Source organism: Tachypleus tridentatus, chromosome 2 (assembly GCF_004210375.1).
Source record: "Tachypleus tridentatus isolate NWPU-2018 chromosome 2, ASM421037v1, whole genome shotgun sequence".
NCBI lineage: Eukaryota > Metazoa > Arthropoda > Merostomata > Xiphosura > Limulidae > Tachypleus > Tachypleus tridentatus.
In genome coordinates, this window is record NC_134826.1 from 9408346 (window position 1) to 9552524 (window position 144179).

General features: G+C 33.6%; 6 protein-coding genes across 35 annotated transcripts in view; 3 read left to right on the plus strand and 3 right to left on the minus strand.

Moving 5' to 3' along the window:
• Positions 1-4067: 4067 nt before the first annotated feature.
• On the minus strand, positions 4068-10880 carry LOC143237834 (chondroitin sulfate synthase 1-like). The gene is made up of 3 exons (XM_076477485.1): positions 10732-10880; positions 9093-9942; positions 4068-6141 (listed from the first exon to the last, which is right to left on the minus strand). Exons 2-3 carry the CDS (start codon positions 9906-9908, stop codon positions 4648-4650), a joined length of 2310 nt encoding a protein of 769 aa, XP_076333600.1. The 5' UTR covers positions 9909-9942; positions 10732-10880; the 3' UTR covers positions 4068-4647.
• Positions 10881-16212: 5332 nt separating this feature from the next.
• Positions 16213-26206, plus strand: LOC143237845 (fructose-1,6-bisphosphatase 1-like). Its single transcript, XM_076477522.1, has 7 exons — positions 16213-16276; positions 17284-17473; positions 19173-19428; positions 20093-20233; positions 22059-22196; positions 22566-22682; positions 24746-26206. Exons 2-7 carry the CDS (start codon positions 17301-17303, stop codon positions 24938-24940), a joined length of 1020 nt encoding a protein of 339 aa, XP_076333637.1. The 5' UTR covers positions 16213-16276; positions 17284-17300; the 3' UTR covers positions 24941-26206.
• Positions 26207-26815: 609 nt separating this feature from the next.
• On the minus strand, positions 26816-71534 carry LOC143237840 (semaphorin-2A-like). Of its 2 annotated transcripts, none has more exons than XM_076477509.1 (17): positions 71266-71534; positions 55890-55977; positions 49987-50038; positions 43045-43107; positions 42673-42780; positions 41327-41432; positions 39725-39889; positions 38483-38604; positions 37183-37291; positions 34488-34548; positions 33648-33958; positions 32648-32772; positions 31614-31765; positions 30304-30350; positions 29112-29393; positions 28725-28834; positions 26816-27237 (listed from the first exon to the last, which is right to left on the minus strand). In XM_076477509.1, exons 1-17 carry the CDS (start codon positions 71405-71407, stop codon positions 27205-27207), a joined length of 2076 nt encoding a protein of 691 aa, XP_076333624.1. In that variant the 5' UTR covers positions 71408-71534; the 3' UTR covers positions 26816-27204. The 2 variants fall into 2 exon arrangements, with proteins under 2 accessions (XP_076333624.1, XP_076333614.1); XM_076477499.1 differs by having other exon boundaries at positions 33648-33988.
• A 13021-nt stretch (positions 71535-84555) lies between these two features.
• Positions 84556-94006, plus strand: LOC143237861 (uncharacterized). 2 transcript variants are annotated; one of them, XM_076477555.1, is made up of 2 exons: positions 84556-84637; positions 89104-94006. In XM_076477555.1, the coding sequence occupies exon 2, from the start codon at positions 89168-89170 to the stop codon at positions 91067-91069; it is 1902 nt and encodes a 633-aa protein (XP_076333670.1). In that variant the 5' UTR covers positions 84556-84637; positions 89104-89167; the 3' UTR covers positions 91070-94006. The 2 variants fall into 2 exon arrangements, with proteins under 2 accessions (XP_076333670.1, XP_076333662.1); XM_076477547.1 differs by having other exon boundaries at positions 84584-84891.
• A 4185-nt stretch (positions 94007-98191) lies between these two features.
• Positions 98192-116265, plus strand: LOC143237890 (transcriptional repressor p66-beta-like). 24 transcript variants are annotated; one of them, XM_076477748.1, is made up of 6 exons: positions 98270-98567; positions 105264-105287; positions 109175-109263; positions 109537-110137; positions 112030-112224; positions 112837-116265. In XM_076477748.1, the coding sequence occupies exons 3-6, from the start codon at positions 109187-109189 to the stop codon at positions 113749-113751; spliced, it is 1788 nt and encodes a 595-aa protein (XP_076333863.1). In that variant the 5' UTR covers positions 98270-98567; positions 105264-105287; positions 109175-109186; the 3' UTR covers positions 113752-116265. The 24 variants fall into 24 exon arrangements, with proteins under 24 accessions (XP_076333894.1, XP_076333824.1, XP_076333863.1 ...); XM_076477666.1 differs by having other exon boundaries at positions 98499-98567; positions 112030-112242; XM_076477671.1 differs by lacking the exon at positions 98270-98567 and adding an exon at positions 98584-102041 and having other exon boundaries at positions 112030-112242.
• Positions 116266-116835: 570 nt separating this feature from the next.
• LOC143237871 (OTU domain-containing protein 7B-like) overlaps positions 116836-144179 on the minus strand; it is a 31929-nt gene continuing 4585 nt past the window's right edge. For all 5 annotated transcript variants that reach the window (XM_076477588.1, XM_076477597.1, XM_076477575.1 and 2 more), the window contains 8 exons: positions 135380-135465; positions 134022-134261; positions 131219-131464; positions 129792-129890; positions 128781-128908; positions 121397-121509; positions 120621-120928; positions 116836-120189 (listed from right to left, as the gene is read on the minus strand). In XM_076477588.1, the coding sequence (XP_076333703.1) occupies positions 119354-120189; positions 120621-120928; positions 121397-121509; positions 128781-128908; positions 129792-129890; positions 131219-131464; positions 134022-134261; positions 135380-135452 (2043 nt within the window). In that variant the 5' untranslated portion in view covers positions 135453-135465 and the 3' untranslated portion in view covers positions 116836-119353. The remainder of the gene's footprint in view (positions 120190-120620; positions 120929-121396; positions 121510-128780; positions 128909-129791; positions 129891-131218; positions 131465-134021; positions 134262-135379; positions 135466-144179) is intronic.

Here is a 144179-nt window from a genome sequence, read left to right on the forward strand (position 1 = left end):
AAATGTGGAGTTGAACTGCTTGTCGCACCTAGGAAAGATTTTTTTGCCTCCTCTTCACATAAAATTGACTTATGAAAAATTTTGTGAAAGCAATGAACAAAGAAGGTGAAGGTTTTCATTATTTAAGACAGATGTTCCCAAGAATAACTGAGGCAAAAATCAAAGAGGGCATTTTTGTTGGCCCTAAGATCAGACATGTTATAAGTGACAAGCGGTTCAAAGATCTGTTAGTTGGGCCGGAAAAATTGCCTGGAGAGCCTTCAAAGGCGTTGTTGACAATTACAAAGCCCCACATTACATTCAGCTGGTAGACGAACTTCTCAAAGCTTACAAAAAACAATGAGATGCGCAACATGTCACTCAAGATTCATTTCCTCCACTCACAGTTGAACTTCTCCATAAATCTCAGTGCTGTCAGTGACTTAACATGGCGAAAGGTTTCACCAGGACATTGCTACAATGGAAGAATGATATCAGGGCAACTAGAATCCATCAATGCTTGCTGACTACTGTTGGACACTGCAACATGATGCACCGGACATTGAATACAAACGAAAATCAGGAGCAAAACACTTTTAATTATGTTGAACTTAACAGCATATTAGAAATATACACTCAATTAAATACATTATTGCCAGTAAACAGTTAACTGTATATTTCTCAGTGTTCCTACATGATGAAGCAAAACCAAAACTATATTTGTGCATACCAACCAGGTACCTGTCACAATCAGCAAAAACTTTTCAGGAAGAAAAACTGTTTAAAAATATTGTTGTGTAGTGTAATCAATATATTCTGATTTTAATCTTGTCCTTTTAGATCCTTCTGATGGTGGTTAGGTAAGCTGAAAGGAAAAGAAGGACTGTTTCCTGGAAATTATGTGGAAGTTTTGTAAAAATAACAAAATTAAAATGTATTTCATTTACTTATACCTCCGCTATATCAGTTTCTGTGTGACATGACGAGAAGAAAAACTTAAGTTTTCATTACATTGTAATAATAATGACTGTGATTAAACTTGTTATGTTTTCGTTTGTGAGTCGATTGAAACTTAATGTGAATAAAATGTTGTTTTAATCAGTGATGTCGAGAAACCACTTGTTGAGAAATTTATTGATAAAAGCGGCTCGTTTTTGAGAAGATCTTTTACATAGAAGACAACTTCGGTCGACCTTCCTCGGTCATCGTCAAGTTACACAACCCCTTTCAAACATGTGGTCAGCCCGTCGGTCAGTTACCTCTTTCTTTGTGAACCTGACGATGACCGAAGAAGGTCAAACGCTTGTTCGCTTCTATGTAAAATATTTTCTCAACCCAAAACGAGCCGCTTTTGCATATAAAATGTTGTTTTATTTTCTATATCTTTCAAAGAAAATAATAATGAATATTCCAGACTTTAAAGACCTTTTATTGTTGATGCCATGTTGGTACTGTCTGTAAAATGTGTCACACATTAACATTCTGATATGAACAGTTTGTTACTTATCTGGTAACACATTTTTCCTAGAGTGAAGTTGGTAATAACAGTTGTATAATAAGAAATCTATAAATTGGCAGTAAAAGTGTACCTTTAAATGACAATATAATAAATCAGGAAAGAATTATATTTTCTTGTCTCAGTGACTACATCTGAGTTTTATTATAGAAGTTGGAGTTCATACATTATTTGTGATTATTAATTTATTTTTCAAACTTTCTCTGTGAATACACTTATTCTTTATATAATTAAAATGAATAATGGTTGACAATTTGATAGCACTTTGCATAAAATGTTCACATATAAATATATACTATTGAGTGTATGTAAATTAGTTGAAAACAATTTAAATAACCTTGCTGTCACTCTTCATAATTAAAGTTTATTTTGTATGTCACCTTCCTCTTTGCTCTTTGATTTCTAATAAATTTTGAAAAAAAAATTATGATACTAATGATATATATACACATGGAAAAGTGAATAAACTAGCTACAATAGATCTCGCTGTCAGATGATTAATTTCATGAATTCTGAACATAACATCAAAGTTTTAGTTAACATATTCAAGTATTATAGACAAAGCTCTGATAATCCTAAGTTTCTCTTTCAGTTTTAAAACTGTACGATACCCTAACAAAACGTGGGGATTATTTGTGTTTTTTCTATTTAAAACCAGTTAGAACAAGTGCTGGGTTAGGGTTCATTAAGAATAACCACAAATTAAGTTTTTATAAGTTATTCATTTTTAGGTAGTTTTAAGACCTGTTTGATTTGATTTTACCTTCAGAATTGAGTCTTGACTTTGATTTTTATTTAAAATGAAAATATATGTAATAGAGTTATGCAATTTTGAAATTTAGATTTTATGTTGATGAAAATGTAGATAATTATCAGATATATCGATTTTGAACAATGGAAGTATAAATCATGAGAATAAATTTATTATAAATGAACAATGTTTTTCTGTGTAATTATCTGAAAGCAGCTAGCTCAAGGAAAACAAAAAAAAATTTAGTGAAAACCAAATAAACACAGTACTAATGTTATAAAACTTAATTTTCCTTTAAAACAATTAATGAAGAATCTAAGATTTAATTTATTATTAATATGCCAACTTGTTAATAAGCCTTGCATCACCTACCAAACTGTTAAAGTAATTTAGCAAATAAGACATAACCTTTCCTCAAATTGCAGGCTAGTGGTCACAGTGCTGGACTGCAAATCTAAAGTTATAACAGCCATGACCATACTCCACATTTTTTAGCTGTGGACATGTCATAAAAGTAACAGCCAATGACTATTTGATTCAAACGGCTAAACAAACCAAGTTCTGCTTGGTGCCTTTCTATTGGTCAGTTGGTTCAATATTAGAATGGCTTTACATGAATCATAGGAGTCTCTGACGTGGTTCTTAGCCCAGAGTTGCATGGAGTAGAGATCCCACTCAGAACTTCCAGTTTCTCTTTATGTTGCATTACAAATAATATTGTAACTTGCATAAAGGAAACATCTAGAGAAGTGGATATAAATTAGGCACAATTATACACCAATTTGTGACCTCTATTTCTGTAGGTAACTTTGATTCCTTACAAACAACAATTAAATTGTATTACTAATAGTATATCACACCAATTTTCTCAACAAATATCATTAAATTAAAAAAGAATGACCAGATTTACTATCACACTTAACTATAGATGTTTTATTCATACATTTTTTTAAAAATTAGTGAACAGACTAACGTGTGTTTTTTTTTCTTGCTATAAATCCAACTCAGCTGATGAGTGCTGATATTCAATGAAAATCCTCCTTGACAATGCTGCAGGAAACACATTGCTCTAATATCTATTTTTATGCACCTCTCACTAAAAATTATTAACAGACTAACTTGAGAAAATAATGAACATACAATCCACTTTTGTTAGGCCTAAAATTTTGTTATTGTAAACTTGGGCAATTTTCACCATTGTTATAAAAAAATAATAAATCTGCAGTCCATTTTTATTAAGCCTAAAAAGAAAGTTTTTTGTTGTTGAAAATTTCAGTATTTTACAATGAAAAAACAAATCTGCTATTTACATTTGTTAGACTTAACATTTTTTTGTTATTGCTATAACCATGGAAACTTTACACAATTATAATATACAGATGCAAACCAATAGAGATCACTAGATGATTAAATATTTCATGCATTTAATGGCACTCAACAAATGGATTTATTTACTTATTATGTCTTCTTAAATCTACAAATAACATAAATAGAGGTGTTATCTGAAAATTCTGTTCAATAACTAATCTGCTATACAACTCAAGCTAACAATAAAAACTTACATTATTATCCTGATACTGCAAATTACTATTTTTATAAACAGAAGTAAGGAGTTGTTTGATAATCACAGAGTTACACTCAAAGTTTTTTGAGGCCTTCTTGATTGGTCATAGTCCTTGAAATATTTTGTGTTAAGGATAATTGTGATACCACTTATGTTTTTACTGTTCAATAAATCTTCAGAGAACTTACTAGATTAATTTGACACAAGTTCCTAAAAATGTAATCTTTAGTGAAAAAAATCTTATTACAGTATGGAAATTATCTGTTTATACAAATTTTATTCTTATATAAAATACGTCAAGTTGTACAAAAATATATTAACATACAAATTACAAACATTAAGCACTGCAACAATGACGAGAGAGATTCAAAAATAGCATGTGGTGATGAAAAAGACTAATCACTAATATATCAGCAGGAGACTTGATACACTACTGATAAAATTTTTAGGAACAAAAATTATCTCATTTCTTCCTACACTGCTGCCTAAATTAAAGCAAAAGTGTAAATAAATAATATATATTTTTGAAGAAACTTTGTAGAGTGGACGGCAACTGCCTATTGTGCAAACACAAGCAGTTGCCATCCATTCTACAAAGTTTCATCATGAATACTCTGCCAAAACAATCTATCAAAGAATATATATTTTATTATTATTATAAAGGTAAATAAAAAATTATAAACTTTGATTACTGACCACTATCATACATACATAAAAAACAGTATTTTGTTTACTATAGTAAAGTAGAATGATGTGTTATATATTACAAAGAAAATTTCAAAACATTAATAATGAGATACTTTCTTTGACAGGCCATGAGAATCTTGACTATCATAATTAGTCTAGGAATTGCTCTGGATTGTTGAATATTTTTTGAGCTAAGCTTTCCTGGGAACCTAAACTCGATAACTTACTACCAATACACATCTGGAATTGTGTTACTTCCAGTTGAGAATCACATTTTATGTCATGAAAAATGTGGATAAGCCCTGGGTCAGCTGCTCGAAAGACCGAGATGTTACTGTGGACCACTTTTGTGTACAAATCAACATCTTCTTTGCCCCAGCCATGAATAGTTGTATCCAGCCCTCCAACAGCATAAAGATCACTATTATACAAGCTTACTATCCCGTACCCAAACTGTCGCCAGTAACCTGTTTCATCATGAATGAAATTTGGTTTGGAACCCTTTGGTACAAACTGTGGACTATACTGGCTGAATACTATAGGAAAGTACACTTGTTTTCCTTGGACTGTGTTTAAACGAACACGCTTTAGAACATTTCTATCAAACATCATATCAACATCAATAAAAAAAAGAAGAGCATCTGAAGGAAACAGCTTAGCACCAATTTCAAGAGCCATTGCCCGTGAGAACGAACCACTGGATTCTAAAATCCTCAGTGAATACTTTGGATATCGCATCTGTAATCCTTGTAGGGCTGTCTTAGCATCAACACTGTCACCATCACTCATACTAAACAGCACAACTGCCAATGTCACTCCTTCTTTGTTCTGTAAACAAACCTCTTCAAAGTTTGATAAAAATCTGTGAAATGTTGAAGTTCTACCAGCCAATGGAAGGATAAAATTGATTTCTGTCACTTTTCTTAACATCTTGGCACCAGATTCTGTATAATCTTCATTCCTCATTTCGTCTGTGATGTACGATGAAGAGATTTCTCTTATTTCAGGTTGAGAAAATGTTTGTTGTAAATATGCATGACGACGTACTGGGACAGTCATCTTTCTTCCTCTGTATTTCTTGTATTTCATCATGAGATCAAGAACATAGTCTACTCCATAAAGTGGGTTCACCCTCTGATAGCCATAAAGAATATCTTGAAACTCAATGACTCTTCCACGCTGTTTTGAAAACTTGTTGATTATTTCCATCACTTCCATTACAGTGTCATTTATAGCTGTCTGTGTGTAGGCTTCGATCCGTCTCTTTGGGTTAGGATTATTGGCAGAGTACATGTGCTTACTGAAAAAATCCCAGACCAATACATCTTCCCGATTTTTTGGATGATATCTATTTAGAGCGGGTTTTACTCCCAGCTGCATGTTATGACGATACTCCGCGTCATTCAGAGATAAGGAATCATTTGCTTCCAATAACATATTCATGTTCAAAATATCTCTGTGAAGAAGTAAGGTCCTATACCGCAACTCCAGTGACTGCAAATGAAGAAAGTACCTGTGAAGTCGATACAAGTATGGAGGCTGCTTGATAGGATGGAGTGTAATGGCCCTGTGGACTTCTTTCATTTTTAGTCGACCCATGAAAGTTTCTTCTCCGGCAAAATTCTGGTAGAAAATATTCTGCATCTACAGAAATAATAACACTATTTACCCATTTAAAATATTCTTCACTAAAACTAGTAAAAAAAATATTTTACTGAAATCTTTGTCCAGTTTCACTTTAGTAATAAATTAAACCATACTATTTGATGAAAGATGGAAGACTTTTAAATCATCATCGTCTACACTTGTGTCTCCACAACAGACAGTTGCCGTCCATTTTACAAAGTTAGACTATATTAATTCATGCTTTTTCTGCATCCTAATTCAACTATACATAGTGTGTGTTTTGTGTTGTTGTTATTCAAGCACTTTTTTAATAACATAGTTAATCATTGTTCTGTGATACCTGAATATTTTAAAAACACTGATCAACCAGCATGTTTAAAGCATTAGATCATGTTATATCCAAGAAGAGGCAACTCTAGAGAGAGAGTGTATAAAGTTTGTATCTTAAGGTACTCATCTCTAGTCAACTCTTTTGTAACATATAAATCTAATAATTCCAGTAAAAAATGCTCAATTGCAGACACTGAAAACATTTTACTTGAATAAATAAATCAACTGTTTAAATAAGGAATAAGTGAGAAACTGATTCCAGTAGATTTATTTAAAAATAAAAACACAAGAATCTTTAAACTATAATAACTAATGAAAGTTAATTGTAGTCTCCCATATTCATATACACTAAAATTTGAATTGTACCAAATGCCCAGCAGTTTCTGTTATTGTCAACATGTTGAAAATGACTGAAAAAAACCCACAAAAACACTAATTTTAGTGAAATCTCTTGTGTAAGTGCTACACATTAATCAAGATTTATAAAATCAAGTATGAATAAATATTTCAAACACAATTGATTCCTAACTTCTGTGTAACAATTGAGGGTAATGTTCCTTGTACTGTAACTCAGAAGTTTAATTACTCTCTAAGATCTAGTAAATGATGTCCCTCAAACATTCACACATGAATTTTATATTTTAAATGTAAAGTAAAAAAATTGTTTACTTCAGTGTACATTTATTTAAGGTAAAGCTGTTATGAACAGTTAGGTTTTAAAAAGGTTAACATTTAGGTAATAAAGGTGCACTTGGAAGCCCAGTAAAGCAGATATCATGAACAAACTATTCCATTGTAACTCTTAACAGAGAAGACATATGGTTTCAAAACAAGTCTAAATATCAACATGTAAAGCTTAATTCACAACTGAGAAGTAACTCTTGGTGGTGACATACACACTTCATTTAAAATGTATCTCGGAAAAGCTGGGTATTAACACTTTACTAATAAACCTGAGAATAACCTGAAGATGACCTAAGAAGGTTAAAATGTTGTTCTCTTCTTATCAATAAGTGTTAATACCCATACCAACTGTTCCGAGATACATTTCTACTTCACCACTGAATACTTCTAGTTATGTAGCAATACTCAACAGAGAAAACATTTTGTCTCAGAACAAGTCTAAGTGTGAACATATAAAACTTAGTTCCTATTTATAACTACATTGCTGAGTACTTCCTGCTATTAGCAATATTTTTTATTCACTGGGTACTTTAACACCCAGTCTGTGTTCACCGGTTACTTTAACACCCAGTCTGTGTTCACCAGTTACTTTAACACCCAGTCTGTGTTCACCAGTTACTTTAACACCCAGTCTGTGTTCACCAGTTACTTTAACACCCAGTCTGTGTTCACCAGTTACTTTAACACCCAGTCTGTGTTCACCAGTTACTTTAACACCCAGTCTGTGTTCACCAGTTACTTTAACACCCAGTCTGTGTTCACTGGTTACTTTAACACCCAGCCTGCATTCACCGGTTACTTTAACACCCAGTCTGTGTTCACTGGTTACTTTAACACCCAGCCTGCATTCACCGGTTACTTTAACACCCAGCCTGTGTACACTGGTTACTTTAACACCCAGCCTGTGTACACTGGTTACTTTAACACCCAGCCTGTGTACACTGGTTACTTTAACACCCAGCCTGTGTTCACTGGTTACTTTAACACCCAGTCTGTGTTCACTGGTTACTTTAACACCCAGCCTGTGTTCACTGGTTACTTTAACACCCAGTCTGTGTTCACTGGTTACTTTAACACCCAGCCTGTGTTCACCGGTGACTTTAACACCCAGTCTGTGTTCACTGGTGACTTTAACATTTAGTCTGTGTTCACTGGTGACTGTAACACCCAGTCTGTGTTCACTGGTGACTGTAACACCCAGTCTGTGTTCACCGGTTACTTTAACACCCAAGTCTGTGAGTCAGGGACACATTTTTAGAATACTGATTCTCATGAAAACCTTTCTAATATTCTTTTCCTTTCACATTCTGAACAGCAACTTGAACTCCTCATGTTACATAAAATTTGAATTTCTCACCACGATGATCTATTTCACTCTATATTCAGGTTAGGAAGAAGTAAAACCCATATCCCCATACAAAAAACATGGTAGAGGCCACACATATTAGACAATACAAGATCTAATTCCTCAGTTTTAAAAGCTTCTTTCCCTCAGTTTTCATGAGTTCTGTCACTAGATATGACCAAGGAAGATTTCATGAAATTTACCTATTGCTATAAGATAACTAAGTGAACACATGTGACAGTTTGTGCAAAAGAAATACAGTGTGGTCAACCCTATAAAATTGAAAGGTTTATTAGAACATTATTAATGATAATGTGTAGTTTTCTCGACATTAAAATATCACGTCCTTTATTAGGGTACAGTATTTTTATTCTAATACAAATACCAGATATCATGGCACCCTCTGAAGCCCACCCAATCTCCTACATCATTCTCATCAACTCACAGACTAGGTGTTAAACGTATTAATGTTTTGCAAAGTTGAGGATTTATCCCAGTACACATAGATAAAACAATAACAAATAAATGACATTAACATACATACATGAAAACTGTGTAAATACATTTATTTGTTATATTCACTATTGGAATAAGTTTGTTGAATACTAACCTCATATGACCAGGTACAAGGTATACCAACAAATCTGCGTATACATCTTCCAAGTTCAACATCTTCATGCGTAGAATATAAATGTTTAAGACAATAACGTATATGAGGTGCCAAAAGCTGTAGTGTCTCCCTACTCATTAACATCCCAGGACCACCCATACAGAAGTTTTCACCATCATCAAGACTCAACTGTCCAAATTCATCTTTATTTCCAAGTCCAGCCTGACCAATGAACTGAGCTTTACTACTGTTGATGGATCGTAAAAATTTCTCCAACTTGTCTGTCCGAACATAAACGTCATCATCTGCCCTCATGAACCACTCAAATTTATCTATAAAATGATCATACATGTACTTAAGCATCAGAAAAGATTTCTTTTGTGGAGGGTACGAGTCATCAACTCCTGGTAGTGTCACCAGTGGAAGCTGCGATGATGCCTTAGAATTACTGCTAGAAAAAAATATAATTTTTCCTGGAATTATTTTGCCCCAGGTCTCATAAACAGCTACTGCTCTCGAGTCAAGAAACTTTTCAGCTGTCATTACTCCTACAAAAAGTAATCGCTTATCCTCCGTCAAAGTTGTCAGATCTACAGGTGGGGCTCGCTTGTACACCATAACGTTTCCTTGTTTTTGAATAAAGCATGTATATGTTCGTCCTTCGGGGAGAAGGGCATTGTGAAAATACAATGTTAGGAAAAAACCAACAAGAACACCTGCAATTAAACTCAAAACAGGATTTTTCCTCTTCAGTGAAATGTGCCTAAACATTCCATTAACCCAGCTTCTGATTAATATTCTCATTGTAATATGCATTTAGCAGACTTCCATAGCATTCCTATAATTCAGTCTATAGTGAGAAAAAAACAAAACATGTTAAATAAAATATGAAACAACCTAAAGATCACTCAGTAACACTACTTATGTCAGAGACAGAGCAAACCTAAAGCTCACTCAGTAACACTACTTATGTCAGAGACAGAGCAAACCTAGAGTTCACTTAGTAACACTACTTATGTCATAGACAGAACAAATCTAGAGATCACTCAGTAACACACCTTGTCAGATATAAAACAACAACACTAAACTCTATCATTCTATGTTGGAGCATGCAAAATCATGTTTTCATATTAGAAGTTTCTCAAAAAGGAATGAAGTTATGATTTACTCTTTGGTAAAATATTTACGTGTGTTGTTAAATTTCTGGATAAACTGAAAATAAAATGATTTTTGTGAAGTGTTGAAATCTTTCAAGGTTTACATTTTCCTAATCCAAGTTTCAATAGTTCTGAAAAGCGGTTTCCTAAAAAAACAAAATGTTCATTAATTTATCCAACAGAAAAAATAAAATCAGTAGTCCTAGATTATGAGCTAAATTACTTGCTATGGAAATTTATCGAGTAACAAAGATACTATGTTAAATCAAGTCAATTATTTAATTTCCATGAAAGATAATTATGTACGGAAGACACGCTGCGTTTTACTGGATGCTCCTGAAAAAGCTGCGAAACGATGTAGTTGTTAAACTTTTAACAGAGCTTGAGAATAAAATTTGAATTTACAAAGAATATAAATTCACCATATATGTATATTTATCCATTACTATTATTAGACACAAATTACAAATATCAAAACTTACAAGAATTACTTCCCCTGTCAACGTTAACGTCACACATGTTTTCATTTACTCACTATGCCCCCTACCCAAAAAACAATACATAAAATAATAACAAAATAAATAAAAAATTGGGAATTAAAAACTTAGAAATATGGAACATAAAGAAGTAAGAATACAAGAGTGGGGAAAGTGGAAACATTATTACTCAATTTATAAATCCCTATTTCAGCTCCACGCTGTTGGCCTTAACAAATATTTTCAATTAATGCTTACTTTAGACCAGTGGTTCTTAACCTTTTTCAGTGTTTGCACCACTTTCAAATCAGTAATCATTTCTCGCACCCCCTGGAAACTTAAATATAAAAAAAAGCTAAAAATATAAAGCATACTCTTATGTAAAAATATAGATTTGCTTTAATTATTCATGGGCATCCTCGCACCCCTGGTTAAGAACCCCTGCTTTAGACACAGTTATGATATGCGTATGAAAACTGGGTGTTATCGCCTTTATTTGATCTAGACTCACTTTTCTCATGTATATATATATATATATATATGTCAGGTGGTTAAGGCACTCACTCGACTCATAATCCGAGGGTCGCAGGTTCGAATTTCCGTCACACCAAACATGCTTCCTCTTTCAGTCGTGGGGAAGTTATAATATAATGGTCAATCCCACTATTCGTTGGTAAAGAGTAGCCCAAGAGTTGGCGATGGGTGGCGATGACTAGCTGCCTTCGCTCTAGTCTTACACTGCTAAGTTAAGAACGGCTAGCTTTGCGCGAGATTCAAAACAAATCAAACCTAAACTCTACATTTAATTTATGCTAATGTTACTTATATTTACAATGTATATGTAAAAACTAAAGGTGATAGGCCAAATGACAATATTTAATTAATGCTTAGTTTTGAAATATACATATTTTTTAAACACTGGATAATATCATCTATATTTGATATAATCTCGACTTACTCATACATATATTGTATATACCAGAAACTATAGTTATAAGCTTGACGCCTATACTATTAATGCTTACTTTACTCATATTCATGATATTTATGTGAAAATCATAGTTGATATCATTTATATCTCGTCTAGACTCACTTTACTCATATTTATAATATATATATATGAGGAACTATGGGTGATAGGCCAATATTTAATTAATACTTACTTTAATCATATTCATAACTCGTGAAAGAAAACCATAGATGATATCGCATATATTTTAGTTCGTCTAGCTTATGATGTATAACCGAAGAACCGTATGTAGTAGGCTTTACGTCTATATTTGATGTATGCATACGTAACTCATATTTCTAATATGCATATGAAAATCATGGGTTAAGTTGTGTATATTTGGTCTCGACTCACTTTATATTCATATTTATGATACATATATGAAGAACTCGTGTGATAGGCCTATATCAAGTTTATGTTAACTTTTGTCATCTTTGTAATATTTATATGGAAACCGTGGATGATATCGTTTACATTTGATTTAGGCTCACTTAAGTCATATTCACAATGCATATGAGGAGGACCGCAAGTGATGGGCCTAACGTTTGTACTTAATTTGTGCTTATTTTGCTCTTATTGATTATATCATCTAAATTCGAAAAACGTGGGTGATACCGTCGGTATTGATCGAAACCAGGGGTGGGCAACCTATTTTTCATAGTGGCCACAACTGTGAGTCATGAAAACAACGTTGGCTACACTATTAAAAAAAAATAAAATTGAAAGATGTTAGTTTAATAAATATAATTGCATTTTAACTTACTTTCAATTTGAAAATTGATGGGGGTTTTCATCAACAAGTTTCGTGAAATTTGGCTTGATATCTGTGCTCAAAAGCATCTTAGCTCTGCCTCTATTAATGTCAGTAAGCCGAGATATCTATCTATACTGGAGAAAATCTACCGTAGAAAATGTTGACTCACACAACCATGTGGATCCAAACATGAAAACTAATTTTGAAATTGTTATCTTTAAATTTGGAAGACTCGCATTTATCAGAATAGGGAGCCATATCTCTCTGATAGAACATTTTTATTTACCTTTTATGTGTTCTATAGTTTGCAGGATGAGCATCTCGTTTTCAAATCCACACTTATCCAGAGACAAAAAAGATGTAATTTCCATACTGAAATTTCTTAAGTCAACTTAAAATGGATCATACAAAAATTCAAATGTCAATTTCAATTTTTTAGATTCTGAGAAATGTGATTCAAATTTTGATCCAGTTTATATAGAGATCATCTTTAGCACCAGAAAAATCACACTCCTTATTATTTTCTAGAAAACTATTCAACTTTGGAAAATGTGTCAAATCATTTTTTTGTAATTGTTCCCCAAGGAGGTTTAGCTTTAATTGAAATTCATGAGTAGACTGTGATTGATCGCTTATTATTTCACCTCTTCCCTAAAGCTTCGTACTCAAATCACACTGCAATGACAAAGTTTCAATTTCAGGGAAATTTTCAATCGTACATTTTCAACAAGGTACTCCTTTAATTGAGGAAATAAGGAAGTAAATCGTTCCAAGACTTTTCCTCTACTTAACTATCTTACATTTGCAAAATCAGTAAGATCATCAAAGTACAGCCACTGCTTTTCTTCAAAGACTCAACAAACTCTCGATGGATGAGAGAGCTACTACTTCTAATTAATTCACAATTTTTACAACAATGTCCATTAAATTTTTCATTTTATCACTTTCAGACATCTGAGCACATACATTTTCCTGATGCAAAATGCAACGGAAAGATGGCAGCTTGGACTTCACATTATTTTCAATTAAATGCTGCTTCGAAAGAGAAGCAAATCCTAATATGGCCCCAGGCATGGCGGGAGCACCGTCTGTTGTGAGAGAAACCAGTTGTTTTTTTTTAATCCAGATTGAATTTTGTTGATATTTCGAGAAATTTTTCAAAGATGTTTTTTCCACATGTTCGATCTCGTAATCCACAAAGGCTAAACATTTTTCCCTCATTTGAATATCTGAAGTTACATAGTGAACCCAAAATATCAACTTTGCAATATCACTAACATCTGTTGACTCATCTAGTGCTAAAGAAAAATACAAACAGTCTTTTAGTTGTTCAAGCAACTGATTTTCTATGTCTTTCGCTACTAACCCTAGCATTCTGCGGACAATTGTTCTGCGACTTAACTGCGAAGTATTTACCTTTTGAAGATTATCATCTTTTATATTTTTTAATCATAATTCTCCAACAGAGTTTTTATGACCACAATCAATATTTCTTTTACTAGTTCAGCGTCAGAAAATGATTTCTCTTTTTGAGCTAAAATCCAAGCTACTTTATAGCAAGCTAACATAACTAGTTCTATCGATGATAAAAAATATTTTTAGGTCTCCCTTTCGTTCATGAAGTTGTGCTTTCAGACGACTAATTTTATTCATACGAATTTGCTATCACCTGTAAATTTTACATCAAATTCGTTGTAAAAAAATTTAAAGTGTTGCTTAAGGTTGTATACTTTATTATTCCTAAAAACGTTGATACACAAAAGACACACTGACTTATTATTTGCTTCAATCACTACAAATTTCAACTTCCAACTTTCATTAAATTCTCGTTTCACGTTTTTCCAGTAACGCGTCATTATCATTTCGGCAATAATGCCAGAATCAACTCAACTGTCTTTATTTTCTAAGTGTTCACCATTATCTGGATTCTTTCGTTTTTGAATTATCCACTTATTCATATTATGGGATTAAAAACAAAATATATTTAAACACTTGAAAGTTGCACAATAAAAATATGTTTGCAAGCGCATGCAAAACAACGCACGCTCGATAACAAACATCTAAACCAGTCTAACGTTACAAAACGAGAGGAGTTTGTGGCAGTGATGAAGCGTGCGACATTAGCGATGACGTAAGGCTTGTTTTTTGTTACTTTTGAATTTCGCACAATGCTACTCGAGGGCTATCTGTGCTAGCCGTCCCTAATTTTGCAGTGTAAGACTAGAGGGAAGGCAGCTAGTCATCACCACCCACAGCCAACTCTTGGGCTATTCTTTTACCAACGAATAGTGGGATTGACCGTAACATTATAACGCCCCCACGGCTGAAAGGGCGAACATGTTTGGCGCCTTAACACGCTTGGCCATGCCGGGCCACACATAACCTCGCCCGAACTCGAACCTTGGATCGTTAGGTTAAAAGCCTAACGCTCTACCGACTGAGCTATCCGGGCATTGACGTGAAGCAGTGCAGTTGATCATTACCAAATTTGCGATAAAAAGTAAATGATGGAAAAAATTGACTCCTAAACCGAGCTGGCCACAACTGTACTATCTACTGACCACATGTAGTCAGTAGCCATGAAGTTGCCTACCCCTGATCTAGACTTATTTTACTAATATTTAAAATGTATATATGAAGACATATAGTGATAAATCTAACGTCTGTATTTAATTTTGATTTATATAATTATAATATATGAAATGCAACGGATGGTGACGGTCTTATCTTCTTAACGCTTTTTCTACAAGTAAAAAAAAAAAATAGATTTTATGAATGCAAAATGGTGTTGGGATGGAAGCGCCAAAAAGACAATAAACAAAAACATAAAGATGATATAGGTACACACATATTATCTCTTTAATATTAAAATTTAATGTTAGAGCATAAAATAAGTCGTAATAAGTCTGTAATGTTTAATACATGTTTGACAAAACTTGGTTTTCCTTGTACGTAAATCCTAGGCTTTGACAGTTACACATCACTAATGACTAATCTGATATGACTATGATATTATTATAAACAAACTGCAGAGTAAGACTCAGGAATATATATCTTCCAACTGCAGTAATATCGAAATCCCGAACCCGGGTTCCCTGAATTTTATATTCGACTCATTTAGTAATTGTAAATTATATTATTATATTAATTTTTTTGTGTAGCATACTCCCAGACCTCTCTTGACTGAGCTGTTTTTATCAACTCCTTATTCTTTCAGTCTCTCATTGTAAAATCTGTGTGGATGGCCAAGCACCCTGCTTTGCAGCTCCTTCCTACTCCATTGTTTATATTTATGTCTTCATTCTTTTTGGCACTGCTATACCTACTTCACTTTGTATTAAAAGTGTTTTTGTTACCAGTTTCAAAACGTTTTCTACCTGACTGAAAGTTAATGTATTTAGTGTATGTGTGTTGTAAAACGTAATATTATATGTATTGATCTTTTTTTATTCCTTAACTTTATAAATAATATAGGGGCAAGAGAATTGGCTCCAGTCTAATCTTTTAATTGAGATGCTTATATTTTAATGAGAAAAATGTATAGAGTAACTACGGATATACGAGTATAAATAACAAAATTATTAATTTTATTTAATCACTATTTGAAAATAACAAAAGCTGCAATTTGAAACATAATCCCATTCTTCCACAAACAAACTCCATGGTTTAGCTATTAATTTTCTTACAATTGCCATCTATCGGCCGTTTTTTTTTCTTTCTTTCGACCTTCAAAGTTGCAAGTTCATCGTTTGGATTTTCGTTAGAGTGTCATAGGACGTATAACATTTGTGAGGGAAAATTCCTGCGTGTAACTCATTATTTTCCAGTTTTTCCCATTATTATGTAATAAATATTGATCTATCTTTCGATAAAAAATAATCTAGCGATAGTAATTATTATGCTGGAGACAACTTTATTTTCTGCTTTGCTTAGAGAGAAATGATTTAATTTTCTATCTTTGAATTTTTGGATTAGAACTTAATCGTCAGAACGAAAGAAAAATTTAATAACCGAGTAACTGATAGTGATATATTTTATTTTTTGTCTTAACTACTAATAGTACTTGGTAGTTAAGACTGTAACTTGTAAGTCATGGTTTCTCATTTTACTTCTAGAGATATGTGTCAAATGGTAACTATTTCTGTAGCGATGATTGCTGTTTGTAATGTATAGCAAATATTATAATTACTGACAATTTTAGTAATATTGCTGTTAATTCTGCCACCTATGGCAACAGTATTGGTGTTTCGCACCTATTTTTTACCATGTGTTTATGCCAAAGTGATCTTAAATTAACATATGTGCAGTTAACGTAACAAAGGTAGAAGCAATATGTGGCATGACTTTCCAATCTTTCTGTCAAGCGTAAGGCCTAGGTAAAGAGCTTACTGTGTTTTTATGTGAAGCTAGTAATGGTATTCGGTAAAAACAATACATATAATAATATAGTATATCCTAGTGTAATTTCTGATATAATAATAATGTATAACTTCATCTTGTACAGTCTGTATACTGTAGTATTTTAAGAAAAACGTGTTGTTTTCACCACAATATTGGAGAGTTTTGGAAGGAAGCCACTCGCTTTAGAGGGTTAATTATTCATAGTAAAATATGATTACTGTTAAAATAAAACATATTCCAAGGAAATAAAATATGTTTTGACTAAAAGAAAAAAAATGTTTTTATTAGGTTTTCAAACAATTCCTGATGTAAAAAATATGTTTGTTTCACACCACTGTTAATGGTCAAATAAAACTAAGGTTTGTTAATTAATATATATTATGAATCTGTATAGATTTTTCAAAACCAACCATGGCTAGCTCTGGACAACTTGATACCAACTTTGTTACTATGACTCGTTTTGTTTTGACTGAACAGAGAAAGATACCTTATGCAACTGGTGAGTTGACACAACTTCTCAATTCAATCCTGACATGTGTCAAAGCGATATCTTCTGCTGTCAGGAAGGCTGGCATGGCTCATTTGTAAGTTAATGTGTTTTACAGTAAAGATATTTTATTGTTGTTCCAGTTTGTATGTAACGTATTAATTAAACTTACTTTAAAATAAGTACAAAATTAATAAAAGATTTAAAATTAAAGAGACCACAGCAGCAGTAAATTGTATGTGTTTTGTTCATGTATGGTCACTGTTTCAAACACTTGTTTGAGGCTCTGAAACTGATTTGTTAAATTTATATCAGAATGAATGAATTCTGAAATAAAATTAAAGTTATATAATCAGTGATAATGAGAAAACCCACTTGTAGAGAAAAATATATGTAAAAATAGCTGGTTTTATGTAGAGGAGCGAACAATGTTTCGACCTTCTTCGGTCATTGTCAGGAAGTTGAAACGTTGTTCGCTCCTCTACATAAAACATTTTCTTAACCCAAACCAGCTGTTTTTACTTATATAAAAGTTATATAATGTTTTATAAGAATGTTATCTTACACTTTATTAATTTATTCAAAACAAAACATTACTTACCAGTTTGTACTATTACACTTGCACTGTTTGTTTTCTCCATGATGGAAGACTTAACATGTCTGCATGTTACATTTCTTGTAATGTTGTTTTTTTAAATTATGTTTTATCACTCCATTCTCTTTTTAAAATAAACTACAGTTAACTCCATATGCTCAAAATGTTGGATAATTTTTTGAAATTATATTACTGAAAATAATTGTAGAAGTGCTCATGGGTGAAATGCAGACTTAAGCTGTGTGACTAAGTGTAAGATAGTCACATTATCAGTAGAATATTACATCATTACAGAAAATACAAGGAAATAAATTGTACGGTACACTGTATTTTGCATCTGCTTTAAAAAGGGCTGTTCACATATTTTCTGTGGATATATGATTGTGAAATGTTATTCCATATGCACTGTATTATACTAGGCAATATATTTTCTCTTAAAATGTAACATTTCAGGCCCAAGAAACAACGAGTGTATCGACACACTACTGCTGGTAGTAGTAGGACTGCTAGCACCCTTGTGTGTTAATGCGAGTATGACTCTGGTTGAGTGCCAACCAATCACATTGTTTGAGAAGTTTGTTGTTTTCTTTTCATTTTTTTTTGTAATTATTATTATTATGTTTCTTCTGTCAATTATTTGATTAGTCTTGAAGTTTTTGTGATTAATACTAGATCAAACCACATAATCAGTTACTACCCTCATAATTCAGATAAAAAAGCTTGACACTAGGTGGTGCTGAGGTCATGATATCTATTGTCATATCTAATTTAATAGCTTATAGTCATTACACTTGAACTGTAATCTCATAACCTGGCAGCAAAGAACAGAAAGCAGATGTTTGAGGATGTGGGTGGAATTTTAGAATCGAATGCTGTTACGAGACTCAGCTTACAGTTAGATCAGTTACTGTTAATGAGAGAGAGTTTCAGTGGGCTGTATTGTTGTGAAGACTTCGGGTGAAATTTTCTTTGCAGTTCTTTATTATTTCTGTGGATATATGATTGTGAAATATTATTCCATGTAATTGGATGAATACTTTTATTTTTATTAACAAATTTTTTTTCCTATATCAGCTAGAGATGTAATGGGGTTTGTGTTACAGTGGATGTCTTTTTTTGTAGTTTGTACTGATGTTTTATAAGTATGACACTTTTAGCTCAAAACATGTTTCTGTCTGTTTACTTTGTGTTTTATTTATAGGTTTGGCATTGCTGGAGAAACAAATGTTCAGGGGGAGGAAGTGAAGAAGTTGGATGTTCTTTCTAATGACCTCTTCATCAATATGTTGAGATCCTCGTATACAACTTGTTTACTTATCTCTGAAGAAAATGAAACGGTTATTGAGGTCGAGACAGATAAACAAGGGAAATATATTGTCTGTTTTGACCCTTTGGATGGGTCATCAAACATAGACTGTCTGGTCTCTATTGGATCCATCTTTGCAATTTATAAAAAGGTGAAAACTAAATTAATATTAATATTGATCATATACATTTATATAGAATCTAAATTAGTAATTCATATTTATAAACACAACTCCATCAGTGAAAGTTCTCTTTGTTGTACATCAGTATAAAATTGTAAGTTTGTTGTTACTTTATTATTTCTTTAATTTCTGTTAGTCTGAGCTCAAATTACTGTCATCCTGGCCTTGTAGCCATTCCATTTCTTCACCTGAGGCCCGGCATGGCCAGGTGGTTAAGGCACTCAACTTGTGATCTAAGACTCGTGGGTTTCATTCCTCGTCACACCAGACGTGTTCGCCCTTTCAGTCGTGAGGGTGTTGTAATGTTATGGCCAATCCCACTATTTGTTGGTAAAATAGTAGCCCAAGAGTTGGTGGTGGGTGGTGATGACTAGCTGCCTTCCCTCTAGTTTTACACTGCTAAATTAGGTACGGCTAATGTAGATAATCCTTGTGTAGCTCTGCACAAAACTCAAAACAAATAAACAATCTTCACTTGATGTTTTTTGATGAAGGACAGGACATCAAATGTGGTCTTCTTCTAGATATAGCATTGCTTTTTTTAATATTAACTCTAACAGCATAGGTAAGGTATAGCAAAAGTTCAGTTTTAGAACCAAGTGTTTGAATTATTCTAACACTATAATTTTTACAGGTGTCTGAAGGTCCACCTACGTTAGAAGATGGCCTTCAGGTGGGACGGAATATTGTTGCTGCTGGTTATGCTCTGTATGGCAGCACAACAATGGTTGTGCTCTCTACAGGAAATGGAGTAAACGGGTTCATGTTGGATCCTGTAAGTTTTATCCGATTTTCTGTTTATTATAATTACATTATTTAGAAGTGTTAACTTGTGTAAGGTGTGACTACTTGTAATCATTCAGAATAAGTAACAGAACTTTTGATAAGATGTTAATGCACCCTTCATAATGAGGTTTTGTTGGGTATCATATTACATCACAACAGTATTGGTAATATGTTCTGCTATGTGTTTCCACAGTTAAGTAACACAAGCTTTTAGTGAGGAGAGTACATAATAGTATTTCTGTTATACTCTGTCAGCTGCACTTCATTGTTGAATTGCTCATCTGTGAGCTATCTAGATTATAGAATGTAAAGTTTTAGTATAATTTTGGCATTTACCTACTGCTCCTGCATGTTCCTAGAGTGGAACAGTGTTTTACATTCTGTACTGGCTGATTCTTCTGGTCCAAATCGTTAACTGTGTAGTGTCATTTTATTTGGTTAGCATATAGTAAAGATGCTTGCATTGTACTTGTTTCTTTCTGTGTGTGTGTGTAAGTTTATCTCAGAATGGTGTCCTCATTTATGTAGTTTGATAAAAGAGAATGTCCAGATACCTCGAAGAAATAAGTCAAACTATATATCAAGAGGAACATAAGTTCACAACCTATCCAACATATCCAAAACAATTAGCACCAGTACAAAACAGCTATATCATAAATGTCAACTGACATCAAATTCTGGATGCAGCTTACAATTGGAAAACCAGAAAAATTAAAGAATATTTTCATATTAAATACATTTATCTGGGACCAAAATGATGTTAGCAATCTTTGGACAGCATTTCATACCAAACTATATAGAATGTACAATGATGTCGCATGAAGCTTTCAGATATAAAAAAACTGTTACAAATCTGTTACACTATACACTTAAAAACCTTTTCTTTGACTCAAAGAAAGCCTCACTATAGAATGTGTCATCTTAGTTTAGAAACAGGTTGCAGGAATCTGTTAAAATTATAACTCGTCAATGCCTCAAGTACTCTTGAAACACCATATATTATGACAATTGGCTAATTCTCACTTATTCCAGAGGTCTTCAGTATATCTTGTATGGCTGAATTTTAAAATTAACCATAACACAATTTCTTGGTCCTTTTTACATGAAACTATTAAAACAAATTATGAAAGAAAATTTGATGAGACTTATTGGTCAACAGCTTTAATATTTTTGTACTTTGACCATTTTAAGGATAAAGTAATAATTATTGGAAACTGAAACATTGTTTTTATTAAATGTTCGTATTTAATATGAAAGTAGTGTTCTTGCTGGTAACACTGTGTAATTTATAGTTTGTGATTTGTTGTCATAATAACGATAACTTTCAATCAGAGTGAGCTATGTAGTTAAGTGCAGAACTAAAAATCAACTTGACACTCGGTATAGATAATTAAACATACGTTTGTTACATTTCTAGTTGAAAGGGTTAGAATACATTGTTTCCTTTGGATATCCTTGTTGCTAACAATATTTTTGGCAATAATCCTAATAATATCTCCCAGGTTTGGCTGATTTATGAGGTATAGGTTAGTCTTAGTCTTACACTAATCTAATAATGCAATATACTCTTTATAGTAATAAATAATAAGTCAGAAACACAAAGTAATGACATCTTTACTGGTATGTCCGATGCTGTTAAATAAAATGATAAATAAGTTAGTATAGGATATTGAAGAAGATTCCTGTGTTTCTGTTGAATATTCAGAACATCTCTAATTTGTCGTGTGGCACTTTGTATCAAACAACTTGAGACCCTTGGTTTTGGTAGGTGTATATTTCTGGAAATAACTAAATAATTTTATGATGTGTTATAGGCCATTGGCGAGTTTGTTCTGACTGATCCAGACATGAGAATTAAACCACATGGAAAGATTTACAGTATTAATGAAGGATATGCTTCTCTTTGGGACAAGGCTGTGACAGAATACGTCCAAAGAAAGAAGTACCCTGAGGTTCGTGTGGGATAATGTTATCCTTTCTCTTCTTACTGAAACACAGAATTAATATCCTGTTAGGGCTGTTCATGGTTTCAAACTATCACTGAATGTGTTGTTTTTCATACTATATATCAAAGCATTTTTATTATAATGACATTACTAGTATATCAATCATTGTAAAAAAAATGTTAAACAGCTTTAAAAACGGGTCACTACACTATACAAATAAATGTAGGTGTTTTACACTTTTAATGGGGGTCTAAATTATTACTTAATGTTATCTCCTAAAGTTTCAGTAATTCTTTGGTATGTTTACATAAATATTCAAGGTGTAGAAATGAGTAATTTCTTGGAGACTAACTCTGGTAGTTTTATATTTAATAGAGTGGAAAACCATATGGGGCTCGATACATCGGTTCTATGGTAGCAGATGTTCATCGGACAATAAAATATGGAGGGATATTCATGTATCCAGCAACTAAAGACTCTCCAAGTGGGAAGGTATGATAGTTTTATTCTTATTGGTGAGTGTATCAATATCATCAAAGAGAAAGGTATGGTAATGTGGTCCTTATTGTTAATTATATCAATATCATCAAATGGAAAGGTATGGTAATGTGGTCCTTATTGTTAATTATATCAATATCATCAAATGGAAAGGTATGGTAATGTGGTCCTTATTGTTAATTATATCAATATCATCAAATGGAAAGGTATGGTAATGTGGTCCTTATTGTTAATTATATCAATATCATCAAATGGAAAGGTATGGTAATGTGGTCCTTATTGTTAATTATATCAATATCGTCAAATGGAAAGGTATGGTAATGTGGTCCTTATTGTTAATTATATCAATATCATCAAATGGAAAGGTATGGTAATGTGGTCCTTATTGTTAATTATATCAATATCATCAAATGGAAAGGTATGGTAATGTGGTCCTTATTGTTAATTATATCAATATCATCAAATGGAAAGGTATGGTAATGTGGTCTTTATTGTTAATTATATCAATATCATCAAATGGAAAGGTATGGTAATGTGGTCCTTATTGTTAATTATATCAATATCGTCAAATGGAAAGGTATGGTAATGTGGTCCTTATTGTTAATTATATCAATATCGTCAAATGGAAAGGTATGGTAATGTGGTCCTTATTGTTAATTATATCAATATCGTCAAATGGAAAGGTGTGGTTATGTGGTTAAGTGTATCAGTGTCACCAAACAGAAAGGTGTGTTAATGTGATCGTTATTGATACGTATACCAATGTCATCGAACAGAAAGGTATGTTAATGTGATATTATTGATACGTATACTGAACAGAAAGGTGTGGTCATTATTACAGGAAGAGTACAAAATGTTGTTTTCAAATATTTTATTTATGAAACAAAATCTTGGTTGTATATCTTCTATAGACATTGTCTAGAAGTTAAAAGTGTCGCACTGCGTGACAATAATTGCTAGGTGGGGACTGTGATCTGCTACTCAAAACAGTTACATTTTTGCCCATGGGAGCATAGTAACCATGATAGTAAGACTAGTAATGTAGGCAGTAGGTACTGTTGACTGCTTACCCTCTATTTCACTAGAGGTACAGCAGCTAATCGCTAGATATAAATTAACCATGACTCGACCATCTAATCTCAGTGTTGTGTAAGGTGTGTTTGGGGGTTCATAAAGAAAAAGATCTTATCTCCATCCCTGCATTGTGCGTTATGATGGAAATATAACTGTTCCATCAGAATTTGTTTGTTTGTTAACCCTTCTCAAAAGTAAACGTTTGTGACACTTTTCTAATTCATCATGACTTTACCTCGCATTATGATGTACAATGTTAGTTTCTACTTGTATATATGTGGCTCACACTTCAGTCTGTCAGTACTTTAAGAAGCTGTAGGTAATTACTTGGATAATTTACTATCATCCAACAATCGGGTAACTGTTATTATATTTTGAATGTTCTAGAAGAGAGTACTCAAGATATTGAATGGTTTGGTTGGCTGGTCAGAATTCCACCTGTGAACAGGATAAATTAACATTCACTTACTCAGGAAGATGTTTTTTTGAAAAACGTGTTACAGTTTCCAAATCAACTTGGTCCAAACTCTGAATTTTTTTGTAGTAATTTCATATGTTTGTGTGTAAGAATTAGAATCTTCATTCATGGAAGTATTTGTTGGAATTATTTGAAAATGGTTGCCTTCCAATAGTATGTTTATGCAGGTACAGGACTGGCAAATATTACATTAGTAGGTTTTTCTTCAAAATATAAAACATTCATTGAACAAGGCATAGTGTGTTTGAAACGTTGGAGTTCAGTAATGTTCAATGGTTTCCTGTGGACTGCTTCCATTTCCATTGTAGACAACATTTTGAGTTCTCTACTAAACTCAGAACAGTGAGTGGTCCCTTAGGCAACTATTGAACATACCAATACACTGCCCAAACCTTCGTCTGACATGACATGGTTCAAACATATCGATACACACATATTGTCTGGTTCCCTGAGTACCATCATTGTTTTCTCTGGCACGAGCTGACATTTAAATTGGTTGTTCCAGTTACGGCTGCTGTATGAATGCAACCCTATGGCCTACATCATAGAGAAAGCTGGTGGACTGGCTTCTACCGGGAAGATCCCAATCTTGGACGTTGTCCCAGAGAAGATACATCAACGTGTGCCCATCTTCATGGGATCAAAGGAGGACGTCCAGGAAGTCCTCGACTTGTACAAAGAACTTGAAAAACAAGGATAGAAGCTTTCTGCTGATATTTTAATTAATGAGTGATTTAATTAATTAACAATTGACAGTTTAATTTTATTTGTGGTAAAATAATGAGTTTCAGATTTGTCCATCTTGTTTATATGTTCCTGTAACAATTATTATAACGTTTGTCATAAAATATACAAATGTTAAGTACTCATAATTTATATTTATTTATTGAAAATGGATAATTTTTTATAATTGACTAAGTCTGAACAGTAATACTTGAAGGTTTACAGAATTACTAAAGTAATGATTGTATGTGTGGTGAGTTTTATATGTCTTGTTAATTATGTTATTGAAACTTCAACTCTTGAATTTAAAGTAGGTTTTTAGATTCATCTTTTGGTGTAAGAAATCCACTGTTAAATGTCATGACCCCAAAACCTAAGTTACAGTGCCAATTATAACATGAAAAAAATCTTTAGTAATAATGAAAAAATAAAATCCCCAATGTCCCAGGAAATGTGGTATTATGGGTGATTTGTTAGTAACTTAACCACATTTTAAAACAGATGCAGTCGGGGTTCTTCTGATACTCCAGGGCGTGCGTCTAACGTTAGCGAATGTTGTATATGCCACTTGCACGTAATATACAATAAGTGTAAACAGTGATTCATGGTGTTTGTATTGAGGCTTGGACCAGACAACATCAATAATAACAGTTTAAGTGTATAATTATCTTCAGTTTGATCTAGTCTAGTTGGTAGATGGAGAGAAAATTGTTTAAGTTAATACCAAACCTCTTGTCCATTCACATTGTACAAATACTTCTAGGGTTTTGTACTCTTATAGCATTAAACATTACCTCAGGAATTTGTATCACACCATTCTGTCCTTTATGATAATGTACAGTGTGTATATCCTGGTTAACAATTAATTGAAAACTGAGGCATGTCAATACAGGTAACCCTGAGTTACAAGTAGCTTGTGTAATTCATTGAAAGTTGGTTTTCAATTTCAAATATTTGAGTAATGATCCTCATGAAGTCATTGAAATACACTGCATCAAATTAATTTACTTTCTTATCTCTATCTTCAAGGAATCAAAAGTATTTGTACCTTTGTCTTTTCAAATGTAATGGCTTTTAGCATTAATGTAGTAAGATATATATTCTGTATTATGTTTAATAATTATATGTACTTGAAGAAATCTCGGATAATAAGATATCTGGTTCACAATCGTCTTTTGAGTTGTATTTTCACAGATGAAGTGGAAAACATTTTTCTGTGAACTATTAAACTTCAGGAGACAAACGTTTTTGAAAGTGGTTTTAATAGTTGTATATTAAAAACTGTTACAAATATCTTGAAAAACAATAGTATAGTTGCATTAAAAGACAATCCTACTTGTATGCCATTGTTTATTATACAGTCACCTTAATTGGAACAACTGGTGATAGACTATTTTAGCACTCTACAAAGGTTTTCATTTGTCATACACTTAAAGGAGTTTTGTGCATAATTTGTAAAATAAACATGGATCATAAAAAATGCTGACCTTAACTACTGGACCCTTCTAAAAAGAAATAATTTCTTGTGAATGTTACCAGGAAGTGTTTTCTTAACCCTAATTATTGGCACTGATGAACATAGGAATGTTGACAGAAAGACAAGTTAAATTCTAAACTGATAAATAGTACATATCCTTTCAACACATCAATCTGCTAATAGTAATGACAATGTTGCATTATGGGTAAAGATGGCAGACATGAGGTAGAAAAAAGTACAGAAATTAGTCGTTTTAGCCTGAGCAACATATACAAACACCAAAGTACAGAAATACGTCGTTTTAGCCTGAGCAACATATACAAACACCAAAGTTTCAACATATACAAACACCAAAGTTTCAACATATACAAACACCAAAGTTTCAACATATACAAACACCAAAGTTTGAAGATAATCACCAGAGCACATTCTTCAAGATGTTTGCGAATTTTGCAGTTCATTAATGCATGTTCACAAAATGTTTTATCTTGCCAGTATTTACAAATGACAGAGTTGCTTGACAATTGCCAGGAATTTGCAGAAAAAGGAAGTGGTCATGATGAGATCTGGATTGCACAGAACGGCTGTTTTTTGTTGTCTTCATTACATAATTAAACACAGTCATCCTTTTCCAGCCATGTTTGATGATGATATGTCAGAACTGATGCATTCCAATAGATGGTATGCCATACTTTACCCCTGCAGTCTAAGGGGTCTCTAATTAAAACCCAGAAGGAGGCTATCACTGTGGGGTCTGTTTCACCTTAGATCACGTCATTTAATGGAACTTCACATTGCTGTAACATTCATAATAATTGTTATATGAAACTACTGATATAAAAATGACCAAGCACTGAAAGTCTATACTGTGAAGATTACATCATTATCATAAAGAACCACTTTTAGAATCATCTCTATACGACTAACAAACCGTTGCTTAAAAACTTCTGTACTGTATATCACTGTCATTTACATTACAATATTGGATGTGACACTGTAACAGTATGATTACTAATTGATAATAAAGGGGGGTCTCATCAGTTGTACGTTTATAGAAAGGTGATAGTCAAACAAAGTTTCTTTTAAAAGTGTTTTATCTGGAGATTTCTTTAGTAAAACTTATACAAAGAAGCATCAAACTAAATAAGATCCAGTTTAAAAATAAACCTTTTAATAATCTTCGAAATAACTTCAAGAACGACATTGTTTGACCTTAATTTAATAATTATTGAAGTGTTCAGTTCTTTACTTTTAGTGTATGCAGACAATTCTAAGTAAAGAACATTAGATTTGTGTGTATCTCCTGCCATTCCTAATTCTGAACTAGTAACACAGGTAATTGACTGTTATTCTTATAATGCATACAGCTTGGAGATCTGGAAATATTTTATGGTATTGCAAGGACTTCAGGTGCTTTAAAGTCCAGAACTCTATCACAGAGTTATCTTACTGGAACAGGTTATACAACAATTAACATATCGCTACTTAAACATTTCAAACCCACTACTGCCGAGTTTTCTCCTTAGTGATGGGAAATCACTGCCTTTTCTCCTCTGAAACATTTTGAGAAAATATGACTTTACTGGAGAAACTAGAGCTATACAATAATCTATAAAACCAAGACTTGAAACGAACGTACGTTTTGCTTCTGCTGCCAGGTACTCACTGAAACATTGAGAAAATATGACTTTACTGGAGAAACTAGAGCTATACAATAATCTATAAAACCAAGACTTGAAACGAACGTACGTTTTGCTTCTGCTGCCAGGTACTCACTGAAACATTGAGAAAATATGACTTTACTGGAGAAACTAGAGCTATACAATAATCTATAAAACCAAGACTTGAAACGAACGTACGTTTTGCTTCTGCTGCCAGGTACTCACTGAAACATTGAGAAAATATGACTTTACTGGAGAAACTAGAGCTATACAATAATCTATAAAATATGACTTTACTGGAGAAACTAGAGCTATACAATAATCTATAAAATATGACTTTACTGGAGAAACTAGAGCTATACAATAATCTATAAAATATGACTTTACTGGAGAAACTAGAGCTATACAATAATCTATAAAATATGACTTTACTGGAGAAACTAGAGCTATACAATAATCTATAAAATATGACTTTACTGGAGAAACTAGAGCTATACAATAATCTATAAAATATGACTTTACTGGAGAAACTAGAGCTATACAATAATCTATAAAATATGACTTTACTGGAGAAACTAGAGCTATACAATAATCTATAAAACCAAGACTTGAAACGAACGTACGTTTTGCTTCTGCTGCCAGGTACTCATTGCCAGTTTATATTTTTCAAACTCTCGACACCAGTGTGAATAGATCTGCTTATATTCCAGTTCAGTGGGAGGGTTACATGTTCCTGAAATTCAAGGAACATAATTACACTGAAACTTTATAAGATTATCATTAAATGTAAGAGAAAATATTTAACCATATGTTTCCCCTTAAGTAACTACTAGTGTTATGAGAAACAACAGCTAATACAGTAGAATACTATATTTATACATGTTTTATGCCAGTTCAATTAAATAAATATATTTGTGAAAGTACACAATAGAAATAATATGACACTATCAAAGGATTATAAGATTGTTGTAATAACATTCTAATAATGGTAAACGTGAGCGAGAACTTACTCGAGTCCACTGTGACATCATAACTGCACAAAGTGTGGGGTCCAACATTACAGTCGTAACGCCCGTTATCTTTATGGGTCACAGAGAGGACCACCAGTCCGTAGTCTGAGGTGATGATGTACTTGTCCTGCTGGTGGTGCATTATGACTTTTCCTTTCTCTTGACTGTAGTGCACCCACTGTATGGTTGCAAGCTTGAACGTTTTCATCTCCTCTGCATGTACTGCACATGCAAGGTGCAAACTTTGGCCCCAGTACACTTTAATTACACTTTTCTTTTCACCTTGATATCGAATCATAAAGTATTAAAGTCACATTTTATTTATTGAACTAAATCGATTGTTAGCAGTTACAGGTAATGTATTTTCTCAATGTTAGGTGGCTTGCTGTTTTTTGACAACGGAGGGGAAGCTTCTTGTATTTAGAGACGATACTGACAAACTTTATTACAAGTAACAAATGTTTATTATTGTAAAATAAAATTATGGAACAAAGAGGTCACATAAGCAACTTCTGGTGACCTTCTCAAAATAAAAAGTAGAGGTACTTGGCTGGGTGAAGTGAATGTGGACCTCTTGGTGACAAGAAACCCACATCTCAGAACAGCTGGTATGGGTATTATTACATTCATTGATAAGGAGAAAACAAAGTTTCAACTTCCTAGGTCATATTTTCAGGTTAAGAAAGAACCTGAAGATGACCTAGGAAGGTCAAAAGGTTCTCTTCCCACTAATAAATGTGAACATGGACCTGTTTTCAGAAATGAAAACAAAACATCTTTATGTAAACTTAAAAATAATAAAAAGCAGCTCAAATAAGTTTGGGTATTGATACCACTTTAAAAATAAGTTCTGGTACCCAGTACCGGTGTAATTCACCTGTTCCATACCATATGAATGTGTGTATATTCCTGTGTCTCCATAACACCTACTTTTACAGGATTACAGCAAATGATTTTCAAAATGTTGTACATTTCTCTTTTGTAATAAAGTTTCATCACCGATTCAAGCTGTCTCTTAACTTTAGCGTTTCTTCTTTGTGTACATAGAATAGGTTATAAACATCATTACATTAAAATTTCATAATAAAGTTAGGTTAAACCAAGTTTAACAAATTATTAAAAGTTACAAGTTATTCAGTCAATCCCATAATATAAAAACTCACTAATATGAATGAAGTAATAAAAAACTTACAGTTTTCACAGATGTTTGATAGGGCCTTTGTCACATCTTGCAAATATCTGTTTTATGAAAATATTTAATGTTATTTTTATTAACAGTGAGTTACGAGGTTCATACCTAGTAAGGAACGTAATAAAAGTGACCAAGAAACGTATTTTCAGTTTAGTGACTTAAAAACATGAATATGGAGGTAAGATGATATATAATTTAATTACTTAAAATTATCACCAAAGGGAAAAATATGAGACAGATACCAAATAAACTTAATAGTTATAATGTCTAAACAATGTGTTGGGACAAATTAACTCTTAACTTATCTTAAAGGTCAAAGGATTGTAAGCAAAAGAGAACCAAATTAGTTCAAATGATATAAGAAAGTTATTTATAAAAGGTATGTCATAGTTTACTGTATCACCAGTATCTCTCTCAGGGGTATGCCATAGTTCACTGTACCACCAATATGTCTCTCACTAACAGTATTATTTAAATATATTACATCTGTTCCAAAAGTATGCTTGAAACATTCCAATTAACAATCGTAACATTTTTACAGCATCACCCCACCTGTTATATAAATTTGAAGGTACAGATATCACTTCTTGATAAGAAACATTGGTTAGTTTGGCAATAAATTATTCTTGCTGGGGGTTCTAAATCCTAAAGGTTTATTTGAAGATGTTCAACTGACTAGGACTAGATTTTCTAATCAAAACTGTCTTCTCATCAAGCAGTGTATGTCACTTCTGTTAGAAAAAATGTACTTTTGATGGAATGATCCACTAACACACCAAAATTAATTGATTTGAAGGTAATTATAGCTTCCACTGCTGGAAACTTCTTCAATCACTGATTTTACATTTAGTGCTCTGTAGGTGACCTTTAATTTACATATGAACCAAACAGCAAAATGAGTTTAGCTAAGTGTTTTAGTTTCATGAAACAAGGTGACAGTATACAGAGTAAAAATAATTAAACATTACAATATCTGATCAACATTAGGGAAAACACCTACACTTAACAAAAACAGAAATAATGTTTTATGTTGTGCTTGTGAAAGTAAAACTCCTAACCTAAATCTCTACCCTCCTCTCAATTCTGTTATTTATCCACTACAGAAAGTCTAAGAAGTCACTGAACAAAACTTTTAAAAGGCTCTCAGAAAAATGGAATAGTCTAGTAGAAATACAAACAGTAACAATGCCATTAGACTGTGTCACTGTACCCATGACTCAAGCCATAATAAAATCACCACCAAAACTAACTGATTCAAATGTTGTTGTTTTATCATTGTAGATCTACTCAAAATATAATAAAGTACACACCCTCGATTGTATGGCCGGCATTCACCACGCTTTTTATCCCACCCACAGTAGGGGTCCCGTGTGCACCTCAAGCATGTTCTATATCGCCTTTTACACATTACTAAATCAAACTGTTGAATTGTTGACTTTGAAGCCACGTAGACTGACTTGTGCTGAAAAAGAAAACATTACAGTGACCTACACAGTAAACATACAATATCTAACACTAACAAGTTTTCACCAACATACACTGTAAGATACACCAAATATTCATGTTAATTTTCAACTACAGTTCATTTATGTAAATTCAGTGACATGAAGGTGCAACCATAAGTCACAGCCTCAAGGGCAGCACATTTAGTGTTTGTACACTTGATTTCAACTATCTGATAATATGTTAACACCACAAGTAAATAAATAAACATATCTGACTTTAACAGTACATTATCACCCCAATACACTTATGAATTAAAAAGTTTTAAGACTTTCTGAAAAGATATTTCTATAGTGAATACCATAATCACTATACAGACAAAGGACAGATTTCTAATAAATAAGTCAAGTTATTACTGTTCTCGGTTGAAGTAGATATAATTTTATGTCAGAAAACAGCAACAAGCTCAGAACTCATCTCAATCCAGAAGGAAAGTTATGACTGTGATGGAGAATTCTGTGACCCAAATTATTATTGTGACAAAGATTGACTGATACTAGTGGCATAATTACAAACATTTAAAGTTGATAAAGGTCACACCTTGACTATATTCATGAAAACAATATCACCACAATCCCATTTTATTATACACTTGTTTTCTCCATATGCAGCATACTGAATGATATGGGAGAGATTTGTCCAGAATGTGGTCTAGGATTTACAATACCATCCTTCATAGAAACTTGTGACAATATAAATTACAATGTTGGTCAACAGTGCATTATCGTCTTGACCATCAAGCTGAGTATAACTAATGAATGTAACAAAATTATAGGACCTGAAACATTATTATAAGTAATGTCACTACATGAGTATGAAGTAGATAAACACAAGAACTTACTTTGCTAGAGATTTCCATGTTTCGCACAGGTTCGGGAGTTGTGGCTTCGAACACGTCTACAAGGTTAGAGTGCGATTCTCCTGTTCCATCGTACCACTCCACTATCTTGAAAACCTGTCCTCTCACTGAAATCAAAACCAACAAAATATGCTGGATAATTAGAAGTTGTCTTTATTGAGAGCAATGAGTGTTTTCTTCCATTGAAAACAGACTGTTTTAGGCTTAAAGGTCAAACCATCCATTACTTATTCCCATGACACTGAACACAGGGACAGTTCTAGCCATAAGCAGGACTATTTTTTATTTTCCACCCACCCCATTAAAAATACTAATTATAATATTTGCACAAGACACATAAAAAAATTCTTGTAAAAAAGTAATTTCCATTCACCCATTAACAATACAGTATCTTTCTAAAATCATGTATACCACTGTACTTAGCAACCAGTTCTCACTCAAATGCCATGTTGCCTGACTGAGGACTGTCTTACTGTTACAACTTCTAAATATCCATCAGTTACTAAGTGATACATTTTTTTTGTTATTGCTTTCATTGACAGAATGTTTTCAAACGAGCATAATACTAAAAAAAGGCAAAGTTCTGATTAAAAAAAGAAATCCTCATGATTTGAAGGCACCTTGAACTACTTGTGGCCCTTGATTGGGTATGGCACCATTACTGTCTCACAATGAGACTGGAAGTTTTCCATTCCCTCTAAAGGAACCAGAAAATATATGTGGATGTACCACAATGACTATTCAGATTTTACAAATGTTTGAAAGATGCACTGCTGACAGTATTACTTTATGTTTGTGTAAGAGTAATAACATTCCAATCAATTATTGTACCAATAGATAAAATGATTATACACTTATAAATATCATAGCAATGCATGACACCACAATGTACAAAGTTTAAAATGTTTAGTAGTTATTAGCTATTAGAGAGCTTTATTATTACTTTTACTTTTATGTCATTATATATAGTAATACGACATACCACTGCCTGCATAATAAACAATGTAGGAAACTCCATCAACTTCCACTTTATCTACTACCAAATGGGTTAAGACTACATCCCGTTTGTAAAACACGGGTTTGCCATTTTCCTGCGTAATGGCAGAGTCCATAAGAGGATGTCCACGAATAAAGTTTAGCACAGAATCAGGTAAAGTCTTCGTGTTGTTAACACACTGGCCAGGACGAGGCTCTGGAACCTTCACGCTGATCACGGGCAGCCATGCTGAAGAGGATGTGACCTGTTCCTTGAACTTTCCATTAAACACTTCCTGGATGGACTCCAAACTGAAACTACAAATGGCCGATCCCATCAGTCCATTCCTGAAACCATTTTAATATGGACTATGTAGCAATTTTATTGTTTCAAAACACATTTAAGTTAGAGGATTGTACATGGATCATTTATACTGAAATGTTCACATGTAAACTGGTTACAGACACACTTACACATATGTATAAATAAACCAGTAATAAATAAATAACCAAAAGTAAATAATATTCTCAGAAATTAATATCATAACATCAGTTCTTTTTTATCACCACTTCTCCCATTAGAGATCAACATGTAATAAACAAACACGTCATAATCGACACCCTCATTTTCAACCGACAACTGAGATGGAAAAACAAACACGTCGTGATGATCAACACCCTCGTTTTCAACCAATGACTGAGATGATAATTTCCTTTCCGTTGCTTATACACAGAATTAAAACATTAAGGTTACAAATTATGTTACAATCAGGTTAAAATAACCTTGAACAAGACTATATAATGTTTATCATTCATGAATTTCAAGCAAATAATAAACAATACTTACGAAGACGTTGTAAACACTGTATAGAACATGCTGTGGTCACCATGGATCTTATAGACACTTTCTGTAGGAAAATAAAGCTGGACTTTATCCAAGTTGCAACCTTATAGTATGTCTTAAAAGATATGGCCATTTAACCCACTGATGCAACTGCACATGCAGAATTTTGCACACCATACTGTATACAACACACTCAGTGAAACAGCAGTCAAAGAGTTAAATTAGTATTGACTGTTGTTTAGCTGAGTGCATCATATACAGTATTGACTGCTGTTTTAGCTGAGTGTACCACATACGGTGTTGACTGCTGTTTACAACACACTCAGTGAAACAGCATCAGAGAGTTAATTTTGGGAACAAAAATGTTTATACAAAAATTTTAGTTCATTTATTAACAAAAACCTAATTATTTTAATAACATTTTATCATTAATTTTTTGTGACAACTTACTAACATTATATCAAACTTGAAACCTCTCACACCAAAGTCTATATTACATAGTATTTTAAAAACATTCATCAACATATTTTTTAGGCTTTCTAAAATTTCAGACGTGGTTATTTTAGCTTAATAACCTGAAAAAGTTATTTCATGTCACAATGATTTAAAACTCAACTTTAGAAACCAATAAGTACACAAAAATGTGTTGTTCTTTCCAATTAATACTCATTTCTAATGTTTCTTCATTTAACAGTTAATATATGATCACTTTGATAAATATTTATTATAAAATTTCATTTCTCAAACCTTAATAATCAACCTGGATCAATTGTGCTTTTACCTTCTATCTGCCACATAGGACTGGTGTAACAGCTGTGAGCTTAATATAAGTAGTGGTTCTAAATAGGATTGGTGTAACAGCTATGAGCTTAAATATAAGTAGTGGTTCTAAATAGGATTGGTGTAACAGCTATGAGCTTAAATACAAGTTGTGGTTCTAAACAGGATTGGTGTAACAGCTGTGAGCTTAATATAAGTAGTGCTTCTAAACAGGATTGGTGTAACAGCTGTGAGCTTAATATAAGTAGTGGTTCTAAATAGGATTGGTGTAACAGCTGTGAGCTTAATATAAGTAGTGCTTCTAAACAGGATTGGTGTAACAGCTGTGAGCTTAATGTAAGTAGCAGTTCTAAACAGGATTGGTGTAACAGCTATGAGCTTAATATAAGTAGTGGTTCTAAACAGAATTGGTGTAACAGCTATGAGCTTAATATAAGTAGCGGTTCTAAACAGGATTGGTGTAACAGCTATGAGCTTAATATAAGTAGCGGTTCTAAACAGGATTGGTGTAACAGCTGTGAGCTTAATATAAGTAGTGGTTCTAAACAGAATTGGTGTAACAGCTATGAGCTTAATATAAGTAGCGGTTCTAAACAGGATTGGTGTAACAGCTATGAGCTTAATATAAGTAGCGGTTCTAAACAGGATTGGTGTAACAGCTATGAGCTTAATATAAGTAGTGGTTCTAAACAGAATTGATGTAACAGCTATGAGCTTAAATACAAGTTGTGGTTCTAAATAGGATTGGTGTAACAGCTATGAGCTTAATATAAGTAGTGGTTCTAAACAGAATTGATGTAACAGCTGTGAGCTTAAATACAAGTTGTGGTTCTAAATAGGATTGGTGTAACAGCTATGAGCTTAATATAAGTAGTGGTTCTAAACAGAATTGATGTAACAGCTATGAGCTTAAATACAAGTTGTGGTTCTAAATAGGATTGGTGTAACAGCTATGAGCTTAAATACAAGTTGTGGTTCTAAACAGGATTGGTGTAACAGCTGTGAGCTTAATATAAGTAGTGGTTCTAAATAGGATTGGTGTAACAGCTGTGAACTTAATATAAGTAGTGGTTCTAAACAGGATTGGTGTAACAGCTATGAGCTTAATATAAGTATTGGTTCTAAACAGGATTGGTGTAACAGCTGTGAGCTTAATACAAGTAGTGGTTCTAAATGTTTTTACAGTGCACACTTTTTTGACATGAGCAGGATTCTTACAGACGTCTATCTAAGCAGATAGTGGTCTCTTCCCAATGAATTTGATACACTTTAAAATAAATCACATATTTGAAACTTGTATTTCCTTTTAAAAGGTCTTGATGGATATGATTTTGTGGTTTACTCAATGAAACCATCAATAAATATTTATTTAAATAAAGAAAAATGCAGATGAGAATGAAATAGAAGTCTGAAGTAAGAATAACAAACTATTTATAAAAGTAAAATTACTACTTGTCACTGGGTTGATTCTCATAAAACAATATTCAATAGTAACGAAAAACTGTTAGTGTCTCTTGGAAGTTCAGTTGACCTAATAATGCTGCTTATCAGAACTACACATTTCATAATGAAGAAACAACTTAATGAAGGAAAATTTGTCACAGTTAATAAAAGTCATGTTGATAAGGAATTAAAGTTTAATGAAAAATTAATTAGCAGCAAGGATAAAAACTGTACTTTCAAGCAGTTGCTAAGTGAAAATAGTACAAATAGGAAGATTATAAACACATAAACTACCTAAAACTAACTTTTTATTAAAACTATATTCTTCAGTATGTTATTACTTACAATTTTCACCAAGCATTTGAAATGTTAAGCCAAAATGAAACCAACCAAGTTTTATCTATGCTATAACAAATGAAAGATTTCTAGTTTTCATAATATTATTCCACTACGTAATCTACAAAAGAAAGCTTACGAATTTCATTAAAATAAAATGGAAACTCTCCAGGAAGTGAGCAGTTCAAACGTGCTTTTACAAAAGATGCCCAGTTCTTGTTGAGAATGTTCTTTCCTCCAACGTCTTGCTAAAAAATTACAAACCGTTTATTCGTGGTTGTTTATTAATAAAAAAACAAATAAAAACTCATCACACAATCTGTGAAAATTAGTATAGGTTATGTAATAGTAAACAAGTTTACTAGGAAATTTATTTGTATTTGTACAAAAACCTGGAACAAGTGAATATTTTACACTCATAATCTATGACAGCACTAAATAATCATGTACAATAGACAGCAAAAGTTGCTTTATCAAAAATAAAAAAAAAAATTCCACCACAGGTAAATCCTAATACATTTTGTCCAAAGTCTTGTATGACCCCTGAAGAAGCCACGATGAAGAAACATTGGAAAAACTTAATATCCATTCATCTACAACGAATACCCACTTTTATCGTTTTCCAAAATAACTACACTTTAGTTAACATTAATAATTATAAACTAATAAAAATATAGTAACTTATTCAGTATCATGAATTAGATAACATGATAAAGTTCAGTAAATTATAGGTTATTACAGACACCAGTAATTTAAATGAAGATTGTGTCATAATCATATAAGGTTGGAGATTGCTATTTGACAGAGAAGGTTTCTTCATCAATCATTCTAACCCTAAATAATGTTGCATGTTTATAATATATATGTAACGTTGCTGTTATCAATATGTTGTACATTTTCTTGTTATAACTTCTGTTGTTCACTTTCCATTTGTTTATTATTATTAAATGAATCAACAGTAGACTATATAATGTCATAAACTTGTACCATAATCATGGGTGATAGCAAGAAGAGACAAGATAGGGAATTTGTCTCCCTCTTACATTTGATATAAAGTTCCACATATTATAATGTGAACTCAACATTGTAATAAAAAAATAATTTTAGTAACATTTATTAAAAGTGTAAATTTGTGTTTAAGCACACATAACACACATTCTTTTAGTCTGTTCACTTATTACACTGTAAAACTGGTCCCTTACATAAATGACACCCCCCACAAAAAAAAAACAACAGAACTTTCACAAATTATATAACTAATATTCTTTGTAAAGACAGGAATGTGCCATCTGATGGACACCTCTGTTAGCAGTACCTTTAATCCTTATTAGATAAGATAAACTACATTTTCACAAATTAATTAATTAGGAAATGTCAAATTAGAAACAGAGAAATACAGAAGTCACAAGACATGTTTCCGAGAACAGAACTTTCCTTACCTTACAAACTCTAGCCACACGACTATAGATGCTCTTTCCACAGTTAATAAACTCTACGGCACTTTCTCGGAAGAAGAAGAAGACAAAATCCCCGATGTCATAAGATCCCACAAAATGTGGTTCTGCCAAGAATCAATAAGAACTCAGTATTACACAGAAAACATCTAATTCTATTTAATCTCACAGGTACCAACAATTATACTTGCTTCTGACAGTCACTACCTTCAGATGATAAATCTTAACATACACATCAATGAGTAAATGGTTAAATATATAAACATACCAAATCTAAAGCATCATAGAATCCTTAATGCCCTATAACTTAAATATTTTTAATTTCAATGTGCTCCTCACAACTTAGTGGGGGACAATTTGTTGAAAATAAATTACCCAATCTGGTCTTTCAAAAAATAAACTACCCAATCCGGTCTTTCTTAATTTGAACTGAAATTTATTGGACATTTTTATTGACTAAAAAGAAGGCATTTCACACACTGTTTTAGTGTTGGGGCTGTAAAATATGATAGTGAGGTGACATCAGCACATCATAAGGTTAACAGCCAGCACAAGAAGTGTGAAAGTCTTCAACTGAGATGCATCAGTACTTAGGAACTGTTTCAAACCTCTTTGGTAGATGTTGTGGAGTACAATATTACACCTGTAACTGATTTCAAAGTGTTCCTACTGCTGACTATTGTGATACTTTGATCTTCCCTACCAAATCAAGGATAAAATCATTCATATCTCAACTGAAAGATAAACATAAAAATTTGACAGCAGGAGCAAAAATGTTGGCAGTTGGTTAAATAATGATTCTGAGAATGTGGCTTTACTGCCATAAGTGAATTTACTCCCAGCAGGTAGACCTTAGTACTAGCTAGTATGAAGACTTGGGGATGCTGTATTTCACTTAATAATTTATCAATTATCAAATGAAAACTTGTTTAGAAAAGATACATTCAAATCCACCCTTTCTAGGAGTTTCTGGGTGAAACTGCCTTTTAATATTTAACAAATTGTAATGTAAAGACACCCTGAGAGACGTGTTAAAAATGGTTGTAATTTAATAATTTTGAGTACCACTGAGAAATGAGAAAGTAAAACATTTTAACTACACTGCTTTGTAACAACTGTTTGTAGATATGGTGCACTATTTATTTTCACATGCACACACACACACACACACACACACACTAATCACTGACTCTCACACTTTAAACAATATAAAAATATTACACTCACTGTCAAGCCACTTGGAGTCGTATTTAATTGTTCGACTAAATGGATACATTCTTCTGCCTGTTGAAGCATCAAATAGATCTGTTCTAAAAATGACAGCATCAGCTTTGGTGAACTCTGCCACAGTTCCACTGTACAACCCTGGAAGTTCCCCTGGATTTCCATGTTCTAGAGCAAAGTAATACATGTGAGAAAAATGTGCTGCACAGTCTGGATCAGTTCACAAGCATCAAACACAACACTTCTTACCGTGTCCAGGAACAAACACTACACACAATAAGGATGTGATGGCTGGAGAAAAACACAACAGACCTTTATATCTGAGACACTTTTCTATTTCAGCCAATGATTTATAAAACTGTGAGCATTGAAACAAATTTTTTTATTATTGTTTACATAAAAAAGTAATTTTTTTCTCTAACTATTGTTATTTTCTAACAATATTACACATTGCTCAACAAACAAATAATAATTTGATGTTATTACATTCATAAAATCATAAACTGGAATAACATGGCAGTTCTTATTTACAGAATTATGGACTGATAAGTTTGTTTGCTATAGTGGACAGTTTATGTATCCTTTAGGATGTAATACACTTTAAACACAATCTTGAGAGGTAAACCTCCACTACTCTATGTTCATCACTGAGATGAAAGCCAAAATTATAGTTTTATGAGCCTTCAAGTCTGCTGATGAACCACTGGGAGATACAACCCATACAAAACAAATCAATTAAATTATATCAAATGTTAGAATAGCTCCAAACCGATTGGTCTAACACACTGCCACAGCTGAATACATACAGTAATAACATTACAATCATTTTGTTACAGTTAGTTACATTTTGGTCTGATACGCTAACACAGCTGTCTATCTATAGTAATAACGTCACAATAATTTTGTTATAGTTACAAACAGATTTGTCTGACATACTACCACAGCTTACTGTAATAACATGTCAAACCAATCTCCATGTAACTATAGGGGGCACTGCAATTTCATTACAATCTCATACACATTTATACTCTCATGCCTAAGACATGTGCTCGACAACAGTCAGTTGCAAACTCTCTTTGTTAACCTGAAGATAACCTAAAAAGGTCAAACTGTACTTTATTTTAATTAAAGTTTTAATACCCATACCAGATACCTTTAGAATATATGTTCTTACTTCAGATACAAAGGAAACAACAATTCACTGACAATTAATTAGTTTTCATCAATTTAGAATTTCTCATTATTTTTATCACAGTAAACTTCAGGGTTACATACACTTTTATATCTCTAACTCACAAAATGATTCAGAGCAGTGTTGTTTACTATAACTGCAAAGCAACAAGTATGATCTGTTTTTAAGGTGTTATTCATTACAAAATATACCATAATTAGTGAAATGTTATGAAAAATATTTTGAAAACAGCAGTATAACTAAAGTATTAGATGATGTAACCAGAATGAGTAAAAGCGTACCCTTTAGTTTCTCAAATGGCAAACTGTGTCATTGTCCAGGATAACTGTTAGAACTGAAAAGAAAATGGTCAAACTATTTGATATCTAAAGCCACTCTATTATTCAAATTACAGAATAAAAAATGACACACACCAACCCATACAGCAGTTGAATTGTCATCTGGATCAAATGGACACTTGGCAATCCCATTTCCAATACCCGGATAACTTTCATGCTGTCCTAAATGTGTCAGATTAGCCTAAACAAAAAATAGTAGAAAAACATGCTTAGCTTTGTAAAGCTGTGAAGATAATAGAGAGCCACTGAGAAAATAATGACACATCTTGGACGTACATTACGTGCGGTTAGCATACAATAATAAATTATGCTTATAGATACAATACCGATTTACTTTTAATCTCACAAAAAGCTGTAACACACTTCATTTTCAAATGATTCAACAAAAACCAATCTTGAAGAATGTTGACTAATTTTCATTGTTACTGCTCATAACTCGGTATCACAATACGTCATGTTCTATAAAATACATAGCTCGACTAGAAAATCAATGTTTATGAAAAGGTACAAAAAAGTGATTGAACATCAACAATCGTAAATGTATACGTAAGTTTGGATTTATGTTGATACTATATTCAAAAACCTTATTATTGCACAATATTTTGTTAAAATAGATAAGACCATTTTCATCTTAAAAGAGATAGTTTAATGCCTTACCACAATTTCATTCTTTGTAGAAAGACTTAAAAAAAAGCAGAATTATTTTCTGTAAATTATACTTCAACTGTATATGTTATTAAAAATTATATCTTATTCTTGCTGCTGAAATAATTAATTTAAAAAACCAAAGTCCAATTCTATGTATACTTTCTCAACTTAAAAATCAGAAAAGGCCTAGTTTTACCTAGTTTCCCAGCAGTAATATTACACAGGAAACAACATTTTTGTACCTTATTGACACTTCCCTCGTCAAAAATTTCAATCTGTTAATGATAAGGATCATCATGAGGACCCAATACTAATATACTAAAAAATGTATTTAATCTTTAAACATGGCTAACAACAAGTATTTATTTAATTATAACCAGAACTTTGTGGTGACCATGATAACATTAGGATATCTTGTGATAATCTATTGTAATACAAGTCTGTTTGTGTATGACTGCCATAGCTCCAAGAGGAAAGAACCTAGAAACCTAACATTTTGCACACACACACTAAGTAGACCCTGAGGGTGTGCACTTGGGTATTATTACTTATTTATAAACATTCATGCATGTGCATCCCTTAATAAGGCAAGCTAGCAAGAAAACAACATGGAAGAGAAGTGGTTCCTTATAAAACAACTTTTAATACACAGAAAAGTCAGTGTGTTCTAGTAACAAAGTGTTAAAGGATTGGTTTTATGTCATTTTCTTTGTTTCTTACCTATATGTAAAAACTGTGTATAGGAAAACAAACAAATAATACATTTAACTTACATGAATTATCCAGTCCATGGGTTTGTATGCATTTGTTCCACAGATATAAAGCTGATTTCCCTCACCAACTGGTTGAATAACTCTGATGTGATTTCTGCAGTCATAGTTCTGACCCAAAACAGTTTTGTTTTAAAAACACAATATAGTCTTTAACATTTGAACAAGTTTGCAATAGTGCTCAATGTATATTTACACCCATGTTTCCACTAATATCTAAACATTTTTATGTTAACTTTCATTCTTAACTGCTTGTGAAGTTAGCATCAAGATGTTATATAATGCAAAAGTTCTAACTCAATCTGAAACACTAATATTTAAGTACACACTAATTTAGCTCTCCCAGCACATAGTAGTGAATGACAAACAACTTACTTCAGACTTCCCTTTTGATATACAGTTGGAAACGCTTGTTGATGTTAGGGTCAACGAGTCGGCCTAGAACAAATTAATTGCATGATGGCAATGTTGAAAATCAAAACAAATTATATTTACTTGGCTAGACAAGCTAAGAAAATACTAGAAATTAAACATGAATACCAATGTATCAGCAGATTTTTCACCTGTCCCCGAGTTATATTGGTTATGTGAAACTCCATCCCTCATTGGTAACTGTGGACAAGAACAGTCACTGTCACATAGGCTCTCCTTATTCTTGACTACTGATGAGAAATGGAACTCCCTATAGCTGGTATTACTCAGCGACAAGTGGTAAATTGATTGATACATTGGAATTCACGTTTATTTTTCAGTATTTTAACAGACTGTCTGGCTGAATAAATCACAACAAGCATCAATAGAGCATGTTCTTCAAATTCCTTCATGAAAATAGATTACGGTGTAAAAGATACCTGAAAACACCATACATGCTGGGGCGTAGATCCTAGGGAGACGGGGGATACATCCCCCCTTCATTTTAGGAGGGGGTATGGTGCATACAATCATCCCCCCCTACAGTTTGGTCTGTTGAGTTGTTTTATTACATCACAGGCCTAAAAATTGTGTGTTTGTTCTTGTGATTCTCGTGTTATTATCAACCGAATTACATAATTAAGCCTAGATGTAGGCTTTTTCAGTCACCGAAATGTACATCTTTAATATAGGCGTGCTTCTAAGCTTTTCGATCTAAGCGATAGTTCGTAAGTATCAGTCAGTAGGCTTAAGTATACATGCAAGTATCGTAGCAACAATATTACTCTGTGACTGCATGTTTACAGCTTTTAGGTTCACGTAATCAGAGATTACCAATTTGCAAATTGAACAGTCCACATAAGTGGTTGCAAAATTCCCCCCCCATCGGGTGTAAAAAATCTACGCCCCTGCACACGTGTAACTACTTCAAAATTTATTCATGAAACAAAACACCAGCAATTTTAAAAAAAAATAATACAAACATCAGATCATTGTGAGAAATATAATGTATGATCTCCACTTGGTGGTAAAAATTAAAAATTACCTTTGTGATTTTATGAGTCTATATGTGTGCATTTCAATCATTTTGGTCTTTAAATTACTAGAAAATTAACATTATTTTCAAATAATTGGAAAACCCTGTACTAAAGATATGACTATCTGTAAACTTGTTTTTAATTTTTACAAAAAAAAAATTCAAAAATGGAGTTTCAACGTTTTATGGCTATCTTAATCTTTCTGATGACGTAAGTATGATTAAACTGTAATTCACAGCTACAATATCACTCTTAATAAAAACTTACATCTAATGGTAGTTTTCTTTATTAATCCTGAACGTGCTTGTAAAAAGACATATATTCCTGACTTACCTACAGAAATGTTTGTAGCTATTTATATATGAATATCCAGCACAAGTGTTACTAATGTATTCTTTGGAATTATTCAGCCAACAAGTTGTTTAAAATATAATAAATGTGAAGCCTAATCCATTACTGACTTTACTAGTTTGGGGGATTCCACCCTTCGTACATAGCACTCAACAGCGGTAAACATAACTCTATGATAAGTACTACATCAAATGATGGTTGGGTTTCATATTTATTTACTTGAATATTAATGTATGTTACTGAAAGTACAAGACTTAACAACTACACGTATAAATATCAAACTGTTAAACAACAAACAACTGTACAATCTATGGATTACAGCTTCAATTGCATTTCAAGCAATAAGTAATATTAATGTATAACAACTCTTAATTTACTTGGTTGTCTACCTTTGTAAGCTACAAACACGTAAGCATAGCTTTACAAACAAAAGCACTAAAAAAGGTATAAATCCACCTGACAGAGAGGATCTCACTATATATATCTTGACCATAGCCATGACATACCAGCAGAATAACATAAATATAAATTAAAGCTTTTTACTCTTGTCTCATTTTTCTGAAAACAAATCAATTTCAAACCATTTGTAAATAATTCAGAAAACTTTCTTTACGACATAATTTTAGTTTTTCGTCAATGCGATGTTGGTTTTCCCAGAAGCCATGCACGTGCTTTATTGGATCACAGCACGTGTGACCTTCCACACGTTCTTTGTTTCAGTGTTGAGAGTTATACGTAACTTACAGACGTAATGCCACTTTGTTAATTACACTAGTCATGACGTAAAATATTTAAAAATGGTGTGGGCCAAAAATACACTAAAGTTTAACGTCTCCAAATTAAAGATACCTCGGTGAGCAGAAGAAAATAATTCCGTAGTAGTTGAAATGAGATAATGTAACAATTGTGATCAAACAAAATGAAAATGTGTTTATTTTTACACAAGTTGTTTTCAGTCAATCAAATACTATTTATACACACCTCAAACTTCGCAGCTATCATGACTGTACGGAAGGATGTCACGTCACATCGTGGCAGTAACATAAAATGTTACACTAACCTGTTCATACGATATCATGACAGCCAGAAAAAAATGCTCACACCTAATGACAGTCATTGAAATGACGACACACCAACTAGTTCCCATCACACCAGCTTACAGCATAAAATTCCAAAGAAAACAGAAGAGACGTTGTAGGACAAATCTTGTAAAAACCATCTTTGTGTCTCTACATACAGTGGCATGCCTAGTCTTGGACACAAGTTTTCTGTTATATATGTACGTGTCTATACTAATACTTAAGTGTTTTTTGTTTTTTTTTATCTCATGCAAATTTAACTTCAGACACTTATGTAATACCTTTTCATTTCATACTTTTGCATCGTTGAAAACATACGTTCTAGTGCAATTCTTAAGCCTCGACAACATATTCACGATACTTGACAAAAAAAAAAAAAAAACTCGTACTTTATGAGTTTTAAGTATTTCATCTTCGTGACTGGAGTGTTCATCTGTTCTAGAATTTGAATAAAGAAAATCTCGCCTGTGGTACCTCAGACTTTGTCCGCTTACACTAATTAGTTTCTGCGGGCTCTAAACATGAAAGTACACGTGGTATTGCTATAGAATAGTCGGTTTGAAAAAGAGAGGAAAGCACTCGCTTAATAAGAAAACGTTCATTTAAAAAGAACGCGACATGTGGAACGTCATCTCACGTGAATAATAACGACAGCTGTAATTCAATTGGCGAATCAACCATCTACAAACCTTCTGCACGAGTGAAAACGGTATATTAACATTCACTTATTTTGAGCACGCCTGAAATAGGAATTGAAACTATCACTTGAAACTAGGCCTGAATCATTACAAATCACCGAATCGTAAACATATCAGTTAAGAGAGGAGAAAAACCTAAGCCTACTTGTTCAGTTTTACAAATACTCATAACCATCATCAAAACATCTTACCTTAAACCTTTATACTTCAAACTAAACTTCACGCGCGAGTTTGATTGATGAATGAAAAGAAAAGTAAAAATATTAAATGACTATCACTGTTAGGTCAAACTTCAAGACATCCAGATGAATTGTGAATAAGTTATTTCTTTTGTATTTATTTATTGGTTTAATAAACGCCAAGAACTATTTGAGTAAATCAGACCAATCGTTAGCTAACGAAGAAACTAAATTTCGCTAAAAATAGTTTCATTAACAACTACACTATTAAAATAAAACGGGTATACAAACATAGCTGGGTATTATAGTACATAATATATAGCACAGCTTTATTTACTTATTTATTTCAAATATTCACGAAACTAGATTTAACACGCATAACGCACTCACGGTCATAATGTGCGGAGCGTGATTTTGCAGCAACCGGGATCGAGCCATGGATACTTGGCTTTATAGTCCGGTACACTAACAACTTAGTCATTTAATCCTAACAAAACAAAGTAGTAATTTATTTAATGCTTCAGAATCTAACGGATCATGAAGATCTAAGTTCTAACCCTACATGCATATTAGAATATGTATATAATTACAACATTATTACCATACCTAAACGGCTTGTAGGCCATGAGTCAATTTTTCACAGTGTCTATTGTATCTGACAGTTGGTATAATAACACACAGTTTTGCTAAATTTATTTAAAAGTCACTGGTTTTAGTCATCAAACTAGGAAACTATTTTTCCATTTCAATGTTCCCGCAAAATGAATCTTTACGTTCAAAGGTTAAATAGTTACTTCTCTACGAATACAAATCTAAGAAAGCGAAGTTGAAACTTAATAAATAACTTTCTTGCTTTAAAAAAAAACACCAAAAAGACGACAAAGATGCCATATTTACAAAACATGTTTGTTAAACCTATTTAGGCTTAATTCTTGCATCTTCAATTATATTATTCAATTAACATTGTCCAAAACGAGGCTAAATTAAAAAGTATCTGGTACATCAAAAGAAAAACAAAAGAAATTGTAGCTTACTGAAATATAATTAGAATTAGACTACAACATTTTTATCAGTGTTGTCAGGCCTAACGTCTCTCGTCTGGGTTGTAAATACACTGAAGCACATGGCAGCAGGACAAGGTTAGTATTTCACGAGTACAGTATGATGGCATAATAAACGGATAACTCAGGGACAACGTGACTCAGTTACAACTGATGACATAACAAACGGATAACTTAGGGACGACGTGACTCAGTTACAACTGATGACATAATAAACGGATAACTCAGGGACAAAGTGACTCAGTTGCAACTGATGACATAACAAACGGATAACTTAGGGACGACGTGACTCAGTTACAACTGATGACATAATAAACGGCTAACTCAGAGACAACGTGACTCAGTTACAACTGATGACATAACAAACGGATAACTTAGGGACGACGTGACTCAGTTACAACTGATGCCATAATAAACGGATAACTTAGGGACGACGTGACTCAGTTACAACTGATGACATAACAAATGGATAACTTAGGGACGACGTGACTCAGTTACAACTGATGACATAACAAACGGATAACTTAGGGACGACGTGACTCAGTTACAACTGATGCCATAATAAACACATAATTTAGGGACGGCATAACTCAGTTAAAACTGATGACATAATAAACAGATAACTTAGGGACGGCATAACTCAGTTAAAACTGGTGAAATAATAAACAGATAACTTAGGGACGACGTGACTCAGTTACAACTGATGCCATAATAAACGGATAACTTAGGGACGACGTGACTCAGTTACAACTGATGACATAATAAACGGATAACTTAGAGACGGCGTAACTCAGTTAAAACTGATGACATAATAAACGGATAACTTAGGGACGGCATAACTCAGTTAAAACTGATGACATAATAAACGGATAACTTAGGGACGGCATAACTCAGTTAAAACTGGTGAAATAATAAACAGATAACTTAGGGACGACGTGACTCAGTTACAACTGATGACATAATAAACAGATAACTTAGGGACGGCATAAGTCAGTTAAAACTGATGACATAATAAACGGATAACTTAGGGACGGCATAACTCAGTTAAAACAGATGACATAATAAACAGATAACTTAGGGACGGCATAACTCAGTTAAAACTGATGACATAATAAACGGATAACTTAGGGACGGCTAACTCAGTTAAAACTGGTGAAATAATAAACAGATAACTTAGGGACGACGTGACTCAGTTACAACTGATGCCATAATAAACGGATAACTTAGGGACGACGTGACTCAGTTACAACTGATGACATAATAAACGGATAACTTAGGGACGACGTGACTCAGTTACAACTGATGACATAATAAACGGATAACTTAGGGACGGCGTAACTCAGTTAAAACTGATGACATAATAAACAGATAACTTAGGGACGGCATAACTCAGTTAAAACAGATGACATAATAAACGGATAGCTTAGGGACGGCATAAGTCAGTTAAAACTGATGACATAATAAACGGATAACTTAGGGACGACGTGACTCAGTTACAACTGATGCCATAATAAACAGATAACTTAGGGACGGCATAACTCAGTTAAAACAGATGACATAATAAACGGATAACTTAGGGTCAGCATAACTCAGTTAAAACAGATGACATAATAAACGGATAACTTAGGGACGACGTGACTCAGTTATAACTGAGGACACAAGAAATAGATAACTTAGGGACGACGTGACTCAGTTATAACTGAGGGCACAATAAATAGATAACTTAGAGACGACGTATTATTTTTGTTTTTGAATTTCGCGCAAAGTTACTCAAAGACTAGCTGCGCTAGGTGTCCCTAAATTAGCAGTGTAAAACTAGAGGATAGGCAGCTAGTCATCACCACTTACCGCCAACTCTTGGGCTACTCTTTTACCAACGAATAGTGGGATTGACCATCACATTATAACGCCCCCACGGCTGAAAGGGCGAGCATGTTTGGTGCGATGGTGATTCGAACCCGCGACCCTCAGATTACGAGTCGAACGCCTTAACCCATCTGGCCATGCCGGGCCCCATGAAAACTGCAGCATTCTTTATGGTTGTTGTAGTCAGTGTAGTCGACTTCAAAGGTTGAAACTTATTAATAACAACTATATGTGATGACTATAATTATTAGAAACCTCTCAAATGGCAGGACAAAAATAACAAACATTACCATAACACTCGTTTCTTACGTTATTGTGTGGTTTGAGAATTTGTATGAAAGCTACACAAGTGTTATACCTTCGCAAAGCCAAATTTGGAAATGATGGACTACAGAGTAGGCTGCTAGTAAACAACGCTCACCGCCGAATCTTTGGCCACTCTTTTTTGAACAAATAGTGGAATGTTGCCTTCACATACCAGCAGACCCACGACCCTAAGGTGCGACGCGCATTTTGGAACAACGGGATGCGAACCACGACCCCTTGGATTTCTTTTAAACAAAACCACACGTCCTAAGATAAGGAAGGATGTACACTTAATGGTACGTTTACCATAAAAGTTTTATCCAACTTACCTCACATCTTGTTCCATTGATGTTGTACAGACTAAGTCGAAATATTCGATCCCTTGAAAACAGGTAAAGAAAACACAAACATAAGACAGAAATAAATCTTAAAAACTATTTTTTCTAATGATTAATCTTTGTTCTAGTAGTTTGTTCGATCACATTAGTAACATATAATAAAGCAATTTACAAATTATTAGAATACGGTATTTGAACTCCATGATAAAATACTAAAAATAAGCTTGAAGCTCAAACTGAGATTAGATTCATCACTTGTCACCGATATATACCGTTTCCTGGGAAACCATTCCCTCATTAGTGTCTCTGGGCAAAGGTAAGCCGACGGAATTCTGGACTTGTTTTGTAGTGATAGTTTATATCGTACGTATGGCATCTTGACTTGTTTTTTACTGATCATAGTTAACTTACTTTTGTACGGGATTTGACAAATATGTAGCAATCATGGTGGTAATGTACTTCTGTGAATTATCGAGCAAACTACCCTGTTTCACGTGATAACATGGACGATGCATTGTGGGTTGAAACAGTAAACGTAGCAAGGGACAGTACATAAGTATTGGTGTTAACCACGATCAACCAACAGATGAATATAGATTATGTATGTTAGTCAACAACATACGCCGCCAACTGTTGAGCTACTGTAATCGAACGGTGGGATTTGACTGTCACTTTTATAACGCACCTATCGTGCGAAGAGCGAATTTTTATAAATGGGGCACAAACTACACACCCTCGGACTTAAAATAAGACAAGCTCGTCTCCACAAACATTCCTTGTTACCATGTGACAACAGGGGATTTCACAAGATGATGGGGCCTTGTTACCACGTGACAACAGGGGATTTCACACGATGATGGGTCAATAATTTTGTTAAGTACAAACACACATCTTTCATTAGGTTCATTTTCACACACCTACTTGTGCCTCCACATACAAGGGCTGGAAAATAGTTCCGTGTCCACTTTACAGCTGACCAAAACAAAGAGAATTTCACTTCTTTGTGCATCAATATTCAACAGCATTTGTAACCTTCGTGCGTGCATTTCGAAGTCATGAAGTTAGAATTGACAGTTTTAAATTTACTTTCTATTAATGAAAGTGCTTTTGAAGACTCGGAGAATACAATCAATCATCTTGTACAAACTTTACGAATTACGGTGGTTTGTACTTCAGTTTCCAGTAGTTCAAGTTCAGACGTTTGTGGAAAATATGAGCTTCACACACATACGTTATCAATGTAATGATAAATATATATGCTATATACACATATATGCATCCATTGCCGAAACACCTATGGCAAACAGTAACTAAGAAAACAGTTTATTTCAGTAGAGGTATATTGTAACAATAAACGCCCACGCTGAGATAGCTATATACTTCCCATGGAGCCCATTCATTCCTTGTATGTCGGGGTACACACAACTATTACTTATTTTGTAACATCCTATGATCATATATTCATTCCTTGTATGTCGGGGTACACACAACTATTACTTATTTTGTAACATCCTATGATTATACATTCATTCCTTGTATGTCGGGGTACACACAACTATTACTTATTTTGTAACATCCTATGATTATATATTCATTCCTTGTATGTCGGGGTACACACAACTATTACTTGTTTTGTAACATCCTATGATTATATATTCATTCCTTGTATGTCGGGGTACACACAACTATTACTTGTTTTGTAACATCCTATGATTATATATTCATTCCTTGTATGTCGGGGTACACACAACTATTACTTATTTTGTAACATCCTATGATTATACATTCATTCCTTGTATGTCGGGGTACACACAACTATCACTTATTTTGTAACATCCTATGATTATATATTCATTCCTTGTATGTCGGGGTACACACAACTATTACTTGTTTTGTAACATCCTATGATTATATATTCATTCCTTGTATGTCGGGGTACACACAACTATCACTTATTTTGTAACATCCTATGATTATACATTCATTCCTTGTATGTCGGGGTACACACAACTATTACTTGTTTTGTAACATCCTATGATTATATACCTCTTGCGTATTTGGTTATGATTATATACCTCTTGCGTATTTGGTTAAGTATTTTGGAACTCCATCCCCACATATACATATTTCTACTTCTTGATTTTAAATAATATGTATCTAAGACAAAACCCAGATTCACAGACAGTAGTTAAACGTTTTAAATTAAAGTATAATTTTATTAAATAGGCCTCAACTGCTTATCTTCACTTGCACGAGAACAAGGCAAGGCCTGATTAAGGGTTTTGTTGGCCCTATGCTTTTCTGCTTATAGAGGTCCCCTCGAGGCAGAACCTCCAGGTAGAATACATTTATAGTCACAGCCTGAGATACCCGAATTAGTGTGAGGACCTTGGCTTCAGCCCGGTAAGCCCATACCTTAAGCCGGGGTTGAAACTACCTGATTCACACCATAAGAATCGTTGTTCATAAATGTTGGAGACTTAGCGCTCGGACCATTATTATTATGTATGCCATATCCCAGACGACCTTATGAGCACTGGTATTGGATGAAGGACCACTTCGGCACTGAATGCGTGTATGTTTTTCTTATGACAAAGCCACACTGGGCTATCTGTTCTGTCCACCGAGGAAAATCGAATCCCTGATAAGTTATAAGTGACGGTCAATCCCACTATTCGTTGGTAAAAGAGTAGCCCAAAAGTTGGCGGTGGGTGGTGATGACTAGCTGCCTTTCCTCTAGTCTTACACTGCTAAATTAGGGGTGGCTAGCACAGGTAATCCTCGAGTAGCTTTGTGCGAAATTCCAAAACAAATAAATCGTATGAATGAGTTTTGAGATAAACAATATATAAAAATAATCTACTAAAGAATTAGGGCTGAGAGAGCTGTGGATAAAGGGTTTATTATAAAAAAACCTGCCACGTGTTTTAGTGATTATACTAAAAACACGTATTACATGTTTGTTTCACAATGTCGACATCTTCAAACTTTCGCTAACGGTTGTTCTAAAACAAATCAAAGTATCAGAATAGAACCTTTTGCATGAAAATGTTGCTTTACGTTGAATTATGACTATGGAAAAAGCACAAGCTAATGTTTTCATTCTTTACCAAAAATTAACAACAAGGTATAATTATGGAAAATTAACGGTGTCACCCTTATTTCTAGGGTTGGAAATATTTTTGAAGTGTAATGTGAGACCGAGCAGGATTTGAAGAGAGACACGGGGAATGAAAAAAGAACGGAGCTCGTGACAGGCCACCCCTTACACCTGCTGCCACCCCTCAAGTTGAGGGGTCCTCGTTCACTTAAGTTAAATAACTATAATTAGTTCTGTCGTTCATGAATTATGGTTCTCAAGCACGTGGTTTTTTTTTTTTTTTTGTGGTACCCGCAAAAGCCTCGAAGTTTATAATTATCACGTGATTTGATATAGTTCTCAACTAATACCGTGCCCCTAGCCACGCGTAAAAAAAAATAAAAAATTAAACACTACAATTGTCGATGATCATTAAACAGTTTAAACTATCAGCTTTATATCTTAAACAGATTAGGACGCTGCTAAATAACGTTGTAAAACAGGAACGACTCGAACAGTATTAACATGGAAATACCTCAAAACCACTTCATCACCACAGTTAAATTAAAGAAATGCTCGATTCTAAAAACACGAAACATTCTGTAATTTGAATTATCGGAATGTTGAACCAATCTCGATCTTATTTGCCTACGGCCCGGCATGGCCAGGTGGGTTAAGGCGTTCGATTCGCAATCTGAGGGTCGGGGGTTCGATTCCACGTCACACCAAACATGCTCGCCCTTTCAGCCTTGGGCGCGCTATAATTTGACGCTCAATCTCAATATTCCTTGGTAAAAGAGTAGCCCAAGAGTTGGCGGTGGGTGGTGATGATGACTAGCTGCCTTCCCTCTAGTCTTACGCTACTAAATTAGGGACGGCTAGCGCAGATAGCCCTCGTGTAGCTTTGCCTGAAATTAAAAAAAAACAAACAAACTTATTTTCCTTCAACAGTGACTATTTTTACGCAGCCTTTCAGTAAACATATTTTCGATCGTAAAATATTGAAGAAAAAACAAACACGTGCCCATAAACATCTTCGTGAAATCTTGGCTGTCGTAGAATCCAGAACACACTAATCCCGAAGACAATCAATCATTGGCTGGGATTAGGTGTGACACCTTAATAAAATTTCATTTTCAATCCGTATAAATAAATTGATCTTTCTTATGACTGTGTTTGTTAACTTGTTTTGACTATACTGACCAAAGTCATTTTGTTATGCTGTCAGGCGAAGAACATCCGGGTGGTAATAGTTCGAACATACGCACAGATATACACGATAGTTATGAGTTCTGAGTGAACAAATAACCCAGCCAATCAGGCTTAAAATTACTGTAATAAGTTACGATTTTACTACTTCTAACATGGCGTCCAAATGATCTAACGCATAATTACATATATTTCGGATAATATATCCTGGTTAGCACGTGATTCACTGTTCTTCTTGTACAAAATTCTTTAAGATACTCGTGCTTTCTTGTTGTAGAGTCAACAACACCACCCATCTTGTATCATGTTAATAACAACAACATCCATTTTGTATCATGTTAATAACAACACCACCCATCTTGTATCATGTTAATAACAACAACACCCGTTTTGTATCATGTTAATAACAACACCACCCATCTTGTATCATGTTAATGACACCACCACCCATCTTGTATCATGTTAATGACAACCAGTTGTAACACCTCCATCACTCTTTTCTCCAAATGTGTAATTGTTAACAGACTGTCATTACCAATTGAGTGCAGCAATTGGCACGTTTAAATTAAGACTCTCCTGGTATGTTTAGACTACAAAATCAACTGAGCCCAGGTCTTCAAGATGACGCCGGAACTCTATCCAACAACACATACGAAGGAAATATTAGTCTATTTGTTTTGAATTTCACACAAAGCTACATGAGCGTTATGCGCACTAGCCGTCCCTAATTTAGTAGTGTAGGATTAGAGGGAAGGCAGCTAGTCATCGTCACCCACCGCCAACTCTTGGGTTATTTTCTTACCAACGAATGATGAGATTGAACGGTACAATATAACGCCCTTACGACTAAAAGGGGCGAGCATGTTTGGTGTGACGGGGATTTGAGCCCGCGACCATCAGATTATGAGTTGAGCGCCCTAACCATCTAATCATGCTGAGCCAAGGAAATATTAATGTGCTTATTTTAATGCAACAGAATGTCTGCATGGCGACCACCAAGGGAAGCATACCCCGAAATTAAGCCTTATAAACCCTAAAGCTTACCGCTGAAAGATCGGAGGGGCATTATATAGAAAAGCAGGTAAGATTATCTTTTTTTCTAAAACTTATTTTTCTCGTATATTACGGAAACAATTATAACCAAACGACTGGTTGTTTTGTGTGTGTGTGTGTTTTTTTTCGCGCAAGTCTACTCGAAAGTTAACTGTGCTAGTCATCCCTCTAAAGGAAAGGTCTTGAACATCGTGAACTTTTGGGCTACTTTATATCAACAAAAACATATTGGAACCCGCGACCCATAAACTTAGTCGACTTCTCTAACCACTAGGCCATGCCAAGTCCCACAACCAAAAGAATATGAAATAATAATAAACTTTAATCTGTGATTATGAAATACGACGTACTATTAAGTAAATATGAAACATACTAACAACAGTTTTATTAAGAACATAACGACTTTCCTTAGACTTAGCTATACTCTGTATTATTTGTTTTCAAAATCTGAAACACGTTTGATTCAATAACTTGTCGACGAACAGATCGGTTAGTTAATATATCGAACGACTAACACGTTATTGTAAGTTATGTCAAAAGGTGGCGTACTTACATGGCTCCAACGTACAAAACCTCTTTCTCAAGATCTAAATAAAATGTCTTGTAATACAGTTCACCGCAGCTAAATTTTCGGGCTTTATCTGAAAAAAGACAACAAACATTCAACATACTACCCAGAACTGTTATCTCATGTTTTTTTGTGTACTATTGGGTTGAGGAATAATTCGTGAGCGTTTATTCAAGTTAAAAAAATATATTCATAAATGAAACGCTTTCGCAAAATATTTCATGTCATTTGGTAGATAATTTTTTGCTCTAATAGATGGTGTGTTTGATTTTCATATGTCTTTAATTTTTGCTTTCATTTTCAGCTCATTAAATGGAATGTCAAGTGGACAAAATCGAGCATTTTCGACACCATCTGCTTTTCGCATTTAATTTCTTGCAATTTCGTTTAAAACAATGCATACTATATACCTAGGTATTACATGAAATAAAGTATCATAATAAATGTTTTGGGTGTAATGTGTTCATGCATTGAAGTATTGTATAGTCTTGCATGTAATGCTTGAATGAAATTATTTAAAAACGCTCACGAATTATTCCTCAACCTAATATAAACAGAAGTGGTTCAGTACATAACATCATATCACTACGACATAGGAGTTGCAATGACGTAAATTTCAATGCAGTTTTCTTCAAGGTACAAAAATGGCACCGTCTCACGGGCCTTAATTATCTTTAATAAATTAAATAATGAAACAGTTTTAGTTTAATTTAAACCTGTAGAATGGAAGTACTTATACGATACACTTGTATAATTATATTACTATTATTTAATTACGTTATCAAGATCTGATAGATTTATAATTCAATTAAAAGCTCTAAAACTAATAGTGTTCTATGGCAGCTTGATTTGGTATCTGCAATCTCCCCAAGACGGAAAATTGGTCTCATTCGTGAAGTTTTATAAGGAATTTATACAAATAACTAAGTTTTACGTTTAACTATAGCACTACATATTGGACAAAGTTTTTTTGTCCGTGTCACAGGTCATTGAACAAGGTCGAAAATTCCAATTCTACAATAAGTACGAGCTTTATGGAAAGCAAACAACCTGCAACACTTTATATCTGAATTGACATGACTGGCCAATCAGTACTCAAATCATCAACTGGTCATTGTGCTATTCTTAGACCTTAAATGGTCATTGTACAATCCTTGATCTTGAAATGTTCAATGTCAAGTTATGGTCCTGAAATATTCAATGTGTATGTTTCGGTCCTCGCTTGTTTACCGTACGATCTTTATTGACCAACAGATGGTTCTTAGTCTTAAATTAGTCAGTTTACAACTTTTAATCCTCAACTAAAATAGAAGCAGACAAGCAAAAACAACAAGTGACAGACGGGAGGAAAACCAATGAAGTATCGCTTGGAATAGGGCGAGGCAGTCCTTAAATGACGAAAGATGACGCTTTGGGGTGGGTGGAGTTTAGTTGGAAGAGGGTGATGCCAAACAGCCATGTTTGTTTGAGGTCGTTCTTGTGATACGTGTCAGGTACCAAATCAGGTCGGAAGGAAACATCAGAGTGGACAAGAAAATCTGTTTAAGTGGAGAAAGAAAAGTAGCAGTGACAGACAGGGGTAAAGTGGTTTGAGAGGAAATTGAGACCAGCAGAAAAAACATTTACCCAGGAACGTAGTTGGCAGAAAGGAAAAACAACAAAAGTATAGCGTGATTATTTTGTCACGCGTGATTGAGATGAATTGCACGAATAGCAACCGAAGACTTGGTGATGACTGATGTTGATGAGGACGTTTCTGAGCACGTGGAAATCAAATATTGAGTGTGAGTGAAAGACACGAACGTAATGAAACTGGTTCCCTTGCCAACAGGTCGAAAGAAATACGGTAAACAACGGAGGGGCCGGGGGACAGCATAAAAGCGAGAAGAGAAAATTGAGAAAATGTCATTAGATGAAAGATAAAAATACGTGTGATAAAGAAAGACGTAAAGTAGCCAATTAACTCTGGTATGGGAGAGACTATGGACACCGAACTCTTCCAACGTTCTGGATTGGACAAGTAAACTGGGTTCAGTTATCGGACGTATAAATCAATGGAGAGAAAGTGAAAAACTATAAAATTAAAGAAGGGATATTATGACTGTAAGGAGGGTATATTATGACTATAAAGAAGGGATATTCTGACTGTAAAGAATGGATATTATGACTGTAAGGAGGGTATATTATGACTATAAAGAAGGTATATTATGACTATAAAGAAGGGATATTATGACTGTAAAGAAGGTATATTACGACTTTAAAGAAGGAATATTATGACTGTAAAGAAGGTATATTATGACTGTAAAGAAGGTATATTATGACTATAAAGAAGGGATATTACGACTTTAAAGAAGGTATATTATGACTATAAAGAAGGGATATTATGACTGAAAAGAAGGGATATTATGTCTGTAAGGAGGGTATATTATGACTGTAAAGAAGGGATATTATGACTGTAAAGAAGGGATATTACGACTTTAAAGAAGGTATATTATGACTGTAAAGAAGGTATATTATGACTGTAAAGAAGGTATATTATGACTATAAAGAAGGGATATTATGACTGTAAAGAAGGTATATTATGACTATAAAGAAGGGATATTATGACTGTAAAGAAGGTATATTACGACTTTAAAGAAGGGATATTATGACTGTAAAGAAGGGATATTACGACTATAAAGAAGGGATATTATGACTGTAAAGAAGAGATATTATGACTGTAAGAAGGGTATGACTGTAAAAAAGGGATATTATGACTGTAAAGAAGGTATATTATGACAGTAAGGAGGGTATATTATGACTATAAAGAAGGGATATTATGACTGAAAAGAAGGGATATTATGACTGTAAGGAGGGTATATTATGACTGTAAAGAAGGGATATTATGACTGTAAAGAAGGTATATTATGTATTATGACTGAAAAGAAGGGATATTATGACTGTAAGGAGGGTATATTATGACTGTAAAGAAGGGATATTATGACTGTAAAGAAGGTATATTATGACTGTAAAGAAGGTATATTATGACTATAAAGAAGGGATATTATGACTATAAAGAAGGTATATTACGACTTTAAAGAAGGGATATTATGACTGTAAAGAAGGGATATTATGACTGTAAAGAAGAGATATTATGACTGTAAGAAGGGTATGACTGTAAAGAAGGGATATTATGACTGTAAAGAAGGTATATTATGACTGTAAGGAGGGTATATTATGACTATAAAGAAGGGATATTATGACCGTAAAGAAGGTATATTACGACTTTAAAGAAGGGATATTATGACTGTAAAGAAGGTATATTATGACTATAAAGAAGGGATATTACGACTTTAAAGAAGGTATATTATGACTATAAAGAAGGGATATTATGACTGAAAAGAAGGGATATTATGACTGTAAGGAGGGTATATTATGACTGTAAGGAGGGTATATTATGACTGTAAAGAAGGGATATTATGACTGTAAAGAAGGGATATTATGACTATAAAGAAGGGATATTATGACTTTAAAGAAGGTATATTATGACTATAAAGAAGGGATATTATGACTGAAAAGAAGGGATATTATGACTGTAAGGAGGGTATATTATGACTGTAAAGAAGGGATATTATGACAGTAAAGAAGGGATATTACGACTTTAAAGAATGTATATTATGACTGTAAAGAAGGTATATTTTGACTGTAAGAAGGGTATGACTGTAAAGAAGGGATATTATGACTGAAAAGAAGGGATATTATGACTGTAAGGAGGGTATATTATGACTGTAAAGAAGGGATATTATGACTGTAAAGAAGGTATATTATGACTGTAAAGAAGGTATATTATGACTATAAAGAAGGGATATTATGACTATAAAGAAGGGATATTATGACTGTAAAGAAGGGATATTATGACTGTAAAGAAGGGATATTATGACCGTAAAGAAGAGATATTATGACTGTAAGAAGGGTATGACTGTAAAGAAGGGATATTATGACCGTAAAGAAGAGATATTATGACTGTAAGAAGGGTATGACTGTAAAGAAGGGATATTATGACTGTAAAGAAGGTATGTTATGACTATAAAGAAGGGATATTATGACTGTAAAGAAGGGATATTATGACTGTAAAGAAGGTATATTATGACTGTAAAGAAGGAACATTATGACTATAAAGAAGGGATATTATGACTATAAAGAAGGGATATTATGACTGTAAAGAAGGGATATTATGACTGTAAAGAAGGGATATTATGACTGTAAGGAGGGTATATTATGACTGTAAAGAATGGATATTATGACTGTAAGGAGGGTCTATTATGACTGTAAAGAAGGTACATTATGACTATAAAGAAAAGATATTATGACTATAAAGAAGGTATATTATGACTATAAAGAAGGTACATTATGACTATAAAGAAGGGATATTATGACTATAAAGAAGGTACATTATGACTATAAAGAAGGGATATTATGACTATAAAGAAGGTATATTATGACTATAAAGAAGGTACATTATGACTATAAAGAAGGGATATTATGACTGTAAAGAAGGGATATTATGACTATAAAGAAGGGATATTATGACTGTAAAGAAGGGATATTATGACTGTAAAGAAGGTATATTATGACTGTAAAGAAGGTACATTATGACTATAAAGAAGGGATATTATGACTATAAAGAAGGGATATTATTACTGTAAAGAAGGTATGTTATAACTGTGAAGAAGGTATATTATGACTATAAAGAAGGGATATTATGACTGTAAAGAAGGTATATTATGACTGTAAAGAAGGTACATTATGACTATAAAGAAGGTATATTATGACTATAAAGAAGGTACATTATGACTATAAAGAAGGGATATTATGACTGTAAAGAAGGGATATTATGACTGTGAAGAAGGTACATTATGACTATAAAGAAGGTATATTATGACTATAAAGAAGGTATATTATGACTGTAAAGAAGGTATATTATGACTGTAAAGAAGGTACATTATGACTATAAAGAAGGTATATTATGACTATAAAGAAGGTACATTATGACTATAAAGAAGGGATATTATGACTGTAAAGAAGGGATATTATGACTGTGAAGAAGGTACATTATGACTGTAAAGAAGGGATATTATGACTGTGAAGAAGGTATATTATGACTGTAAAGAAGGGATATTATGACTGTGAAGAAGGTATATTATGACTGTAAGGAGGGTATATTATGACTGTAAAGAAGGGATATTATGACTATAAAGAAGGTATATTTTGACTGTGAAGAAGGTATGTTATGACTGTGAAGAAGGTATATTATGACTATAAAGAAGGTATATTATGACTATAAAGAAGGTATATTATGACTATAAAGAAGGTACATTATGACTATAAAGAAGGTATATTATGACTGTGAAGAAGGTACATTATGACTATAAAGAAGGTATATTATGACTGTGAAGAAGGTACATTATGACTATAAAGAAGGTATATTATGACTGTGAAGAAGGTATGTTATGATTATAAAGTAGAAACATAAATATTGTGAACACAATTTCGGGGAATGTTGGAATTGGCTTGGTTTGGTTTGTACTTTGCACAAAGCTACACGAGGTCTATCTGTGCAGCCTTCCTTAATTTAGGTTGAAATGGGAAGAAGAATTCATTATAATTCTAAAAGAATAATATAAGTACAAGGTATCAAAATGTTTAAACCAACATTATTAGTACACAATGTTAAGGTACAAAATAATTCCAGGTCAGTATATTAATATAAGTACGAGGTACCAAAACGTTTAAACCAACATTATAAGTACACAGTGTTAAGGTACAAAATAATTCCTGGTCAATATATTAATATAAGTACGAGGTATCAAAACGTTTAAACCAACATTATTAGTACACAATGTTAAGGTACAAAATAATTCCAGGTCAGTATATTAATATAAGTACGAGGTATCAAAACGTTTAAACCAACATTATAAGTACACAATGTTAAGGTACAAAATAATTCCAGGTCAGTATATTAATATAAGTACGAGGTATCAAAACGTTTAAACCAACATTATAAGTACACAATGTTAAGGTACAAAATAATTCCAGGTCAGTATATTAATATAAGTACGAGGTATCAAAACGTTTAAACCAACATTATAAGTACACAATGTTAAGGTACAAAAATAATTCCAGGTCAGTATATTAATATAAGTACGAGGTATCAAAACGTTTAAACCAACATTATAAGTACACAATGTTAAGGTACAAAATAATTCCAGGTCAGTATATTAATATAAGTACGAGGTATCAAAACGTTTAAACCAACATTATAAGTACACAATGTTAAGGTACAAAATAATTCCAGGTCAGTATATTAATGTAAGTACGAGGTACCAAAACGTTTAAACCAACATTATAAGTACACAATGTTAAGGTACAAAATAATTCCAGGTCAGTATATTAATGTAAGTACGAGGTACCAAAACGTTTAAACCAACATTATAAGTACACAGTGTTAAGGTACAAAATAATTCCTGGTCAGTATATTAATATAAGTACGAGGTATCAAAACGTTTAAACCAACATTATTAGTACACAATGTTAAGGTACAAAATAATTCCAGGTCAGTATATTAATGTAAGTACGAGGTACCAAAACGTTTAAACCAACATTATAAGTACACAGTGTTAAGGTACAAAATAATTCCTGGTCAGTATATTAATATAAGTACGAGGTATCAAAACGTTTAAACCAACATTATAAGTACACAGTGTTAAGGTACAAAATAATTCCAGGTCAGTATATTAATGTAAGTACGAGGTATCAAAACGTTTAAACCAACATTATAAGAACACAGTGTTAAGGTACAAAATAAACCAACATTCCAGGTCAGTATATTAATGTAAGTACGAGGTACCAAAACGTTTAAACCAACATTATAAGTACACAGTGTTAAGGTACAAAATAATTCCAGGTCAGTATATTAATGTAAGTACGAGGTACCAAAACGTTTAAACCAACATTATAAGTACACAGTGTTAAGGTACAAAATAATTCCTGGTCAGTATATTAATATAAGTACGAGGTACCAAAACGTTTAAACCAACATTATAAGAACACAGTGTTAAGGTACAAAATAATTCCAGGTCAGTATATTAATATAAGTACGAGGTATCAAAACGTTTAAACCAACATTATAAGTACACAATGTTAAGGGACAAAATAATTCCTGGTCAGTATATTAATATAAGTACGAGGTGTTAAAACGTTTAAACCAACATTACAAAATAATTCCAGGTCAGTAGAACAGTTATTAACATTGACCAGTTACACACTTCATATGTTGTATTCAATGTAATGTCCAAAAATTGAAAAATATTCGCAATAATGCGGCTTTCGGAACTTAGGTCTACGACAACAAAGCAAAACCAGGAAGACTGTTTGTTTGTTTGTTTGTTTTGGAATTTCGCACAAAGCTACTCGAGGGCTATCTGTGCTTGCCGTCCCTAATTTTGCAGTGTAAGACTAGAGGGATAGCAGCTAGTCATCACCACCCACCGCCAACTCTTGGGCTACTCTTTTACCAACGAATAGTGGGATTGACCGTCACATTATAACGCCCCCACGGCTGGGAGGGCGAGCATGTTTGGCGTGACGCGGGCGCGAACCCGCGACCCTCGGATTACGAGTCGCGCGCCTTACGCGCTTGGCCATGCCGGGCCACCAGGAAGACAGTCCTAAAATAATATCCCAAAATTCGTAATAAAAATGACTGCCTTGACTATCACAATTATAATTTCGAATGAACTACCAATGTTGTTTATACATCAGCATTAGAATGAATTGTGTAACCACAATTGTTACAATTCTAATAATGAGTGCGTCTGTCTTTTCAGTTTCATACTTTTATTTTTTAATATGTAAAGAAAATTAAAATATACAATTTTCTATTCTTTGTTACAAACGAGACTTTATTTCACGCATCCAACGGAGAGATACTCCAGCTTGTACAACCAATAATCAACCAGCAACCACATTTAGATACTGTAGTTTTAATACAGCGGTTGATGGTGAGGGGGGCTAATTTCATGTTGAAACATACTTGTAGTAAATACATTATCTCAGGACGGCTGGTATCGATGCATTATCTCAGGACGGCTGGTATCAATACATTATCTCAGGACGGCTGGTATCAATACATTATCTCAGGACGGCTGGTATCAATACATTATCTCAGGACGTTTGGTATCAATACATTATCTCAGGACGGCTGGTATCAATACATAATCTCAGGACGGCTGGTATCAATACATTATCTCAGGACGGCTGGTATCAATACATTATCTCAGGACGGCTGGTATCAATACATAATCTCAGGACGGCTGGTATCAATACATTATCTCAGGACGGCTGGTATCAATACATAATCTCAGGACGGCTGGTATGGGTATTAACACTTTTATTAAAATACAAAACAACGTTTCAACTTCTTCTCTGCATTATCAGTAAAAGTGTTAATACCTATACCAGCCGTCCTGAGATATGTGATGTTGAAACTGTATGGAAATATTTAACGACCAAATGAATGTTTTCTTTGGTTTGTTCTGAATTTCGCGCAAGGCTACTCAAGGGCTATCTGCACTAGCCGTCCCTAATTTAGCAGTGTATGACTAGAGGTGTGTGTGTGTTTTTGTTATAGCAAAGCCACATCGGGCTATCTGCGGAGCCCATCGAGAGGAATCGAACACCTGATTATAGCATTGTAAATCCGTAGACTTACCGCTGTACTAGTGCGGGGCTAAGACTAGAGGGAAGGCAGCTAATCATTACTACCCACCGCCAACTCTTGAACTACTCTTTTACCAACGAATAGTGGGATTGACTGTAACATTATAACGCTCCAACGGCTGAAAGGGCAAGGATGATTGGTGCGACGGGGATTCGAATCCGCGACCCTCAGATTACGAGTCGAACGCCTTAACCCACCTGGCCATGAAGAGAAGTGACGAATTAGCCATAAATGCTATACTATTATATCCACGGACATGACACTGAAAAGATAGTTTGGTGTACCTTTTTGTGTGCTATTATCACAATATTAATATAACAACATTTGACAATTAACATGCTAGGGGGGAAGAAGTGGAAACAGAATCTTACCCTCCCAGGTCGACGACACGGCCAAATACTATTCACGGCATGACGTGGTTGAAAATAGTGACAAGAAATTACCGAAATTATAACAAAACGCACGGAAATAAATGTCAGACTTTACTGGAAACAGTGCTATTTAGAGTTATTACAGCCATCACGAGAGCTGCCGGACGTCCCAGTTTTTAGCCCTCTTCTTTGTCCCGATTATAGACATTAAGTGTTAAATAGCCTCAGTTTCTCTGCCTCTTGATGTCAGTTTTTCGTGTCCTGTTTGTCGTCATATGTGGCTTTCTGTTATGTAGGTTCACCTGTTAGACGTTTCACACGATACAGTGTCCTCACTTCCCACCCACTCTGCCACGGTCTCTTAACATAACTAGCACGAACTGGGAGTTGAGCATCTTCCGATACGATGACACTACATTTTTGTTCTGGGTAGATTCCAAAGAACTTGGACATTTTTTTATCATTAGTAGTTTTTAACTGTATAAGTTTTAGTCACATTTTGTTTGTCCATGGTTTTAAAACGTGATACAGTAAACATAAGACTGTTCAGCAAATGTAAAAAGCGTATTATGCAACTTAAACTGTTTTACAGTGATCATATTGTTACTCCGCATGATCTAAACGTCCCAATTTCCCACTGGAAACCTTGTAACACCTATATAACAATAAAACGTGAGTTCTCTGGCTCACGGTAATCGTGTGTTGGCGAAAGAACAAATTACTTTACGTCTTAATTGAACAGAATTCCGAGACTGCGCGAGGTTAGGAAAACCAACCATACGAAAAAAACAAAAAAAAACAACAACAAAACTATAGACAGGACGTCAACTCTCGCGCCATACTTTCACCGTTTCGTCATCGACCGATCATCAGCCCGATGGAAGTTTTAACACTTTTCTAGATTTTCATGTATTAAACATTCTGCGAAGGATATGACGTCACGAATCAATAACTCCTGATGGTATATTGTAGTAAATGGTGTACTGCACGCGATTCTGCACGTTTTAATACAAAATCACGAAATATTTCTCTATATAAATTCATAATTCTTGTGTATAGATATACGAACAAAGACGGTAAGATGGCGGTATTTTTACCATTTCTGTTCCTCTGGTATACACTTTAATCACTTGTTGCTGCTTACAGTACGTTTAATCGTTATTTGAAATAACAAGTAAAGGGTTAATTTTAAAACACAAGAAATTCGTTTGTTTGATATTTTTAAGTTTCAGCAGTAACTCTTTTACACGTAATTTATTTGGTTTTAAGAGACTGTACAGCGAACATGTTTTAACCCTAAACTTCTAAAACACATTTCTTCGAACCTATTTATGAACCAAATAATTTGTAGGTCCCTTACCAGGTGATAAGAAGCCCCTTGCGACCACGCGAATCACAAAAAAATATATACCGCCCACACTGTGATTAAGTCCACCAATTACTCCCATAGTTTTCCGAATTTCTCAGAAAGCTTTTCGATGACTATCTGCACTAGCTAGCTGTCTCTCATTTCGAAGTGATAGACATAAGAGGGAAGGCGTCTAATGACCACTACCTACTGGATTAATCAGACAGTTGGACTTGGTAATCACTCATATAAAATACCTACGGCCAACCATGGAGCGAGGTTCGAATCTCGCATCACAGCTAACCTCTGGGGTACGCTTAGTCGTCCATGGAAAGACGCTTTCCCTCAGTGTTTAACAGTTCCTTAAAATGGTTATTATAATAAGTAAAGGATATAATTAATCAATAACATATAACACGTGGTTACCCCTTATATCGTGCTTCGTTTACAAATTACTCACTTGAACGAGAGGTTTGACTTCATAACACTTTATTGTTTTACAGTGGCGTAGCTAGGGGGGACAAGGGGGTACATCTGTCCCCTAGCGCAGCATCGGGGTGAGGGGCGCCAAACTAATGTTACACAATTAGGAATTATGGCTTGCATTTTGTCACGAGGGGCGCGAAAATTGACTTTGTTCCCGGGCGCTGAAAACCCTAGCTACGCCTCTGTTGTTTTATGTCATAATAAATTCACTTAACATTTGTTTTTAATTCTTTAAACTTCATGCAACATATTTAAACATTTCTCAGATTTTAAAATCCGAACAAAATGAGATTATTCTCAGTATTAACCAAATCATCCCTGTTTGATTCGTGATTAAAAATTTAAGATAAGCTTTATTGAATTTATTATAGATCCTTTTAAGTCTCAGATGATATAACGCTAAAAATTGGGTTTCCATACTACCTGCAGTGTACAGAACACAGATAGCTCACCGTTTAGCTACGATATTAACAGCAAGGTGGATTTTTATCTAACTGAACGTTTCAAGTTCATAAGCTTTGCTCGCCACCTGTCCAATACCTTTCTGATTAATATTACACCAACCTGTCATTCTGTTTTACTAATAAACCAACAATACATTCATTGTGGACAGCACGTGACTTGTACATATTGACATAAGTGTTTTGGAAGGAACTTTCCACATAATTCTTCACTAGACTCCCAGCACTGATAGAATAAGTTATTAAAGTGTATTTAATGGACATTTTAACCACAGTAATATTTAGCTATAACTTAATTAAAGTGATTAATTTAATAATTAAGTTATTAAAGTGTATTTAATGGACATTTTAACCACAGTAATATTTAGCTATAACTTAATTAATGTGATAAAAACAACTGATTAACTTTTAAAACTTAACTTCTTAGTTTGTGAATTTTCTCTCTCGTATCATAAAGAAACGCGTGGCATTTGTAAAAATACGTATTAAAACAAACAATGACAAAACCATCGCTATATATTTGTTTCATTCGAACAGTTTTGGGTGAAACAATGCGATGTCCGATAGATGGCCTTTTCTCAATGACATGCTCATGAAAACACAGCTTGTAATAAGATGTGACGTCACTGTAGCTAGGGTACCTTTTTTATTTTGTATCTGTGAAGAAAAGCCAAATAAACAGTCTATTACACAGCTATGACTTAAAACTATAACCAAACACGTTTTTACACTAAAAACTAAAACCAAATACGTTTTTACACTTAAAACTATAACCAAACACGTTTTTACACTTAAAACTATAACCAAACATGTTTTTAGACTTAAAACTATAACCAAACACGTTTTTACATTTAGAACTATAACCAAACACATTTTTACACTTAAAACTATAACCAAACACGTTTTTAAACTTAAAACTATAACCAAACACGTTTTTAAACTTAAAACTAGCACTTTCATGGGGTCATTTTTTGTTGTTTTTTTCAGAATTTTTCATGAATTCCAAATATGGCGACAGAAAAGACAGGTGAATGTTGGTATGCTTTACCTATAATACAACCCCTCACCTGATTTCGATTTCTGACCCCACTGGAAGAAAGTGAACCGGTTAATTATGGAGACTGGTCACAAACGCTTGTATTACCTGCACGTACGTGGCGGGAACTGGACAGAAAAGTGCACAAAATATCACTGAACATTCGTGATGACGAGAAAAATACCATCCGTTTTTACATATATATCACTGAACATTACACGGGTCTTTCTTGGAAATCAAATACTGTAATTGTGGTTAAATTACACCACACAGCTCACAATTGTGACAATAAAAACAAACAAAACGAAAAACGTTTTATGTATTTTCAATTCTGGAAAACAAATTATAGTTATATAACCACGCGTCATGCGCACGAGATCAAAATATATCATCATTTCATTCTGCGGCCGTGAACAACACGCGAAGGTAGGTTTGTGTTATTTAGACCTAAACTAACGTTTACAAACTGTTTTATATTGTATACTCATAGAAGCCGGTAAAGCGTTAATCTGTGACGCGAAACCGACAGTCGGGATATATAAGGTTACGTTTACATACGGAAAGAAGGAATTTAACACTGATTTGGGCAGACGAAAATGCGAAATTTGAGCAAATAAGCCGTACTACAGGTATACATATATAAGAAACAATGAAACATACATGTTTTTCCACTGTTCTCAAAATGCAAAACACATACAATTTAAACTAAATGTGCTAATACGATCAAAAGGTATGTTGATGAGGCTTAGTTCAAGACGCCATTACACTAATTTACCGGTTTGTTTTTCTTTCAAATATTTTCCAATCTAACATTACTCATTTAACTAGTACGCATACTCTTCTCTCCCAATACTGTAGTCAGATAATGTTTTCAACCCACGCTTTTTGTTTTATAGATTAGTTATTTCAATTGGGTAATGTATCATATTTCTATTTTCTTTGCTCTCGCTAAAATAAGTTCGAGACAGTTTTTCTTCTTCTTCAATACGTCTATTATTAAAGCGTATAAACAGCGCCACCTATACTATTTAATCAAGACGGAGTGACAGTTGTCATTCAAAGTGACGGGAACAGTTATTGATCGCTTAATTTTTTTTAATGATTGATTTCGCATAAAAAACGCTTTATGTTCAGATATTCTTAATGTATGTGCAAGTGTAATGAACTGAAACTGTTAGCAAGACAGGGAATACACAAAAATCTCTTGTGTCTAGACCCTTACGGAATACACAAGAATCTCTTGTGTCTAGACCCTTATGGAATACACAAGAATATTTTGTGTCTAGACCCTTACGGAATACACAAGAATCTTTTGTGTCTAGACCCTTATGGAATACACAAGAATCTCTTGTGTCTAAATCATTACGGAATACACAAGAATCTCTTGTGTTTAGACCCTTATGGAATACACAAGAATCTCTTGTGTCTAGACCCTTATGGAATACATAAGAATCTTTTGTGTCTAGACCCTTATGGAATACACAAGAATCTCTTGTGTCTAGACCATTACGGAATACACAAGAATCTCTTGTGTTTAGACCCTTATGGAATACACAAGAATCTCTTGTGTCTAGACCCTTACGGAATACACAAGAATCTTTTGTGTCTAGACCTTTATGGAATCCACAAGAATCTCTTGTGTCTAGACCCTTATGGAATACACAAGAATATTTTGTGTCTAGACCCTTATGGAATACACAAGAATCTCTTGTGTCTAGACCCTTACGGAATACACAAGAATATTTTGTGTCTAGACCCTTACGGAATACACAAAAATCTCTTGTGTCTACGGTGTCTAGACCCTACGGAATACACAAGAATCTTTTGTGTCAGAAACGGAATACACAAGAATCTTTGTGTCTAGACCCTGGAATACGCAAGAATAGACCCACAAGAATCTCTTGTGTTTAGACCCTTATGGAATACACAAGAATCTCTTGTGTTTAGACCCTTATGGAATACACAAGAATCTCTTGTGTCTAGACACAAGAATATTTTGTGTCTAGATCCTTACGGAATACACAAGAATCTCTTGTGTCTAGACCCTTACGGAATACACAAGAATCTTTTGTGTCTAGACCCTTATGGAATACACAAGAATCTTTTGTGTCTAGACCATTATGGAATACACAAGAATCTCTTGTGTCTAGACCCTTACGGAATACACAAGAATCTTTTGTGTCTAGACCTTTATGGAATACACAAGAATCTCTTGTGTCTAGACCCTTATGGAATACACAAGAATATTTTGTGTCTAGACCTTTATGGAATACGCAAGAATCTTTTGTGTCTAGACCCTTATGGAATACACAAGAATCTCTTGTGTTTAGACCCTTATGGAACACACAAGAATCTTTCGTGCCTAGACCCTTATGGAATACACAAGAATCTCTTGTGTCTAGACCCTTACGGAATACACAAGAATCTTTTGTGTCTAGACCCTTACGGAATACACAAAAATCTCTTGTGTCTAGACCCTTATGGAATACACAAGAATCTCGTGTCTACACCCTTATGGAATACACAAGAATCTCGTGTCTAGATCCTTACGGAATACACAAGAATCTCTTGTGTCTAGACCTTTCGCCTTTGAGTTTTTTTTTGTTTTTTGTTTTTTTATAGAGGTTTAGTCCTCACTTCCCCACCACAGAGTTGTTAATTTTTGTGGGGCGCTACAACTTAGACACTTTTCTTCGTGTTTATTTACACAACCAACGAGGAGAAATACATTTTGAATCAATAAAATGACGTCATGAGTTAAAAAAAACAACAACAATAAATTATGTCCATGTTACGTGTACAGATTTTTAATGATCAAATCTATTTAACAAGACAGAGATTGATAAATATGTGTACTGATTGATCGATAACTTGAGGGAAATTCTTGAGCTAATTACTTACCATGATGAGACGTCGAATCCAACTCCGGAACCATCCCCAGGGCTGGCGAGAGTGGTATCCACGTCCATAGAAACACATTCAGGGTTGTTAGAGCATACATGTATATATTCGGAAGTAGATCTCTCTTGTTTGTTAACTTCATTCTCCAGCGGTAAAGAACCCTACAGGTCGGGTTTTATCTGCTTTACAACTGGCAACAAACTCGCCGTACGTACAGCCCAGACAACCAAACGCGACTGCCCTCACCCGATGCTGACGCGAGATATTCGAGGAATCTCTTTGCGTGTTGAGCATTAGTTACGAGACTATTTCTATCGTGGAGAACGTTCAGCCACAGACCCCGTGTATCACGCACCACTTTTTCCACTCCTCTCAGCCGAAAGGTAACAAGGCACCCCGACGAATGTCATGCTCTGACCTGATGTCACCTACAAATTAAAAGGTTTTTTTTTTATCAATATTAAACAAACCACCATCACTAAACACTCCCAAAACAAATTCAGCTGTTAACCAATCGCGCGATAAATAAACAGATAACCCCTAACCCAAAATGTACTTTTTTATACGTACGTTTATACCCGCCCTTCTTCTTATGTTTTCCTCCATTAAAATTTTTCTAACTACACAACTTATCTTGGGACAAAGTCTGACAAGATAATTCACGAATTTCAATAAAACCCAGCCCTACAAGTTATTCCTAACAACACCACGAGATGGCGAGCCACCTTATCGCCACGAGATGCGCCGTTATTCATGCAGATTTAGCTGCGGGCTCGTGCAACGTGAGATGTGTATTTATTAACTTCATTTTTTTAAGAACCAGCAGGTATATTTAAATATTATTTAACACCACTACATAAGGCCGACCCACGTGACGGTTTATCACAGTTGTCACTATATTATGAGGTTTTAAATGTCTTTTCTCTGTTTGAATAACGCATCATTCACTGGAGGCCAAGATGTTTTTTTTCCTTCTGTTAACTTCGATTATAACTAAACAACAAACGTTTTTTATAAAGCATTATCAAACTTCGGCTTAGGTTTATCTCAAATAAGTTATAATTAAAATGTCTTTCAAACACCTAAGAGATAAGATTTCTAAAGAAGAAAATTCCCAACAAACAAGACAAATAAAAATTAGAATAAAAATAATACTGAAATATGGATTATAAAAAGTAAGGAACACGATATTGGAGATAGTGTTGATAAGGAACAAGATACTGGAGATAGTGTTGATAAGGAACACGATACTGGAGATAGTGTTGATAAGGAACAAGATACTGGAGATAGTGTTGATAAGGAACAAGATACTGGAGATAGTGTCGATAAGGAACACGATAATGGAGATAGTGTCGATAAGGAACAAGATGCTAGAGATAGTGTTGATAAGGAACACGATACTGGAGATAGTGTTGATAAGGAACACAATACTGGAGATAGTGTTGATAAGGAACACGATACTGGAGATAGTGTCGATAAGAAACAAGATACTGGAGATAGTGTCGATAAGGAACACGATACTGGAGATAGTGTTGATAAGGGACACGATACTGGAGATAGTGTTGATAAGGAACACAATACTGGAGATAGTGTTGATAAGGAACACGATACTGGAGATAGTGTTGATAAGGAACAAGATACTGGAAATAGTGTCGATAAGAAACAAGATACTGGAGATAGTGTCGATAAGGAACACGATACTGGAGATAGTGTTGATAAGGGACACGATACTGGAGATAGTGTTGATAAGGAACACGATACTGGAGATAGTGTTGATAAGGAACAAGATACTGGAGATAGTGTTGATAAGGAACAAGATACTGGAGATAGTGTTGATAAGGAACACGATACAGGAGATAGTGTTGATAAGGAACACGATACTGGAGATAGTGTTGATAAGGAACACGATACTGGAGATAGTGTCGATAAGGAACACGATACTGGAGATAGTGTCGATAAGGAACACGATAATGGAGATAGTGTCGATAAGGAACAAGATGCTAGAGATAGTGTTGATAAGGAACACGATACTGGAGATAGTGTCGATAAGGAACACGATACTGGAGATAGTGTCGATAAGGAACACGATACTGGAGATAGTGTCGATAAGGAACAAGATACTGGAGATAGTGTCGATAATGAAGAAGATACTGGAGATAGTGTCGATAAGGAACACGATACTGGAGATAGTGTTGATAAGGAACAAGATACTGGAGATAGTGTTGATAAGGAACACTATACAGGAGATAGGGTTGATAAGGAACACGATACTGGAGATAGTGTTGATAAGGAACACGATACTGGAGATAGTGTCGATAAGGAACACGATACTGGAGATAGTGTCGATAAGGAACACGATAATGGAGATAGTGTCGATAAGGAACAAGATACTAGAGATAGTGTTGATAAGGAACACGATACTGGGGATAGTGTTGATAAGGAACAAGATAATGGAGATAGTGTCGATAAGGAACACGATACTGGAGATAGTGTTGATAAGGAACAAGATACTGGAGATAGTGTCGATAAGGAACACGATACTGGAGATAGTGTCGATAAGGAACACGATACTGGAGATAGTGTCGATAAGGAACACGATACAGAAGATAGGGTTGATAAGGAACACGATACTGGAGATAGTGTCGATAAGAAACAAGATACTGGAGATAGTGTCAATAAGGAACAAGATACTGGAGATAGTGTCGATAAGGAACACGATACTGGAGATAGTGTCGATAAGGAACACGATACTGGAGATAGTGTCGATAAGGAACACGATACTGGAGATAGTGTTGATAAGGAACACGATACAGGAGATAGTGTTGATAAGGAACACGATACTGGAGATAGTGTCAATAAGGAACACGATACTGGAGATAGTGTTGATAAGGAACATGATACTGGAGATAGTGTCGATAAGAAACAAGATACTGGAGATAGTGTCAACAAGGAACAAGATACTGGAGATAGTGTCGATAAGGAACACGATACTGGAGATAGTGTCGATAAGGAACACGATACTGGAGATAGTGTCAATAAGGAACACGATACAGGAGATAGGGTTGATAAGGAACACGATACTGGAGATAGTGTCGATAAGGAACACGATACTGGAGATAGTGTTGATAAGGAACATGATACTGGAGATAGTGTCGATAAGAAACAAGATACTGGAGATAGTGTCAATAAGGAACAAGATACAGGAGATAGTGTCGATAAGGAACAAGATACTGGAGATAGTGTCGATAAGAAACAAGATACTGGAGATAGTGTCGATAAGGAACAAAATACTGGAGATAGTGTCGATAAGGAACACGATACTGGAGATAGTGTCGATAAGGAACAAGATACTGGAGATAGTGTCTATGTTAATTACTCAAACTGTAAAACCGTGTTTTCACTGTACCAAATATAATTCTAGGTAATAGCTCAAAACCAAAATGAAGGCTTACAGTTTGAGTAAATAATGTCTATGGTACCTACAATCCTGTTCCTTCAATCCTGTTCCTACAGACCTGTTCCTTTGGTGCTGTTCCTACAGTCCTGTTCCTTTCTTTTTATGATCTATATCTGTAGGTTTTTCGATTCCAATTTTTTTTATATTTCCTGTTTGCTGGCTTTTTTTATGGTCAACAAAGGGCAAAGGATTAATTAACATGGTAGCTAACTTTACATATTGTAATGTTAACAAACATCGGTAACAGCTAGCTGATACGGTCGTGATGATTTACTGTAGCTACTAATAAGTTGATCGCATTAATTCGAGATGTAAAATGTGAAGCTGCAGCAGGAAATTGATATGGAGATCTGTTTGAGCATGTAATGGGGATTTATAGCTTCTGTGTAACTAAATTATCTTCACATAATATATAGCAATGGACAAATATATGTTTAGACTAAGACATAACCTTTATTAATGACGTATAAAATTTTACTAGTAGAAAAGCCGGCTTCTCAATTAAAACATGTGTCTGAAGCATCGCTTTAGGTTAAAACTCGTTCACTTCACACATAATATAGGGGTTGGCTACCTAAAAACACCGATTGTATAGTATACATAAAACATTGGGAATGTACATATTACAGTAGCCTAATACTAATCTTTTACTGACTGATAATTCCTGTACTGGAGCTCTTCAGAGGAACATCAATATTTGTAAGAAAGCGAACTTCAAGGGGTAATGAAAACATCGTTTACTCTAGATTTATGATGTTTTTGTTTTTTTTAGCTTATGTTAAATATAGAAGAAACAAATCAACTATTTTATTCGTCTACAATTTCTGCACTATCGTATTTACTGCAACCTATCCAGCCGTTTTTGGTCTAGTATGTCAAGAGAATAATTATAATAAAATAAGAAGACTTACAAACACGCCATTTTGAGATACGTTTCTTTTAGTTGGAAGTCTAAAATGTGTGCTTTTTATGTGTGTACAACCGTAGCAATCAACAATAAAGATTTGTTCGAGCTAAATCTTTATTGTTTTAGGTACTTTTTGCTAGAATGTTCCATTACGGTTTTGTGCAATTCCTTACGATCACTATTATGAACCACTATTGTAATCCCATGATTGCAGTACATAACACAAATATACAAAGGCCCTTTAACAAATTTGTTCGAAATCAAACATGTAGAGAATTGCTCTTCGAAAGAAAACCTCCTCCTGGGAAATCCTGCCTTATATCGATTTGGTTTCTCGCAAAGTCATACAAGGGTTATCTGTGCTAGCCGTCCCTAATGTAGTGGAGACAGACCAGAGGTAAGGCAGCTAGTCAACACCACCTACTGCCAACTCTTGAGGTACTATTTTATAAATAAATAGTCTGATTAATAGGAATGCCCCCACGGACGAAAGGGCGAGCATGTTTGGTGTGACGGGAATTCGAACCTTCGACCCTGATATTGCGAGTCGAATATCTTAACCAACAGGCTATGTCAACCCCTTTTTGTTTTGAAACCAGCTTACTGGAAAATACATATATACATACACACATCAGAATACTTGAATTAGTGACGATTTGAACCTCATCGGCTGTTTAAGTGAATTATTTAAGAAATCTATTTATATACCAAATTGCTTGTGGGTCTATTAATCTTTTGGTTAGACATTTCGAAATACATAGTAATATACGAGTGAACTAAAAAATATACGTAATTATTTTATCATGAATATTGAATTAATTACTGCACTAGCAGAGTTGTCTATTTATTTTGCATACGAAAAAAAGCCAAAATTACAGAATGTTTTTGGTTACTTCCTTACAATAAAAATTAATTTAGTGTTAACATGCAGTTGTAAAATTTACAAAATGTAAAATGAGTTGGTAGAAATTTTACAGAAAATCAAGGAAGCTCGTAAAGAATGACGTGTTTTAAATCAACACTGGGCCCCGGCATGGCCAGGTGGTTAAGGCACTCGACTCGTATTCTGAGGGTCATGGGTTCGAATCCCCGTCACACCAAACATGCTCGCCCTTTCAGCCATGGAAGCGTTATAATGTGACGGTCAATCCCACTATTCGTTGGTAAAAGAGTGGCCCAAGAGTTGGCGGTGGGTGGTGATGACTAGCTGCATTCCCTCTTGTCTTACACTGCTAAATTAAGGACGGCTAGCTCAGATTGCTCTCGAGTAGCTTTGCACGAAATTCAAACCAAACATCATCACTTTGACGTAGTATTAGACAAGTGCCGTTACTAAACCTATATAAATATCATGTTGTTTGTCCATGACTATTTTTTTAAACCACAACTGGTATGTAGGTTCATTCGGTCCTTGAGCGGGTAGATACAAAATTGTGGTTTCCCATTTTGTGTTGGGCAGTTTTTATGAGCGTTTTTTTTTTTGTTCTTTTTACAATTGCATATAAGGGAAGCAATATTTCATGTTCTGCGAAAACCTTTCATTAATTACTTCCATGCAGGGGATGAATACTCCAGCTAGTTTACTTATAATTTATAAAATTATAATTAAATGCAGTACCTGCTTATATAAATCGTCTAACATTACTGCTACAACATAAATGATTGTTCAACCTACACTTTGTAAAAATCACTGGAAGAACTGTTACTAAAATTACCTTTTATTACCGGTAAGTCCTTCAGAACTTTAAAACTTACGTCAACTTACATTTTTATCCGAGATAACACAAATTTATAAGATTTGATATTTACTTTATCCTTATATTTTATCCACTAAAACCTAATACATCCCAGGAAACAACTGTGTCAGTTCTCCAACACGTTACTACATCCTTCAATTTTAAAGTGAACCGTACAATTTTAGACCCTTACACTCAAATGTACACTTGGCAGTTCAAAGAATGCCTTATAGAGGGCGACAATTCTGACAAATTAACTTTTTCTCAGAATTTATATTGTGGTTAAAGTTGTTTTTTTTTTTTTCTAATTTCACGAACACACTGAATACCTTTTGAACGATGTGAGTGTGCGACTATAATGTTTAAACGTTTTAGAAATAAATGTTTATACATTTTAATGGTACCTGTTAAGATATTTCATAAAACTTACGATAGCATAGATTGTATTCAACTAAAAATGTAAACAAACATATATATTCAGTCATTGTACAATGTTGAATCCAGGACTTTCTAAAAGAAAAGAGCAACACAAAAACATGAAATTATCTCTTGTATTATGTGACAAAAACACAAACCAATAACATGAAACAAAATAACTGATTCTCTCTTGTATAACTTCTTAGGCGAAATGCTCTTGGTATATACTGGTATAATACCAGTTACGTTTACAAAGTCTTTAAAGTCTGGCAAAAGTTTGAGTTTAACAGGATATGCTTACATCTCTCTTTAACGACAATAAAAGTAAATAAAAATAAAATAAATATATTTAAAGGTAAAGTCCTGCAATAGTGTAAGTCTACGAGAGTCACCGAAACAATAAAAATAAATGTATTTAAGGGGTTTTAAAATAAGTTTAATCGTTGATAGATGGGTTTCCCATTTCACCTGATTGTCAGGTTTTACGTATGGGCCATATTCTTTATTATAGGTGTTTGTGACTTGAAGGTAAATTTCAGTTATAAACAAACAGCACAGAGTCCACTTGTTTTAAAATAATATGTTAAAGCAAGTCAAATATTTATACCAATGTTCATTACACTGCTTGTTTTCACAGTTATACTGAGAGCTTTAAATAATTGTTTCTTTTCGCAAAGCCTGGTTAAATTACTTTATCACACAACTGACAATACGAATTAATTTTGTCTACTCTATTTTGATGATATACTCTGCGATAATTTCACATTAAAAATCGCCACTGTATGCTCTTTATGGCTAAACTCAAAATCGTGCGGTTTACATTCAACTATATCGAACTAAATTTTCAACGCGTACTTATACCCTGACAAAGGTCTAGAACGTTTCAAACAGTGTTAGATATTATGATGCAATAATAATTAACCAAAACAACGAGAAAAACTTAGAAGGTTCTAGTAACATGACGCAATAATATGACAACCACCAATTCTTAACTACCGAACTGCACAATGTATGATTCGTAAACAGTTACGATAAAATTGTCGCTTCTAAAAATAATTAACTTTAATAGTCATGCTGTATAAATGATCTAAACCACAATACTGGCATTAAAAGTAAACTGAAACAGTATCTAGCACTGATTCTAGCAAAGATATCCAAAAGTACTGGGCTTGAAAAGGATTGATATAAATGTGAGCCTGAAATGTCCCTTTTCATTATCTTCATCAACAGCACATGAACCGTTAATCTGAGATAAGATACCCATCTAGGTGCGGCATAAGACACAACATTCACGTGGCGTCAGCTTCATCTAATTTGTAGCCAACGTCCTCGCACACTTCTCATTCAATACATTAGAGCAGTAAAATTAAAACAACACCAAATTGCACCCTTTCAGGTCCTACATCACACCTAAAACCCAACACAAATGATACGGTTCGTCTTAACACTTATTCAGCATTTTTAGGGGTTACATCAAAGTTCCTTTACCAAACTTCATTGAAACTGCTTTGACTAGTTCTTCACAACAGGTCTGCATACAAAGTGAAAATTAATTTCCCAATTTTTTTTTTCTTGTGTTAGCAAGTACACAGAGGGAGTTGAGAAAGTTCAGACGAACTCCCTGTTTATCGCGGCTTTGAATCACGGTCACACCAAAAAAAAAAAAAAAACATAAATGCTTCATAAGTTGAATACTACTATGGAAAAAGGTGATTGACAAAGCCATGCAAGGAGTTCAGAACCATGCTTCCTTGGTAAAAATGTTTGTAATTTTAACTGAAAATGGCACACTTTGACTGTGTCTAGGACTGTTTTTACATGTATGTATGCAACTTAGAGAGAAGTGGCTAGGCTCATTTTGTCCTGAACAGGTTTCTTCCCTGATGTTTAAAAGTGTGGGTAAAAGGATTTGGAACATTTCCTGAAATATTTCAAGTGAGTCACTCTTTGGAATGGCTGGCCTCAAGATGCAACACTGGATTCCGAATTTGGGTGAACAAGTACCAGAATCAACTGAGTAAGGAACAACTCTGGCACTAGAACACAGTCATGGCTGAGAACAGAACTATTAATCCAACTTTGCTGTTGGATACACACGACTGTTTAGTTAATTTAGTGTCCTAACATTTAATAATCATTTAATTTTCATAACAAGAGCATCAAAAGTCAATTATTTTAAAAACGATAGTTATGAGAAATTTCATTACGTAACTCTGTAAGAGTCGTAGGTTGTGTGCGTTACTTCAATTGTTTTAATTTGACGTCACATTACTCGAGACCCGGCATGGTCAGGTGATTAAGGCACTCGATTTATAATCTGAGGGTCGCGGGTTTGAACCCTCGTCACAACAAACATGCTTACGCTTTCAGCCGCGGGTGCGTTATTATGTTATGGTCAATCCCATTATTCATTGGTAAAAGAGTAGCTCAAGAGTTGGCGGTGGGGAGTGATGACTAGCTGCCTTCTCTCTAGTCTTACACTGCTAAATCAGAGACAACCAGTGCAGTTAGCCCTCGTGTAGCTTTGCTTTGCTCGAAATCTAAAAAACAACCACATTACTCGAACCTTCTGTATTTTTTTGTTACCTTAAATGAATATTGTTGCATCACAGAGTCTCGTAACATTTTTCTTTCAAAATTTGTAGTGCATACTGGAAAAATTTACAATTTTGATAAAAAGTTTAGAAATAAATCACCTTTACATTCCTTATACATATATTATATTGTTATTACAACCAGCGTCTTGCTTTTGAAAAAGACACAAAAGCGAAACATTAATTACATATAGACGATGATGTGAGCGGAAGTTTGGTCAGAAAACATTAAGTAAGTGAAAATTGAGTGAAACTACGTGAATATTAGTTTAGCCCTAACAGACGATACGTTAAAACGAGTTTTACATTTTAACAGAGATAGGAAGAAGTTATCTTGTCACAGGGTATTCTAAAATAACTGATCTTTTAATGAAAAGAAGACAATTATTTAAAGTTTGGATGCAGTTGTGGTAACCCACGGGATAATGTAAATAAATTTTTCACTGATAATATCATGATAAAAGTAGAGAAGAAATAATTCGTTTTGTTCGTTGGACTGAACTAGCTTGTGTGGACTTTTGACAAGAAAAGAGAATTATTTAAAGCTTTATATACAACTGTTGTAGGCAATATTGTGCAGAGTTTTTTCTTGTACTTATGTTTGTCTTGTTTTCAATATATTATTCTAAAACAAGTGGATTTTGTGCTGTCCATTTATTGTTCAAATTTATCGCCAACAAGCCACAGACACCTACTGTAAAGTATCATAGCCTTTCTAAAAAGCTGGCACCAGTCGAATTCCAGGACCAAGAGATGGGTTTTACTGAGAGATTGGTCATTTACATGGATGATATGACAGTTGCATGTTAAATCTATTTTGTTTGTTTGCAAAGCTACACGAGGACTAACTGCACTAGTTGTCCCTGATTTAGCAGTGTAAGACTAGAGGGAAGGCAACTAGTCATCACTACCCACCGCCAATTTTTGGGCTACTCTTTTTACCAACGAAGAATTCGATTGACCGTCACATTATAATGCCCCCACTGCTGAAAGGGCGAGCATATTTGGTGCGACCCTCAGATTATGAGTCGAGTGCTCTAACCACCTGACCATGCTAGGCCAAGAAAGTCTGATAATTTACGGAATAGGAGATATAAAATAACAAGTGATGTTGGGTAAAGTTTTTTAATCATGACAAAAGCAAATGTGACAACGAATTATCATTCATCATGATGTTATGTCATGCAGTGCTATAGAATTATTATTTTTTAATTAAACGTGCTCATATTTGATGGGGAAACACAACCTTCTATGGTTGTGATGTATGCCTTACCCTCTAAAATATAATGATCAGAAAAATATATACACCACAATGTTCAGAAGAATATATATACATTAATTAAGATATACTATATTGATTTACCTGAAAGGCGAGGAAAGATTGTCATGTCAAAATAATTTTTATAACAAAAGGTATAAATATTTCAGAATAGAGAATGGGATTTGTTTAGTCAACAGAATGGATGTAATTCAGTTCTGACTCGCTAGGTTGTCACTTCCTCCTCTCAACAATATCAAATAAAGGGTTACGGTATTTGCACATTTAATATATTGACACCCTAACATTGTTTGTTACTGGCAAACTATCATACATTAGCTAAAGAGAAATCATAGACTGAACCTGATGAGTTGGCGGATGGCTAGAATATTGTTTTGTATCCTATTGCTGCTAACAATAAAAGACGAGTCAGATGAGGCACAATACGCATATTAATTGTTAGTTAAGAAGCTAATGATAACCTCCTGACCAATGAAACTGGTGTTGACTGTCAGACCAGCAACTAGTACAATTACTTGATTGTATGTTCAGTGACACTAAAAGGTAATCCTTCCTAGCTATTAGGTACTGTTTCATAGTGAAATTTATGCTCCAGAGTCTAGACGGACGATTATCCTATGATCACGACAAAGTAAGTGTTTAATATGATTTTTTTGGGTATATATTTCATCTACTTGATACTAACACTTTCTTGCATAAATTTATGGGTTGAGAGTAGCCATTTATGACCATTTAAGAAATTATAAATTTACTTTATCATAAATTATTGTGTAATTTTATGTATGGCAAAGTATTTTTTCTAGTATTATATGGATTAAACAAAGAAGTTCTTGCGGCAACATAGTATTGCTTGGTCTTCCACACAACTTTTATGTTTCAAATTGGTAACAAATTAATCTGATGCAGTCTTCTTGGAGTCCTTGTTTAAATATTTTTTCCCACTTTTTGCGCTACTTAGTATCATTTTACTGTTGAAATCGGAGATAAAAACCTTCACTGTTTATGTGATGACTGTTGACAAATTTGCTCCAAGTTAAGAAGACCATTTGGGACCTGATTTAGTCTTGATGAGGATAAATTGACATTTCTAAAGTACTCGGATTATAAGGTTTCCAGTTTTTGCCTTTATTTGATTTTGTTTTAAATTCACATGTTTTCTAACATCATGGAAGAAAGAAAGACAATTCTATTCTTTAAAGTATCTTACGAATCAACACTCTGGCGTCTCCAAACTTTCCCCTATCACCCAACAGTTTGTAAATCCGCAAACCACATAACAGACAAAACATGAACATTTTTATTTTCAAAAAATAGAAAATTAACAAATCAATCTGAAACAGAAAACAAAACAGAGTAAAATAGAAATGAGCTTTAAAACTGAAAACAAAGAAAAACAGGTATTGTAGTCATTTTATCCGCGATACCACAAAAAGTGAACTTTAAGAAGAATAAACATGAAAACGATAATTCTGGTTGATTCACATGTATACCATCTGTAAAAGAAACCTCCGGGTAGTTTTTTAGAACCTTACAACACTTTAACATAAAGACATCTTACACACCGTTCAGCAATCTTATAAAATGATTTTTTATTTAAAAGACTCTTACGCCTTTATCAACAGATAGCGTCTAAATGTTTCTACAAAGATGTGGAGGAATTCTTAATCGGTGAAACGTGAACATTATTTCCTGGAGCATGGTTTGGTGTGACGGGGATTCAAATCCATGACCCTCAAATTACGAGTCGAGGGCTTTAACCATTTGGCCACTGGGTTCCTAGAGAATGCAACCTACGAACCAGACATTACAAATATGGCAATCTTAACACGGGGAGGTAATTTCGGTATATATATATATATATTTATTATATGTGTGTGTAATATATTTATATATATATGTATACATAAACATCAAATTTGTTTCAATCGTATTGTTTCCGACACCTCTAATTACTTTTGTAAACTTCAGTAGGGTTGGTTTCTTTGCTTTTGAAAGCTGAACACCGTTGTCCCTGTAACTATATAGATAATATAAAATTATAATAATCATAATATTCGGTTCGTAGTGATTACATTAAAGTTTAATTTTCGCTTTTTAAGGTACCCTGCATGGCCAAGCGCGTTAAGGCGTGCGACTCATAATCTGAGGGTCGCGGGTTCGCATCCCCGTCGCGCCAAACATGCTCGCCCTTTCAGCCCTCGGGGCGTTATAATGTGACGGTCACTCTCACTTTTCGTTGGTAAAAGAGTAGTCCAAGAGTTGGCGGTGGGTGGTGATAACTAGCTGCCTTCCTTCTAGTCTTACACTGCTAAATTAGGGACGGCTAGCACAGATAGCCCTCCAGTAGCTTTGAGCGAAATTCAAAAACAAACAAACTCTTTATCGAAAATAAGATTGAAAATATAAACTGTGACGTAGAGGTTTAATACATTTTTAATACGCCGTACGTTCTGCTGTGGTCTACAGTTTCGCCCATTCAAGGTTTATCAGCATAGCCTGAGTGAAAAACACTAAAGAAAAGCATCGCCTCTTATAATGGCGATGTATATATAACATTTATGAAGCTTAATTAACTCACTATTTAGTAACCTAGATTTGTGAATAATATTATGGCACCGCTTCTTGCGTTTACAAAGTTACTGTTTATACATATTCTGTCACTATGAAGAAATTGTTAGAAATAATATCATGTAACAAGCTATGCCTTATTTAAACATTTTTAGAAAAAGCGTAGTGGCAGAATATCCATCCTCTTTTTAAAGTCACCTCACTTCATCCACAGGAGTTCTTGACATACACCTTAGTTTATTATATATTGAAAAACTAAATTTTCCGATGCGGTTGTAAGATTAGTTTGAAATCGTAACAAAATAGATATATTTTTGTGCAATTGTAAACATTTTCAGTTTTAGGCGGCCTCTATAGTTGGAATAATTTATTATTAATGATAAGGCTTAACATTTTGTGTGTTGTGAGTTAAAGGTTGTGAGTTATACTGATTTTTGATAGAATTTTATTTTAAGAAATGGTTAATTTTCAGTTGTCTGTTGTTTTTTAAAGTTACTGTTTATTGCATAGTGCTGTATCCGTTGTACGTCTATATGTCTTCTAATAAATTTGTATAGTTTAGTCTTACTCTGAGGGAAAGGGAAATGTTTTGAAGAATTTATTAAACTGGAATTGGAGTTGAAACTTGAACTGATGTGAAAGAGAAAATTCGGTAAAACTGCAGAAAGGTAAATTTTTTAGATATACGCATAGCGATGTTCTATTAGGCCTATCGAGATTGGTTTTGGAACAGAATACATTTGTTCATTAGCATCGTCACTTGTCAGGCTTGAAGTCCAGAAGTTCGTACCATGTTCAATTTTTTAATTACCAATAGTAACCCCAAGCTAAAGTCAAGAAAATTTAAATTTCTGCAATACGTAATAGAACTGACTTCAAAGTTAAATTTAAAAGTAATGGATGTGGGTATGTAGTCGGTTCTCAAGCCTATGTTTTTGAAATGTTATTTATAATTATATGGTGATCTGAGTATTAAATATGAACTGGGAATATGAGAAATTAACATTACTACTGGAGACTATTGTATATAAGTATATATGTGTATTAACGTACGATTCATTAATTGAATACCAATTTGAGCTGTCTTTTTTTTTTTTCTTTTGCACTTACAAATATATTAATAATTATCTCCCCACTAGAAAATATGAAGCTAAATAAGCAGATTCTGGAACTATAAATAATTACAACTAAGTAAGTTTTAATGATAAAAAATTCAAAGTACAGTAACTTTTGAGTGTTATAGTTGACCTGTAGTTTAAATGTTACAAGTTATGTAAGAAATCACTCAATAGTAATACATGTTGCTTAAGACAAGTTGCTAACCTACTGATGTTAAAATACTTTCAACATTTTACACTGGAGTAGTTATTTATCTCACTTTCTGGGGAATAAATCACAAACTTGTGATTCTAACAGAGAAGAGGTTATTATCTGAGAACTAGTTGATATTTATGTGTACATTGTTTCAGTTGTCTTACCTAGAACTTGTAATGAATGCTTTGTGTAAGCCCTTAACATTTCATATCACATGTATGAAATTATTTCTAGTTTCAATCAAGCATTGTACTAATTTATCTTTCTTTCTGAATCTACATAGAAGTAATGAAGGATGATTACATATAATCTGGTTGTACAGATATGTTATTGCTATAAGTAATGGGTGTTCCTGATTGGTTATATTACCATCTGCCTTTTTTCTTATGTTGAGTTATTCTCTGAAACAAAGGCCCCTAATTTAAAAATAATATCAAAAGAAGCCACATCTGAATAGTATGTAACATGGTAATAGTGTGCTAAGACAATAATAGCCTCATTTCAAGATTTAAAAACCTAAACATTTTTCAAAAGTTTTAACATTTTTTCACCGCAGCTGAACTTATGGTAAGTAATTTCAAACATATTTCTTAAACCCTTTTAATTATATCAACACTAATGTTTTACTCATATAAGAGGTCGGTGTATATATTTTATGAGAACTTAAGTGTCTCATTATGCACCTGTTTAAAACATTGTTGCTGACAGTTTAAGAATCAAACAATAATCTTACATTTAAGGAACAACAAGGATCCTGTTGGTCTATCGAGACTACTCCACCCACTTGAAAAAACAACAGTTGTTTGTATGTGTTTATTAATTTGTGAGATTTACTATATCTAAAAGGAACTCATTCTAAATACCAACTGCCCTGTTAGAAAAGTAAAACTGTTTTATTTGAAGGTCACCTGGCAGGACAGTAGTAACTCAATGGATTTACACTGCTAAAACCCACTGTTCGATTTCCCATGGAAAGCCCAATATGCTCCTGCATGAACTAACTTGTTTGAATACAACACCAAGTCTTCAGGAAAGTAACGCGTTTAAACCCACAAATATTTTTCCCACAAAATCATTCATTAAACCCCCCCTTCCAATTTCCATAAAGTAGTGTACATCACTCCTGCTAGAGTAACTCCTTCCAGTCATATATATCATCTCTGGCCTTTATCCTATTTATCTTCCTGATAATTATATACATTTAAATATATTATCATGTCTTATGATTCTTATCTCAAGAGAAAATAAGCCAAGAGAGTTTAACCAATTTCTTGTGAAATAACTCGATTCTCCTAGACCCTTTCTGTATTTATTTTAAAATGTCACAATCCTTTCTTAGAAAAGGAAGCCTTAACTGTAAGTAGTGTTCCAAGTAAAGCTTAAATACTAATTTGTGTTCAGAGATTATTATCTCTTCTGATCTGATATATCTCTCTAATTACACTAAAATTCTATTATCTTAATTACTAGCACTTGAGTGCTGCCTGATGATGTAAGTGACTTGTCTGCTAGTGTGCTATTCCTCTGTCATACTGTTGAGCTGGTTTTTATCTACATGAATTAGTAATACACTGTGGTAATACAATGAATTGTACATCATAGTTATGAGATATTGTTTAGGGTATACTTTAGTATTTGCCTGCAGTATTACATAGATGTATTTTTGTAAATATAATCCTGGAATTTTATGTGTATTTGTATTTTTTGTCAGTAGAATTTGAATTACATCCAAAGTTTGTTGAATCTCCTTAAATATTTGTTGCTTACAAGTTCTGTTTCTATAAGTTTAGCATAACATTAAAGAACCTTTGAGTCGATCTAGGCCATCCTATTTACTGAATGAAGTTAAACCTGCCATTAAAACATTTCAAAGTTGGACCTTATAGTTCATGTATTTATCAACATTTCCTTTAAACACTTTTAAATTTATTGCATCTTCCACATCTGAAGGCAAGACATTCCAGAAGTCAACCACTCTGTTTAAATAAAACTGTTTTAACCAAATATGACATCTATCCTGCAAAAATTTGTATCTGAGTTGTACTGATGTCACTGTCAAAAAAAAATCAGAGTTTTTATGATGATGTTATATGTAAACAGAAGTGAGCATTATTATTAATTTTTAATAAGGTTCTTGTTAGCCCTAACATGGAGGACTGCAGAGCTAAGTCTGATTCTTTTGATAGGTCTAGAAAACATTATATACACACACCTAAACAAAAAGCAAATATATCCCACGATTTAATAAATCATGAAACCTTATACTGCTGCATACCATATATTCCTGACATTAGCAGAAAAATAACCATTTGGAAAAACTAGTAACAAAATGACATTCCAGTTAATACGAAATTTATTCAAGAACCAGGCACAAAACCAATGTCTACACAATGTAAAAACTACACTGACAAACCACACCAACATTATTTATAAAATACAATGTGATAACTGCCACGACTTCTATATTGGAGAAACAAGTAGAAAAATGGAAACCAGATTCAAAGAACATAAAAAGTCACCTTCACACGTTTTCGAACACTCCAAATCAAATAAACACAACATAACCATAAAAAACACCCAAATACTAAATAAACAAACAAACATAAACAAATGCAAAATTAAAGAAACTTCACTTGTACAACGACTCAAACCCAAAATAAACCAATACAAAGGAACACCTTTGTACCTATATTAATAAATATAATCCAACATGTAAGCACGCCCTCTACATTCCTACACTCAATTACACAACTGCCTTTAAACACATGGTCATCTATCAGTCAGTTACCTCTTTCTTTCTTTGGGAACCTGATGATGATCGAAGAAGGTCGAGATGCTGTTTGTTCCTCTGCATGGGGATTTCTCTGCCAATACCAGCTGTTTTTTACATATATAAGGTGGTAAATTACATAAATCCGTAAGAAGTAAAATAACTTACAGTTTGTATGGTTAGGTACTTAATGCACACAACTTGTAATTTGAGGGTCATGGGTTCAAATCCCTGCTGCACTAAACTTTCTCACTCTTTCAGCCGTGGGGACATTATAATGTAACGATCAATCCCACTATTCATTGGTAAAAGAGTAGCCCAAGAGTTGACGGTGGGTGGTGATGACTAGCTGCCTTCCCTCTAGTCTTACACTGCTAAATTAGGGACGGCTAGCTCAGATAACCCTTATGTGGCTTTGCACGAAATTAAAACTTTTTTTTTAATTCTTTGTCTTTACTCAGAAATGAAATATATAGTAGTCTGTACCTAGTATACAAGATTTGAATTACTAAATATAAATTGAATGAATGTTAATGTTTATTGTTGTAACAATTAAATTCTATTTCACTAAAAAAACAGTTTTCCAAAATATATCTTTCATTAATGGTCAAAATATGTTTTTTCAGGCTTCTCTCCTAAAATGTAAATGCTGTTCAAATCAGAAAGTTATTACTTGGAGAATACATGTGTTGATATGAATTTTTGTAATCACTCTGGTTATATTTTAAGGATATATTGATAATCTCTAGTAGCAAGGTGTAATAATTAATCAATAAATCTAATGTCTGATTTGTAGCCTTCCAGATGGAGAACAGAACTTTACAAGCAGGAGATAGGGTTAGAGATGGTGTGTAGTGACCATGGATTGTCCAGGACTGACCCACTGTGAGGATCATTCTTTACTTGGAAACTTAGAATCAAACAACAAAAGTTCAAATTCATTAGTAATTGATATACCACAATCAATAAATGGAAACAACTGGAATCAGAGAAAAAGCTTGATTGATTTAGAAAAAGATCTGAACGTGGATCAAAGTCTTATCGTTTTGGAAAATGGAGAAAAACGTTGGAAGTGCACCTTGTGTTCAAAGCTGTACACTGCTAAACACAACCTTGTGACCCACATGCTGGGTCATGTGGGAGTTCGAAGGTTTACTTGTGAAGTATGTAACAAAGCTTTTAAACAGCAGAGTCACCTGAATGCTCATCGACTGATACACTCTGACAGAAGACCGCACGAATGTCCAACGTGCCAGAGACAGTTCTGTCAATCTGCCCACCTGAAACGGCACATGTTAATTCATCAGAGAGGGAACTTTCACAAGTGTAATATATGTAATCGTAGGTTTGCTTTTCCAAGTGAGTTAAGAGTACACTTAGAAAAGCATAAACAAGAAGGTACGTATGTTGAGGGTGAGAACCAGAACACGGATGACACAGAAGGATCTGGTGGGGGTCGAGGCCGTAGATTAAATCAGATCACCTGTGAAGTCTGTCAACGTGTTTTTATGTACCCCAGCCAGCTGAAAGACCACGTGGTTGTCCACACGCAGACTCGTCGTTATCCGTGTACTGTGTGTGGGATGAAGTTCATGAAAGAGCATCATTTGAAGGCACATCGATTGACCCATAGTTCTGTTAAACCTTTCTTTTGTCCCATATGTGGACGAAGTTTCTCTCTCAAGGCAAACATGGAAAGGCACATATTAATCCACAGTGCTGACAAGAGATTCACGTGTGAAGTTTGTGGAAAGAAGTTCACTCAGGCTCAAACGCTACGAGCTCACATGGTTTCCCATTCTGAGGTCAAACCTTATTCATGTTCTATATGCGGAAAAGGACTATCCAGAGCTCATAACCTTCGAGCTCATATGGCCATTCACAAAAATAACAAACCCCACAAGTGCAATGTTTGTGCAAGTTCTTTTACACTTAAAGGTAACTTACAAAGACACATAAAAGAGAAACATGGAAGTGTGGATGTGATGTTATCGAAAGAAGTAGCAATCAGTGAGGTTGATTCTTCTAAATCCCAGGTTAGTTCTGGTTCGAGTGATGCTGTAATATCCGGTCAACATGTCACTAATGTTCAAGAATACCAGACGGCACCTGATGATTTGGTGCCTAAAGCACCTAAACGAAGAAAAAGCACTCCTAAAAGATTAAAAAAATATGGTAGTGGTGAAGAAGGAAACCAACATGATGATGAAGACCCTCTTCAGGAATCAGATAGGTCTAATGAAGAAGAGACAGAGAGCATAGAAGATGGCATTCAGTCAGTTCCAGTGGTTCCAGAGACAATCCTCTCTACAGAGGAGAACAGTGGAGAGAGCGCGCACCCTCAATCCTCCAGAGTGGGAGATGTTTTTCATACTTCGTCAAACTATTTTCCTTCTTACCCTGCACCTGACTTCTCATCTGACCATAAACCATTCTCTTACCTTCATTCAGTACAGCATTGCCAAGTTTCTATGGGAGCTCCTTCATATGGTCATGTGAACTCCAGTCCTATCATTAGCACTAGCCCTATTAGTTCCATTATGAGTCCTATGGCACAGAACTACTACGTTGAACATCCAGGGTTTTCTTCCTCTTGTATCCCTCCACCAATAGATGATATCACTTTAAAGGTTCAAACTGTTCATTCGGCAATAGATGAATTAGCAGGAAAACTGAACTCCCCCCATGAAAAGGTAGCTGCCCTCCATGCAGCTGTTAGCGACTTAGTGAATACCCCGTCATCATCAAATATGTGTGCGTGACATTCCTGGTCTAAAGTTTTTTGTTTTTTTTCCTCCCCTAAAACATAAAGGCCAGTTTAAGAACTTTTGGCTTGAAATTAATTTATAAGTTGATATGTGCCAAATTTCATTTCATAGCTGATACAGGTACACATGTTGTCTGAAAGTGGCACCACTTGTAATACAAAATAATACAACTCTATTAATACACATGACTGTTATAAAAGTGTGTGTAATCTTAGTGAATCTGTTGACTTCCTTCCTTCTGCATGTTAGGTAAAAAGTAAAATAAAACAGTAATTAACTCTTACATGTACGAGAACATTTTCAGACTAGAGCTCTACTTGTTCCAAGTAACTGTAGTCAGCCATGTGGTTATACCTCAACAAATATAAGATTTGACCTCTCTCTGTCATATGTTTAATAATTCATTGAATTTTTAAACAGTTGTACATAAGCTGCAAGTAACATCATTATACAATGTTATTGACAGTTTATTATATAGATTTTCCCATGAACTTGTGGCATACTTATATTTTGGTGACATTCAACTGAATTGCAACAAATACCCCTTCCCCCCAATAAAAATAAGATAACAAAAAATCAGGACCACAACAGTGACATTGATTTGTAATCCACTTTACCAGGTGATCACAAATGTTTCACTACTGGTGAGTAGCTTTATAGGATGTGTTTACAGACATTGCTGGGATCACTGGATACAGAACATTAGGATAATTAATGTTTTTGAGGACATAAACATTTACACATTTTAAATATGAGTGCTTCAGAGGTTCTAAATTTGTATGTTGGTTTTCAAATATCTAGTAGGTATATCTAGTGGCAGAAACAAAAACATCCATTATCTTGGGTATAAAGAGGTAACATGACTGTTTTTTATATTTATATCAAAAGATTGGTTTACTATTGTAATTTTATCACAGTCATGTTGTGTACTAGAGACAAACATGTTTTAAAAGCAAGTTATCAAATCATTGTATGTAAACTGAAGTCATTTTAATATTCCTTTCCAAAGAGACCAGGTATGTGCTCACATTAACAGAAAACAGTAACAAATAAATGTGCAGAATTCATACTTACCTTGCTAAAGTGTAGACGTTAAAGTCTCTATAAAAGTTATTCAGCAGTGTAGGTGAAGTTGGTGTGATTAGGTGCATATTAGAAGGTTCCTTTTGCATGTGATCTCATCATCGACAGAAGATGAATTTCTAGCTCTTATAGAATAGAATAAACTGGTAATAAGAGTTGCTTAGTAATTACACATCTTCTTAAGATGTTTATTCACAAACAATGTAGAATATAAACTGTTGTTGATTTCCTAATTAGTGTTGTTCTAACATTCCATTCTGGTCTGTAAATATGTAATGTAATTACCACAAATGTTAAAAATCTATAATCAGCACATGCCACTTGGTAAGTTTCTAATCCAGTGTCATTAGAGAAACTAGAAATTTTTTTGAAACAGAACTTTCATGTCCACTACAGGTGTCAGCACTGCTGCACTGGAACTGTAATGCCCATAATTACTGTTAAGTAGTTTATTTTCATATAAATATTATGTTTATTTATGTAGTGTTTCCTGAGTTTATTGTGCTTTCTTCTAAAACAGTTATAAAGTGTATTAGTTTCTCTTATAATTCCATTGTTAATATAATGATACTTTATCTCTAAACACACATTAGTAATTTATATATCATTTAATATTCATCTGAGATTTATACATAGTAGTCTGAAACCTTGTTTAATAACTTAATTATAAAAATAATGCCAAACAAATCTTTGTAGTAATTTTTTGACTCTGAGGAGTAATACAGAATGTATTTGTGTTATCAACTAATTTAATTATTGTTAATTGTACATATAAATTATAGATTAATTCCTTTATAAGCTTATAAATGTAATGTTTCATTTCTTTAAAAATAAAATGGGTATAGAAGACTGTAGGTCAGACAAGATGGTGCCATACGACATTCTTGTGATTGAAAGCTATTTGTGAAAATGTGTACAGTGTTTGTGGTTCAGTCTATACAATATCTGTTTCTTAGGTATCAACATGATCATTATTTTATCATGTACATATAAAAATTGTATTTATTTTTTGCTAGATATGTTTTTATTTGATGTCTAATAAGGATGTTTCTGACTTTAAAAATGGTTTATCTTTCCTTTATGAAATGTTTGGCTTTCTCATTAGGCTTCAAAATTATTTATATGTTTGTCTTTTCCATATAACATAAAATTCATAATATGTGCATATTTAGATGGCAGGTTCTGTTAATGTGTGGATAACCTGAACAACATAAAAATGTCCGAGTACAATTGTTATCAATATCACTTTCATATTGAATACACAGTTTATGTGTGAAACTAATACAGGTGTAAGGAGTACCCAGTTTTTTCCAAGTTTTTATACAATATTATGATTTTCTTAGAACTATATCTTGAATATAATGATTGTTTTAATTTACATTTCAAGCTATTGGTACACCCTGTCTTTACATTTGAGGATTTGCCTGTAGATTTCACAGCTTCATGAAAGGTGCGTTTTGTGATAAAATATCTTTCAAATAAACACTATGGCTATTTTAAATAGCTGTTGATTTTTAAATATTCATTTTAAGAAAGGTTAAAAAGTTTGTGTTAAATTAATAGCAAAATTAAGTGAAAGCTGATATATTATTTATTAATTTGTTTATGGGAGTTTGAATTATGAGAAACTTTCAACTTCCAAAGTAGCATATAGTGGTAAAATGTTTATTACAAACACTTACTTCAATAAAGTTATAGCCACAAAGAAAGTTAAATTTGTTTTATATTGTTAGAAAGGATTTTGTCTCCTTATAAGTTGTAATTTCATTGGAAACATGGAATATTAACAGTCATTGGAATTATACAGAATAAAACTCTCACTATGGAATATTTTGTCAAAAGTGGAAACATTCTTGTGTTGCTTTAGTGAAGTTGAATCTATATTTAAGTTGGTATTACTTTCAAGTGTAGGCAGGTAAATGTGTGAAGCTTTTTTCTGTATGTAATAATTCAGTGTAACAACTTAATAGACAGTATCTGTAGCCAGTCACATAATTATATAACGAATACTTAATATCTTTGTGATATGACATCAGAATAATACTAATAATAATTTAATTCATTACCAACCACAAAATGGTGTTACACCACACAAGACAGAGTTTAAAACATATCACACAGACTTCACTAAGTAATCAGTATACATTATCCACAGCTGAACTTGGTACTATGTAATAACTGTAAGGTATCTTTAAAGTAACAACAGATAAATCCAGAAGGAAGAGATTACGCAGGCCCATGACGGTTTTATTGTCTCGAAATGTTTATGTGTTATACAGTAATTCCTGTACGCTAAATACGAAAATGATTTCCATTTTTCTCCATCACGTACAGATTTTACACAAAACTTTTTATTTACTTTTGTGTAAGAGAATTTTCATTGAAATCAGGGCACATTTTGCTACATTAAAAACTGTTGATAACCAATGGCTATCTAGACCAATTGTCATGTCAGAGTCTTACCAATCATTCTAAAAACACACCGCTAATATATAAGCGTTTAATAGGCTGCATGCGATATAATTTCTGGTAGTATTTGTGTGTGAACTTATACATTTTTTTTCAGTATTCGTCGCTACAGCAAAAATATTTTGTTACGTTTTTTTGTAAAGAAATAAAGGCAAAACATTACAGAATTCATCCAAAAAGCCTATTATATGTATTTTGTAATGAAACATGGGGACCAAGACAAACCATGGGTTCCACACAAAGTTTGCATCGTTTCTGTCGAAAAGCTGAGACAATGAACTGAAAGTAAAATATGTCTTTTTGCCTCTTGGAATGCCAGTAGTTTGTCGTGATATTAGAAAACGGAGATGACAGCTATTTTTGCTAATGTAATGTGTAAGAATACAACACCCGAAATAAAAAGGTTTCTTTTTGAATTTCGCGCAAAGCTACTCGAGGGCTATCTGCGCTAACCGTCCCTAATTTAGAAGTGCAAGACTAGAGGGATGGCAGCTAGTCATCACCACCAACTCTTGGGCTACTCTTTTACCAACGAATAGTGGGACTGACCGTCACTTTATAACGCCCCCATGGCTGAAAGGGCGAGCATGTTTGGTGTGACGAGGATTCGAACCCGTGACCCTCAGATTACGAGTCGAGTACCTTAACCACCTGGCCATGACGGGCTCATTGTTGATGTTAATAGTGATTTAAAACACGTCATTCTCATCTGAACCTTCATAATGCTATAAGATCTGGTCCAACATGGTCGTGATGTACCTGTTCCACTGGAGAATCTTGATAGAGTTTCATTTGGTTCTGAATCTGATATCAATATAAATTATGATAGGGATTGTTTTCAAACTGAAACATCTGGTCAACTATAACTTTTCATAAAGGGTGAACTTAATAATTTGGGCCTTCTAAAGGATTCTTCAGAGGGTTTGTAGTCCAGACTTGGAGCTAAGAACTTATTTTTTTAGGAACATCATTTTACTGACACAGAAACTATGAGAAAGAGTTTATACCACAGTTTATATCACAACATTATTCCTGAACTAATGTTACGAGCTGGAGTCTATAAACTAAGTGAGAAGCGATTTTTCATTGATTCTTAAAGGCTGAAAGATGTTCTTCTGCACAATGGTAACATATATTGTCATCACTGATTATATATGTATTTGTTCTTATTGCTCGTTCGGTTCACTCGAAGCAAACTTAATTAGGTCAAATACACAGAACGTGGTTGGCTACTTTGTGGAAACTTAAGAGTCCGTTGTATGTTGTTAGGTTATCAACCCGGTTATACAAAGTTTTCATATTTTTTGTGCGAACTGGGTATCAGAGAAGAAAATCAATATTGGACAGAAAAGGAATAACCATGCAAACTCAGCCTGATACTAGGATAAAAAACACTGAACATGAAAGTTTAGTTGATTCAAATAAAATCTTATTAGCTTCACTACACATAAAACTTGATGATGCAATTTAAAGAGACCTTAGACAAAGATGGCGACTCTTTCAAATATCTTTGTTGGCAATTTCCAGTTCTGTAAGAAGCGAAACTTAACGAAGTTATTTTTGTTGGGCCTCAGATTTGGAAATATACTTCAAATGAATAGTTCCAAAGGATAATGAGGAAAGTTGTAAAAGAAGCGTGGTTATGAACAAATTACGAAAATACTGTCGATAAATTCGAAGAGTTAATACGAATCTTAAACTTCGTTTCTTACACTCACACATTAACTATTCTTCTGAAAATCTCTGTACTATCAGCGAAGAACAATGGAAAAGGTTTCATCAATATATCTCAGGAGGTATCATTGAAGGTGGAACTTAACCATGATGGCCGATTATTGAAACCAGATGCGATACATAAAAGAAAAACAACAATACGTCGTTTGACGCTAAAAGACAAAGATTTCACATTAAACCTCAGGATTAACGAGAACACATGTTCTTTTGGTATAAATGTTCTTCTCTTTTCTTTTGTTTGTTTGTTTTCTTTAAAATATAATGGTAAAAATTCCAATATGGTAAACACAATAATAATTTGATCTAAATTATTTCTTCCCTATTTGTAAAAAATTCTTACCTCACAAAATGAAATAAACATTTTTTCGAAATTTGTGTAGCTAAATTGTGGAAAATTTATTATCAAAACCAACATAATTTTTATGAAGTTTAAATTCGTTGGCCCATGTTATCTTATTCGCCGACAAGAATATGTAAGCCTGCTAAATAAACAGTACTTTAACTACACACATAAAAAAATTATATTAGTAAGTTTTGTTTATCAGCAAAAATTGCTTGTCACTTTGGAGAAAACTAAAAGTTATTTAGTTAGTTTTTTTGAATTTCGCACAAAGCTACTCGAGGGCTATCTGTGCTAGCCGTCCCTAATTTAGCAGTGTAAGACAAGAGGGAATGCAGCTAGTCATCACCACCCACCGCCAACTCTTGGGCTACTCTTTTACCAACGAATAGTGAGATTGACCGTAACATTATAACGCCCCCACGGCTGAAAGGGCGAGCATGCTTGGTGCGACTGGGATGCGAACCCGCGACCCTCAGATTACGAGTCGCACGCCTTAACACGCTTGGCCATGCCGGGCCCTTAAAAGTTAGTAAGTCACTCACTGGAGCATCCCACTATGTCTAAAAGTTTAACTATGAAAAAAACGTAATTACTTTGTTTGTTTGTTTGTTTTGAATTTCGCGCTAGCCGTCCCTAATTTAGCAGTGTAAGACTAGAGGGAAGGCAGTTAATAATCACCATCCACCGCCAACTCTTGGGCTACTCTTTTATCAACGAATAATATGATTGACCGTAACATTATGACGCCCTCATGGCTGGAAGGGCGAGCATGTTTGGTATGACAGAGATTCGAACCCGCGACCCTCGGATTACAATTAGAATGCTTTGATAAAACATACTTTGAGAAATCCTTTTAAAATAAAGATATTTGTGTATAATGATGTCTCTATCTTAATATGAGCATTAATCAGACCATTTGAGTTTATGACAGATACAGTGAACAAGTAAAATTCATGGCAGGCATTTCGATTTGACACTTTGCATTTCAAAAAGAGGTACAAAGGAATCGAGGGCGCTCAGAAGAGACCTTCTCTTCGCCCTAGACGTGAAGTTAGATTTAGCAGGACTGGTGATTAATTGCTATGCCTACAAAATTTAAAGTTAACGAGATTATGCAATCAACTGATGGCAAAGGTCCGTTGGTGCTTCGCGAGAGGTTAAATATTGACTCTATAAAAAACAACAACACGAGGATAGGTATCTACAAATCCTGATACACGGTAATTTAGCTGTGGGAGGAAAAACTCACTTTCACTAACCTGATGCCGAAATATATATCTGCTTAGTGCCTGAGCTGTAAACAAAAAAGATAATTAGACAAGATAATCATAACTAAATTAGCATATAGTGTTGAGGATATCCACAATTTATATCCTTAATTACTTAACAGTTTTGGTGTAAACTAAATTAAATTTGTGAACTGTAATTTTTATCAATTATATTTAATTTATTTCACACCAGAATTAGGTTTATGATTTTTATTAACATGATGTTATGTTTATGTACTTGAATTAACATTGTACACCGTTTAGAATAACTGGTGAATTTGTAAGATAGTTCTTTTTGTTTTTTAAATTCCGGGGACAGTGAAATGAGCCCAGCATTAACGCGAGAATACTAAATTAGTGAGTGCAAAGGTTGTAAGTGAAAGTAAATAAGTGTAATAATGTGTCAACTACATTACATTCGTTGTATTCAGTGCAAATATGGTCTTTCGCTTGATATGACGACAGTATTAGAACACAATGTAGGTAGTGGTGGGCCTCCCAGTGATGTTTGTTAAGTTTGCAGACATATAATGCTAGAGACCAGGTTTCGATACCTGTGGTGGGCAGAGCACAGAACGTCTCTTTACCAGTAATTGTAGGACTATTAGAAATTATATCTTCATTAGTATGATCGTTATAGCTTGCTAACATAACTTACAAACTCTGAACTAGCTAAAGTTTTTATCAACTAAAATCCATATGTGAATTATATAACTGTGTTATAGAAGTGGTAATAACTTCTGTACGCTAGAATTGGTTTCGCTCTCAGTTTTATAATTTTGTAAAATGTTGAAGTGATTGTTTATTATCTCAAAATAAAAATAAAATTATGTTGTCTATAGGATGAAATAGTTGACTTACACTAAGCCTTGTTTTATTTTGTGAGTTACAGGTATCTGAATTAGCTTAAGTTTTTATACCAATAGTTCATTAAACAGGTATTTTAGAGTAATTTGAAATCCCAAATATGTGATATTTCTTGTGATAACTACTTTTTTAATGATTTTTAATATCACCGTAAATAAGAAATTATAGTATACGTGTAATTTAATGTAAAATTTGTCTCCAACTAGCGATAAAACGGTACAGTTGTAGTTCAAACTAATTATTTCTGTACAGATCTGTGTTTAGTTTTTACAGTAATACATTTTTGTATCGATCTCGTGGAAATTGCACATAAAACTATATTACTTTGTGATTTAAATTTTAATATAGCTATTAAAAATTAAGCCTAGGTTACACCTGTCATTGGTATTTTTAAATATTAATATAAAATAAACAAAATAAAAGTTGTTAAAAATCTTGAATGCGTCACGAAAATTGTTTTGCAGGCCTCACCAATATATTGTTCTAGATACGAAGTTTTTTTATATTATCCAATAAAGGACTTAGTTTTTCTGATACCTAACGAAGAACATATTAGTTTTTATATTACCCAGTTAAAACCTTGACATAGAGGCTTAAACATAATATTAATTCATGTTCGGCTAAACCGTCAACAATTAATACGGGTATCAGGAACAATATATATAACTGTTATTTTACATATAATGTACCAGCCAGATCATCAGGAGAAAACAAAACAACAGATTTTACTAAAGTGACTAAATGAACTACCAGTGTTTTACTAAAGTGCCTAAATTAACCACTAGGTTTTACTGAACGTGCCTAAATTAACCACTAGTTTTTTACTGAAAGTGCCTAAATTAACCATCAGTTTTTTACTGAAAGTGCCTAAATTAACCATCAGTTTTTTACTGAAAGTGCCTAAATTAACCACTAATTTTTTTTTACAAAACTGACTATATTAACCACTAGTTTTTTACTGAAAGTACCTAAATGAACCACCAGTTTTTACTTAAGTGACTAAGTTAACCCCTAGTTTTTTACTGAAAGTGAATGAATTAACCACTAGCCTTTACTGAAAGTGCCTAAATTTACCATCAGTTTTTTTTTTCTTTCAGAAAGTTACCAAATTACCTTCTCATTAAAAAGTGATGTTTATCATATCCAATATTTAAAGTTGAAATTTTGATTACGAGCTAACATTTCATTGGGTACATGTTGTGAGAAAATGACCCTATCCATTAATAAGTAAGGTCACCAACCATGTTTATTTTTAGTATTTATCTATATAAGTGGCTGTGTATTGAATCAGTCTGAGACTTTAAAATGGCAGTTTATGGTTTTCAGCATTTTTTCAACACGTCTGTAATTTCTCAGAGAGGTTAAACTTAATTGTCAATTGAAACACAACTAGAACTAAAACTGTTCTCTTACAGAACTTTAAGACATTTCTTTATAGTACTCTTGCTGTGAGGCATGGTTCACTGGACTTCAGTGCCCCTTTAACTGATTATTAAGGTTTCATTGTTTTTACCTTTACAAATATTTACAGGGTTACTGAAAATGACAAAAACATGTACAAAACAGCTGGAATAGCCAGTAAATGTAATGAATCAGATATATGAATTATTTGGTCTGAGAGATTTGTGCTCATGGACTTCTATTTTATTATCTGACCTACTATATTTCTGATATGCAAACAAATAAAAACTGGTTTTAAAAACACAATGAATCCAGAATTTCCAGTTTTTTGTAAACAAATTATATTATTTTGTTAATGATACCTTCATTAATAAGTATTTAATGTATGTCTGTTGTTATTATTTTTAAAAATTTTTCATCAATGAATGTTTTAATTTTTCAAATTATTCTGCACTGTTAGTTTAGAATGGATTTGAGAATAGCGTGAAATGGCTGAACTTTGTGAGATTTTACTGAGATTATTGTGAAAAATATTGCTAACAACGAGGGAACGTAACTCATGAATCTGTTTCATTCTAATAATTTATATTTAGTTCTAATCTGTGTCGGTAAGTTTTTCTGGTAAGAAAAACTGAGAGTGAAGTGTGTTTACTTGGAGATAAGTTGGATTATCTGCATAATGAGATAAGTTGGATTATCTGCATAATGAGATAAGTTGGATTATCTGCATAATGAGATAAGTTCGATTATCTGCATAATGAGATAAGTTGGATTATCTGCATAATGAGATAAGTTGGATTATCTGCATAATGTTTTGTTATTATAGATTATAAATTCTACTTGTAGATGAAGAAAATTCCAGTGATTTTGGAAAAGGAAAATTATTTCTTGACTTTTTAAGATCTTGCTCATATTGTCATTCGAATACTAACATTCAGCCAAACCAAGAATATTCATAGAAATTATTTTATAACTTGTTTTTATGTTTCTCACACACTTAACTAAAGTCACTTCTTGGTAAAAAATCTCTCTTCAGAGTTCTAAAACAAAGTTTTTCAGACTTTTGACTGATATAATAATACCTGTGATTGATATGTTCTTGTTCAAGTGGAAGACAGTCTCCCAGTTTTGTTTCTTTTGCTAAGTCATCTTTCTCACAGTGTATACTAAAACGTCAGTTTGTTCATTTATGCAGCACACTTTTAAGTGGAATTTAAAAGGAGATATTAGGAGTTTTTTGAAAACTTCACAATGTCTTAACTTTATTATAAGGAGAGGCTGACATTTTATTAGTTGACTTCACCCAGTTACATTCCTAAAAATTGTAGGCCCATCTTTTATTTGTGAATTTGTTCTGCACGTTTAAACAGAGCCACTCCAGACTTTGTATTAATGAACCTTGAACAACATACATAAACCAAAAAAAAAAAGACAATCAGTATTTTTATTTTTTGTTAGAATCATTTTTGTGACCTTGAATTTTTATACCAGGTAGTGTTTTTTTCTTTCCAATTAAGTTAAAACTGGTATATACTGTACTATTGTTTATTGTTGTCTGACATGTCTGTTTTTAATATAACTTGGATAACTAGAGGCCTACACCATTAGTCTAACAAAGCTGTTCCATCAGCTAAACTAAATTAAAAAACAACAAAACACTCCAACACTTATTTAAGTGTGAATGTAAACATCTACAACATCAGAAGGCAACCCATTTCAAGTGCCAATCACTCTGTTGGAAAAGTAATATTTTATTAGCTGAGGATGAATCCTACCCAGAACAATGAAAATGCATTGAAAGGTAATAAACCATTGGCTACACCTGTATTTATATAAGTTTATTTTTACTGGCTTCAGTACAAGAAACATTCTCAAATTTGTGCTCCACTGACCAGTGCCAGTAATTCTGTGACAGATAAGCATAATGGAAATTATTCAACTTTTAAGTTTGTTTTTATTTGTTGTATGGGTGGTTCAAACAGAAATTATTTATATATTCTATAAGATTCATAATCAAAACTTAATTTTATGATATTCCCATAATTCTCATTGTACGTTAGTTGTAGTTTATATCTAGGTTATTACAAAACTCATCACTTCATTTATAATTAGCCAAAAAGCAGTTAACGTATATGTTTTTATTGTTGTGTAAATTCCACATAGAGCTGATTTGACGATTTCAGGTATGTTGTTTTTTGACATTTAATAGAGATAATTAGGTACAAACATATAGTACTCATGTGGATAATAAACTCCTTATCGCGTCCTTGAAATTAGGCTGGAAACCCCGCGTGTGCATGAAGATTAGGGGTAACAACGGAAAGGGAACGCCATGTTGTCGTGGGGTTTGTTTGGTTGATCGGTTTATGTACGGTCACTTAGTCAGACTTTTAGAATTGACAAGAATACAACGTTTTTGTACTAAAATTGTTTCCTTTGGTAATATTTGTTGTTTTTACCATCAAGGATTACGTAATGTGCCAATAGAATTAAGTAGATTTTTATTTATTAAAGTTATTAGTAATTGTTGATTTTCCATTTGTAAAATTTCTTGAAGTGTTTCTATTTATTACGTCATTGTTTTGTTGTGGAGCTCTACGCCTTTTGGAGTAACACGTTATATATTATGACCCTGGGTTGTGAGTAAGCCTAACTAACTATTTTTTTGCAGTTTTGTGTGAAAAAAAACAACAAGAGAAGCATAACCGAAAGAGAGCTCAAAAAAGTTTAGTTGTACTAATTATGCTTTTAAGCTTATTTACAAAATATTTTTAAGAAAACTAACTTTGAGATAATGCAGTTTTATCTGTCCGAAGTTGTTAAAATCAGTATAAATGTAACGTAACACTAATAACTAACACTGGGAGACCCTTCCTCCTTTTGTAATGTTTGCTAGAATTAGAAAATGTAACAATTTTAGTAGATAGTAAATTGAATTGCACGATTCACCGAAATCCATACAAATGCAGATAGAATCTATTAATTTGATATTTAAATCAGATAACCTAATTGTGGTTAAAACTAAATAGAAATTTTTTTTTGTGTTATTTAACTCGTTCATTAGAGTTGTACACATTGTAATATTTTTGTGAATGTTAATTTAAAATGTAGCACGTGTGCATGTACCTTCCCGTCTTCTGGGGAAGATTCACATTCTGCAGGGGTCGTAAAGTACAAGAAATATTTAGAAATAATGCATGAAACCTGCACTCTTTCACGCACCTTCACATTTCTTAGTGTACGGACTATATGTGGGTGAATCATGCTATCGGTATTAGCGTTTATATAAGTATTAAGTAAGGACAGGTTAGTTGTTAAAAATGAATTACTAGGCTTTATATAAACATTAAATTAGGTACAGTTTGAAGAAATAGTTATTACTAATCAATAATAATTTTACCTTTTAAAGCTGTAAGTTACATAAAATGTATCGTTTAATAAAAGTGATATGGGTTGAATAGGAAAACATGTTAAGCTTAAAAATAGATTATTGCGTGGTTAATAATTTAGTAAATAACATTTGTGTCTTTACAAATTACAGTAGTTTACATTATTGTCATTAGGATTTTAGATAATTAGATATGATTTGGTTGAATTAGATTATAGATGAATTTTTCAGAATTTAATTTGTATCTTCAAGGAGCCAGATCTCCCTCCCTGACTAGCTTTGTTTTAAAATAGACAGCATATGATGCAGCCAAAATCATGAAATTGTGTAAATAGATTACAGCAATAGAAGATAGAATGTTGTCATTGGCAGCACAAAACTAGGTTGCTGTAAAGTGTAACATTTCTGTAGTTTTTATTTAAATGTATTTCTTAGTAATAAGAAGTTTTGAGTGAAAATAAAAGTGTATATTAGTATATTGACCACACAATATTCATTGATGACTAGGAATACTGTTCTTTAAGCCAACTATGACATATCCGACAGTACTGTGACGTGATATGACAATTATGTCATGACGTTCCGTGAACATCTGTTGGTGTAAACTGGATTAAGCTGATGTACTTTATATCAGTTTTGTAAAAGTTGCTACACGACAGAATTATAGAAATGAATTTTTACCATATTTATTTATTTTAACTTTTAATTTATATTTTTAATTCCACATGAATTAACCTGTTTATCATTAAAAAACACTGAACCAACACAAACTGTTCTTCTGTAACCCTGAGTAACATTAAACAAAACTCAAATAATCCAGAACTGAAGGGACTTGATGAGAGTGCTTTCATTGAAGGATTGGGTATTTGACCAGTATAATATTTTGTGTATTATTATTTATTGAATATTAACTGTGTAAATATATGTGCTGAATGTTACTTAATGTAAATTATAGGAGAATGAAACAAACAGTTGGTTGTTTGTCTCTAGGTTTCTGACAACAATAAAGCTACATGAGATGTTGATGTTTTAACATAGATAATGTTATCAGTTGTTATACTAAGTAATTATTTATTTGTTTTTCAGTAATAATATGCAGTTATTATGAAGTTATATCACAAATTAAAAAAAAGTTCATAAAGACAAAGTGTGGCATGCATGAACAGGAACTCATCAAACTGCATTATCTTAAATATACACATTATGTTAAAACTAAGAAATATTAGATTGTAACAGTAAATATTTTCAATAAAAAAATCTTTGTTAATACATGGATTGTTACAGTATTTGATATAGGTTATATAATCACTCACAAAACCAGTCAGTTGATGAGTCTTTTAACGTTATATTTAAATGGTGGTTCCTTTATTATATATTTTTACTGGATCTAATCATATGTATATACAAGTGTGAGCCAAGATAAACTGATTTATTTGTATTTAAAGTTTTTTCAGTATTTTGGTCTGGAAGGGGTATCTCTGAAGGAAACATTGTTGATGTTTTGTAGTTAACAACAAAAGTGACTGTGAATTGTTGTGTAAACAGTTTAGATTGAATTGTTAATTAAATGTTTGAAAACAAAGGTTAGGTTATGTAATTATATTTGTTTTTGTATTTTCACGCTCACCTACAAAGACGTGAGATATATTTGGATGAAATGTGAGTATAATTTATAAGTTTTATAGAATATATAAAGATGAAAGAAAATACTTAAAATCTGGTTTTTTAAAAGAGTTTTTGTGGTGAAAATATTTTTTAAGAAATCTTTTATAATCACCACAACCCTGTTATCTATTTATTTTAAAATGGCCATCCACAGGCTTCGAACAAGCAGGGTGTTAGGGTGAATTTTGTTCACAGTTTTGTTTACAGCTCATTTCATCATAACCAGATGTTTGTTGTCTTTAGTAAACCAGTTTATTGTCTTGATGTTTACACTCCACCAGGGGTCATCCTCAGCATATAAATCCCATGGGTCTTTTCAAACTGCCCACCTGTATTTGATAGTCATATTTATGTTAGGCTTAACACTGTATGCCATAGTTATATTTAAGCAATGTAAATCAATTACTAGTGCTATAATTTGTTTATTTTTTAAGGCAGATTAATTTGAATGCTTTGTGGACTCGTGTCACTAGAAACTGAGTTTTGGTACTTGTGGTGGGCACAACACAGATAGCCCTTTTTGCTTAGCAACAAAAAGACCTAAATATTTAGGCCCGGCATGGCCAGGTGGCCAAGGCACTCGACTTGTGATCCGATGGTTGCAGGTTTGAATCCCTGTCACACCAAACATGCTCGCCCTTTCAGCCATGGGGATGTTGTAATGTTACAGTGAGTCCCACTATTCATTAGTAAAAGAGTAGTCGAAGAGTTAGCAATGACTAGCTGTCTTCCCTGTAGTCTTACACTGTTAAATTAGGGATGGCTAGTACTTTTCTAGTTCTATTCAAGATAGAACCAGAAAAGTAGTCTGAATATGGAATAAATCTGTTAACTTCAAAAACCATTCTTTACTGCCAGAATAGCTGACTTCTCCATGACTTGTGGCCATGAAGTTTAGGGAATTGGCTGGACTGCACTTGTCTTTCACAAAATAGTGGAAGTGTTTGTGTTCAGGCAGGTACTTCATGTAGTTACTTTACCATGGCTTGGAAGCTTCATTGAGTTTTCCTTTGTTGTCTCTGTCAACAGAACTGTTGAAAGTAATGACAAAAAAGTGGATTTATTTTACTGAATAATCGGACCTTGTTTCAAACAACACTTTGGATGGATTATAATCGGACCTTGTATCATACAACACTTTGGATGGATTATAATCGGACCTTGTATAATACAACACTTTGGATGGATTATTATCGGACCTTGTATCATACAACACTTTGGATGGATTATTATCGGACCTTGTATCATACAACAATTTGGATAGATTACAATTGGACCTTGTATCATACAACACTTTGGATGGATTGTAATCGGACTTTGTATCACACAACACTTTGGATGGATAATAATCGGACCTTGTATCATACAACACTTTGGATGGATTATAATCGGACCTTGTATCATACAACATTTTGGATGGATTTTAGGTTTAACTCCCTCGTAATTTGGAAATTAGTGCAGGTCTGGCCACACTGGTTGGCAGTTCAGATTGCATGTGTTGCAAAGAGGGAAATATATCCAGAATTTGAAAAAAAGAAGGGGGTACTGAATGAAGTTAATGTAATATTTAAGGATGAAACATTTTGGTCCATCTAGTCTGCCCCATCCACTCACTTACAAACAAGTCAGACCAGTTCTTATCAGCTAAGTATCCCTTAAATTAACTGCAAATATCATATCTGAAGAAACATAATTTGAGAGACCAACCACCTTGTTATCAAAATGTAACTGTCTTAGATGAAGGTGACTCCTACCTTGCTAAAATTTATACTTGTGTTACCTAGTTCTGCTGTTTTATCCACCAAATATAAATAAAAGTTGATGCATCAACACTCTCCCTTAAGAATATTGGTTAGATCCCTTATAACTTATTTTTCCAGTTCAGTTTTAGAGATCACAAATTGTGCTCAAATTACAACTTTCCATCCAAGTTATTATTCTCACAGCCTTCATCGGATCTTATTCAATAATTTACTGTCTTTCCTAAAGAAAGGACCCCAATACTGAACAGACTACTCGTAGCCTAACCAGGGGCCTTTGTCGTGAAAGCTTTAGACTTGTATTCGTAATTTCTCTGGATACAACCTGCAGAGAGTGAACAACACCAAAACCCTTTCATTTTACTGCTAAGGTGGTTAGGTAATGGTTTTCAAGTATGTTGTGATTATTTGTTATTAGGCTTAAATGTTCACTTCAATATATCTTTTGACTAAAGACCTCTTAAAATACACTATTGCTAATGTAGTTGTATAGCTGAATAGTCAGGCTGGTTGGTAATATTCTTTGATATGTGTGATTGCTTCAAACCACAGAGTATGTGATTTTTAGTATTCATTGTTGTTGGGTTCTTTTTACTGTCACATGATTACAACAAATGTTTAAAGGTATGCACATCAGAAAGTTAGTTTGTTTTATTCTCACACTTTGACCATGTAATAATGTTGCCAGTACATTTAGCTAGCTGTTAATACCTGAAGCGTAACAGAAATGTGGTCTTACAAAGTTCTGAGTTACAAGTACTGGCTCTCTCTTTTTTTTTTTTAATATATCAAAACCATTTGTTTACAAAAGTTTGCATGTTTGTAAACTGGCGTACTGTTAGTGAATTACAAAGCCTGATCACATATCTTAGCCACACCCATGTTTTATAAAATCTATTAATAAAAGACACGTGTAAGCACTTGAGAACAAACTTTGTAATTTCTACTTCAGTATAAATATTTTAATATTGAGAAGTGTGAAGTCAGTGGCTGCTACATGTGGAAATTTGGGAAGGATTTTCCTCTGTGTGGAAGAAGACTTGGAGAGAAAGATAAAGTATAACCATGTTAAATTCTGAAGCCTGTAGAAAAGATAGATAAATCAATGTTGAATTCTGAAGTATGCGGAAAATATAGAAAGGTAAAGTTTGATCACTGTTGAATTCTAAGAGCCACAGAATGGATAGAAGGATAAAGTTAGATCACTGTTGAATTCTAAGAGCCACAGAATGGATAGAAGGATAAAGTTAGATCACTGTTGAATTCTAAGAGCCATAGAATAGATAGAAGGATAAAGTTAGTTCACTGTTGAATTCTAAGAGCCACAGAATGGATAGAAGGATAAAGTTAGATCACTGTTAAATTATAAGGCCTGAAGAAAATACAGAAACATAAAGTTTGATCATTCTTAAATTCTGAAACACATGGAAAAGATAGACAAGTCATAATCACTGTTAAATACTAAGGCCTGTTTCTGATTGTTTATCGAAGTTGCAAATAGATTTTTGTAATTCCACATTTATGAGTTTTAAATTGGTGACTTAAGAGTATTATAGCAGTTTTATGTAAGACTCATATGGCCTACCTTGTAAAACTGTAGGCAGTTTGGTCCTGTAACTATGTAGTAGAAAGAGTGAAAAGATAAGCATATGGAATGACAGCCAGTTTTAAGTCGTTTAGTTCTGCAAAAACACACTTGACAGTTTTAAACTAACTCTCTCAAGTATAGAAGAATAAGACAGAATAAAATTATTAGGAAATTGTACATTATTCTGATAGGTGGGTTGCTTAAATAAAACTTTAAAAGTTATAAATTTGAGTGTTAACAGTAGTAGGTTTAAAACTTGACAAGTCTAGATGCAGACTTATTTAGGACTTTTATTTGTTAGGCATGAATGTGTGGAATGGTTTGTTGTGGTAATTTTAATTATTATGAAAAACTTTGTTGAATAAACCTACTGATCTGAAGGATCATCTACAAGTTTAATTATTTGTTGTTCCTACTGGACTTTTATAAATGAAAAATGACGTCGGTGAGCTTAATGACTTTTTATCACCTTGCATTTTTATAAGAAACAAAATGTGGACATCAGCTTTCATGTTGACTTGTGTGAATTTCAGTTTCAGGTAAGAATGTCAAGAAGGACCTTGAGAGGTGGACAAGAAGATGAAAATTTGGAGGGTTCAGAGGTTGCAGATTTGTCAGTGAAGTGAGTTTGACATCCATACATTAAGCTTTGTTGTGTGGTTTTTATTGTACAGGTAAACTACACTTTTTTTACATATGTGGGAAAAAAAAATTAGTGTTTTTACTTTCTTTTGTGTCACATTTCATTTTTGAAAAATTAAAAATTGGCCATATTGATCTAAGACTTCTCTAAACCAGCCCTCAAGCAGTTCTGTTCATGTGCTTTATTTATGGTAGACAATATATACATATTGTGTTTATTTCAGTAAATGTTCGTTCTTTTTGTTTACTGCAGAAAAAGAAAATACAGAGATGAAGATGAATTTTTTGAGACAATTGATTTACGCACAAAGAAGAAGAAAAATAGCGAGGATCAGGAAATTTTTGATGATAATTTACGATCCTTCAGCGATTGTAAAGACAGAGAAAAGTTCCAGTCTCTGAGATCCCAGCCGTTTCGTTCTGCTCGTTTTCGTGAATCTTATGATCAGAATAATCCTATCGATCACGCTCAGAATGGGCAGAAAGTTGATCAGTCAGATTCTCAGCCAGAATCCACCGACTCAGAGGATACTGAGCTTCTTCCATTACCAGAGATGGAGGAACTCAGGAAGGAAGAGTTGGAAGAGAGAGAGCTAAAAATACGTAAGCTCAGAGAAGAACTGAGAAATGAAGAGATGAAGTTAATTTTACTGAAAAAACTACGGCAGAGCCAGACCATGAAGGAAAACATGTTGTCTTCTTCTCAGCCAGGAAAAGTAGCTTCACCTATAGGCCGAAATGTGCAATCACATTTCGGTTCCTGTTCTCGAGGACGAGGGTCACACACCATCCTACCAAACAAACACTTTGGCCAAAACGTACCTCAGCATTCACCATTGACTGTTTCTCAGATGGCAAGTATTTCCAAAATAATTTACCACGCTTATTGTAATATTGATGAATGAATTTGTTTTTGAGTGGAAGTGTCAAGAGGTAATAACAAATACAACCTCAGTGTTCTTCGGCCCATGATGAAGAAATGTACCTGAAAGCATTTGTGTCACAGAATTTTGTCTTAAATTGATTTTTATAATGTACCTATTTTTTTTATCATTAACATATCCAGAAATAGGTAACTTATTCTGAGGATTTCCAGTTTTTCCTGCTTTTGAGAAAGTGTATTGATAAGTTAGAACTTTATATTAGCGTTGATGTAAATCGTCTAATTCTATATCTGTATCTTACTTTTTAAAACAGTTTATATAAATGAAATTATTTCAAAGGATTTAAATGCTACATTGGTACAAATGCTATATCTTATGTTAACCTTTATCAGTGTAAGAGAAAGGAAACATTTAGAATGCTTGTAGATTAACTGCTGAAGCATTCATTTTCTACACTGTTTGTATGTTTCATTTTAGCTAACTGTGATGTATACAATTTGAATGTAGTCTGAGTTTGCAAGACATCTATTTCAAAAGAACCAGATTTGTGTGTATGGTTTAGATCTGAACCTTATGTAAAGATGGAAAATAAATATTTAGGTGTCGAATGTAAAAATTAAATATCCCAAACAAACTCTAGATATCAGTTTGATTGTCAAGTGATTTTAATTCACTTTAAAATGTGTATTGTGAAGCCTTTAAAAATAGGAAAAATGTACATTTATAATGGTTCTTGTAAAACAGCACATGGAAACATACACCATGTCACATTGTATTGTCCATATATCAGTAATGTATAAACTTGTTCTGGATCAGGTTTTGAGTGCTTGTGTGGTGAGAACAAACTAAAAAGTCAGAAATAATTCAGAGCTTTACTCTCTTGATATTTAGAAGGATTAACAACAGTGAACTTTCTTCTTGTGATCTCTGTTACTGGACATGCGTGTGTATCTGTAGGTTTGTGTTGGTCATTGATTAGAAACATTATCATTACTGCAAGTCATGTTTAAGGATCGTAACACAATGATTGGGTTATTAAAATATTTATTGATTTTGTTATTAGACCAAAAGTTCTAAAATCTGTGCCTTTAGTTTGGTTGTTGGTCTTGGCACACCTGTCTCAAGGGTCGGAGGACCAGTTGAAATCTTTTATTACCTGCATAGGAGGTTCAGTGTTATGAATTTAATTTTGATGGGAAGGTGATAATACATTCTGTATACAGTTATAACTGATGTTGACCTTGCATCTCTTCTTTCAAGACGTTGTTTACAAGTAATCATGTTTACATGTTCATTTAAAGATGCACTGATGAGTTACACTGTGTTAGTTACATCAAGGTTTGATCTTTAGTCATGAACTGTTTTAATGATTGTAGTTTTAAACATGGGAGTATAACCTTCACAGTTTTATGTCTTAAATTTTCTAATATATTCTTTATGACAGTTTTTTTAGTGTTTATGGCTAGAGTTTTAAGTCCATTTAAATTTGGTATACTTGAGTATGGAAATATATTGTGCTATTGTAATAATAACTTAACAAAGTGGTTTATTTATGAGAGAATGTATTACATCTTCATACAGAACATTGGTCTGTTGAAATGTGTTGTATGTTCCTCCTGAAATAAATCACTTCATTACACTTATAAATTGTTATTTTCTAATAAATTATTATAATGTGTAATACTTATCACAGCCGTATTCATTATGTGTGTTATAAATTAGAAGAGTGACTGGTAGATCACACGAGTAGATTTTAAATCCTTGTTGCATATAACATTTTTGTGAGTTACATAGATGTAACTTTAAGTTACAGTAATGTGTAATTGCCTGTATAATTACAGAATGATTTCTTATTACTTTAGTTAAAGAACAAAAATCTTCAAGGTTCAGCTGTTATCGGGTCAAGAAGTGGAATACAATCTGCGTTACCTGCAAATGTAATGTTGCAACAATCGCTGATGCGACCGGGCATGGGGCCCCTTTCTCGGACTCCAGTAACTACACCTCCTAATGTTGTAATGGGTTATCCAGCTCAAAATAAATCAAGTGGACAACAGGTTAATGCACAGCCTTTGGTATATTGTTTTATTAGAAACCTTTCAGTGGAGTAATGTTTAGTTTGTACTGTACCTGTAAATGAAGTGGATTTGTGGTACTTGTTTATATTTTAATCCCCATTTCAATGTGAAATAGCTTTTTCTTAAATATTTGTCACAGAGGGCATTGTGGAAAGTTAATAAAACTAGTGTTATCTAATGCCATAAATGTGAATTTTTCAGTGAAAGTTGTATTTTCCCAATATATCAGTCAGATATGAGATAGTTTTCATGACTATCCATGCTTAAAGGCTTATTGGTGTTGTGTTCTGTTCTGTGCTATATTCGCTAGGTCTTTGTATCAATGTAAATTAACTCTCTTCAACAATAATAAGATGGTTTAAATTAAATTAATAGGATAGACAATAAGAAGTTACTTGCAAATGTATAAAACAACATTGGACAAGGTGTTTGATTTCCCTCAGGAATAACAACTGAGATCAATTTAAATAGTTCATATCTCACCAGATGCTTGTAGACAAAGCCCTAAGTGATGTATATGAAAATATATTTAAATTTTTTTCATTAGTTATCTCTAGTTGCTTTTTTAATTTCAATTCTCTTCACTTTCAGGCTCAACCTTCGGCGAGTCTCTCTCCTCAGTCTGTACAAGGAAGTGAAAGGGTGGATAACCAAACTCCCGCCCAGCGACAAGCAGTAGCTAAACTGGCTCTTCGTAAACAGTTAGAGAAAACTTTGCTTCAAATTCCCCCTCCCAAGCCTCCCCCTCCTGAGTTACACTTTATTCCTAATGCTAACAATCAGGAATTTGTGTGCCTTTTAGGCCTAGAGAAGATTGTTGATTTTGTGATGCACGATGGCACCATGACCCGGTCTCCTCCTGAACCGTTCTCCTGTGTCCAGTGTGGGACAGACTTTACCCCTGTGTGGAAGTGGCAGGATACACTTACAGAATCTGGAAAGAAGAAACCTGCTGTGATTTGTGAAACGTGTGTAACCACTAATATAAAAAAGGCTTTGAAAGCAGAACATACTAATCGTTTAAAAACTGCTTTTGTCAAAGCTCTGCAACAGGAACAAGAAATAGAACAGAGCATGTCTCAAGTTATTTCAAGCCCTCCACCTTCTACCTCACCTTTAGTGCCCGGTCAGAGTTCCATTCCGACGACGGTGTTTTCCAACAATCATGGTACGCCTCCACCATCGTCGCACAGTCCCATCCAGAGAATGGGTATCTCCAACTCTGGTGCGTCGGCTCCAATTCTCCAGCAGATGCCCAAGTTAACTCCTACTCAACAATCTATTCTGCAGGCCCAAGTACATCAACTGCATCAACTTGCTCAGAGTCTGCCTCACCAACCACAACCTGCTCACATGCTTCCGTTTAGTCCGTTACTAGCCCAGACTTACCCTTATTCAATGCTAGGAAAACCTCCGGTGACGACTTCGGATCTACAACGACAGTATCTTCTAGACATGATACCTTCACATGCTCTTCCACAGAGCTCATTGAATTGGAAATCTTAATGAAAATTAGGCTGGTGTATCATATCAAAAAAAATGAATCTCGTATTTTTATTTGTAATTATATACTAAGCATTGATGCTAAAAGATGTGTGTAGTTTTTGCTGTGGATAATGTTTTATTTAGTGTTTCTATCATAACAATCCAGGTTACATGGCAGCTTGTACTTCTTGTATTGTGACTTCCAGTATTTTCACATCAGTATATCTTAAAATTTTAAGGTTCTGAAAAATCTTCATTGAAGTTATTTTTTCTGAACAGTAATTAAAATCAAGTTGTTGTCTCTCTATAACTTCAATTTCTAGAACTGTATGTTTATCTGTGTTACTGTCTAGTTATGTAGTGTTAGTTAATTTATGATAAAAATTGTTTAAAGTTTTTGTACGTAAATTTCTTAAGAGTAATTCTTAATTTCATCTGTAAAATGAAATCAAAAATTGGAATTATGATTTGTTAATTTGTTACAAATATGGAAGAAATTTCAAAACTAACTTCCAGTCTTGCCATCAAAAGTAGGTTTTTACTGTGACCAATTTTTTAATAGTCTTGGAAAATATATAAACCAGGGCTTATGAAAAGGCTTTATCAAAAAAGATTTCCCAGTTATTTTTGTAAAAACCTAATGGCAGACTTAATATCTGTGCAGTCCTTCTTGAAACTCGAAAAACTGTGGTGTTTGAAAATGAAGAAAACAGAGATCAAAGATTTCAACTGAGGACCATCTAGTTCTGATCTTCACAGAATTAACATTTTAATATACTTTTAAATTAAAGTACATTGAAAACAATATACTTCAGCAGTTCTATTTTAAAACATAGGATTTTCAGTTGTCTTTCTCACTGGTTAAAGTCTATTTGGACATGGACCAGTGGTTGGGAACCATTGATTCAGAGAGAATGTTCTGATTTAGTTCTTGGCAAAGGTAAACTGATTTAAACAGCATTTGATCACCAGTTCGTGGTTTAAAAATCTTTTATTTGTAAAGAGATTTTTAAAAGGAATGTTGTATGTAGTTTTGTGGATTCTTTAAGGTTTCTGTTATCACTAATTCCTCTATTAAAATGTAACTTTCAGGCCTTCTTTTACTATTCACATAAACACAAATAAAACTTTAAGAAAAATTCCAATTTGGATTACAGCAACTTAACAGTGAAACTATTCATTTGAGGACCAGCCTTCAAATTAACAGTTTCTGGACACTTGGGGATCAGTTTTCTTGAATTACCTTTGTAAATTTTTAGTTTAATTTATTGTTAATAATGTTTGATATTGAAAGAAGAATAGGGTATCCCTTGCAACTTTCAGTGGTGTCTGTCCACCTGTTTCTCAAGGTTCACTGCTGGTTTTAAATTACTTGTGAATAAACTACTTATTACTTTGTTGATAAATAACATATAATTCTCTGTAATGTGCGTCAAGTTTTAAAACAATTTTTTTTACCTTTACAATCAACAAACTTTGCAATAAGACTATGCTTTTTAGGAGGTGCAGTTTATTTTAACCCAATTTTTAATGTTGCCTTTTGTCACTTGGGCAGGTAAGTCAAGTTTCATACTTTTTGAATAAACTAGAAACTTCTAATAATTGTTGAAAAAACATATACTTCAATATTGTTATTGTGTTAATTGCTGGGCTGCAAAATGGTACCTGACATTATTAAAATTAGGGAAACTTTAGCATTGAACTGTACACTTGTTAAGGTGAATGGCGGTCACCATCAACTAGCCTAAAGTTACTATGTTCTTATAAAACAGTATTTCATTAACACATCAAAGTTCAGTGTTTCTGGATATTTTCTGCTTTAATGTATTTTAAACCATGATAAAATGTACTTTATTTTTAAACACTTGCATATTGAAAGATATTTTGTTAGGAACTGAGTCCAACGTCTGTTTCAAGTAGTTACATAAAGGATAAAAATTCTGTAGTTGCATTCATTTACTGAGGAGAATGTACCATAAAGTTTTCTTTATAAAACAAACTGGTAATTTTCTGCAGTGAACAAAATTCATTTTGTTGTGTTTTAATATAAAGTGCAACTTGTGAGTTCAAAATGAATTTACTCTTCCTTGAAATATTCAGGTTTAACACTATATTATATTAAATGAATAAAAACAGAGGTGTAATTCACACCCATTTCATAAACAGGTTTTATTGGGTACATGTTTACATCTAGTAACAATGGTAGTTGTGATGTGAATACACTGTAGAGTTTGAATATTTGATATGTGTTTTCATAACAAAAGTAAAGTTTTTTATGTGTGTGCTGTGAATTACTTGATGAAGAATCAAACTGTTTGTAAGTCCAGATGTTGGAATGTGAAAGAGAAAGAACTGTGACACATAAACACCGGGTACTTGAAGAAATCATTTATTTTACAAAGAAAGTTTTTTTGTTAAGTTAGTATGTGAAACATAAATGTACTTTATTAAAGGTAGTGAGAAGTTTGCAGTGTTATGAGGGCGATGGACTATTTGTTTTTGCACCAAGTGAAATAAATGTGGTTAGTTCACAAATGAGTTATGTGATGAATATTCTTTTTAAAAATTGAAATCACTGCTGTAATTCCAATGTGGTATTTCTGTCCATTCACAAGACCACCTTTTCCTGTTTTGTGCTGCTATCTATATGCAAACAGTTCTAAATTCATGCCATAGCCCTTCTGCACCACCTTCTGCATTGGAAAGGATTCTGTTACCTTCCTAAAAACTATCGATTGTCAATGGTATCAATTTAGATACAAAATATAAGTTTCATATAATGAAATATAATTCGTATACAAAATTACATCTCATCATACTGGTTGTGGTTACTCTGTGACTTTCTCATTTGCATATTCAAAAATGAAGTTAATATTATACATTACTTACTTTATTCTATTTCGTATACTTTATTACATAATTTGAAGCAACATTAAAAGTCTTTAGGCCAATTAAGTACTAAAAAAAAAGTTATTGGAATCCAGCAGGTTGTACAAGTTCTGCAACAGAGGGCGACACAATGCAAAAATGTATAAGTAGTTCAAATCCATAAATAATAAAAATGAATTGTTAAGGTTTTAATTAAACATTTAAATAGCAGGCTGATGAATTATAGTAATATTTATTTCAATACTTATTACATAATGCTAACATGAGGACATGAATAAAACTTTTAAATTTACAGAAAGCTTTGTCATATTTGATTTAATAATTAGATTATTATCAAAGTTTAACTTGTACTAATCAACACATTTAAAAGTACAAATACAGTATTTATGTTGCTTGTTATTAAAATGGTATTCATTGAAGCACCTAGATGACAGTTTGCACAACCTTTGAAAAATGGTGGATGATGTTTGTTATCAAGGAGACTTTTAGGAAAAATAAACAGACCTAGTAAATTACGGTAGATGTTCTACAACCATCTTAACATAGCTGTACATGTTTAAGAATATAAACATCATATCACTTGAGGATAATTGTATCTGTTTTGTTATCAGGATCAAAACGGGAGTGATGAAGCAGATTTACCAAGAATCAATTCAACATTTTGTGTTTTGAATGTTTAGAAACATCACTTGTCAGTAAAAGGGGGGGGGGGAAATTACATTCCACTGACCAATTATTATAAAATAAAGCCATTCTCATTGGTAATACTAATAAATAATCCTAAATTAATGTTTTGTCTATGAATCTTCAGAAGTTTTGTGGTGTATACATTTGATTTCTGGTATCCACCTGAAATAATCCAAGCTTCATGATCAGACTGGGAACAAAAACTAATAGTTCTTCATTTGATTATCAATATAATTGCTTTTTACCCATTCAAACTTTGCTTTAAGCCACTTTAACACGAATCTTAGTTTATTAGATTTCAGAGTAAAGTACTGCAGTCAAACAACAAACACTAAATAAGTCTTGGAATTCATGCTCTAATCTCTAGTTAAGATATTCAGCATATTTTGGTTAACTTTAGTGAACCTATTGAAACCCGTAGATTGTGATGAATACATAAATATACAATTAAAATCTAAAGCATTTCGTTTGGAGAACCAACAGTACTGTTAACCACATGGTTACTATTCAACCATGTTAAAGGAAGACTTGCTACTTAACTATGATGGTAGAAATCATGTTCCATGTTATTCTTTTCTCAGTAAACATTATAGATTTTACTCTTATTGTATCTACAAAAGTAAACAATTCTCAATGAAAAATATATTAATAATTTGAGTTTACCATAGAATATGTAAATATTTCTACCAAAAGACATCTGGCATCTGTATAGCAGTAAATGTCACCAGATGTGCTTTATTTTATAACTTTTGTATAAACTAATGGATATACATAGGTTTACTCTCTGTATATGTTATACATTATGACGTATCACCTTCATCATCATCATCACAATTTTAACACTAATGTAAACCATGAGGCAGTCTTAAATGTTTGAACTTTGTGTAAAGGTATTGACAAATATGAAATGTAGCTAGTCAGAACCACTCACTGCCTATTGTTTACTCTTGTAGGTCAAATATGTAATTTAACATTACTTACAAGCTTCCCACAATCCGTAAGTATGGATATGGATGTATTCTATCTGTTCTAGTGATAACATAACTTTCATGTAGTGTATACAACACAAGTATTGTCAACAGTACAACTTTCATGTAGCGTATAAAACGCAAGTATTGTCAACAGTACAACTTTCATGTAGTGTATACAACACAAGTATTGTCAACAGTACAACTTTCATGTAGTGTATACAACACAAGTATTGTCAACAGTACAACTTTCATGTAGTGTATACAACACAAGTATTGTCAACAGTACAACTTTCATGTGTGTATACAACACAAGTATTGTCAACAGTACAACTTTCATGTAGCGTATAAAACGCAAGTATTGTCAACAGTTCATTTAAGCGGTGCAAAATTAATATTGTATTAAAGTTGTACTCACTTGTGGTAAATGGTAAAATTCAAGAGAATAATACCATTAATTAAGATGTTGTTCAGTGTATTACTGGTATTTCAAATAACTAACTTACTGCTTTGTTTAGAAATTAGCTACCAAATAAGTTATGGAGTAGGGAGGATATATTTTAAACTGTGGTATGCAGGACTGATTTTATTGATATGTTAAATAACATAGCTGTGACAGGAAGAAAACACATAACCATTTAGAAAGCACATGAACAGTCTTACGTTCATTATTAATATATCATCTGTTAAGAGATATTACCACACATTTGTTAGAAATGTGCAATATGTGAATAAAGGGTGAAAACAGGTACAAATGAACTATTCTCTCCACAGAGTGACAGTAAACTCTGTGTGTGTGCACCATAGTTACCGACACAATTTGATAAAATCATTAAGGCAAGAGCCGAACATGTCCGTTTCTCACTGTAATTGCTATCAGTTGTATTAATGTCTTCTGCTGGCATGTTCAGTAATAACATTTGTTACTGTTGAGTTAAATGTCATGCTCACAGGTGTCTCTGTGAAGACCTACCATACAAACGAAGCATCGGAAGTTGTTTTTTAGATTAAGGCCACATATGATTTATATGTTCAAATGTCTATAAACAGAAAGAGCTACAGGGTTTTAAACTTTAAAACTATGTCTTATCAGGACCATCTTTACCAGAGTGCTGAGTTTCGTGCCTTTTTTGTTTCACATAACACACTGAGCACAGATAACAGGTTTCAGCTGTACCATACATAGAACATCCAGAGTTTACACAAAGGAAAGAAGCAGTGTCTGCATCAGGAAGCTCCGTGTCAGGTAAATCAGCTGACTTATGTTCCTTTTCTTGCAAGAACCACGCTCTGGCGGAGTTTAAATAGTTACGGATCATTTCCTCTTGATACACGTGCTGCATGTCCGTGTGAAGAACAGCAGCAAGAAGAAAGTTGTTCCTTTCCAGTGATAAGTCAGTTGAGATTGTTTGGGAAGTAGTCTTTACCAGAGACGTTGCAGTATCACCTGCCACAGAAGATCCTTTGAACGATCCACTCTTTCGAGAAATCCCGCCAAAATTTTTCTTAAACTTTTTGCTCATATTTCTACCCAACTGTTTGGCGACAGTTTGCAAGTGTTTGGCAGCTTTGATTTTAGGCTGAGATGAATTACTACTTGAATCAGGCAATGTTTCATCAGATTCAGAACTACCATAAGGAGGTTCCTGATTGTCTTCACAAAATCCATTAATTACATTAATACTTTCAGTTAGCTTTCCTTCCTGCTGAGATTGTACCTGAATTAAGGAGAGAGGAATATCCATAATATCCAAATACATACTGAGTAAAGTAACCTTGTCTTTCTCTGTTAGGGTGAACTTTGATGTGACCCACGGATCATTCTCGTCACTACCCCACTTGACCTCTGTTCCTGGGTCTACAGCAAACTGAATAGGAAGGAGCGAGTACTGAGAATCAGACAGTGGGATGACGGCTGTGAGAAAAAGAAGAAATATCAATATCATAAAGTCATGTTTAGAAAAATATAAACAAAAGTAATTATTATTAATAAAGAAAAGCAAAACTTTTTTATTGAATTTTGTAAAAAAAGCTACATAACACTACTGTACTTGCCAGTCATTAACTATTAAGGAATAGACTAGATGGCCGGCAACTAGGCCAATACCACCCACTGCAAACTCTTGTATGACTACAGCAGGATTTGAGCATTAGCTTTTTAATGCATTCACTGCCCCAAAGTTCAAAGTGATTTTAAACATGTTTTACTAATAACAGGATACAAGTCATGGATTGCCAAATCCATGGTCTCGCACGTTAGCCACTGGGCTAGCTTTCTACAAGTATAATAGATTGAAAGTATATAATATTCAACAAAGGAATTTGAAAAACAGCACTGAAACCCACCTGGTATCCTTAATTTCTTTTCGGCACGTGTTTCAGTCTCCATGGCAACCAAGGCAGAGAAATGTGCAGCATCGTATGCAAGACACAGTGGAGACTTGTTGCAGTCGGCCGCCAGCAGTTCTAGTGGAAGATAAATCCCACCGAAGGAGATCGGTGCAAAAGGTTCTCCTTTAGCATCTTTCAGCATCGTGTCCGATATAACAATGACTGCTCTCCGCAAGACGTGAGCTAACGCGAAGATGTGTATCTCTTCTAAGCTTTCATAGACGTGGGACAAAACTTCCTCTTCTGGCACAACATCTAAGATGCTAAACACAAAATTAGTAACTGTTGCATTATGAAAAAATATACTGTACTGTGAGAGAAAAAAAAACAAAGCAAAAAATATTCATTTGCAGTATACAGTCTTCACCTAATTCATGACGTAGAGAATTGTGGGAATGCATTTATATTTGCACTAACTTTTAGTCAGAGAAGGTTGCTGTCATATATGATAACTAAAAATTAACCCAGTTATGAGCAAAGTTAATTAAATATACCATTATTATGTTCATACTTATAATAATTAAAATGCACTGTTTTACCTGCTGGGTAAAATCACGGGCTCTGATATCTTTAGCTGTAATCCCAATAACAGCTTACAAGATTTGGCCAATTTATGCTTGTGATAGATCTAAATACATCTACTAAGCTAACAGTACAAAAACTGCACCATTATTTCAACACAACCTCTATGTATGACTGTTTATTTCACACATAATAAATGTTTACCACACCGTTCACTCTCCAAGCTCGTTTCTTTGTTACTGGGTCGAGGTTCCGGAGACGCCATCTTTAGAAGAGTCTGCCACTCTTTCTTCCACTCTTGTTCACAGTAGACTAGACCGGACTAAAGTGGGAAATAAAACTTTGTCTTGAAAGTTATCAGAATTTCATTAACTCACCTCAAATATTTATTTTACACTAGATTTCATGAAATGAAGGTTCAAATGATATTTATATCTCAAACACCATAGTTCTTAAGATCTCTTCTGAAGGGTGTACTTGTACCTTGCTTCTCTGTAAGAAATATTAACAGAATCATTTTTATAACTTGTTTAAGAGTTTTCACTACACCTGCTAGAAATTAACATTTTCCTTATTTTAAGAAGTAATTTGTAGAGATACTGTTCTACACAACGAGATAATACTTTTCACCACTGCTGTGAACAGTTTTGCACGTGCCACATGCCTTTAAAAAGCCCTAATCTTTATACACGTTAATGTGTATTGCACCAGCCTATAATGTAATAATTAGACTATAGTGCTCCACCAAAAGAAGGGTTATACATCCAACATGAGCACTGTCATGTGATGAAGAAAGTTGTATATCCTTCAATAAACTGTTCACCACAATCATCACCAAAAAACCCCCTATCACCCAGAAAGTTTCACATCCCTTAATAAACTATTTACCACAACCCATGATGATGAGAAAATCCACTTGTAGAGAAGCTGATGATGACCGAAGAAGGTCGAAACATTGTTCGCTCCTGTATATAGTGCTTTCTCTACCCATACCAACCGTTTTTTACATAATATTCACCACAACCATTAACAAGGAAACCTCTACCACCCAGAAAGTTGTACATTCCTTACTCAACTGTTCACCACAGAAAACCCTACCACCCAGAAAGTTGCATATTCCTTAATCAACTGTTCACATCAACCATCATCATGGAAAACACCTACCACCCAGAAAGTTGCACATCCCTTAATCAACTGTCCACCATAAACATCACCAAGAAAACACCTACCACCCAGAAAGTTGCAAATCCATTAATCACCTTTCACCACAACCATCATCAAGGAACCTCCTACCACCCAGAAAGTTGCACATCCTATAATCAACTATCCACCACAACCATCACCAAGGAAACACCTACCACCCAGAAAGTTGCAAATCCATTAATCACCTTTCACCACAACCATCACCAAGGAACCTCCTACCACCCAGAAAGTTGCACATCCTATAATCAACTATCCACCACAACCATCACCAAGGAAACACCTACCACCCAGAAAGTTGCACATCCCTTAATTAACTGTCCATCATAATCATCATCAAGGAAACTCCTACCACCCAGAAAGTTGTACATACCTCAATCAACTGTTCACCACAACCATCACCAAGGAAACACCTACCACCCAGAAAGTTGTACATACCTCAATCAACTGTTCACCACAACCATTACCAAGGAAACCCCCTACCACCCAGAAAGTTGCAAATACCTCAATCAATTATATATGCAAAAATGGCTGGTTTGGGTTGAGAAAATATTTTACATAGAAAAGCGAACCCAAATGAGCCGTTTTTGCATATATATTTCTTTACAAGTGGGTTTTCTCGACATCACTGACCTCAATCAATTGCTGACCATGACTGTCACCAAGAAACCTTCTGTCACCCAAAAAGTTGTTTTGTTTGGTTGAATTTTGTACAAAGCCACATGATGGATGCTTGTGTTAATTCTGAAGTGATAAACAACTTTTAACCACAAAATAGTGTAGTTAACTGTCACATGATCCTTAATATAATGCATGGTAAAGGGTACAGGTTTTGACCCTGCAATCTGTAGATTGTGAGTGAACTGTTTAATCACCAAGCGATGCCAGGCAGAGAGACTCAAGATGACGAGAAACCCACCTGATGTACAAATGTATTCTCAAGATGGCTGATATTAAAACTTTACTTGAAGAAAAGCACAGAACAATGTTTCATTCTTCTTAGGTCATCTTGAGGTTAACAAAGAGGTTAATTAAAGTTTTAGTACCCATACCAGCCATCTTAAGAATACATTCATAAAGACTTTATTGTTACAAACAAAAATAAGTTACACATACTCCATAGACACACTGGTGAGAATAATACAAAATATTTTAAATAGTAAGAAGAAATAGCTGGTACCCTTATTTCAAGAGTGACAAAGGCAAAACGTTCTTAGATATCTGCCACAAATAAGGAGTAATTCGGTGACCAAAATGTTACAAACATTCCTGTACCATATTAGAATTTAGAGAAAGTTTCGTTAAGCTTTTCAGTTGATAGTATTTCTAATATAATAGAAAACAAACTTTAAATCATGCCCAAGAGGTGAGAAGTAAACTGTAGTTACAATTAGAATTCAGGAATATATGAGAGATGAAATTTCTCTATCATATGACCACACTGATCAGAATGTACAGAACTATTACGATAAAGTATTCAATCATGTGTATATTTCTACACCCATCAGTGTATCTATGAAGAATAAAACCAGTGTTATGTTATCCCTTCCTTCAACATACCGGTTAGTTGGTTGATTTTGTGTTTTATGGCACAAACCCACTAGGCTATATGCACCAAACATCTGGTAAAAAGTTAAAATTAAACTAAATTCAGTAAAATTCATAAAAGGAAATTAAGGTAAAACAAAACAAGGTTTAAAAAAGTTATAAATTCCATAACAACCAATGTTTACATCTAGTCTACAACGTCTCAATGTCAAAGAATATTGATACAAGATGTTGTCATTTGAGAAAGGCTTCTCTGATTGATGTTTCAAGTCAAATCAGGTGGTCCATGGTGGAGCGCTGTCGTCAGAACCCAAACTGGGTGGGCAAGAGGAGGTTGTTTGATTCGAGGAACCAAACAAGTCGAGCATTAACCATCCTCTCTAAGGTCTTGGAGAAACAGCTTGTCAAAGCAGGACAGTAATTTGAAGGAATATTGGGATCCTCCCCAGGCTTAGAGAAAGGTAGGACAATAGCCTGGTGCCAGGCATCAGAAAAAACATTCTCCTGCCAGATGTGGTTAAAAACAATCAGTAGAATATCAAGAGAAGCAGAAGATAGATGGCACAGCATTTCATAGTGTAGTTCATCAGGTCCAACTGATGTACTGCCACACCGATGAAGGGCCAGTTTGAGTTCTACCAGTGTCAAGGGACAATTATAGCCATAGAGACAATAAGCTTGAAAGGAAAGAGGTGATTGCTCTGTCTGAGTCTTGATGGCTAAGAAGGTGGAGGAAGAAGTAGAAGTGATAGATACCTGGCAAAAGCTTTCACCTATAGTATCAGCGATGCTCCAGGTATCAGCTACTTCCTGGCCATAAGAAAGCAAGATCGAGAGGGAGACAGAATTATGTTGCCCATTGACCTTTCAACTCTTGTCCCATATGACTTTAAAACTGGTGGTAGCAGATATGCTAGTTGTGAACGTAATCCAAGATTTCTTCTGGCACTGACGTCTTACCCAACAAGTATGTGCACGAGCCTACTGAAAAGCGACTGGGTTTGAGAGTGTTGGATATCTATGGAAAGTATCCAAGGCCTGTTTTTGAGCTTTCTGTGCCATGTGTAGGCAGGATTCCACCACAGACGAGGATATCACAGAAAACTTGTCGAGGTTTTAGGAATACATTGAGCAGCTGCTTGTATAATAGAGTCAGTTACTGCTGCCACACAGTCGTCTATTGATGGCTTACAGACGATGGCAGGATCAAGTTCTGCGAGAGCAGTGAAAGAGGGCCAGTTTGTGTGATTCAGCTTCCACTGGGGCATGTGGGTCAGGTGGCATCAACCACAGCCAGCCTCTCTCAAAATTATAGGAAAATGATCACTGCCTTGTGGATTATTGTGAAAATTGGAGAATAGTGAAGAGGAGCCAACTGAGAGATCAACAGCAGTAAAGGACTGAGTAGGTGCATGAAAATAAGTAGAAAAACCAGTTCTGAAAAGTGAAAGATCGTGATTAGAGGGCATTTGCTCTACAAAGTGATCCCTCCTATCAATACCAGCACTTCTCCAGAGGGGATGACGTCCATTAAAGTCTCCCAGAATTAAAAAGGAAGACAGCAACTGTTCAATGAGTGTATCAAGGTCTGATTGATCATGTCTCTCCAGATGACAGGTAGAGAGAACAAACAGCAATGGTATGACCCAAGGAAATACAGATAGCTACGGCCTCCTAGGGTGTGTCAAGTGGCAAAGACAGGGTGGGCACATGCTGATCAGCCAACAGTGCCTCCCCTCCATCACACAGCCTGTCATTTCTGTACAAAGAAAACATCCGAAATGTGACTGTATTGGCAGGTTTCAGAAATTTTCCTGTAAGGAGAGACATACAAGATGGTAGGAAGCAATCAGTGTTTTGATGTCATCCAGATTAGAATGTAAACCTCAACAGTTCCATTGTATCAAGGTGGCCATTTTTACTTATGTCTAGGTGAATTGGGTGGAGAAACCTTCTGTTTATGACCACGTCTTTATTCTTTACTGTCTTTATTTGAGAGAGGCCTATCAACCTCCATGGATCCTGCCCTGAGTCGACTGGGCAGGTCTTTGCTGTTGGAAGGGGATTCCAGAGACTGAGGACATGAACGAATGATTGTTTTGCAACTTGGGGTGGAAGAAGAAGGTGTATCTGAAGAAATGCCCGTGCCTGGAACCAAAGAACGTGGATCTTGGGGTTTGGTGGAATTATGTAAGGGACAGAGATAGGTGTTAAAGTTGATTCATCAACTTTTTTAGCCATGGAGGTCAAAAGATCTTTCATTTGGTTTGAGAATGATTCTTTTGGAAGCTCAGTGAGATCTGTCTGCACTCTCACTGAAATAGTGGGATGAAGTGCAGCAGGATATGTCCCAGATGAAGTGGTGGATAGCAACTTTCAAGCCTCAGGATAGGTAATGTTATGAATCGTTTTCAAATGCTGCACCTCTTTTTCTTCCAACCTTTTAGGGCAAGAACAAAAGTAGGATGAGTGAAAGCCATTGCAATTGATGCAATGAGGGTCCATTTCACACTCATAGGGATCATGGTCCTTGCTACCACAACAAGCACACGTCAAGGAACCGTGACATGACGTCTTTGAGTGACCGAACAGCTGACACTGGAAACATTGGAGAGAGTTTGGAATGTATGGCCGTACCCTGCAATTAAGATAACCTGCCTTGATAATGACAGGTGGACTAAGTGATGTAAATATCAGAATGAGGATATTAGTTGGCATAATAATTCCATCTTAACAAGTGGTGATATGCCTCACTGCAGAAACTCCTTGAGTGGAGACTCGGGGATGTTCTTCAAAACCCTCTCAACAGTAGTTCCTCATGATTAATTCAAAGTAGCATGAGGTGTGACCTCAAAAGGTATATCCCCAATCACCTTTGAATGCAAGAAGAGTTCACCGTGTTGAGATGTGGATGATTCAAACCAATATGTCACCAGATCAAGTCTTCTTTACTAACTTTGGAGAGCCAGCAAAACCCTCTAGTCTCTTATGAATAAAAAAGGAAGACATTTGCCCAAAAGATTTGTCTGAAGGAGAATTTAGGATAAGAAAATGAGGTACAATAGACATCACAGATGTTGAAGATTGCTGCTCAGAATCTTCAAGACATGGTCATTTACCTATGGACTGTTTTTTCACTATTTTATTTAAGTTTTATTTGGAGGATCCATAATAAGAAAGGGAAATTTTGGTGCCCACTGACCCCACCCTCCATGGATCCCTATGAGAGGATGCACCACAATGTCAAACAAGGGCACTGTAGTAATACCAGGGTTTCATGAGCAGTATACTCAAACACCAGCATCAGATACAATGTCCACAACACCTGTTGATAACTTTCAACACTAGTACTAGGTTGACCCTAGCCCAAGCTGTCCGTCTACAGGAATTCAAGGCCAAAGTAGTGTGTTAGGATTGGACCCTCAACCACCAGGATCCTCTCCTCCCCTTCACGGGTTGTCATGCACAGCAAACAAGTGGGTGGATGTTTAGATCCCAGAGGAGATAACCAGACAGAACAGAACCTTCCCTGGGAGGTCCCCTCACTACATACAGGAATCCATACCAAGGGATCAACATACCAATGAAGTTACATGAACAGTATACCTACAGAATTTTGTGTACTTGTTTGTTTAAATGTGGTTTTATCTATCAATGTTCACGAACAGTGCACAAACCAGAATGTTTGTCAAGACATGTGGTCTAAATTTACCACACCATTCACTGCAGAAACAGTTAAAGTATGTGTGTTGCTGAAAAATGTGTAGTTTTGAGTGAAATTAAGAAAGACATTTTTAGAATTAGTGTGGATTTCTTTTATAAAAGTGCTAAACCACAACACAATGATTGTCTCAGAAGTACATTCATTGGAAAAAAGTGACATCAATCTAGTTTTTTTATCTCAACATCAATCTAGTTTTTTATCTCAACATCAATCCAGCTTTTTATCTCAACATCAATCCAGTTTTTTATCTCAACATCAATCTAGTTTTTTATCTCAACATCAATCTAGTTTTTTATCTCAACATCAATCTAGTTTTTTTATCTCAACATCAATCTAGTTTTTTTATCTCAACATCAATCTAGTTTTTTATCTCAACATCAATCTAGTTTTTTTATCTCAACATCAATCTAGTTTTTTTATCTCAACATCAATCTAGTTTTTTATCTCAACATCAATCTAGTTTTTTATCTCAACATCAATCTAGTTTTTTATCTCAACATCAATCCAGCTTTTTATCTCAACATCAATCTAGTTTTTTATCTCAACATCAATCTAGTTTTTTATCTCAACATCAATCTAGTTTTTTATCTCAACATCAATCTGGTTTTTTATCTCAACATCAATCTAGTTTTTTATCTCAACATCAATCTAGTTTTTTTATCTCAACATCAATCTAGTTTTTTATCTCAACATCAATCTAGTTTTTTATCTCAACATCAATCTAGTTTTTTTATCTCAACATCAATCTAGTTTTTTATCTCAACATCAATCTAGTTTTTTATCTCAACATCAATCTAGTTTTTTATCTCAACATCAATCCAGTTTTTTTATCTCAACATCAATCTAGTTTTTTTATCTCAACATCAATCTAGTTTTTTATCTCAACATCAATCTAGTTTTTTATCTCAACATCAATCTAGTTTTTTATCTCAACATCAATCTAGTTTTTTTATCTCAACATCAATCTAGTTTTTTATCTCAACATCAATCTAGTTTTTTATCTCAACATCAATCCAGTTTTTTTATCTCAACATCAATCTAGTTTTTTATCTCAACATCAATCTAGTTTTTATCTCAACATCAATCTAGTTTTTTATCTCAACATCAATCTAGTTTTTTACCTCTTTGTTTTGAAGTGCTGTTTGCCATCGCCACCTTCTGTAAAAAGCTTGGGTAAATTGGCTATGAGTCAATAAGGCATGCAAAGCTTTTCTTAGGGTCAGAAGTCGATCGTGAAACCCCCACATTCCTAGTGTTAAAGTAAACCTTTATAAAAATATGTTTTTCTCCAAATAATTTCAACATATATTTACAATTAAAGTTTTGAAACTGTAAACAGAATAGCTAATTCTTGTTTTATTCATTTCTGGAGTTTAATTAAAATTAAATCACATCTACGTAACAAACTCAACAAGTGAATTTCACACAATATGGAAGTAATGTACTTCACAAAATGTTACATAAGAGATGAATAATGTACTTCATTCTATGTTACATAAGAGACAAATCATCAAAATGTTGTATAATAGTGGAATAATGTACTTCATCAAAATGTTACATAGTGAAGGAATAATGTACTTCATCAAATGTTGTATAATAGGGAACAATGTACTTCATCAAAATGTTACATAGTGAGGGAACAATGTACTTCATCAAATGTTGTATTACAGTAGAATAATGTACTTCATCAAATCAATAATTTCTTTCAAATGCTTTTAGAAGTGGGTCAAAAAAAGACTAAATATATGTGAAAATAAAAACAATGTTGGTACAAATAAACTGAATGTTGGTACAAATGAATCAAATATTGGTACAAATAAAATTAATGTTTGTAAACATGTAGAACAATCACACTACCTTTAAATCCTTCACTGAACACTCAGTTAATTTAGGAACCCTGAAATTACTTTCCAAAATTATACATTGTATTAATTTTGTCCCAAACAGACTGTGTGTCAAGATATAAACATGTATTCTCAGTATCTCATTCAAGGTACAATGAGCACAAATTTAACTTTCAATGTTTTCCGAGTTTTTCTGGTTTCAGATACTCAAGATTATATTCAACAGAACAAGTCTGTTAGGTTACTAATGAACTGTTCACAACTGACATGAATACAGAACAATTCTACCAAGGGATGCTGCATGTAGGAGACAGTTTCCATCACCAGTGGTTGCAAGAGGCCACAGATGTTGTAAAGTGCCTTGTTTAGCCCACCAGTTCAATCTCCCTGTGAAAGATCATAAACAAGTTCGTATTAAGTCATTATTTTGGAAATATGCAAAATGATTATACAAGATAAAGACTTGCAAACTATTATAATAATTTTGTTTTAATCACAACACCACATAGTAGGATGTTTGTACTTAGGTTTACCTTTAAGAACCAAACCCTAAATTTTAGTATTATGAGTTCATAAGTTTTCCACTGATATCTTTGGATATCATTTCCTATTAATTTCCATATGTGTAAAAAATAATTTAAACATAAAAGTTCAGATTTGAAAAGAAGATTTTTTTAAATAGAATATATGAAATAGTGATATATTTAGTGTTGGTGTAACACACTGAAGAGCAGTCCCTAAGAAGGTCGTACACAGTAGTTTGAAGCATTAAAAGTATCTCTTATAAGATATATACTGGAATACTAACTACATAACTATTTTAACAAAATCTAAAACGTTCAAACATTTTCAGTTAGACAGGTTATCCAGTCATGTCTCATAGTTAAATCAAAGGATATCACATTTTAGGTATCAAAGATTAAAAAAGTGAACGTGTGGGTTATGTGTCTACAGGTAATTTAAAATTTTCTATTATTTTTCTTTTGAAGTGAATGTTTTGACCTCAACTTACCACTTTGTTCTAATAAGACTAAAGTGACTGTTTTAACCTCAACTTACCACTTTGTTTTAATGAGACTAAAGTGGATGTTTTAACCTCAACTTACCACTTTGTTCTAATGAGACTAAAGTGGATGTTTTAACCTCAACTTACCACTTTGTTCTAATGAGACTAAAGTGGATGTTTTAACCTCAACTTACCACTTTGTTCTAATGAGACTAAAGTGGATGTTTTAACCTCAACTTACCACTTTGTTCTAATGAGACTAAAGTGGATGTTTTAACCTCAACTTACCACTTTGTTCTAATGAGACTAAAGTGGATGTTTTAACTCAACTTACCACTTTGTTCTAATGAGACTAAAGTGGATGTTTTAACTCAACTTACCACTTTGTTCTAATGAGACTAAAGTGGATGTTTTAACCTCAACTTACCACTTTGTTCTAATGAGACTAAAGTGACTGTTTTAACTTCAACTTACCACTTTGTTCTAATGAGACTAAAGTGACTGTTTTAACCTCAACTTACCACTTTGTTCTAATGAGACTAAAGTGGATGTTTTAACCTCAACTTACCACTTTGTTCTAATGAGACTAAAGTGGATGTTTTAACCTCAACTTACCACTTTGTTCTAATGAGACTAAAGTGGATGTTTTAACCTCAACTTACCACTTTGTTCTAATGAGACTAAAGTGACTGTTTTAACTTCAACTTACCACTTTGTTCTAATGAGACTAAAGTGGATGTTTCAATCAAGTCTTTCTCAAGAAACCTGCGAAAGTCTTCTGGGTGCACCGACAAGTCAGGGAGAGTAAAAGTACATACTGGTATTTCCAGTGAAGCTTGGGGTAGGTGATCCTTGCTATTAGCAGTTTCAAAGTCTTGAGCAAACTCACTTCTTGCTCGGGACACAAGATTTACATTGTTAGTTGCCCTGGAAATACCTCTGGCTAATGTCTTGTCTGGAAAAAGAGATTAAAGTTTTCTTTTGCTTTTTATTCTCTCACAAGCAATTTCAATTGATATTTTGATATATTATTTCTAAAAATATATTTTTATTTATTCAATATTTTCAGAGAAGGACTGCCAAATGTATCTGTAAACGTTATCTTACATCAAATCCACACTAGGCTACCTCTTGTATCCACTAAGCACAATCAACCACTGTCCCACTGGCAGACAAGTGACAAAATCAATGCAAAAGTCAGTGCTAAAATTAGTATTAAATTTGGATCTTACCAAAATACTTCAGAAAAGTAAATTAATCTTTTGACACCAATTTCAGGTCCATAAGGTCAGCAGAGTCAAAATGGCAGACATTTATATACTGTCTGTTGGTGTTTACAAAACATGATTTTTGCAGATGTAAATAAAACGATTATAAAAAAGTCATTTTAATATGTTAGACCAGAAAGATAATTTAATGTATTTATAAATTTTTCTATTGAAAAGTAACACTGGAACTTCCTCAACATAAATCCAATTTTATGGTTCTGAGTTTTCCACAAATTTTATACAGAAAAACATCTTCAATGTTTCAAGACATATTAAAGTAAAAGTTGAGTTGGAGGTGATGTATTAGAAGCAAAGGTCACGAACATAACGAGACAATGATACAGTAGTGTCAATAAGTTATGAGAGTTGATTTTGGGCTACTTAAGAACTGATTTTGTGTTTATGTAAAATTCTTGTTATATGTTTTACAAAACATGAATTTCACCTGGGAATAACTTTGGGATAATAAACGTCATACTGAAAAACCATTGTATTGATATGATTACCTCTGTGATTGGCTATTGTTTGTTCATAGTTATAAATAATATAAACATTGATATTACTTATGCCATATATATACTACAATCATTTATTATTCTTATGCATAAAAACATTTAAAAATGAATACATCAACATGAAATAAATACTTATGAAACAGCAATATTTTGTTTTAGTCAGGTTGAATATAATTATTAGGTTCTGTATAACATCTGTAAGTATAAATAAGCTGAAAACATATAACAATCAAACATGGATTCATACGTGGTGTATTTGACATATTATGTTACCCTCTGGTAACTAGATGAGACAGCACTGATCTCATTTTATATTTTAACCTTTAGTACATAACCCTGATCTATTTTATCGGTCATCTTATCCTTTACAGGCTTATTACCTTCACTTTATTCTACTAGATAATTTAGTTATCTACAGGTTTAAGATAAAACAGGGAATGAATATTGTAAAGGTCTTTTACAAACTTTATCTGGTTAAAAGAAAAACTTAACAAACATAATCTAACACATGTATAACATTTAAAATACATTCACCCTGACCTAGTTTTCATAAAGCTTAGAAACAAGATCTATATTAACCTTAAAGTTAAGTAAAACCAAAGGTTGCTCTGACGCACAACGGATCATGTCACATTCATCATGATAGCCAATACATCGCTCATGTAAAAAGAAAAATTGTTTTCTCTGATTCTCTATTAAATAGACTTATTTTTCAGTACAGTTGAGTGGTATATGAAAAATGGTACATTAAACCATTAAAACCTTGAACAAACGAGGTTATGTTATTATAACATTATAAAACTTTATGTTTTTTATTATACCCAAATATATCTTATTAATTACTAAGTATTAATTTATATTTAACTATTTTAGAATAAAAACTAGAATTCAGAGAATTCTCCTTCATAGACGAAGCTCACTTTACTATTGTACCTCAACAAAGTTGATGTTATACATTTAGTTTGTAGGTGATCATATTGCACAAAGCTGACAGAATAACTTCCACTTGTAGCTTACCTTACTGCTATCATTCACAAATCTGACAAGATAACTCACAAGACAAATCATGCCTCCAGTTTATCTTATTACTATCACTTAATGAATCTGACAAGGTAAATCACACCTCTAATTTACCTTATCACTATCACTTAATGAACATGACAAGGTAAATCACAGCTCTAGGTTACCTTATTACCATCACTTAATGAATCTGACAAGGTAAATCACACCTCTAGGTTACCTTATTACCATCACTTAGTGAATCTAACAAAGTAAATCACACCTCTAGGTTACCTTATCACTATCACTTAATGAATCTGACAAAGTAAATCACACTTCTAGGTTACCTTATTACCATCACTTAATGAATCTGACAAAGTAAATCACACCTCTAGGTTACCTTATTACCATCACTTAGTGAATCTAACAAAGTAAATCACACCTCTAGGTTACCTTATCACTATCACTTAATGAATCTGACAAAGTAAATCACACTTCTAGGTTACCTTATTACCATCACTTAATGAATCTGACAAAGTAAATCACACCTCTAGGTTACCTTATTACTATCACTTAATGAATCATATAATTAAATTAAAGTAAAAGAAATCTAAAGGACAGCTTCATGAACACAAACAAACAATATTTGATGACAAAATCAAAACTAAAGCTGGAGACATTGATAGAAAGAAAATTTTATTATAGCAGGAACATTTGTGTCCAAACTTACGTGAAACATCTACTTCAGTCACATTTGAACCTTCAGTCTTAGGTTTGCTTGCAGGACTCAACCCGTGTGTTTCTTTAACGGGTGTTGAATGATCATTCGTTGAAAGGTCAGCTACTTTACATGAGGTGTTTTTTGAAAATGTTTGGGAACTTGTATTCAAAGGAACATTTTCTGATGGTACAGGTATTCCCTTCATGGAGTAGAAAGCTGAGAGAGCTGTTTGTAAGTCCCACTCATGAGCTAAATGAAATATTTTAAACAAACAGTAGGTTTCACTCACTTTATGAAGAGTTCTTTAATGCACAAAGTATAAATTAGCAAGAGCTTGTCAAGAATGAAGACCAAGTGTTACGATCAAAAGAAAGTTTCATAAAACCAGCCTTTCAGTTCATCTCATCTTTCCAAATCAACCTTTCATGCAGTGGAAGGAATGATTTGGTTGGCTAGACATGAAGATAACATAGTGATATAATTTACTGTTGCTATATTAGTCAAGTATGTAAAAGTGCGGGGTATGAACACAAATTAAATATTTATAACAACACAAAACATTAAATGGAGGTGAATGACACTTAAAATATATATAATTTTATCATTTATATGGGACAATGAAAGTAACATGATGTATGAAGAACAGATAACACACATCAAGGTTTGATGGTCTGACTTCACCAGCCTTTCATACATGAAATGATGATAAGGCACTGAAATAATTCTAAATATACAGCCGTCTAAATAATGTGTGTGTACAACACACAAGATATTTTTGTATGTGATCATTCCATTCACCTGCCAAAAGTTTTGTTTTTACACAAATTTCTGTGAACTAAAACAATTTGCACAATAAATAAATTATATATTTATCAATATCTCTAACACTATAGGGAAATTGAAGGTGTGTAAGAATGTAGTTCTCTAGCTTATCTTTGTACAAACAACTGGATCACAATATCCACTCAACCCAATACTCAACTACCAATATTTTATCCTCAAACATGATGACAGATGAAAGGGTAACAAAGTAGTCCTTTCCAGCTTACCTTAGCATGGTAGACCACATTTTTCCAGCTTACCTTAGCATGGTAGACCACTTTTTTCCAGCTTACCTTAGCATGGTAGACCATGTTTTTCCAGCTTACCTTAGCATGGTAGACCATGTTTTAAAACTAAACATGACATGAGTAATGCTTAATTTTATTTTTGTTGCTAATACATGAATTAAAATAGTTATTTTAAATAAACACAAACTATTTGCCATAAATTAAAAGTAAACAAAACTAAACCAAACATGGCCAGCAATGGAATCTGTAAATCATATGACTGCCATCAGACTATTACTACTGTGAATTCTTACTTACCATCTAGAAGGTCCCTGGCTAGTCCTGGCTCAGCAGATGTCCGAGTTATGAACTCTGACAAGATTACATCCATTCTGCATGATGACCTAAAACAAATTAGAATTGTGTATGAACATCATTGCTAAAAAGAATTGTTTTTAAACTGGGTGTAAGATAGCTTATGTTATCAACAATTAAAGAGCTCAGTCGTTTAAAAAGGTAGGCATGAGTTAAAGAACCAATTCCATCTGAAATCATTTGTTGTCTCAGATACTTTAACCTTTTGTTTTTATGTTTTCCAAGTAGCACAGTTTCAATATCTACAACCGTATCTTTATTTTCTGTATTATGATATGAACAATGATAAAAAAAGTATTTTATTAAGTGGCCAATACCCAAAAAACCAGTCAAAGTGGTAACAGAAGTTATAAATATAGGAAACTATCTTTATATTGGGTCAAGTATGATGAAACTGTAACGTGGCCACCAACAAAATGTTTTGACTTAATTCAGTATAATTAGTAATAGTGCATGCACTGTCAAAAGTAATACTCTTGTGATGTTTTTACCATTGTTTAAAAGACAGATGGAACTCACACATGTTCTTGTGAAAATGGAGTGAAACGATTAAAGATTTATTGTAATAAAACCCATTTTATAGTTCTTAATCTTTACACGTATAATGGACAATAATGCCCCCTCCTTCCCCTCAAAATACTTAAAACTACATGGGGTCATTTTGAAAGATACTTCATAATACCTCAAGCAAACAATTCCATGTACAGCATTGTAATAGTGGCTTTAAGTTGTCTGTTCATTTAGAGGGGTAAGGGTAATACTTTGGTAGTTTACCTTTTATATAACTAAAACATTTAACACTCTGGTAGTTTACCTTTTATATAACTAAAACATTTAATACTCTGGTAGTTTACCTTTTATATAACTAAAACATTTAATACTTGGTAGTTTACCTTTTATATAACTAAAACATTTAATACTCTGGTAGTTTACCTTTTATATAACTAAAACATTTAATACTCTGGTAGTTTACCTTTTATATAACTAAAACATTTAATACTTGGTAGTTTACCTTTTATATAACTAAAACATTTAATACTTGGTAGTTTACCTTTTATATAACTAAAACATTTAATACTCTGGTAGTTTACCTTTTATATAACTAAAACATTTAATACTCTGGTAGTTTACCTTTTTTTTATGTTACTAGCTGCTACCACTTTATAACTTGTATTTCTAAGTTAAACCAGTTTCTGATAAAAAAAAATATATGAATTTGATAGACTATTTCAAAAATTTTAAGTTGTTTAATAAATTTAGTTCCCCAAGATATAATTAAAATTAATTACACAACATTTCACACTAAGAAACACAAACAAACAACATAATCATTATTTCACTGTAGATTAAACTGAGACTTAACTATTCAAACCTGAATGGAATAAATTACAAGTACAAGAATCAGTAAAGTATTCAGTAATGTTAATAAAGCAAGGGTTCGAGGACAGGTAGAAAAATAACAGTTCCAAACCAGATAAAGATTAATTATGTTGACATCCTTTTTCACACCAGGAAATCATGAATCAAACCCTAACAACAATTTCATTCCACTACACAGCTCAAACGGGAACAACGAAAGATAAACTGTGTCACGGTACAAAGCACTGTATGGAACCACAACAAAGAAATAATGAAAGGAATGTTTTGTTTAATAAACACTTGAATAATTTGTAGCCAGTACAACAACGTAATGAACATTTTATGGAATGTTAGAAAGTTGTACCTTAAAAACAAAACAAAAAACAATCAGAGTGAAAATCAGGTAATTCTATATAATATTTCTTCCACTGTAACACATATTATAAATACAATGATGAACAGCGAAGGTTTACAGAACTATGACTTAACCCTATGAACATGGGTCAAACTTAGCATCCTTCAACCTTTTACTTCGTTATTTAACATGGTATTAAGTATTTGATATTTGAGTTATAAACTATTAATTTCAACCCTACACTGCTGATATAGCAAGTTTGTAGTTGAGGAAGGTAAATACCAGATACAGTGTAGAGGGCTACTGAAAAACATTGTAGATATACATTTCACAAAATATAATAGTTACACAAATATAGTAAGCAAACTTTATGAAGAAATAACTATTTTCATTCTTTATATGAGATTTCTTAAAACTCCTACCAGTTATAAATTGAGTAATACTAATATGGACAAATCTTGAGTACAATCACTTTTATTACACATCTGATATTTTTGTATTTGTGTGTACAACAGACTTGTACCTTTACTAAAGGTATGACACATTTTGTGTAGACATACCTTTACTAAAGGTATGACACATTTTGTGTAGACATACCTTTACTAAAGGTATGACACATTTTGTGTAGACATACCTTTACTAAAGGTATGACACATTTTGTGTAGACATACCTTTACTAAAGGTATGACACATTTTGTGTAGACATACCTTTACTAAAGGTACGACACATTTTGTATAGACATACCTTTACTAAAGGTACGACACATTTTGTATAGACATACCTTTACTAAAGGTACGACACATTTTGTATGTACGACACATTTTGTATAGACATACCTTTACTAAAGGTACGACACATTTTGTATAGACATACCTTTACTAAAGCTATGACACATTTTGTATAGATACACCTTTACTAAAGGTATGACACATTTTGTATAGATACACCTTTACTAAAGGTATGACACATTTTGTATAGATATACCTTTACTAAAGATATGACACATTTTGTATAGATATACCTTTACTAAAGGTATGACACATTTTGTATAGATATACCTTTACTAAAGGTATGACACATTTTGTATAGATATACACAGTAAATTATAACCACTATTCCTTCTTCAATATGGGTTTTGTATCATACAATGCAGTATTGTTTAAACAATACCTGCACTATTGTACTAAATAAAATAAGGAAGGTTGTGTCAGAACTCTCTATTGTTTAAACAATACCAGCACTATTGTACTAAATAAAATAAGGAAGGTTGTGTCAGTACTCTCTATTGTTTAAACAATACCAGCACAATTGTATTAAATAAAATAAGGAAGGTTGTGTCAGTACTCTCTATTGTTTAAACAATACCAGCACTATTGTACTAAATAAAATAAGGAAGGTTGTGTGAATATCATGTATTGTTTAAACAATACCAGCACTATTGTACTAAATAAAATAAGGAAGGTTGTGTGAATATCATGTATTGTTTAAACAATACCAGCACTATTGTATTAAATAAAATAAGGAAGGTTGTGTCAGTACTCTCTATTGTTTAAACAATACCAGCACTATTGTACTAAATAAAATAAGGAAGGTTGTGTGAATATCATGTATTGTTTAAACAATACCAGCACTATTGTATTAAATAAAAATAAGGAAGGATGTGTCAGTACTCTCTATTGTTTAAACAATACCAGCACTATTGTACTAAATAAAATGAGGAAGGTTGTGTCAGTACTCTCTATTGTTTAAACAATACCAGCACTATTGTACTAAATAAAATAAGGAAGGTTGTGCAAGTACTCTCTATTGTTTAAATAATACCAGCACTATTGTACTAAATAAAATAAGGAAGGTTGTGTGATTACTCTCTATTGTTTAAACAATACCAGCACTATTGTACTAAATAAAATAAGGAAGGTTGTGTCAGTACTCTCTATTGTTTAAACAATACCAGCACTATTGTACTAAATAAAATAAGGAAGGTTGTGTTAGAAATCTCTATTGTTTAAACAATACCAGCACTGTTGTACTAAATAAAATAAGGAAGGTTGTGCGAGTACTCTCTATTGTTTAAACAATACCAGCACTATTGTACTAAATAAAATAAGGAAGGTTGTGTCAGTACTCTCTATTGTTTAAACAATACCAGCACTGTTGTACTAAATAAAATAAGGAAGGTTGTGCGAGTACTCTCTATTGTTTGAACAATACCAGCACTATTGTACTAAATAAAATAAAGAAGGTTGTGCGAGTACTCTCTATTGTTTAAACACTACCAGTACTATTGTACTAAATAAAATAAGGAATGTTTTATGTGTACCTCATAGGTTTTATACAATAACTGTGCTATTGTACTACATAAAAATAATTGATAGAGTTAAACATATATGTGAAAATGACTGGTATGGGTAGAGAAAGCTCTATGTAGAGGAGCGAACAACATGCCGACCTTTTTTAATCATCTTCAGGTTCACAAAGAAAGAAAGAGGTAACTGACTGATAGCTGACCACATGTTTGAAGGCGGTTGTGTAATATGGTCAGCTATCAGTCAGTTACCTCTTTCTTTCTTTGTGAACCTGACGATGATCGAAAAAGGTCGATACTTTGTTTGCTTCTCTACACAGAGCTATCTCTACCCATACCAGCCATTTTTATGTATATATTTTTCTCTACAAGTGGGTTTCTCGTCATCACAGATTAAATGATAGAGTTATTTGTAGTCTAGTATCATTTTATAATATCAATAATATAATGTTACATAAGAGAAGTCCACTATTCAGTTTATAACACATAACATACTATACTAAAATAACACCAGGCCTTGCCTTGATTACTGGTTGTTATACTTAAAACTATAGGATATTCATCAGAAAACATTACTACAATGTAATAACTTCCACAACTCAAGTTCCTGCAGTTTGCACTTAAAAAACAACAGCTACACAAACACTTTTAACACTCAGCATTGTTTCAGAAAATTCATAAATATATACAATATTTAGTGCACTGAAAACTATATTTTAAGGCACAGTATTGGTAAATACGATTGTTTTATTACTTGTACGTGTAATTCATATACTGTAAACATCGTGTACATGTAAATTATCTACTATAACATTATTCAAGTTTATTTTAATATATGTGACTGTATGATTAGCACTTTGATACAAGTAACAATCAAATAAGTAAATAAAATATAACATGAATGAATAACTGAAGCATTTTTATTCAGGCAATAAACATGAACAATATGTTCATTTATTCAGGCTATAAACATGAACAATATGTTCATTTATTCAGGCTATTAACATGAACAATATGTTCATCATTTATTCAGGCTATAAACATGAACAATATGTTCATCATTTATTCAGGCTATAAACATGAACAATATGTTCATCATTTATTCAGGCTATAAACATGAACAATATGTTCATTTATTCAGGCTATTAACATGAACAATATGTTCATCATTTATTCAGGCTATTAACATGAACAATATGTTCATCATTTATTCAGGCTATAATCATGAACAATATGTTCATCATTTATTCAGGCTATAAACATGAACAATATGTTCATTTATTCAGGCTATAAACACGAACAATATGTTCATTTATTCAGGCTATAAACATGAACAATATGTTCATCCTTTATTCAGGCTACAAACATGAACAATATGTCCATCGTTTATTCAGGCAATAATCATGAACAATATGTTCATCGTTTATTCAGGCTATAATCATGAACAATATGTCCATCATTTATTCAGGCTATAAACATGAACAATATGTCCATCATTTATTCAGGCTATAAACATGAACAATATGTCCATCATTTATTCAGGCTATAAACATGAACAATATGTCCATCATTTATTCAGGCTATAAACATGAACAATATGTCCATCATTTATTCAGGCTATAAACATGAACAATATGTTCATCAGCACATTTTACACTTTGTTCTAGACAAACATACATAAATATGGTCAAACGATCCTTTATTTAATTCATACAAACAACGTATGTATTGAAATATCTTATATGGCACTGGTTTACCGACAAATATGTTATGCTCATCATAATAAAGCCAAATGTTTATCTAATATTTTAAATACACTTATAACCTAACGCCCTAAAACGAAGGCATGGGCCGACCCCGTACACTATTTTGAGCCATAGTACCCGAAACGTTACGTTTGTCAGTTGCAAAATGTACTCGTGAGCATGCGTACTAAATTTAACTTTAGTTAGAGGTTGGTTTGATTAATGTGTCGCTAAGTTCCGCCCTGATCTGTGACAGTCCGTAAAATTTAATAAAAAAAAAAAAGGCTGCCAAACTCGAACAGTTCGTCTGATTGATCATTCATTCAAACTCGGTCTTTAAAAAGCCAACCCTAGTTTTTCCTCAAAAGTTCAACTTATCATAACTAAACAAACGGACATCTGTCGTTTTCATTTTACCAGCTACACGGGAAAGACACGACGACTTCCTAAGAGTCAGTTATTCGCCACACAGATCTGAACTGAATTAAACCTTGGAAAGCAGGCACTGATGTAACTACTTGTTTTTAAATCTCAGTTTGGTTCTCAATAATAAATATAATTTCAACTACCCTATAGATAACTAAGAGTTAATCACAGACACAACACTAAGAAAGGCAGTGTTCATAGTACATGTACTATATTCAGAACTTCAAAACATTTAGAAATCTACATTAATTAGGGCGCTCATGATCAAGCTGCCAGAAATGTCACAGATTAACAGTTGCTTGAAGTATACAGTTGTATAGAAAGTACATAAAAAATAAAAACAGTACGTCGAAAAAGCAGAGGGAAATACAAACAATGTTCGTAGTTCATAAAAAGTCATTATACGTTATGTTTACTTTGTAGAAGTAAAATACACTAAACACAAAGCCCGAATAAGATATTGGTGAACCACTGTGGAAAATGTACATAAACAGTTTGCTATCTCGTGATTCAAATGTACACTGTTCAAAGTACGTGCGTGACCTGAATGATTTCATTACAAACAAATCTACAGATGTACCAATAATACCAACCACATAATTAGTTTACTTTCAGCTATTGAAACACCAAACATGTAACTGACTTACACTCAACTACTGCAATACCAGTAACACCAAACACGTAACTGGTTTACACTCAACTATTGTAATACCAGTAACACCAAACACGTAACTGGTTTACACTCAACTACTATAATACCAGTAACACCACACACGTAACTGGTTTACACTCAACTACTGTAACACCAAACACGTAACTGGTTTACACTCAACTACTGTAATACCAGTAACACCAAACACGTAACTGGTTTACACTCAACTACTGTAATACCAGTAACACCAAACACGTAACTGGTTTACACACAACTACTGTAATACCAGTAACACCACACACGTAACTGGTTTACACTTGTATTTTCTAAATATCCACAAGTAATTTATCTTCGTTTCATTACTTTAGTTTACTTGGAAACTGTTAGAATCAGGTTTATCAGGTCTTTGTTAGAAGTCATACTGCCACAATTACTGCGAACAACCCAGGTCGCGTGTGTGTGAGCTCGAGTCATTAAATAACGCATCAAAATGGATAATCACGTGACTAAAATACTTTTCACACTGCTTGTACCTGTTGCCTGCATGTTAACAAACTAACAGGTTCCCTTGGTAACTAACGTAAGTAAACAATCTAACCCAGTTAAGTTCCGATGACGGCAGATATAGGTCAAACTTGTGACGGTTGAGTGTTTTTGTAAAGAATTGGCTATATAAGAAATATTTTGGGTAACCAACTCATACTTGCCTTTTAAGCCCAATACAGATACAAGTTATATTAATGTATATGTGTTTAATTTACGTAGTACATCGGTAACATACTTCCCAAAACCTGTAGAACCAAACAAGCTCATTTCGTCAAAGAAAATACAACTAAAAACACAATTTAAAATAACTTGAACATGTGTGTACGATATTTTATGGAGAAAACTCTGGAAATATTAATGGAGTTTTTAAACATTAAATCCAGAGATAAAAACTAACGTGTGTAAATGTATAGACACACATGTATGTAAACACATAAACTGGAAAACGTGTTTGGTATAGTCGCTTTCTTTTCTTGTATTTATTAATTTAGTAAAGAAAGGACCATTTCGTAACTTATTAACTTTCATATAAATTTCCCTCTGAAAGGCAAGGTTTAAAACATCAAAACCTGGTTTTAATACCCATGGTGAACACAGCACAGAGAACCCAATGTATAGCGTTATGGTTAACTAAAACACAAACAAAAACTATAAAATTTTTAAAACCTGCTTCGCCAATCTTGAAAACACAAATATTTTAAATGTACTAATGTCAGTTGGAAACTAGTTTTTTCAAGGATAACATCGTAATTGACGAAACGTACTCGGTACAATCTAATAAACATAGCTACAATACACAACCGTTTGACAAGAATCCCACATGAACTTTCCAGAGTGCAATTTATGCAAATCACACTTTGTTTGTACCATTTTAGACACAATATGGCGTTCGCTTGAAATGTTTAAAACATTGTTATGTTTTAACTTGTTTTAACTTTCTTCTTTTCTGTTAACACCACGAGTTGAAAAAAGTATTTGTTTCCCAATGCATTTATATATATTCTTCCTTACTATAAAAATAGAAAACGTTAAAGTGAAATCAAATAATTTATTAAAACACACGTAGATGTTACTTTACACACCATAAACCAGACCAGTGGTTTCTCTCACACACACGTACCTGGTTTGGTTAAAAATAAAGCTACGCAACAGGGTATCTGGGTTCTGTTCACCACAGGTATCAAACCTCAATATTTTGAGTGGGAAGTCTTACTGCTGAACAACACGGACATGCCGAGAAAAATTCAAGAGTCAGCGATCAGGAATACATAGAATAAGAACTAGATGGTAGGCCACACCCACCGCTAACTTTTGGGTTCTTTCTGGCCAACGCATAGTGAAATTGATCGTCACG

Coding starts and splice junctions, on each gene's coding strand:
- LOC143237834 (XM_076477485.1), bottom strand. CDS start 9,908: ATGCATATTACAATGAGAATATTAATCAGAAGCTGGGTTAATGGAATG. Junction 6,142..9,092: donor CTTGTACCTGGTCATATGAG/GTTAGTATTCAA, acceptor TTATTTCTGTAG/ATGCAGAATATTTTCTACCA.
- LOC143237845 (XM_076477522.1), top strand. CDS start 17,301: ATGGCTAGCTCTGGACAACTTGATACCAACTTTGTTACTATGACTCGT. Junction 17,474..19,172: donor AAGGCTGGCATGGCTCATTT/GTAAGTTAATGT, acceptor TTTTATTTATAG/GTTTGGCATTGCTGGAGAAA. Junction 22,683..24,745: donor AAGACTCTCCAAGTGGGAAG/GTATGATAGTTT, acceptor TGGTTGTTCCAG/TTACGGCTGCTGTATGAATG.
- LOC143237840 (XM_076477499.1), bottom strand. CDS start 71,407: ATGAAGTTAACAAACAAGAGAGATCTACTTCCGAATATATACATGTAT. Junction 55,978..71,265: donor GGATTCGACGTCTCATCATG/GTAAGTAATTAG, acceptor GTCTTTTTTCAG/ATAAAGCCCGAAAATTTAGC. Junction 33,989..34,487: donor ACAGTGTTTACAACGTCTTC/GTAAGTATTGTT, acceptor AAATGGTTTCAG/GAATGGACTGATGGGATCGG.
- LOC143237861 (XM_076477555.1), top strand. CDS start 89,168: ATGGATTGTCCAGGACTGACCCACTGTGAGGATCATTCTTTACTTGGA.
- LOC143237890 (XM_076477629.1), top strand. CDS start 104,464: ATGAGAGTGCTTTCATTGAAGGATTGG. Junction 110,138..112,029: donor CATTGACTGTTTCTCAGATG/GCAAGTATTTCC, acceptor TTATTACTTTAG/TTAAAGAACAAAAATCTTCA. Junction 112,243..112,836: donor AGGTTAATGCACAGCCTTTG/GTATATTGTTTT, acceptor CTTCACTTTCAG/GCTCAACCTTCGGCGAGTCT.